This window comes from Cnephaeus nilssonii (assembly GCF_951640355.1).
Source record: "Cnephaeus nilssonii genome assembly, chromosome: 17".
Taxonomy (NCBI): Eukaryota; Metazoa; Chordata; class Mammalia; order Chiroptera; family Vespertilionidae; genus Cnephaeus; species Cnephaeus nilssonii.
Genome location: NC_137088.1, coordinates 9,666,175 through 9,797,353, shown reverse-complemented (window position 1 = coordinate 9,797,353; position 131,179 = coordinate 9,666,175). Strand labels below are relative to the sequence as shown.

General features: G+C 50.7%; 1 protein-coding gene across 2 annotated transcripts; it reads right to left on the bottom strand.

The window, feature by feature from the left end:
* Nucleotides 1-11,766: 11,766 nt before the first annotated feature.
* On the bottom strand, nucleotides 11,767-119,884 carry LARS2 (leucyl-tRNA synthetase 2, mitochondrial). 2 transcript variants are annotated; one of them, XM_079795256.1, is made up of 22 exons: nucleotides 119,681-119,884; nucleotides 118,812-119,004; nucleotides 111,968-112,221; nucleotides 104,706-104,834; nucleotides 97,155-97,246; nucleotides 96,312-96,372; nucleotides 76,785-76,874; nucleotides 69,631-69,774; nucleotides 59,355-59,462; nucleotides 57,818-57,977; nucleotides 52,493-52,597; nucleotides 49,236-49,351; nucleotides 47,218-47,501; nucleotides 43,368-43,466; nucleotides 39,465-39,602; nucleotides 28,720-28,820; nucleotides 26,104-26,286; nucleotides 23,748-23,917; nucleotides 21,776-21,853; nucleotides 20,354-20,465; nucleotides 16,311-16,438; nucleotides 11,767-15,759 (listed from the first exon to the last, which is right to left on the bottom strand). In XM_079795256.1, exons 3-22 carry the CDS (start codon nucleotides 112,199-112,201, stop codon nucleotides 15,580-15,582), a joined length of 2,712 nt encoding a protein of 903 aa, XP_079651382.1. In that variant the 5' UTR covers nucleotides 112,202-112,221; nucleotides 118,812-119,004; nucleotides 119,681-119,884; the 3' UTR covers nucleotides 11,767-15,579. The 2 variants fall into 2 exon arrangements, with proteins under 2 accessions (XP_079651382.1, XP_079651383.1); XM_079795257.1 differs by lacking the exon at nucleotides 118,812-119,004 and having other exon boundaries at nucleotides 119,681-119,883.
* Between the last annotated feature and the right edge of the window lie 11,295 nt (nucleotides 119,885-131,179).

The window sequence follows — 131,179 nt, the reverse complement described above, 5'->3', positions numbered from 1 at the left end:
CCTTGGGCTGCTCTGCCGCGAGTCCCACGGTGAATTGCCCCGTGAATAGTGACAAGCAGCTTCGATGAAGAGCCTTCTCTGATGCTCATAGCGAGGCTTTGTGTCCTGACTGTCTGCTCTGGGAAGCTGCCCAGGCCAGACACAGACACCAGGACCGTGACCTTGCCCTGCATGTGCCGCCTGTGCCAGGCAGCTGGGCCTACGCCTCCCCAGCCTCCGCCCTGCAGCGGCCTCCGCCACACAGGAAGACCCAGGTGGAGGCATGTGCCTAGCCACAGGCCCCACGTGGCTCCCCACACGCCCACGGTGGGGGGAGGGGGGCTGCCCGCTGGCCCCGCCCAGCCCCTCCGGGGACACAGGGACTGGAGTACTGATTTCTGAATCAGCTGCTGTCTGCTTACTCTTTTTTTCTAAATAAGGGAGACATGTATATATATGGCTTCAAATTCAAAGGTGCAAACAAGCACAGGGAGAAAGGAATGTGTCTCCCCACCTCTGAGCCCCAGGCAACCAGTGACCCTGTCAGAGACAACACCATTGTATTACCAAAGTGCACAGGCATGTGAATTCTTTGTGTGTGTGTGTTTTAAATATACTTTATTGATTTTTTTACAGAGAGAAAGGGAGAGGGATAGAGAGTTAGAAACATCCATCGGCTGCCTCCCGCACACCCCCTACTGGGGATGTAGCCACAACCAAGGTACATGCCCTTGACCGGAATCGAACCTGGGACCCTTCAGTCCGAAGGCCGACGCTCTATTCACTGAGCCAAACCGGTTAGGGCTGTATGTGTGTTTTAATTGATTTCAGAGAGGAAGGGAGAGGGGGAGATAGAAACCTCGATAAGAGAGAATCATTGATTGGCTGCCTCCTGCATGCCTCACCCTGGGGATCGAGCCCACAACCCGGGCATGTGCCCTGACCAGGAGAGTGTGTGTGTGTACGCTTTAACACAGAACGTAAGACTGCACTGTCCCTTGCTTTTTGCACTTACTCTTGGAAAACTTTGCACACCATTTCAAATGTGCAGCCTCAGCTAACATTTCTCTTCGGGTGAGTCATGCAGTTTGTACCCAGGCCCCCACTCACAGCCTCTGCGTCCACGCTTTGGCTATTACACCTTGGCAATGGACGACTTAGAAACCCTTTCACACTTGTGCGAGCCGCACTGCGGGACGCACACCCTTGAGGCACACGTAGTCTGGAGAATTCCACTAGGCTGCAGAAATGACGGGCTGTCTGGACTTCACCTACACCGAGGATGTCCGCCTTGCTTTCCCCTGGTTCCCATCCCACTGCGGGCTGCGTGCAGGCCGCTGATGAGTCGTAACAAGAACAGCTGTGGTCGTTCATACGTGACAGCACCCACTGTGCTCAGCACCCGCTGTGCCCGGCTCTACACTAGACGTACGTGAGAGGATGTGACGTGTCCGTGAGCTTTGCAGCCCGGAGGTCATGGGCTGGGCAGTTTCAGGGGGGAGAGGGTGTGACTTCCCCAGGCTCCTGGGATGGGGGCTGGACCTGTTTTCTTTGGGTGATAAAGATGTCAGAGTGGGGACATCTGTGCTCCGTTTATAAAGCAACCTCAAACAGAAAAAAAGTGCCTGTGACATTTCCATTAGTCAACATGGTTGGGGTGTGAACTGCGAAGGAGGCACCTCAGGGCTTGAGGGCGGCCTGAGGACCCTCAGGGGCTAGAGAACCCGAACTGAGGACGTGGGTGTGAGCGGTGCCCACACGTGGGAGAGCAGCCACCACCTGGAGAATGGGAGCCCTGCGGGCAGGAAGGAAGGGTGCCCTGTGCATTTTTGTCCCTGATTTCACAACTGCTGACGCCTTCCCGCCGGCTCTTCTTCCTTCTTTAAGCCTCAACCATTTAGGAGATAAAACGTAGCCCTGAGGGCAACGCTGTGTGTCAAGCTCCTCAGTTTGGCTCAGCCAGTCTACTGGGAACTCAAAAGGGGAAACACTGAGAAGTAGGGAATACTCACAATCTCCATCATATATATATATATATATATGAAAAGGTGGGAAAGATTTGCTCTGCCCGCTGGATGGGCCGTAGACTCAGCAGGCCGGCCACAGGGTGCGGCCACATCTGAAGGCTGGTTAGAGCCACTATTTTTTTTCTTGTCAAAATAAATGGGCCTTTTGTGTTGAAAATGATTTCATGGTTTGATTTCCTCTAAAGACATCCAACCCCCATGGGCTGGCCGTCCTGGGTGACCTTCCAGGGAGGGCCGGGTGGGGGCACCTGCCTCCCTCTTGCAGCCCCACCTTCCTGAGAACTGACCTGGCTGGGGTCCCTCAGGCCCCAGGCTTCCTGCCCACAGGGGCTGAGCGGAGGAGACAGGGCTGGGAAAGGACCTCCGAGGGCCCTGTGATCAGAGGAGAAATGCTTGATGCCACGATGTCACCCTCCAAACCCAGGTGTCCTGAGGCCACGCCTCCCACGGCCGCTCCCAGCCCACGCTGACCGTGGCAGGGTTAGGGTTAGGGTTAGGCAGGCCGGTCCTGAGATGTGGGGGCTCCCTGACAGGCACCTTGATCAGGGCGCTGCTTTAGACAACTGTCTAAGACCTTCCTTCCTTCTCTCCTTCCCAGGGGTCGACCTGCATCTCGGTCTGAGGGCTTTCCCAGCCTCCTCCCCCTCCTGCACAGGCGCTTTCTCCAATAGACCTCCTCCATACCTGCCTCATCTTGGGGTGCGCTTCTCAGAGGACTCAGTGGACACAGCTGGAACTGACGGGAGTGCCACAAACAGCCCCAGTGTTTACTGCCTGGAGGCCAAGGTCAGTCTTACTCACAGTCTGGGCCAGGGGTGTGGCGTCAGGCCCATTGCCACGTAAGGCCCATGACGTCCTTTGGTCTGGCCCTGCCGAGGCATTAGGGGTGAGTTAATTAAGTGTCTGACCAAACATAGCAGGCTAATTTTTTATTGTTGATGTTAATCCTAACCAATGGATATTTTCCTACTGATTTTTTTTTTTAAGAGAGAGTAGAAGGGAGGGGGAGACACAGAGAGAGAAACATTGATGTGAGGAAGACACATTGATTGGTTGCCTCCCACACCTGCCCGGACCCACTGGGACCAGGCCTTTGGGGGGACGGGGGTCAAGCCTGCAACTGAGGTACATGTCCTTGACTGGAATCAAACTCGGGACCCTTCAGTCCACAGGCCTACGCTCTATCCAATGGAGCCAAACCGGCTAGGGCTAACTTTTAAGTTGATAACTTTGTATGGTCCATGAATAATGTTATAAATATCCAAATGGCCATTGGCAGAAAAAAGTTTCCCCATCGCTGATCTATGCCAATGTCTGTCCGTAATTGGGATCGTTATTCTGTCCCCTTGTGAAGAGACACAAGTTCTCTCGTGAGTGGGCACACTGCATCCCCCTGCCGCTGTGCAGCCTGCCGCAGGGGCTCACGCTGAGCCAGCCTGTAATCCACGTCCCCCCACCGACCACGTGTCCCCACTGTGGGCGCCTCCAGGACCTGGCAATCCCCACATTCCCAAGTGAGAGGTGACACGTGACTTCACTCTGAAAAGCATAAAGGGCTCCAGGGCTCGGCCAGCAGTCCCTCTTCTTGTTTGGGGTGGAGAACATGATGTTGTTGACCTTAACCAGGGCTTCTGGGTGCCATGAGATTAGAGAAAAAGAGGCAAAAAATAGAAGCAAACCACAGATAACCCACATGTTGGGATCAGCGGTCAAGGGATTTAAAAAATAACTATTTAAGTATGATAAAGAATTTATAGAAAAGGATAGACAAATCTAGTAAAATATGGAGTAATTCAACAGAAAAATAAAAACTTAAAAAAATTTTTCAATCGAAATATAGAGTATCTGAATTGGAGAATTCATTGCATAAGTTCAACAGTAGACTGGACACAGGAGAAGAAAGAATCAGTGAACTCAAAAGCATGCCAGTAAACATGCAATTATCACATGACCCAGGATTCACACTGTTGGCATTTATCCCAGAGAAATAAAAACTTATGTTTACACAAAACCCGCACATAAACGTTCACAGCAGCTTCCTTGATAATAGCCCCAAACTGGAAACCACTGAGCTGTGCTTTAAAGGGTGGATGGTTATACAAACTACAGCTTGTGCGTACCCTGGATACACCGCAGTAATAAGCAGGAATGAACTATTGATAAATGCAACAGCTTGAACGAATTTCAAGGGAATTGTGCTGAGTAAGAAAAGCCAATCCCAAAGGTTACATACCATATGATTCCCATTTATACAACATTCTTGAAATGACACATTTATAGAGATGAAGAACAGATTAGTGGTTTTCGGGGCTCAGGGCTGGGCTCAGCAGGAGAGTTCCTTCTAGTGATGGAAGTGTTTGGTATATATACTGAGTGGCCAAATTATTATGATCTCTGAACGTATAATAATCTGGCCACTCAGTGTATATCCTATATAATAAAAGGCCAATATGCAAATTGTTCCCTCGACCAGGAGTTTGACCAGTAGGCAGGCCAGCCAACTGCCCATGTCTCCTCCCCCTGGCCAGACCCCACCCATGCACGAATTCATGCACCGGGCCTCTAATAATATATACAGAGTGGCCAGCTTATTATGCATTCAGAGATCATAATAATCTGGCCACTCAGTGTGTGTGTGTGTGTGTAGATTTCAGAGATAAAGGGAGAGGGAGAGAGAGATAGAAACATCAATGATGAGAGAATATCATTGATCGGCTGCCTCTTACATGCCTCATACTGGGGATGGAGCCTACAGCCCGGGCAAGTGCCCTGACTGGGAATCGAACCGAGACCTCCTGGTTCATAGGTCGATGCTCAACCACTGAGCCACGCCAGCTGGGCCATGAGGGGGGGGGATCTTGTTGTAAGTTCAGTTCTATTTGTATCTCGTCTGTGAAGTGGCACAACATTAACTCAAGGAAGACTGTTTTCAGTTAAGGTTGCATGTTGTAATATCTAATAACCACTAAAAATAATACAAGAGGTATAATAAACATATCTATTCAATACTCATGACAACTGGGGAGAATGGGCATTACCACTCCATTTTGTAGATAAAGAAACTGAGGCTTGGAGATGCCAAAGTTTCAAATTTTTGGAGCCCCCATGTCCAATGCCCCCTCCTTCATCCCAAGAGACAATAGACTTTCTCTGTTCAGGGCCAGTCTCACAGGGGAAGGAGAGTGGAGAGAGTTGGGGACCAATAAACAAATGTTTGGAGTTAAAACCGGTCATTTATACACTGACACAAAGTAGGTCTGTGATTTCACACATCTCAGGGGTGAGGCTGGAGTCTGGGACAGGAGGCAGGGTGGCCATGGGCAGGGTAGGGATGCAAAGTCTGTAACTGCCAGCTCTGGTGCAGCCACAACCAGCAGCTCTCACTCACACAGTTGTCACTAAGGTAAGGTGACCAGATCGTCCCGCTTTTGGCGGGACAGTCCTGATTTTTAACAATTTGTCCCGCGTCCCACGGCGTTTTAAAAAAGTCCCTATTTTTGGAATCCAGTCCCTATTTATAGGGACTTTTTTAAAACGCCGTGGGACGCGGGACAAATTGTTAAAAATTGGGACTGTCCCGCCAAAAGCGGGACGATCTGGTCACCTTACTAAGGAGATGTCTGTAAACCCACGTGTTAGCAGACAACAGCAACATTTAGAAGATAAATAAGATAGAGTCTCTATCACAACTACTCAACTATGCAAAACAGCCACAGACAATTCATAAGTAATTTAGCATGGCAGTGTGCCAATAAAACTTTATTTACAAACAAGGTGGTGAGCCAGATGTTTGGGCCACAGTTTGCCAGGCTCTTTGCTATTATTCCACCATCCAGTGGTTTTTAGTTCTGGCCCAGAAAGGGTCATTCTGTCCACCTTGAACCCAGCCTTAGGCATTTCCCTGACAAACAGCTGTGACTTAGATTAATTCTCAAGACTAATTTGCCTCCCCACAACTCCCCACTTACATGGCTGTGAGGCTTATTCTATCAGACAAAAATGAATGACCAGTCCGGCCGGCGTGGCTCAGTGGTTGAGCATCAGCCTATGAACCAGGAGGTTACCGTTCGATTCCCGGTCAGGGCACATGCCCAGGCTGTGGGCTCCATCCCCAGTGTGGGATGTACAGGAGGCAGCTGATCAATGATTCTCTCTCATCATTGATGTTCCTATCTCTCTCTCCCTCTCCCTTCCTCTCCGAAATCAATAATAAATAAATAAATTAATTAATTAAATGACCAGGTGCCCTCCCCAAAGCAGACCTTTGACTGTGGTGTGTGTGTGTGGTGCATGCATGTGCTATGTGTTTTGTGTGTGTGTTGTCTGGATGTGTGTTGCATGTGTGTGGTATGTGTGGTGTGGTATGGTTGTATTCTATGCTGTGTGTGTATGTGAACATGTGTTGTAGGTGTGGTGTATGTGTATGCTATGTGTTTTGTGTATGTGGTGTCCAGATGTGTGTGTGGTGCGTGTGGTGTGATGTGTGTTTGTGTTCTATGTTGAGTGTGTGTGTGTGTGTGTGTGTGAACATGTGCTGTAGGTGGTGTGTGTGTGGATGCGTGCCGAGGTGGAGTGGGGGTGAGGTGTAAGCCTCCAGGACAAAATCACAGTGCAGCATTCAGGGATGTGTCACGTGTCCACCCGTGGACAGCCGTGACCCTCGGGAAGCAGGAATCTGAAGAATTTCCCAGGTTGCCTGAGGGCATCTGGGAAGCATGCCTTTCTCTACCTTTCAAAATGCCCCACACCCTACAAACCGAAAAAAAAAACAACACCACTCCAAACCCACTCCAAAACCGACGTGTGAGTCTCAGAGGAAGGAGAGCGGGCAGAGTTGGGGACCAATAAACAAACATTTGGAGTTAAAATCGGTCATTTATACACTGACACCAAGTAGGCCTGTGATTTCACACATCTCAGGGGGTGAGGCTAGAGTCTGGGACAGGAGGCAGGGCGGCCGTGGGCAGGGTAAGGATGCATGAGTCTGCAACTGCCAGCTATGCCGCAGCCACAACCAGCTGCTCTCACAGATTTAGCAGGCAGACAGTTGTCACTGGGGAGATGTCTGTAAACCCAGGTGTTAGCAGACAACGGCGACATTTAGAAGGTAAGTAAGATACACGCTGACAATCAAGCGTTTGGAAATCAGGACTGATCCGGTGGCAGAGGCAACTAGCTGCCCACCGAACAGGGTTCCCCGCGCCTCCTGCGAGTCGTGGCTGGGAAGTGGCTGCCCAGCAGGGCCCACGTCTGCCAGCCCCGAGGGCAGTGACTGAACCCGGCCAAGAGGAGGTGGGTAGAAGTGATGCATGCTGGGGGAGGAAACACGTTCCTCTGCCCTCCGAGGCTCCTTGGGCTGCTCTAATAATTAAATCTCCACGAGACAGGTTAGAGCAACAAGAGAAAATGACCAAATGCAATTACATACACCTGTATGGGAGCCCTGCGTGCATGAGAGAGACCCACGCGCACAGGGGTTCCAAGACAGAAAGGGGACGCCTACTGGACACTCTGAGCCAGCGATGAGGTAAGCCCCGGGGCCTTCAGGGGCAGGAGGTCATTGCAAGAACATCAGGGAGCAGATGTTCCCTGATTAGGAGTTTTTCCTGCCCGACCCATAGGTCATCTCTGGTGGTAACTCTTATTATGGGCGAGGCCCCAAATTTAAATTCTTTGAGGGAGAGGTAGTGAGCCCACAGGGTCTCAAAATAACTCACATGCCAAAGTAGCCCATCTTGGGGAGGCCTGTTCTGAACCCCTTCTCAGACCTCTTTCAGACCTGACTCATAAACACCTCCTTATGAACGTCCACCTCTCTCTCCCCGTGTCTGCGACACCTCAACTCCACACCTACACCTTCGTGGGTGTCAATGTCCAGGGCAACCTTGAACGCCAAGAGCTAAAGATGGTGGAGGCTCCATCATCCTGGCCCCTCCCTGGGTCTGGACCCGAGTGGAACAGAACTCCCTCCCCTGCTCCCTCCTCCAGAGGAGCAGACTCTGGGAACAAGAAATAAAGCCAGCGGTGTGAGACCACAGAGGTTTGGGGGTTTTATGTGGATAATTTAAATTTTTTTCTTGTTAAAGATGATTGGTAGACAATCGAGCTATTAGCAGCCCATGAAGGTGTAGGTGTGGAGTTAAGGTGTTGCAGGTAATGATGAAGTGACTGAGAACTAAGAGGTCTACTGCCTTCCCTAAGGGGAACCTAGAGGTTTGCTGCTGACTAGGATGCTAGTGGCTGTCTCAGTTTAGGCCGCTGTCACAAAGCGCCATAGATCGGGTGGCTTACAAACAACAGGCATTTATTTCTCACGGTTGTGGGGGCTGGAAATCTGACATCAGGTACCAGTATGGTCGGGTTCTGGTGAGAGCCCAGTCATGCAGACAGCTGGCAGAGAGCAGAGAGGAAGTAGACTCTGGTGACACGGATAAGGGCACTAATCCCATTCAGGAGGGCTCCACCCATATGACCTCCTCTAATTCTAATCACCTCCCAAAGCCCCACCTCCCAACATCATTACATCAGGGAGTAAGGTGCCACATATGAATTTTAGGGGAGACACAAACATTTAGTCTGTAACAGTAGTCAATTAGCATATTAATAGAAAACTAAGCTATTTCTTAGAAACTAAGATGTTAATGACTAGGAGGCTGACAACAGATAATGGAGATATTCGGCGACATTGGCCTAGGTCAGTGGTCGGCAAACTCATTAGTCAACAGAGCCAAATATCAACAGTACAACGATTGAAATTTCTTTTGAGAGCCAAATTTTTTAAACTTAAACTTCTTCTAATGCCACTTCTTCAAAATAGACTCTCCCAGGCCGTGGTATTTTGTGGAAGAGCCACACTCAAGGGGCCACAGAGCCGCATGTGGCTTGCGAGCCGTGGTTTGCCGACCACTGGTCTAGGTTTCCTCTTCTCAGCTATTTCTCTCAGCCTGTCCCTGGTCAGCAGCTGCCCTGTGTCCCCCTCTCGGGACCACCTGGCAAAGCCGCTCTGGCCTGCCCTGGCCTCGTCCCATCACCAGGTGTCTGACCTGTGGAGTCAGATGAGACCTGGGGATCAGCAACCTCGGTTCTTGAGTTCTGGCTGAGAAAAGAATTCAGAGCCAAGACTCAAACTCGATAGAGATTTACTGGGCGAGCAAAGAGAAAGTACACTCGAGAGGAAGTTCGGGATGCCCTGGTGTGGGCTAGGGCTCCTCTTAGCCCCTCGGCACGGGGGTTCAAGGCTTTCCTCTTCCAGCTGACCTATCAGGCCTGTCCGGCCGTCTTCTGTCCTTGCGTGGAAGTTAGATGGGCTTCCTCCGGCCCCCTTGTTTTCCGCTAGGGGTGGGGGTCTACCACAAGGCGTCACCAGGTACCGGGGGAGAAAAGGTCAGGAGAATCCCGCCTGCATGACCGGAGGCATCTAGGGTGGAGAGGGGTCCTCAGGGCGCGGTTCTGATGAACAAACGTATCTCCAATGCTTGCTCTGCGTTTCTTCCCATTGCCGGTCCGGCACACTTGGCCCTGGGGACCGTCTGCACCTGGCCATCGTCCTGGCTCTGCTCACGTCTGTCTAACTGCTACCACATTTCCCGTGGAAGGGACAGGCCTTTTCCCTGATGAATGACGACATGCCAGACCCAGCGAAGGACCTCACCCACTGGGCAGCCCCACCTCCCCCCTTACCCCACAGTGTCCATGACACCCACTGCGCACAGCCCTCACCTGTGTCTGAAGAAGGGGGGCCCAGGCCTGGCTCTCCTGGCTCCGAGGGCAGCCCTCCTGTGGGTGGGACCATCCCTCAGCCCCTCCAGATGAGGCTCTTCTGTCCTGTATGGAATGATCTGGGAGGACACTGCCCAGGCTGCTGTGAGGCCAGCAGCTGCCACAGCCCAGGCAGGTCTCCCCACCCCCCCTTCCACGGGATGCTCCTAGAGGTATGTGGGGTTGAGCAAAGGTGACCCCCTGACTTCTAGATCTCACTGCTGGGACCCAAAGGAGGCTCTGTATCTGTCTGTCAGAGGTGATGGCTTTGGGGAGTGGTCTGTCCCAGGCTCCCAGAGAGCCCAGTCCTCTCCCCAGACCCCGGCTGAGCTGGGTGCCTTGGAACACGGGGCGGTGGCTCACCCAGGTGGGCACCCCCAGCGAGCGTCTCCCCGCCACAGATCAGGAAGGGGGAGCTTGGCAGGGTGCTTTGGGGACGCCTAGAGGAAAAAGTCAGAAATGGGGGCTGCCTCGGAGAACGCAGGAGGTTCGAGGGCTGGCTGGCGTACTGGCCTTGGGGAGCAATGCGGAGAATCTTGGCTCTGTCACCTCTTCGCGTGTGGACTTGAGCAAGGCCCCTTCTATGGTAAACACTTAGAAGAGGCATTGGCACCAATGGCTCCTCCAGAAACGGAAACTATTCCAGCTGCTGATATTGGGGATCACGCCGTGGCTCCGGCATGCTGGGTGGGGGCGAGGGCATGCTCTTCAGAGGTCAAGCAAGGACTGGAATTCAAGTTCAGGGCCGAGGCACAGGGGAGTGAGTCACGAGTGCTGGTGTCCAGGCCATGACTGCAGCGGCCGGGCTGCCACCTCCCCTGTGCCGCTCCCACTGTGGGCAGGCGGAGACTGGGGAGGCCTGGAGTGGGGTCACCCTTCTGCACGATCCTCGGCCCACCCTTGGACCGGAGCCTCTGCCCACAGGACTGGCCTTTCCTGGCCGCTCCAGGCTCTCCCTCCCGGCCAGCACCCTGGGGAGACGGCCCTTTGCTCACTGTTGGTCACCCCAGATTCCGGTCTTCAGACTCATCAGCTTGGACGAGAGCCTCCAGCCGCCCACCCTCTGGGCGTCAGACAGGGACCCAGCCCCAGGAGCAGATGGTTCTGCTTGTTCCTCTCACAGGAGGAAGGGAGAGCAAACTCTCCTCGTCAGGGGGCTCACAACGCAGCAAAGTCACCCCCTGATGCTGCTGGCAGGACCACCAGGTTTTCTTAAAAGTAGGGGGAGGGGCGCTCTGCATGAAATGAGCACAGATTGGGGGGCAAGAAGTGTCATCTCTTCTCAAGCGAGTCACAGGCTCTATGAGCCAGTTTGGTCATTTGTGGAGGGGCCTTCTGGTTTGGTCGGATCCATCACCTGGAATCCCACGGCACAGCCCCGAGCCACAGCCACGGCGCGGGCGGCCAGAGGCAGCTGGCTTGTTCAGACTCCCTCCGGCACCGTAGCATCAGGCAGGTCCTGCCAACGGGTCCAAAGCCTCCAAGTTCAAGTTCTCTTTTTCCTCCACAGACCTGGGTCTCATTTGCAACTGGGATGCACCTTCTCTTAAACTTTCCCTTTTCTTTCTTTCTCTTTTAACTATTTTTAAATGTTTTTATTGATTTTTAGATAGAGAGGAAGGGAGAGGGAGAGATAGAAACACTGATGAGAGAGACACAGCAGTCGGCTGCCTCCTGCACATCCCCTAGTGGGGATCAAGCCAGCAACCTGGGTATGTGCCCTGAACCCAGGACCTCTGAGTCCAGCGGTCGGCAAACCGTGGCTCGTGAGCCACATGCGGCTCTTTGGCCCCTTGAGTGTGGCTCGGTGTTAGAACCACTTCTTCAAAATAGACTCGCCCAGGCCGAAACCGACTTCTGCGCATGGGCCACGAAGTTTCAATCACACTGGACGTGCGCGCCTGCACGTGGTATTTTGTGGAAGAGCCACACTCAAGGGGCCAAAGAGCCGCATGTGGCTCGCGAACTGCGGTTTGCCGACCACTATCTTAGTCCAAGCATGTCAGACTCTCGGGGGGGGGGGGGGCGGGGGTCTCTGAGGCATGCGGCCCGCAGCCCGCGTGCGTTCGATATGCTTGTCTTAGTCCATGGGGGCGATGCTCAATCCACTGAGCAACACCAGCCGGGAACTTTCTCTTCTTTTCCACCAAAGATAACAGACATCAGCCTATTCTTCTTCAGGCAAGACCAATCATTCATAAGCCGCTTCCATTTACCGAGAGCTCTTGCCATGCGCTTTACACACATCATCTCACTTTATCCTCATACCCCAGGCGTTATTTTCACTCCTACTTCCAGTTGAGGAATCAAGGTTCGGAGAGGTTCCATGGCTTGCCTCGGCCATGAGGTTTGCAGCGACCTAGCCACTGGGTCACACAGCCCAGGTCTGGCTGAGGGCAGAGCTCGCGCCCTGGGCCGCCACATCGCCTTGTCCACCAAGAACAGGGGAGCCTGATGAAGGGTATGTGTCTTCTGTTCTGTCCTCAGGTTGCAAGATCCTCAGGCTCAGAGGTGAGAGGGAGCTCCCCACACCTGCCCACGCCGAGCGACTGCAAACAGGAGCTTCCTGGGCTGGGGTTGGCTGCTTTGGCTTCCGCTTTCTGCAAGAGAAGGCGGATCTTTTCCTAACGGGGGCACGTCTCCATGGCAGCCAGAGGCCCTGCCTGGGAGGAAAAAGACCTCAAGGGGACAGGTCTTCAGCTCATTTGGAGCTTCACAAAATTGTACATTTTGATGTTTTCCTCCCATTACTGAACTACTGCATGGCCAAAGGAATTTGAAGATGCCAAAAAGTGAACAGAGGGAAAAGGTAACTTGTAGGACTCTTAACCGGTGATCTGTGGGAAAATTTCCTTCTTTGTAAAGGTCAGAATTAAAGAAATGATGGTTGGAATTGCATTTATACATATAGTGCTTTATTCATGAGCAAATCTCCATATTACATTCTTTTAAAAACCACCCTGCCCAGCTAGAGTGGCTTAACTGGTTGAACCAAAAGGTTGCCAGTTGATTCCCAGTCAGGGCACATACCGGGGTAGCAGGTTCAATCCCCGGTCAGGCCACATACAGAAGGCAACCGATCGATGTTTCTCTCTCTCAATCTCCCTTCCTCTCTCTAAGCATGTCCTTGAGTGAGGATTCACACACACACACACACACACACACACACACACACACCACACCCTGCTTTTCTTACCCAGTGTCCTCAGGTGTGTACGTAGGTTGGGATGAAGTGTGCCTATCCTGCTTTTAGGTCTCAGGGATCATTTCATTCTCCTGGGCAGAGAGCCATGGTGCCATTTGCTGTGGGGCTTCCCCGGCACCGCGTTCCCTGTGCACAAACTCGCTTCATTCATTCCTCGGATAGAAGTAACGCTGACATCGACCTTGAGCTTGGGTCTCCCGCTGGGTTGGCAACACCTCCAGCCCTAAGGAACCCACACTGCCCCTGTCCCGAGGGCGCCGCCCTGACTGCCCAGCTCCCCGGAACCGAGGACCTCAGAGGAGGGGAGCCCCAGCGACTGAAATGCCGGCTTTCGGCCAACACCTCCACTCTCCCAACTGTCACACTTCAAGCAAGATTCAAGAGGGGACTGGTGGCCCAGAGGGGCCGGGAGGGGATCTGGAGGCCAGAAGACGTGGGCTTGGATCCTGGCTCTTCTACTTATTAGCTGTGGAAACAGCAGATTACTGAAGCTCGGGGCCTGGATTTCTTCATATTTATGAGAGATACTTCCTTCCCTCCAGGGTATTTGTGGGAATTAAATGACATAATGCGAGGGAACTTGTCGAGTCCAGTTTTGACCCAATCGGGGCAGTTAATAAAGAACTGAGATCACTTCCTCCCCTCCCCACCCGCAGGGAGGAGAGCTCCCGCTTCGGCTCCCACCGTGCTCTCTCCTAGTGCCCCTGAGCTCTGGGAAAGTTCTCCAAAGCCGCGCAGGTCAATCCAGGAGCCGAGAGGCTGTCCCGGCCCTGGCTCTGGCCAGACTGTGTGCAGACAACGGGCTCCCTGCCCTCGTCTTGTTGACGGGGGTCAAGACTGCTCAGCTTACGATAGGAATAAACAAGACAAGCAAAAACACCCTTCACTCCTCGTCCCTAATACCCTCACCCGTTTGCTTATATTTCGTTCGCGTTTGCTGGCACATGGCACGGGCTGTGATCACTCAGGCCGCTCTGGGGACGCCTTAGATGCCTGCCTGGAGCCGTGGCCCTGCCTTCCCTTCCGGTCCTAACCTTCCCAGCTCACTCCATCAGGCTGCGTTTCTGGACCAAACGCCTCCCACTGAAGCTGGACATGAGGGAGAGGAAGGGCTAGACATCCTGGTTCGAATGCAGCGATGAACCCGGCGGCTCTCCTGTGGCCTTCCAGGTCCCGGATGCCCCAGCGGCCCCTCAGTGGGTCAGTTCGATCAGGATTTCTGGGCATGGGGACCAGGCACAGTATACAGTCCGAGCCAAGTTTGAGAGCCAGTGACTTAATCGCCGCTGCTAATGGGCTGCCTGTTCCCCATGCGTCTCACTTTATAGCTTCCACGTGGAGTCAGGCTCCCAGCCAACGCTCTGATGGTGACGGAGGGCCTCAGTCTGGTCCTGATTAACTCCAGCATCGCACAGCTGTCCCGGAGTCATACATGACAAACACTTTATTGCATTAAGAAAGGCATCTGTTAACTGCTGGGCCGCAGGGGGACCGCACCTGAGGCCACTTCAGAAAAATGGCAGAGAAAACACAGATTTTCAGCAGCACAAAATGGCTAGCTCCTCCTCCACTCTGCCCATTAATAGGCATCAGGGGCTACGGTCCGTTCTGGTGGGAGCACCGAGTTGCTGACCTCACATACAACCAGGATGATCCTAGTTCGCCACCAACACAGGTGCGTTCCTGGCCACCTCCCAGCAGCTGGACTGCGGCGGCTCGAACACAGGAGGCAACGCCGGGTGGGGCGCCCGTCCCATCCTCTGTGTGAACCCGCTCTCCCGTGGCTGGCTCTGGGGACGGTCTCAAAGGCAGCGTCGCCATCTGGGGCCCAGCGAGCAGACGCCCTGCGGGGCTGCGGTGGCTCCGAGATTGGTTCCATCCGAGGCCGGAAGCGGCTTGGTTCCGGCTCGCTGCACGGCAAATGGTCCACCCCGAGGGGGCGGCTAGCCAAGCGGCTCCTCACGCAGGGTAGGGAGTGGTGCTCCGCCCGGCGGGCGGCGGGCGCATCCAGTGGGGCTGGGGAGGATGCACCTACGGGGCAGAGCTGAGGAGCAGTGGGGACGCTGGCCCAGGGACTGGCACCACAACGTCGGAGGGGCCCAGCGTCCATCCGTGTGCTGGGTGTTTGGGCCCACCCGGCTCTCCCATCTAGCCCGAGCGAGGAGCCAGCCACCACGGTGCCCAGGCTGTCACCCGTTCAGAGGGACTGTCCACGCTGCTCCTGAGCCTCGTGGGGCTGCTCGGTTTACCCGCACGTTCCTGGGTGTCCCTGAGGGGTGCCACTTCTGGATCCAGAAGCACCAGGCTGCTCGAGAGGCATGGTGCTATGCCCATCACTTCCTGTGCCCACCCGGCCGTCACCCGGTGGCTTCAATGGGGTCGATGGCTTCCTCCAGGGGGTAGTGCGGGGGCAGGCTGCCCTCCCCCGTCACTCATCTTTCTCCTCTGCCCACCCTCACCCTGCACCAGGCCACACCACAGGGCGCACTGTTGACGCCCATCTGTCGGAGCGTGAAGGCAAACATTCAGGACTTCCGTCTTTCCCCGCCCTGGCCAGCATCTTCGTCGTCGTCCAGGCCTGGACGGAGGTCCCTTGGGGACCCGGGGGGGTCACTCCTGCACTAGGAAGTTGATGAGGGCCGTCCTGGGCGAGAGGAAGGCCTTCTTGATGCTGCGCCCCTGCAGGAGCCTGGCGCCCAGCTCGCTCTGCAGAACGAGCTCGTGGACTTTGTCGGGGTCCCGGGCCACGTGCTGGGGCACAGGGACTTTGCCGCAGGCTTTGTTGTTGATCTGAGGAGAAAAGCCGGAGATAAGCCGTGCTGAGAGGCAGGCAGGCAGCCAGGTGCCCAAGCCCACTTCCCGCAAAGGGCCCAGGTCTGTCTGGGGAAGGGAGTGTGGGGAAGGAAGACGGCCAAGACAGCACCCGGCTTCTCGGAGGACCAAGTGCAATGAGAGCGCGAGGAGCGAGAGAAATCTGATGTAGCCTTTCGGCAACAGTGTTCCGAGAGGGGGCCCTCCGTGGCTGACCTCCACACCATTAGCCTTCCCTCCCTCCCCCCAAGGGAACCAAGAGCAGCTGAATGAAGCGGAGAGAGGTGGAGACAGTTGGAAAGGAAGATAATCACCCTGTAATGCGGGTCAGGTTTATTTTCCCACTTTCCAACCCGAGGGCATGAGGGTTCTGTGCGCAGCACTGGTACACGGTGACCTCAGACAGAGGTGCGGGCGGAGGGGATGGGCGGGCAGGCGGGACGGGCCAGAAAGGCCACAGGCCGCCAGCCAGACAGGACAGGCCCGGCCCCGCAGGCCCGCCTGCGCTGGGGGCTGCAGGAACCACTCACCAGCACGGCCATCTGCACGACGTCGGGCGGCTGCAGGAACTCCGGGTCCACAGCCGGCCACGGCTGGAGCAGCACGCCGGCGTCCCAGGCGTAGTGGGCGCAGAGCTTCCTGGGCACCAGCGCCAGGCCTGCGAGGTCAAGGCCAGAGGGTCAGTGAGCGCACGCGAGGCTCCGGAGGCCGCACCACGGCTTTTCCGAGCCTACCAGGTGCTCCCCACTGACTCGGGCCTGGCTTACACCCCGGCTGCAGGCAGCTTTTCCTCACGGTGCCCGGAGCGTGATGGATGGACACGCGTTCTAGGGAGACCGGGCTGCTGGTCCGCGCTGGTCCCCGCAGTTCTGTCGGGGACGGAACGCCTCTGTGCTCAGAGCGGACCCCCAAACCCTGAGCTGCTGGCTTCCTCTCTGGGCGGAAACTACGGTGGTCTGAGGGCCCCTCGGCTTCTCTCCACCTCCAGGAGGCGTTCCCGCCACTCATGGGACTGGAGAGAGCTGACCTTGGCTCAGGGTGGGTCAGACACGCAAAGGCAGAGGAATGAACCCCCGAGGGCTTCCCGCTGCACCCTGAGCAGGGCGGCCGTGCCCGGGTGCTCCGTCTGCACCCACAGGGCTGCAGGGCTTTCCCTGGGGCGCCCACAAAGGACAGCTCTGATTTCGAAGCCTCTGCAGATCCTGTGAGCACAGGAGGTGCCCCCGAATGTGCAGGACACACATACATAGAAAAACAGATGCCTGGGCATTCCTTAAAAACACACAGTCAATTTTCCTAATTTTATTCAACCAATCCTCTTCCCTATTGGTCTCTGATGTTTCTTTTACAACATCTTATCCTAGAGATGGCTCGGGACCATTCCCCGCGGACCTACTTGACGTGCCCGTCTGCGAGGAGGTGGAAACTCGGGCCTCAACGTGAATCGGCACACCCTGCAGCCTTCACAGGGGAAGCCTCGCCACCAAAAGTGACGGCCGTCCTGTCCCGCTGTGTGCTGTGCCACCCCGATGTACCTTCTAAGCACAGGCTGCCTATCTCATCGAGGACTGTGTGCGACAGACCGGCAGGGCCACAGGCCACTCTGAGCAGCACTGGTCTGATTTGTCCTGTTGGCCTCATCTTGATTCTCGTGTGAGTACCACAGGCGTCCCTGCCGCAGCTTTGTCTGTTTTCCTGTCGGGCCCTCTTGCAACCCCGTGCTGCCCGTCAATCTCGGGGAAGCGAAGGCCCCTTGGGCCTGCGATCGAGTGGTGGACGGGACAGGTCCCCGGGCCCCGCTGGCCCCTGGGAGCTGGGGCTCCTGTGCTCGCCAACGAACCTGCTTGGCTTCTAACACACGTGCCTCCAGGCAGAGGCAGGAAGTAGCTGCCCGCCTGTCCCTCAGAAGGGAGCCCATTGACACTCACAGCTGAGGAGAAGGTGGAGGTCGCGGAGCGAGATGGCCATGGCCCAGGATGGCGGGTCCTGTGGCCCAGCCACACCGGGAAGAACTCCAGAACCTCCGCAAGGCATCGCACAGGATGCTGCCAGATGTGAGGACCTTGGCAGAAGCTGTTACAAGTTCCCCTGTGAGTGAACGAGGAAGCCCGGCCTTCCTGGAGCAATCCGGATGTGTATTTATAGCGGCTGGGCCCGCGCGTTCCCATGTGGACGGAGTGGGCCGTCCTGCCAGCGAGGGACAGGAGCCCCACCGGGCCCTGTGCAGACTCTGCCTCCCGCTCTTCTTGGGGAAGCACGTGCACAAAGTCCGAGCGCAGCTGGGAGGTGGCAGGCCTGGCACACAAGGCCGCCGCGCAGGGTCAGCCGGGCCCACGGCCCACCCTCCGCCCCCTCTGGGAGAGCTGCCGTCACTGACCTTCCCGGGAAATAACTGAACCAAGCCCCCTCCCCCTCGGAGAGCTGGCGAGGTAGGCCACCGGAAGAGAGTGCCGGGTGGTCACGGCTCCTGTGGATGCCAGGCCTCCCCGGGGCCAACCTCAGGCCTGCCTCAGACACACAAGGGGGGGCGTGGGGACGCTGTGGCGTCTGACCCCCTGTGCCTCGTCCAGCCCTCGCAATGCTGAGGAGGTGGACAGGAAGCGAGGCCGCATCACTTTAGCCTTTGCCCACAGCAGCCCTGCGTGCCCGGTAATGGACCCAACTTGTTAACACAGGTGTGTGCCTGGCGGCCTGTGGCTGAGGACACAGCAGAACTGCAGGCTCAGCGAGTGTCCGCTGGGCCCCTCGATGCCTGGGACCGGGACCCTCTGCTCAGAACAAGTGTTCACACCTGGGACCCCTGGCACCCCCACCTGCCTGAGGGGTGCCCGCCGTGGCTAGCATCAGCGTGCGGGACTGAGCTCCAGGACCTGCCTGAGGGGCGCCCGCCGTGGCTGGCATCAGGGACTGAGCTCCAGGAGGTGCCTGCCGTGGCTGGCATCAGCGTGCGGGACTGAGCTCCAGGACCTGGCTGAGGGGCGCCCGCCGTGGCTGGCATCAGCGTGCGGGACTGAGCTCCAGGACCTGGCTGAGGGGCGCCCGCCGTGGCTGGCATCAGCGTGCGGGACTGAGCCCCAGGACCTGCCTGAGGGGCGCCCGCCGTGGCTGGCATCAGCGTGCGGGACTGAGCCCCAGGACCTGCCTGAGGGGCGCCCGCCGTGGCTGGCATCAGCGTGCAGGCCTGACCTCCAGGACCTGGCTGAGACGTTCAGGGCCGTGTTCCTGCTGTTTCCTGGGGAGAGGTCCCTCACGGGGATCAGAACTGCGTTGTTGGTGAAAATGTCTCCTGGCATCTCACACCTGCAGGCGCTTCCCAGCTGCGCTCGGACTTTGTCCGTGTGCCTCCCCAAGGCCCGCTCCCGCCTGACCTGCGTGACGTACAGAAACCGTCGTCTTGGCCGTGCAAACGTCAGGGGCTTCTGCTTCCCTAAAAAGAGCGGGAGGCGGAAATCCTGCACAGAACCCGGTGGGGGTTTCGGTTCCCCGCTGGCAGGACGGCCCATTCCCATCGATATGGAAACACTGTTATTTTTATTTATTATTACTATAATTTTTAGAGAGTGGATGGGCGGGGGAGAGACAGACAGAGAAACATCAATGTGAGAGACACATCAATTGGTTGCTTCCTACACGTGTCTGACTGGGGGTCCAAATGCAACAGAAGTACATGCCCTTGATCGGAATCGAACCTGTGACCTTTCAGTCCATGGGCTGATGATCTAACCACTGAGCAACCGGCCAGGGCTGTCTGGGTCGTCTCTCGAATGCTGCTAGTTCTTACCTTTCCTTGCCTCCTTTGTCTTCACTCTGAACGTGTTTAACCCTCACAAAGTCCCTACAATTACCTCCTCAACTCCCTTTCCTTCTAAATCACTGCCTCAGTGTCACTGCAAACCACAACCCTCCAGTCCAGGGCTCACAGAATCCATCACAGAACCTCCCCCCCAACCATGGCTGTCCCCTCACTTGGAGCCCGTCAGGACAGCGCCCAGTCACCACTTCCTCCCTGTGGTTCCCTGTCTCTTCGGCTCCCTTCGGTCTTTGAAAGACTGAGTGACGCTTTTGGCGGTGTATGTGGCCAACAGCACTTATTTCAGGAGCCGGTGCTCTCCGTGTGACTTCCCGGGGCCTCTGGGCGGCACACTTGGGAAGGGCCGCGGTGAGGTCTGCTACTTCTCAGAGGCCCCGGATAAAAGCACCGTGTCGACCCAGCATTCTAGGCGGCCTGTCTCCTGCGAGCGCCTGTAAAACGTCCCAGCAGTCACAGGAGACCACTGAACACAAGGTTTGGGGGCCCAGGGCCTGGGGCCCGCACAGCCACCTGCACAGCACCTGTCACTTCATTTCCATTTCCACCGGGGCCACTGGGGGTTCAGTGCGGCCCTCCTGCCCCTGCCAGGCCCGGGGACTCGGGGCGCTGCAGAGTAACGCACCGATGACCCTCCTTTCCTGTGAACTGAGACTCCAAACCCCGAGCCCTGGCGGAGGACATCTGAGTCCCGGATCAGTTTTTGCAAGAGGCTCGAGCACGTTCTGGGGAGTAGTAACTGGTCAGGCGAGGACGCCCACCTACCTGCCCAGAGCTCGGAGGTTATGTGAGGGGCCATCGGAGCGGCCATCACCAGCAGGGCACACAGAGCGTCCTCGAACTCGGGGCTGTGGAGGACGACCCTCTGAGAAGCTTGCTACGGGAGAGAAGAGAACACAGATGGAAGACTGAGGAGGCATGTAGGATACGCACGGCAAGCACGCCAAGACGTAGCGGACGTCCAGACACTCCGCGGGCTGGAAGCGGCTGTCTGGACCAGGCGTGCTGGCTCTGGACCGAGAACTTGCCCCATTAGAGGACAGTGTTGAAAAGAGCTTCGGCTGACCAACAACAAGTCCACTCCTCTTAACTGAGCACTGCCTGTGCCCTCGGCCTGAAGCCCACTCCTTCAGCTCTCACACTGCCCTCTGAGGGCGGCGTCTTACCCCGCGGGGCAGCGGGAGCAGCTGAGGGTTAGAGGGGGGCCATCTCCCCGGGCACATGGCTAATGTCCACCCCAGTTTTTATCTATCTCCTAATGTGGCGTGTTTAACTGTACTAAAAGTGGCAAGCTTTAGGTAGTGCCATCTATAAATCTCTTACCCTGTTCTTCAAAGCTTGGAGAGGGCTTCGTTATAAAAAGCATGTGTTCATAGTTTTAATAGTTAATAGTTTAAATGTGTTAATACTTTTTTTTTTCTTGTGCAAACAACTAACCCCTCTGCCCAAGCTCCATTTGTTGGCAAGTCCTTCACCCGGCAAGAAAAAGGACAGTCACCTGCCCCAAGACGATGAGCCTGTCCTGCAAAGGCTGACTTCTATTCTCAGTGAGAGCAACCTGACTGGTCTAAGCCAGTGGTTGGCAAACTCATTAGTCAACAGAGCCAAATATCAACAGTACAACGATGGAAATTTCTTTTGAGAGCCAAATTTTTTAAACTTAAACTTCTTCTAACGCCACTTCTTCAACATAGACTCGCCCAGGCCGTGGTATTTTGTGGAAGAGCCACACTCAAGGGGCCAAAGAGCCGCATGTGGCTCGTGAGCCGCGGTTTGCCGACCACTGGTCTAAAGGAATTAAAATGTTAATGATGCCGGGGGGGGGGGGGGGGGGAAGAGGGGGCGGGTAACAGGAGCCCAGGCAGAGGGACAGGAAGAGGAGGCACAGCGGGAAGGCTCGGAGGCCGGGGCTGCTCCTGGAGTTGTCAGTCCACCACTAGGCCCCTGTGTCCTCATCACCAGAACATGGTGGGGGTGGGGGGGATAGAAGGGGTTAGGACCAGATAATCCTTCGGAATCTTCCAGCTCGAAGACGAGGCTGCGACTATGGACAAAATGCTTCTTTGAGATAAAGAAGGTGACACCGTGGTCCTGCTCAGCCCCCGGCCTGAGCCCTCGCCGGCCCCTCGCCACGTGGCAGGAAGCCTCCCGCTCGCCTCGGCTCCACGAGGACAGACAGGCGCTTACCCAGAGGGCCCCGCTGAGTCCCATCAGATGAGAGATGGCGGAGTTCAGAGAGAAGTCCTCCGTGAAGTTGGCGGTCACCTAGGGGTGAAAACTGAATTATTCCCTTTCTTCAGAACTCCTCCAAGCTTTCCCCAGAGAAACAGTGAATCATCCAAAAGTGTGAATTAAATGAATGCAATCACAGCTATTTACACGTGTTCACGGGCTCGACTCATCACGATAATGTTTCACCAGCACAAAGTGTTAAAACCATGTCGACGTTGTGTGCTCTCCCCCCACAGCTGGGAGGTGCTGGTGCTCATGGTGGGTCCTAAGAAAACACGGGGAGGAGGGGCAGGACCCCTGATGAGCGAACACGGACACCAGAGTGGACAGGAGACGGGGAAAGGACGCACTTCCCCTCGGCTGCACGGCTTCGATGCACAAGGAGGAGGATCAGCCCACAGGACAAGGTTAGTCTTCCATTTTCAAATGTGCAGTTGACATGGGACCACGAATACGACTTGTCAGCTTTGTCCTGTGTGTGTGTGTGTGTGTGTGTGTGTTTCCGATTTTGACCACGGGCGAGGAGATAGACAAAGAACACATCTTTAAGATGTCCAGAGTTCCCGCTGTGTTGAAATAACCCACTTCTATTATCTGAGAGGACAGAAGGACTGGCCAGGCCCAGAGAGAAAGTATGTGGAATGAAAACAATCCCTCAGGCGCCACTCAGAGCACCAGCGCGCTCCCCGCCTCCGGTCTCCACGCCAGAGGACGGAGGGCGGAAAGGAAGCTGAGGAGGTGTCCCCAAATGAGACCAGGCTGGACCCGGGGCCATGTCAGGTTACACAAGCCAGAGAGGAACAACGCTCTCCTTCACTGTCATCGGTTACCAGCGTCCAGAAGTGACCGTGGCTGACTTTATACATTGGAATCAGCACATTAAAACAAAACAAAAAAAACCCACAGCCCGAGGAGCATTTGGGGTCTCTGTTACCTATTAAAAATGGCTTCAGGGTTCCTCAATGCCTTCTTTCAGAGACTGTGACATTTCTACCAAGTTCTTAAAAGGCGACTGTCGCCCTGGTGGCTCAGCTGACTGGAGCATCGTCTCGTACCCCAGCAGGTGGCAGGCTCAACTCCCGGTCAGGGCACATACCCAAGTTGTGGGTTAGATCCCCGGTCGGGGCACATACAGGTGACATCACTATTTCCCTCTCTCTTTCTTACTCTCTAAAAATCAATTAAAAATATATTCTCAGGTGAGGATAAAAAAAAGTTCCAACTAAAAAAAAAAAAGGCAAATATCATTGTATTAGAGCAGATTCCTAGATTTAAAAAAATTAAAGGGTTTTGTTATCAATGAAGAATATTTTTAAATGATTTAGATAATAATGCACTATTCTCTAAGAACGTAACATGAATAAATCATTTCTTTGCAAACATTAACCCACAATAACTCACACAGATACTGTGTGAAAAAGTCACTGGCTGGCACGTCCCGCACCAGGGAACTTGGATTCTAGCCTCTCGGTTCCTCACCAGCTGTGTGACTTTCCGCAAGACGCTTAACCTCTCTGTGCCTCATCTCTGTCCCCATCTGTAGAATGCGGATGCAAAAGAAGAGAGTCCTTCATGCCCTTTCACCTCTCAAATTCTGCTTCTGTTGCCCTAAGGTGTTAGTGTGATCAGCGTGATCCTGAGCTGGGCTCTGCCCGCATGTGTTAGGTGTGGACACATGGAGAGCGGGCAGCGCCCTGAGATCCGATGGACAAATGCGGGCCATCCTTAGAGGGGCCCCCTCCGGAGAGCAAGTCTCCCCACGAGAACGGCTGCACTCCCGTTCTGCCGTGACAAAATATCAAAGCAGATGATCACGCAAGGCCAGTGGGCCACCCTGATGAGGAGGAAGACCCCCACCGAGAGAAGGTGGCCACACCAACCTCGAGGGCCCGTTGGAGTCGCCCGGTGTCCCCGGGAAGTCTCTGACCTGAGAGATGATCGTGTTCTTGTACGCCCAGAGCTTGCGGGCCTCGGCTCGCTCCTCACTGCTCAGCCGCTGGGGCCTGGGCACCTCCCCGGAAGCCCTGGCCTCAATGAAGCGGGTTGCCAAGGACCACAGCCGCTGCTGCCATCGCAGCACGCCGGGCAGCGCGTCGGCTGCGGTGGTGTCGGTAAATGAGAGGGAAAGAGAGACACGTGGGAATGACTGGGTTACTCCTGAGCCTCGAAAAGCACCTGTGAACTGAGGACACACCTGGCTGTGCCCCGTGGATGGATCCTCGGGCAGGTGGATGGTCCTCCCTGGCCGCCAGTGTCCGGGAACGCAGACCAGGGCGATTCCATCAGATCTCAGCGACCCAGACGCTCTGAGCACCAGGGGGCAAGGCTGCTGAAAGTGCCGCCCAGGACTGTCCCTGCCCCGGGGAGCTCAGCTCGGCCAGGATCTGCGCACTGCGCGCTGCCTGATGAAGTGCCTGTGGCACCGGCAGGGAGCCTGGGGACACAGTCCCATCTCACCTGGGCAGGTAACACGCAGGGCCGTGGTCTGCAGACCGCTGGGAGCCAACCGCGCACAGCATGAGCTGTTTGCACACGACGTGTCCTTGCCAGACGTGTGGACTGCCTATGTCAACCTTGCTCATCCAATCTGGGTGCTGATCTGATTTCCAGGAGTCACCCTGGATCAAGGGTCAGCCAGATGAAGGCCAGGCCACTGGACGAGGCGTTCCTAAGCCCGATGCACACAGAACGTGGGGAAGGAGCGCTGGGAGCAGCTGCCCGGAGGCCGCCTGCAGGGGGGCAGGGGGCAGAACTGCGCCCCCAGGTCTGCACTTCCTCATCCCGGGCTCTAATGCAGCAGGGCCAGGACTGGCGCCTGTGAGGCCCCTCCGGCCACCCTGCTCACTAGAAGTGAGGTGGCAAACGGGGGGGGTGACCCAGGCATCTGCGTGCCTCTTCCCATCACACGCGTGAGGCAGGTCACCCAGGATGCGTGAATGGCCGCTGGACAGGTACCCAGGACACCCAGATTATTTTACATATTTATTATACATATTACTTGTAAGTATGTAATATGCATGCCACATAATACCCATGTTAAATATGTAAAGATACTTACGCTATTTATAAGTATATAATGTGTATCCTACCTAATAATAGACAAATATGCAAATTGACCGTACCTTCGCTATGCCCACGATTGGCCAGGAGGCGTGGGGGTGCGGGACTCGGGGTGGTCGGGGTGGCCAATTGGGCCGGCGGGATGCTGAGCTCGTGTCGCCAGCGGCAGCGCGAGCTCAGCGTCTGCGCCAAGGCTGTGCTGCGGCACAGAAGGGGCCTCTGGGGCAGCGACCCCACGTCCCGCCGCGGACCATCAAAAGCGGGGAGCTGTGTGTCCGCTCTGGCACCAGCGGACAGACACCCAGCTCCCCTGTGATCGAAAGCGAAAGCGGGGGATCTGGGTGGCTGTCCGCTCCGGCACCAGGCCTTTCAGAAGCCGCCGCTACGCTGGAGGCTTTTGAAAGGCCTGGTGCACCAGCGGACAGACACCCAGCTCCCCCGCGATCGAAAGCGGGGAGCTGTGTGTCCGCTCCAGCACCAGCGGACCCCCTGCCATCAAAAGCGGGGAGCAGGCTGCTAGCAGTGTCCGCGGAGCATGCTAGGCTTTGCGGGGCAGTGGATATGGCCTAGATGGCAGGTTAGGCCTAGGGGACCCTACACGTGCATGATTTAATCATGCACTGGGCCTCTAGTGTATAATAATATAATAAATCCAAGATCAGTTTCCTTCATGCCGTTCTAGATTTAAATGGCTTCGAGAGAGACTTCCCTGAGGGGGCTCTGGAGGCTGTGGCGACTGAAGAAGTCACGTAACAGCAGGCCCAGGCCCAGGCCCAGGCCCAGGCCCAGGCGGGGTTTTTGGACTGGTGAGGGTGGTGGCACTTCTAGAAAAACCCTGTCAGGGCAGATCAGGGGCCCAGGGGCAGCATGGAGGCCAGTCTGGCTCCAAGGACACGTTCTCAAGGTGGGTCCTCGTGGAACCTGGGTCCAGGGCTTGTCGGAGGCAGGCTCCTGGGCCCGCCCCGGGGCCATGGCGGCAGGGGTGCAGAGGGGGAGCGCGTGATGCCAAGGAGCTCCCAGGTGATTCGGAGGCTCATTCACCCGAGACACTGGGCTCCCAAGGGCACCACCCTGGCTGATGCGGACAGACGGCCACTCGCTTCACAAATCCCATCTCTAGACCCCTCTCCCACTGCCTTCAGCCAGGACAGCGGCGTCCCGAATGCCTTCGGCGTACAGGCTGATGACAAAGGGGGCCGGGCAGGAAGAGGCAGGCGACTTACTCTTGACGTCCCACAAGATATCCTTCTCCGGGGGCGAGGCGAAGAGGAGGTAGAGGCGGACCGTGTCGATGCCGTACTGCTGCACCACCTCCTCGGGGTCCACCCCGTTGTGCTTGGACTTGCTCATCTTCTCCCACGTCACCTCCAGCTTCTCCTTTGTTTTTGCATGAACAGGGACAGAACCTGGATCCAAAATAATATGTAGGCACGGCGTGTGCAACTCTGAACTGGTTCTATGAAAATGCATTCAGTAAGAAAATAGTGGGTGAGCGGTTCCAAGTGCCCACGGGAACCCCGCTAATTCACTGAACAAGCCCCTCTCGCTCCATCCGCATTATATTACCAAAAACTGTTTTTACGTGAATGAGGCTCACCTCCCACCACAAATCTTCCTTCATGATTATACAATTTTTCCTCAGCCACAAAGACAAAGCAATCTCTCCTTTTATAAAAGTATGCACCGAAAGAGGAAATGAGAAGGACAAGAAGGACTCCTACGCATGGCTGTTTTCCTTGTGGATTCGGGGTTTCCTATGGGAGCTGGCACTGACCAGCGAGGCCTCAGAGCAGCACAGCGCCCTGCGTCTCGGCCACTGGCCTTCAGGCCTGGTCTTGGTGCCCACGTCTTAGTCCCCAATGACCTCGCACTGGGCTCACGGGAATGTGGTCCCTCGGTGCTGTCAGCGCCACGCCCTGTTCCTGGAAGTGTCTCCTTCCCACCCACACGCAGTGGCCCAGATGGCGCTGACGGAGGAGGCCTGAAATGGCCATGTTTGGAGGAGGTGACCTTGCTGCCAAGCCCAGCGGCCGGGACCAGGAAGGACATCTGGCCAGGCTAAGCCACTTTCTCAGGACCCGGAACCAGGAGACAGAAGCTCTGTTTGGATGGCGTTGGGCACTGCAGCCATAAAAACCTAGAGAGGTGGGGCAAGACCTGGCACAGTGGCTCCCTAAGGTCGCTCTGCAAACGGAAATCAGGGGCGAGCAGAATCCAAGCCTGGGAAACAGGACAGAGAGAAGCAGGAAGAGGAACCAGGGGCTGGAGAAGAGGGAGGAGAGAGGAGTGGCCTGGGGACGTCCCCCACGAGGTGGGGCTGCTGGTATTTCCTGCAGCTGCGTTGGGGTGATGCCCCCGCATCCTTGTGCTAAACCCGTCCAACGCCCAAGGGACCGAAACATGTGCCTAAAAGCCAAGTCCACACTTCGGGAGAGGAACACACACTAAGTGGACGGAGGTCTACCCTGCGGATCCTCGGGTTCTCTCCCGGGGACACGTCTCCGTGAGAAGGGAAAGATGCTCACATACCGGCCTCGGAGCAGAGGGAGGGGTTGGGTGCAGGCTGTGCTGAGGATGGCGCTGCTCCGGGCCGTGCTCGCATCTACAGCCCTGCTGGGCGAAGCGGGAGAATCAGGAAAAAGGCATCTTTCTGGGCAGGGAAGCTGAGGACTTAAAATGCCCACTCGTGGCAGATGTGGCCCTGAGGTGTCTGGTCTGGTACGTGGCTGGCTGTCAGGCCCCGCTCACGCCCTCGGCTGGTGCCTTTGTGCCCTGACCACTTCCCTCACAGCTGGATTTATGTGCCCTGGTCAGTGAGATTAGGTCCCCCGTCAAGCCCCGCCAGGCAGGGGTGGGGGTGGGGGTGCGCAGCCTCAGGCCCCCTGGCCCGGCACCGGGAGAAGGGCACAGCCCCACCAGCAAGGGGGTGCAGCCTCAGGTCCCCTGTCAAGCCCCACCAGCAAGGGGGTGCAGCCTCAGGTCCCCCGTCAAGCCCCGCTGGGCAGGGGGCGCAGCCTGAGTTCTCCAGCTCCTTTTTCTCCCACGGCGACCATTGCTACCCGGACACATGACTGCTTTGATTAGGTAAGTCATCTACTGCTTGGCGTGGGAGGCTGCTGACCACTGAAAGGGTGTTGGCTTCACCTAATCTCACCCATTATGCGCCGGTTTTCTAAAGAATTTCAGGGCCAGAGTGCTGGGGGCTCTCACAGCTGCCTCTGTGTCACCCCCTTCCGCATTTTTGAACGTGCCGTTTACTTTGTGTGCCGGGTGCACAGGACATGTGCTCATCACGCCACCTAAGGAGCCAGTGGGAGGCGCTCTCTGTGAGGAAGAGTGAAGCACAGGGTGGAGGGAGAGGCTCGGGAGAGCGGGGAGGGGAGGGCTGTCCAGGGGATGAGGGAGGGCGCCCACCAGGCAGCGCTGGACCTGGACGGGTGGCTCCAGGAGCAAGTAGAGAGGTGGCCCCCAGCTTCTCCAATGCGCCTCTAGACCACGCGGCAGAAACGGTGGGGGGACCCCAGTTTCCTGGCCGGGAGCTGTCCCGGAAAGGGGCTGTCAAACACCAACTGGGACAAAAGGCGACGCCCGACTGGCTGCATGTTACATACGGATGAACACCCGCCAGTAGCTAATGGGCTGGATTGGATGGGGCTGAGCAGCGGACAGCCAGGCCCCGCCGCCTGCAGAGGGCGGGCCCAGAGCCAGCGGAGGCTGAGACCAGGAGGCCACAGGCCCCGCTCCTGCTTCGCACCCAGCCAAGGCCTTTGTCAGTGGCTCTCAGGCCCGGCCTCGGTCCTCTGCACCCACCTGGATGGGACCGGATGGGCCATTCTTACCTGTGAGATCGACCTCCTCTCGCTGTAGATACTGCCCAGATGGAAGGCGGAATGTCTGCCCCTTGATGAGGCCCTGGGCCAGCAGCTTATGGAAAGGCTCCCTGAGGAAAGACAGCAGGGAAAGAAAACGGGTGGGACAGGTATTCAAAGCAGCCGGAAAACAGCAACTGGAGAGAGAAGACCACCCTCTCTGAAAACAGGGAGGCCGAGCACCGCCACGTGTAACCCCACCTGGACAAATGGCTCCTTATAAGTAAGTGTAAGAGCCCTGGCTGGGCAGCTCAGTTGGTTACAGCGTCGTCCCAATACGCCAAGGTTGCAGGTGTGATCTCCAGTCAGGGCACATACAAGAAGCAACCCATTAGTGTGTTCACAAGTCGATGTTCTCTCTCTCTCTCTCTCTCTCTCTCTCTCTCTCTCTCTCTCTCAAAATACATAACTAACTAACTAATCAATACATACAATTAAAATAAATAAGTGGTAAAAACATTAAGTCAAACCAGCAGGCACTAACTTCTTTTGGAAGGCCTGGATTTGAGTCTCCATTCTGCTCCTCTAGGAATTCTCTGAGCCAAGGCAATTCGCTCGTTCTCAGCATCAGTGCTTACCGTAAAGGGAGGCAGTAGAAATCTGCCTGCAAGGGCCGTCGGGGAGATGAAATGGAATGATCGCGTGAAAACACTCGTAAGGTTTAAAGAACCACACGGATGCCGCTGCGTGCTGAGCAGCACAAGGAAGGGCCAGGAGGACACGGAGGTTCACGCTGGGGCTGTTCGCAGTTACTTTCCCCTTAACCTTACATTCAGGGCCTGCTTTAGACATTTTTAACTCATACAAATTATACACGAACACACCCTTTCTGTTCATCAAACACCCCCCGCCCCCCCTCTCTAGGCCTACTCCCCTCTGAGGAGGCAGTTATTCTCAATAGTTTGGTGAATATCCTGGAAAAGTCTGGAGACTTTTTCCAAAACCTTTTCCATACAAACCTGTATATGCACATATATGGTTGTAGAGACTTCCGGGTGGATTTAAATCGTTGCGATCATAGTGTACATTACTTTGTGGCATTTCGTTTAACAACACGAATGTCCTTTTTCCCACAGCAGTCCATATAGATCTGTATCATTTTTTACGTTATTTATTTTTGTTAATCCTCACCATAGGATTTTTTTCCATTGATTTTTTTTTTTTTTTTTTTTTTAGCAAGAGTGGTAGGGAAGGGGGGGAGAGAGAGAGAGAGAGAAAGAAATATCGATGCAAGAGAGACATATTGCCTCCCACATGCGCCCTGACCTGGGTAGGGCATCAAGCTTGCAACCAAGGCATGTGCCCTTAACCAGGAATCGAACCCGGGACCCTGCAGTCCGCTGGCTGATGCTCTAACCACTAAGCAACCGGGGAGGGCATCTAGCTCATATTTAAACACCCATCTCGTGTTCTACAATATACATGGATTGTAATTTATTTATACTGCCTGTGGTTTCTTTTTCTTTAAAAAAAAAAAAAAAGTAGCTTTAGTCACACCCTTACTGGCTGAATAGTAAAATACAAACTTTTTCTCTAAAGAGGACAAGTCGAGGTTGACCCTCATACTGAATTACTTCGTTTCAGATTTAAAACGTTTATTCTGAAGAGTCCACCTGATTCAGCTTTGAGGCACGTGGGCATGAGCTACTCCAACTCCAAGAATGACCCGTGCAGACCTGGCTGCTACCCGGGTCCGAGTTGCATATCCACGGAGACACGGGAGGCTGAGTGGTGTTCCCACGCACGTGGCCGGCCGCCCGCCCTCCCTCTCCACACGCAAACCTTGGGCTTCGGGTTCACGTACACAGAGTGGCTTTTATGTCGAGGTTCAAAGGACCCAGTAACTTCAGAGGCGGCACCGACCACAAACGTCGCTCTAGCGAAGTGGGCGAGAGGGCTGGCTTTGCTGATTTCACGGGCTCTCACGTGGCCCACAGCCGCTGATGCAGAGGAGGTCCCTTACTGACAAGGCCTCTGGACAGGCCCCGGTTCGCACACTGCGCAGCCCCTGCGGCTGCGTGGGCAGAGGTGGTTCAGAGGAAGCTTTCCAGGGGATTTGGGGGCCGGGGGGAGGGGGGGCGGGGAAGGGGGGCAGAGTGGAACAAAGAGACTGAGCAGCAATCAGATGAGGGTCAGCTAGAAAAAAAGGACCCCTGGCCTGTGTATTTTAAAACACTGTTATGAGCAGTGTACGTGCGTACATGCTGCTGTCTTAGCCGTAGAAACAGAGTGTAACTTCCCCGCAGTGGTGCTGGGTGCGGGAGGATGCGGGTAACGGCGCTGCCCTGCCAGGCGCGGAGGATGCGCTTGCTGCTACCTCGGGCTCCGGTGCTCCTGCGCTAGGTTTTCACCCTCTTGCCTCTGGCTCTCACTGTGAGTCCATGGCTTTGGTCACTCTTAAGGGAGATTTTAAAAAGATGTCTTTGGGGTGGAAGGAGGGAGGGAACAACCCAGATTCCCAAAGATACAATCAGTAGCATTTAATCCTCAAGAAAGGTAGGCGAAGAACGGAACCCCGGTCTCTGTTCATTGCAGTTTATCGAGTGGCGCAACGCCGCCACCTTCTGGGAACGAGCGGAATTGCAACCTGCCAGCATGCGAGCCTAACTCCAGCGGGCGGCCAATGCTGCACTCCTCAGGCTTCAGAAACGTAAACCTCTGGAGATTTTTGGTTAATCCTCACCAGAGGATATTTTCCCACTGATTTTTAAAGAGAGTGGAAGGGAGGGGGAGAGACGAGAGAGAGAGACAGAGAGAGACAGAGAGAGACAGAGAGAGACAGAGAGAGAGAGAGAGAGAGAGAAACTTCGATGTGAGAGAGACACATCAATTGGTTGCCTCCAGCTAGTGCCCTGACTGGGGCCAGGGACTGAGCCTGCAACTATGTGCCCTTGACCAGAATTGAACCCGAGACCCTTCAGTCCACAGGCCAACGCTCTGTCCACTGAGCCAAACTGGCTAGGGCAAAAAAAAACACCTAACTTGTACATGCAGTTCAGCACACATACTGAAAAGCATATAAATCCTAGGGGTCAAACTTGATGAATTTTCACAACATAAACACCCACACTGGTGTAACCAGCATCCAGGTCAATGACCAGAATGTGACCAACCTGGTGGTTGCAGACACTCAACCACCTTCCAGGGGCACCACCGTGGGCACCACCAGCCTGGCTGCTGACACCAGGGCTTAGTTCTGCCCGTTTCAGAACCCTTTTGGAGTGCGGCATCTCAGGCGTGTCCACCCTGGATGGAGGCTGTCCCCAGAACTGGCAGGTGGGACTCAGAGAGCAGGGCAGAATCAAGGCCTGCTCCTTGCAGGAGTCGGTCTTAATTTCTGAAACACGGGGACACAGCTGGTAGCTTAGGCTCGCCGGGCCCTCCTCCCCCAGCTCGCCGGGCCCTCCTGTCCCCTGGCAGCATCGCCTGGAGCAGGGATGGCGGGACAGCCCAGGTGCCCTGACCCCCCACTTCCCAGACATCCCAGATCCTGGCAGCTGTCCCCAGCTGCCTCAGACTGAGCGTCGAATTCTTCTTAGTACCACATTCTCAGAAAGCAGGGTCACCATGTGAATTTATGATTTTTATCCAACAGGTGTCTACTGAGTGCCTCCTGTGTGTCTGGTGCTGAGCCAGGCCCTGGGGATGTCCTGTGGGCAAAGCATGCCCACCCTCAGGGAGCCAGCCCTGGGCTCTCCCTGCACCAAACCAACTGCCCGAGCACCCTGAGAGCTGGGTGTGTGTGTGTGTGGGGGGGGACCTTTTGCAGGGAGAGGTACACTGATAGATTTCAAACTGTCAACTTCAAGCTCGAAGGAGGAGCAGCAGGAACAAGGGAATGAGAGTGGGAGAGAACCCCGAGTGTTTGCATGGAATTTCATAGTGGGGAAGGGTGCTCCCCAGCTCCCAAAACTGCTCATTCCCGTGACCCCCACCCTGGCTCTTCCGGGGCCCCAGCGGGGCTCCACAGGCCTGTGGGGGTCTGCTTCTCATTTTCTTGGCTGAAGCCAGCCACATCCGCCCCCGTGTGCAGTTTAGCTCTAAATGAGGGCTCACGCTTATTTATTCAACACACATCTGAGCAACAACCGGGTGCAGAGCACTCTGCAATTAATCAGAAAGCTCACAGTAAAACGGGCGCCCGAGACATGCTCATAAATCACACGTGGCACCTTCAGGAGGGCACCAGGTGAGATGCGAGGGGCACGGTGCCCGGGGGGTGAGGGTCAAGGGGACGTCAAGGGCCCTGCTGGACTTGGAACCATCCTGCTGGAGCGAGAGCACACCACACTGCCAAGTTCATCATCGAGATGCACAGCTGGCGTAAGGCACTCCCCATTTGTTTGTGCGTTCATTCACTCATTCATCACAGTGACTGTGGATAGTGGGGTGCGGGGGGAGGGGGGGAGATGAGGGGGGTGTTTAAAAGAAAGCGAAAAGCCTGCAACTCTAAACCATCAACAAACTCCTCTGACTGGGGACCATCCAGAGTGGGGGCAGCATGCGGGGCGGCTGCCTTGAGGATGGCCCTCGATGGCGGCTTCATTTCATGAACTCACATCTGTGCTCCTTGTTCTGAGGGCTTCCTCCTTGCTCCTTGCACACCAGCGCTGGGTGTGGGCTGCGTTGCTTGAACGGCAACACAGCTGCGGGCATGCAGAACGGTGCATCCTCGTGCTTCCTTGACCGTCTGGACGGCACTAACTCAGAAATTACAACTGTACCTGCTGGTCATTGAAGGCACCTTTACCCCACTAAGAAAGGAAGGGCGGGAGGAGAGAAAGAGGGAGGAAGGAAAGGGAGGGAGAGAGTTGCTAATTAATAGAATAAACAAGGAATTCAGAGCATAGATTGATAGGCTCTTTTAAACACCCTTATGCAAATCACTGCCTGCAAGGAAATGCTAAGCAAGACGTGGCTAAGAGGACCCCAGGGCTCATCAGGGCCCAGAGCAGTCGCTGTGGAGGGCACTGACCTACTCAGAAAGCCCCAGAGAGCCTGCTGTCCACCCTTCGGCCAGGGCTGGGGGCTAGCCTGCAGATCTTGGAAAAAGAAAACAGGAAGCCATGGATCTCTGAAAACATCTCCAGCTTGGACTTTGCAGACTGAATTCACCTCCATTGGACCATTATGAGCACAGCATCAGCCAGTTTTGAAGCTTGAAGCCATGGCTCATTCTTAAAACATCACCATTTCTGTTTCCTAGGAGCCAGCCAGCAGCTCACAGGGAGACCTTGTTAATACAGGGAGACCCAAGCGAAGCTTCTCTTCTATTCCCTCCCCTCCCTCTCCCAGGAGCCGGCTCCGGTGTGGTCAGAGGAGCAGGAGAGTGCCCCGCGGACCGGGCCTGCTGAGCTCCCAGGGTCAGGAGAGGCTCCTAACAGGGGAGCAGCGAACTGTGACCTCCTGGTTCCTGGGTCGATGCTCAACCACTTAGCCACACCCTCCGGGCCTCAAATATGGTTTTAACCCACTGAGAAGAAGTCACGAAAGCAGCCAGGCCTTCCCTATGCTTTAAAACAGGTAGCCATTGAATGAGTCATTGATTCAGTTGCCTCCACAAAGAGCTGCTCCGAAGCTGCAGCAACATGCCCTGCCGTGAAGGAGCCGGAAGTCACTTAAAACCTTTGTGTCTAGACCCACGTGGGACACTGGGCCTTTGTACTTAACCTCTATCCGAGTCTCCCTGCCCCAATGAATGAATCAACCAATGAATGCATAAATAAGGGCTTCAGAGAGCCCTTCCTCTGAAGAACATAAACTTGTATCTGTTTATGTCAAGGGTTCAACTCGATTTATCTAAACCAGGGGTGGGGAACACCCGGCCCACAGGCTGTGTAAGTCCTTCCAAATCACTCGGTCTGGCCCTGCCAAGGCCTTAGGGGTGAGTTAATTCAATGTTTGACCCAATAGAGCAGGCTAATTTTTTGCTTTGTTTTTTTGTTAATCCTCACCCGAGGACATTTTCAAGTTGATTTTTAGAGAGAGGGGAAGGGAGGGGGAGAGACAGAGAGAGAGAAAAACATCGATGTGAGAGACATACATCGATTGCTTGCCTCCTGCACGCACCCCGACCAGGGCCAGGGACTGAGCCTAAAGGGCAGTTTTTAAGTTGATAATTTTGTATGGCTCGAGAGTGATGTTATAAATATTCAAATGGCTCCTGGCAGAACAAAGGTCCCCCACCCCTGAAAACAAATAGTCTCCGAGAGAGCACACCATCCACTGGTGACGGAAGCAGGACCCCATGTCCATCCTCGGGGGCGATCTTTATCCAGCGAGGTACAGAGGTTTCCACAGAGAAGAAATCAGAAAGGCAAGGCGGAATCATAAACCCGAGAGCCCCCGGTACAACCACGTGAACTCACTTATTACCCGAGGATTAAAGCTGTCAACGTGTTTCGTTCCTGACACGGATCAGTTTATTTTTACATGCAGAGCTCTCTGGGTCTAATGAGAAGAAAATTATTTTACGTATTTAATTTGTGTCCTGAATTAGTTTTCTGTACAGTAGATTTCCCATCCGTGTGTGCATGCACAGACCCAGGGAGCAGGTCTGAGCTCTCCATGCGCTGCTTTTTAATGAAACTGACTGTCGTCTGCATTACGGAGGCTTTACAAGTAACATTTTTTAGCTCCCAAAAATGTAAAAACACAAATCCTTTGACCCAGCATTCCCGTGTTAGGACTTGAACCTGCAGACAGGATTCCCAATCCCTGCCAAGAGTATCGGCAAAGAGTCATCAGACTTTTTAATTTTTTTGTAACAGCAACTGAACAAATAGATGACTGCTTAAATAAGTTATGGCATATTCATATGGTGGAACACTACGAATAAATTAAAAAGAATAGAATATGTATATTTAATCCTCATCTGAGGATATTTTTCCATTGCTTTTTAGAGAGAGTGGAAGAGAGAGGGAAAGATACAGAAAAACTTCGATGTGAAAGAAACACATCGATTGGTTGCCTCCTGCACGAGCCCCGATGAGGGCCCGGGGCCGGGGAGGAGCCGGCAACAAAGGTACATGCCCTTGACTGGAACTGAACCCAGGACCTTTCAGTTCGCAGGCCGACGCTCTATCCACTGAGCCAAACCAGCTAGGGCAGTGGTCGGCAAACCACGGCTCGCGAGCCACATGCGGCTCTTTGGCCCCTTGAGTGTGGCTCTTCCACAAAATACCACGTGCGGGCGCACACGTACAGTGTGATTGAAACTTCGTGGCCCATGCGCAGAAGTCGGTTTTCGGCCTGGGCGAGTCTAATTTGAAGAAGTGGCGTTAGAACACTCAAGGGGCCAAAGAGCCGCATGTGGCTTGTGAGCCGCGGTTTGCCGACCACTGAGCTAGGGTAAAAGAGAAGATTTTTATGAGCTGTGGAAAGATCACCAAGAAATATTACTGAATCAAAAAAAGCAAAAGACATACATATGATATATGTAACATGTCAAAATGAGTATATCAATAGAAACATGGAGCTATGCAAATTTTTTTGGGGGGAAGAAATCAAAAGACACTGTTAGCAGGTTGAGGAGAAGGGTACAGGGTGTGATGCAGGGAGGAGATTTCAATGTTCCCTTTCTGTGTAGCTAAAATATTTTAATCTTAGACATGCATAATTACTTTCTATTGTTAATCAGGGTTATCTAGCTGGGGAGATAATCAGATATTTTCCTACTTTTCTCTGCAATTAAAAAACAGTCTAAAGGCCCTGGCCAGGTAGCTTAGTTGGTTAGAGCTTTGTTCCAAAATGCCAAGGTTGCAGGCTCGATCCCTGGTCAGGGCACATACAAGAATCAACCAATGAATGCATAAATAAGTGGAAAAACAAGTTGATCTCTCTCTCTCTCTCAAATCAATAAATAAAAAATTTAAAAATATTCTAAAAGATGTTGCATTTATAAAAGGACAAATGAATCATGTAAAACATGGTCATCGAGCTGGCAAACTCACAAAAGAGAGCTCATAGCTGGACCTTCACTAAAGAACATGACAGCTATTCTAAAGCATGTGATTTGAAAAAAAGGAACATGACTTCAGATGATAAGATCAGAGATGCAAGAAGGAAGAGTGAGAAAAGATATTAGCAATTCCAACCACATTCCCACTAGATACTTCTGTGGATCTGAGACGCTGAATCTGAAATGTACACGGAAGAACAAAGGTCCAATCACAGCTAAGATACTCCCAGAGAAAAAAAATAAAGTAGGAGGACTTCCCTTACTGAATATTAAGACTTATAAAATTAAAATAAATCCAGTAAGTAACTAGCACAGCAAAAAACAAATAAACCAATGGAAGGAATAAAGACCCTATAATAGGCCTTTGCATATATGTGAAAACTTGATTTATGAGGGAGAGGACTCTACCGATCAGGGGGGAAATGGATGCTACTGAGACACTAAAAGCAACGAAAGGTTATTAAAATTTACTACATTAAATTATGAGTTTTTGTTCATCAAAAGACATAAAAATAAGGCCGGCTAATGACTGGGGAAAAATACTTGCAATTCATACAGCTGAAAAAGCATTAGCATCCAGAATAACTCAAGAATTCCAACAAACAAAGAATACTACCCGGAAGAAATATGGGCAGCCCGGCCAGGGTGGCTCAGTGTTGAGCATCGACCTATGAACCAAGGGGTCACAGTTCCATCTGATCAGGGCACATGCCCGGGTTGCGGGCTCAATCCCCAGTAGGGGGTGTGCAGGAGGCAGCCGATCAATGATTCTCACTCATCATTGATGTTTCTATCTCTCTCCCTCTCCCTTCCTCGCTGAAATCAATAAAAGTATATTAAAAAAAGAAATACGAGCCAAGGACACAATCAGGGATCCAGTGTAAGAGGAAACACAGAGGACCATGAACATTAAAGACGTGCCAAACTTCAGGAAGTCAGCAGTGTTGTTAATGCAAACCTAGCTCACAGAGCAATCCATTCTATAACCACCAGTTTTTCAAAATGTAAAGCTGTTGTCATGATGAAGACATAGAGTGACAGGAGCCCTCATCTCTGCTGTGAGAGAGTGGGTTTATGTAGCCAACATGGTGTTCCTGAGTCGAGCTGAACGTGTGCAAACCCCACAATCGGCAGCTCTACTCTTAGGGACACCCCCGAGAACGGCTGACACGTGGGCCAGGAGTCACGTACAAGAATGCTCACGGCAGTTTTGTTCAGAACTGCTCAAAACAGCCCAGCGACCGCTGCTGGGGGTTTGGGCACATGAACCGAGTTCTGCGTTAGAATCCGTTCCCTGTAACGGACACCACAGCACGAGAGAGGAACGATACGGCTCCGTGCAGCAACGTGGATGAACCCAGGAGTGTTGGGCAAGTAAAGCAGGACAGAGCATGTGAAATAGGATCCTACTCAAACACAGGAAAACTAATAGTGCATATTACTGAAATACACACACACACACACACACACAGAGGTGATACATTTATAAAGAAAAGTAAGAGAGTGAATAATTCAAGATTCAGGGCAGGGTTTGGTTTGCTGGGCGAGGGGTGGTGGTGGAGGAAGAGGGATGTTAGGATTGGAGAGGGCACCCCGGGACTCCAAGGAACCTGTAACACTCTGTTTCTTAAACTGAGAAGGGGGTGCATGGAACTTCATTGTATGCCTTAAGTTGTTTAGTACATTAAATACATGTAATCTAGCCGAAACCGGTTTGGCTCAGTGGATAGAGCGTCGGCCTGCGAACTCAAGGGTCCCAGGTTTGATTCCTGTCAAGGGCATGTACCTTGGTTGCGGGCACATCCCCAGTAGGGGGTGTATAGGAGGCAGCTGATCGATGTTTCTCTCTCATCGATGTTTCTAACTCTCTATCTCTCTCCCTTCCTCTCTGTAAAAAATTAATAAAACATATTCAAAATACATGTAATCTATACTAATAAAAGGGAATATGCTAATTAGACTGGATAGACCGGACATCATCTGGATGTCATTCTGGACGTCCTTCCTGACAAAGCCGGGGCCTGGCCCGGGCGAAGCCGCCCAGGGTCCCAGGTGCCTGTGGCTGGCCCAGGCGAAGCCGGCCCAGGTTCTGGGTGCCTGTGGCCAGCCGGAGGGAGGGAAGTTTGGGTCCTGGGTACAGGAGGAAAGCTAGTGCCAGCAGCCGGGGGAAGGAAGGCCTACTCTTGCACGAATTTTCGTGCATCGGGCCTCTAGTCTATATGATATACTTTATGGGAAAAAGCACACACACATCTTTCTGAACATCCTGGGGCCTAGATCACAGGCCAACAGTAAGAGAATTTATCAATGGGTTTACAATGTGATTCCCTAGCTTTTAATCCGTTACATATTTTTATCAGAGTGATATATTGAGGCAGGATTCAGTCCAGCTTGGAAACGGAGCTTATACCGAGAGACCAGAAGATAAATATGACCTAACATAAGAAGCGACAAAAAGCTGTTGTGAAACATCATAAACCGCTCTTCTCTGCCTCTCAAGTAAAAATCTCAATTGCTTAACTCCGTCAGACAGAGAAGGGCTGAAGGCAAGATTTGATGGGAACATGTGGTACCACCTGCTACAACAATTAAGCAACAGAAACGCACTTACAATGGTTCAGGCTGACCTTGACTGCTAAATTATACTCGAAAAACAGAATTCTGTGACACACCTTTACTGGCTTCAGTACGGAAGCCCGCTTTCAGTTGCTGTTCATGGTGCTGAATTCTTTTGCAAAGCAGCCTAACTGCTCACCTGTGCTTGACCATTTTTTGATCGTGGCAGAAATGACTGAAGAATCTCGCATAGAACAGGTGCATGACGGCGTGCTCTTTCCCCCCAATGTACAGATCCACAGGCATCCAGTAGTCCGCCAGCGCTGGGCTGAAGGGGCTGGAAGAAAGAGAAATGGTCATTTTTAAAAAACCTGCTTTGCCACAGTTGCATAAATAAGACAGATGGGCTGTAATTTGCATATGCCCTGAAATAAATTATGTCAGAGAAAAACGCTGATTTCCTTTTTAAAATATAATAAGAGAGCCCAGCGGCCATGCTCAGTGGTTAAGCGTGAACCAGGAGGTCACGGTTCGATTCCCATCAGGGCACATGCCCGGGTGGCAGGCTCGATCCCCAGTGTGGAGCATGCAGGAGGCAACCAATCAATGATTCTCTCTCTTCACTGATGTTTCTCTCTCTCTCTCTCTCTTCCTCTCTAAAATTAATAAATATATATATATATATATATATATATATATATATATATATATATATATAAAGAGAAAACCTTATATAACAAAGGAGAAAAAAGTCAGATCAGTGTTAATTTGTAAAATTTATAAAAACTGTTTCAGAAGCCATTAATGACATATTTTAACAAATGCAATTTTCATATAAAATGAGGACAAGATGAAAATATACCAGAAAAAAAGGGGTATTTTTGTATAAAGCATGTTTGAATACCTAAATTTATTTTAAATTTTATTATTATAATAGAAAATTGAGATTTTTAAGTCCTTACCAATAGGGGGCAATGTGGCATTTACAATGGGGAATATTATCATGCAGACACTAAATGTTCATTTTAAAACAAAAATTCAACCTTATTTTTTAAATGCAGACAAGCAAGAGCTTGTGTTTGGCTCCTGAATGCAATGAGCAAACTTAGGGTACCTGTCAGAAAAGAGCCCACAACTCCCTGTCACCTAACAGGGACTTTAGTCCTCAGGGATGCTGGGGGGAGGGGCAGGAGGGGAGACACCACTTCCTGTGATGATGACTCTTGGAGGTGTGCAGAGATGTGTGTGCAGAGGTGTGAGTGTGCAGAGGTGTGTGTGTGTGAAGAGGTGTGTGTGTGAGTGTGCAGGTGTGTGTGTGTGTGTGCAGAGGTGTGTGTGTGTGTATGCAGGTGTGTGTGTGCGCACAGAGGAGTGTGTGTGTGTGCAGAGGTGTGTGTGTGTGTGTGCAGAGGAGTGTGTGTGTGCGCACAGAGGTGTGTGTGAGTGTGCAGAGGTGTGTGTGTGTGCGCAGAGGAGTGTGTGTGTGCAGAGGTGGGTGTGTGCACAGAGGAGTGTGTGTGTGTGCAGAGGTGGGTGTGTGTGTGCAGAGGAGTGTGTGTGTGTGCAGAGGTGTGTGCGTGTGCGCGCAGAGGAGTGTGTGTGTGTGCAGAGGTGTGTGTGTGCACAGAGGTGTGTGTGTGTGCACAGAGGTGTGTGTGAGTGTGCAGAGGAGTGTGTGTGTGTGCAGAGGTGTGTGTGTGAGTGTGCAGAGGTGTGTGTGTGTGAAGAGGTGTGTGAGTGTGCAGGTGTGTGTGTGTGTGCAGAGGTGAGTGTGTGTGTGCACAGAGGTGTGTGTGTGTGTGTGCAGAGGTGTGTGTGAGTGTGCAGAGGTGTGTGTGTGTGCACAGAGGTGTGTGTGTGCACAGAGGAGTGTGTGAGTGTACAGAGGTATATGTGAGTGTGTACATGTGTTGGGGGGCAGTGCTGGCTGGGGACAGACCTCTTCATTCCCAGGGACCGCCCTCACTGAGGCCCTCAGTGCAGTCCACAGCTACTTCTGCCTTTGCAGGAGGTGTACGCCATGATTTCAGTATCTGAGTTCTCTCCCCCACGCCTCTCCCCCCAGCATGGGCTCGGCTGGCTCTGGCTCCTGTTGCTAAGCAGGTGAGCCTGTCCAACCAGCACACGTTAGCATCTTACTGCAGCTTGGTCTCTCCTGCAGTCACTCTGCCAGAATTCTAGTAAAATTAAATTTTTTTTTTCTTTATGAAAATTGGTTCCCCAGAGAAATCCAATGGCTGATCCAGGTGACAGAAGAGAAAGGGAAGTCAGGATGGTACTTAGCCCCAAACGAGTTTCAGATAAACTAAGGACGGAGATGCTGAAAGCAGCTACAGCTCGGACCTGCAATCTGCCCGGAAACCACCGAGGGAGGCCCAAGCCGGCGCTGAAATGAGCGGCAGACTTTGGGAAGGAAACGAGCTCCTGGCATCCCCGGGCTGGGGCTGAGGAGGCCCAGGACTGCCTCTCTCCGGCAGGAGGGTCCCGCCGCTGCCATTCAGAGTCTCCCTCGTCTATGAGAAGCTGCTCCTTGCAGGCTCTGAGAGGTGCACAGCCTGCGTCCGGCATGGCAGCGGCTGCGACTAGGTGGACGCACCACAGCGCCTTCTAGAAGGAAGACCCGGGAGAGGGCCCCTCAGCGGGTGAGCCGGGCCATCCTGGCGGTTCCCAGCCTCAGCAATCACCCACACCCTTTGTCTTTGCTGGTTACTGTTCACTCGGGGTCCCCCTCACCTGGCCTGCATCAAAGCCAGAATCGCTATAATGCTGGGCGGGGCGGGGAGCGCAGGGGTGCCCGTCTCACTGGGATATTATAAAAAGGGGCCTTTCTATACCGGGGCTCCGGGTTTCAGAGTAATGGTTCTCCTGCAGACAAGAGCGCGCCGGCAAGTCCTCTGAGCACAGGAGCTTTTTTTGTGGTTCTTCCTGTGCTCTGCGATTGCTTTCTTTTGTTTTCACTCTCTCTCTACTTATCTACCTCCTGCGCTCTTCCCCTCATTTATCTGTTTTTTTCAAGGGAACACGTGCACACAGATAAAAACCTAACAGCACTGGAGGGTTTGACATTCAGAGCAGTGCTCTCCGGCCCCATCCCTCCACTAACCCCTTCTCCCCCACACACCCGCCCATTCCTCAGCCACGTTTGATCCTCTTAGCTGTTTCTTCTGGCAGTTATTAAAAATATGTGCATACTCCTCATTGATTTGTCAGTTTTAGATTTTAATTGTTGACAGTGTGTGATAAGAGATGGTGTTTCTTAGCTCTCATACTCCCTCCTCCTACCCTCCCTGCATAGTTCCATCATTATTTCCAGTCGAGTAAATGACATTAGAGCTTTGTAATCGCATAAATGCAGGCCAGTGCGGGGCCAGGGGGCATGACTCCAGCACTTCCTTCCTTCCCCGGTGCTTCATCTTTCCTGTACTTGGGACTTACTTGGCCACGAAGAATCTAATTCCACCATCTAACAGGCTCCCTTGACAAGATCTGCTTCAAGGAGCAGAGTGACCAACAGCTCCCAGCAGTTCCATCTGTAAATCCACTGGGGCCCGGCCAACGTGGCTCAGTGGTTGAGCGTGGACACATGAACCAGGAGGTCACAGTTCGATTCCCGGTTAGGACACACGCCCGGGTTGCAGGCTCGATCCCAGGTGTGGGATGTGCAGGAGGCAGCCAATCAATGATGTTTCTATCCCTCTCTCCCTCTCTCTTCCTCTCTGAAATCAATAAAAAATATATATGTTAAAAAAGATAAATCCACTTGGTGTCCACGCTGTGCCAGGACCAGGGCAGAGTCCTCTTTGCCTGACCTGGGATTCTCGATGGGAAAGCTTTGCACGAGGCATCCTGTTGGCCTGGCTGAGACGGCCTCGAGCTGCATTGTGGTCTGAGGCTCTTCCTACCCACCTCCGTCCTTCCCTGGGTCCCTTCCCAGGTGTGGGACCAGCTGCATGGTCGAAGGGCGCTCCCTGCGACTCCTGCTCCCTCGCTCTTCATTCCTCATAGGCACTTCGCCCAAGCAGTGTCCTGCACATCTAACCACGTGGCCTGTGCTTCTGGGAAGTCCCTGGCGGACACGTGCTGAGAGTCAGGCAGGGCTTACCTGTGTGTGTTCCGAGGGTCAGTGTACCGGAAGTAGTACCAGGCGGAATCCACAAAGGTGTCCATCGTGTCTGTCTCTCTCTTGGCTGCGCCCTTGCACCTAGGAAATAAATGAAGTCCGTCCATTGGCTTCTTTAAATATTAATGCAGCGCTCCACCAGCTTTTGAGAAAGCTGTGGTAATGAGGAGGAATGTGAAATGCCCTCAGAACACACATCAGGGAAGGACCATTCGGAGAAAACTCTTTTGTGCTGTACCCTCCGTGTTTCTAAGAAATTCTCGGAATAAGAACTTCAGTCTTTAACCATTAAAAGCCTTATTCTCCACTTCTCCGATGGAACCTGGTAGTAAATCTAACAACCTAAAGGGACAAGACAAGAATAAGTGTCTTTCTTGTGCATTAACTTCTATCTCAGGCGTGTCAACACGCCTCTAGCCAAGCCTCCTTTATGATGCGTCAGAGGCAAATCAATTCACGAAGAGAAGTTGAAAACCAAATGCAGCAAGACATTGCGCTGAAAAATGAACTTACTTAAAAAAATTTGCTCTAGGGGGCAGGGTGCAGAAGTCCACAGGGTGACCTTGGAAGACAAATCACCTTGAGGCCCGAAGGCAGAGACGGCCACAGCCACCTCAAACACCTGGCGAGAATCAGCCGCGAGCGCCTCCTCCCAGCTGTGCAGCAAGTGGCCGAGTGGGGAGCCTGAAGTCGGCCCTGGGTGGGAGTGCCCACACCACCGAAGTACGCAGCCCTGCAAACCGGAAGCCCCTCCAGAGGGCTACTTGGCACACATTTACCCACATCCGCTCCCTAAACACAGGCTCCTCACAGGAGGGTGAAGACAGACCTGCTGTTCAAGAAAATCAATGGAGACACTGGGGAGTGAGGGCTGAAAAGAAAAAGCAACCCTCACCCTAGGGATGAAGATGCCCGGGGATGGAGGTTCCACCAGGCCCCGCTGCTGAGCCAAATTGTGAAGCACGTCCCCAGGGTGCTGGGCCTGGGGAGTGAAGGAACTGGTGCCAAAGCCACATCTTCCAGGGACCCAGGGAGGGTGCCCTTAGTCACGCCTAGCCTAGGAGGGGCTCAGCCCCCCTGAGGACCCACTTGGCCTGGACCAGCCGTGGACGGGTGGAGTCAGCTGTTAACAGTGAAAAGCCGCAGGGGAGGGGGAGGACACAGCCCGGACTCCACACTCTCCCTTTGAGGCACGGAGGCAGGGCCTACCATCCCTCCAATGCTGCCGCGGGCAGTATACGTCCTTGGGGGTTCTTGGAGGACAAGGAAAGGCATGAGGAGACCCAAGAAGCAGCGACGAAACTTCTGCTAATTGGGCATGCAAGGGCTCGAGTCTGTTTTTGATTTTTAAATAAAAGAAGGGTTGCATTCATAACTCGCATCTGTGAAGCCGTTCATACCGGCTTTACAAATATTACCAAAGGAAACGGCCACTCCCGCCTCCCACTTGTTCAATGGAAGTGGCTGAGCAGAGACAGGAGCCTCAGATATTGGGGTGTCTCTCGGGGGACCCCTCAGGGACCTCCTGCATTTTAGTCAGGGGGCTCCCACTGAGAACAGTGGTGGTCCCTGCGGGTAGGAGCTTATCAGAGAGACCCCGGGAATCCTGCGTCCCACCACCCCGTGCTGCCCTAAGACACCTGCTCAACAGTGCGTCTCTAGGGCAGCGCCAGGCCTTTGTATTTGGAGAGCAGTCGGCTAGAACGCAGAGACTATTCCAGGAAATAACAGGAGGTACGGGTTACTTCGTCTCCCTCACCATTAGTGCCCTGCAAGGCGGGAGGAGATCGCAGGACTCGGCTGGGAGAAGGAGTGACCTCTGGCCGCGCTGGTTTCCCTTTCAGTGGTCGTGCTGGACGTACAGACAAGCAACAAGTTTTCCTGACTCACAAAGTGGGAGGGCCCTACCCGGTTTGGCTCAATGGATAGAGCATCAGCCTGCGGACTCAAGGGTCCCAGGTTCGATTCCGGTCAAGGGCATGTACCTTGGTTGCGGGCACATCCCCAGTGGGGGGTGTGCAAGAGACAGCTGATTGATGTCTCTCTCTCATCGATGTTTCTAACTCTCTATCCCTCTCCCTTCCTCTCTCTAAAATATCAATAAAAAAAAAATATATTTTTTAAAAAGTGGAAGGAATCGACGACCGTGACATTATCATTATTAGCTCCCACAGTGATAATACAACACCGGGTAGCAGGCCCTGACCACGCTTCACAGGCGAGATCTCACTTAATCCCCAGTGGCCCTGGGGGCTAAGAGGCAGATACCACTCATGGCCCCATTTTGCAGATAAGTAACTAGGGTTCAGAGAGGTTAAGAAATCCTCCCAAGGTCTTGGAGCTCAGGGGTAAGGACGCCACGTCTGTTGGGCTCTGCTGCCTGGGGTCCTCACTACAGTGCCACCCGCTTGGCCACACTGGCCCGGGGGCTCTCAGCCCTGGTACCAAGGCCTGGCTCTGCCCTCCAGGGTAGGAAACCTCATTCCCCACGAGGCCCTGACTGCTGTGAATGAGCCCTGAGGGCCATCCACTTCTCCGAAGAAAAGACCTTTGTCACTACTTACCAACAAAGAGGGTGCACTGATTCCCTCCCACAGCCCGTGCTTGTACCCCAACGTGGCCCAGAGCTTCCTACGTCCCTTCCCACAGGCCCCTCTCAAGTCTCAAGGCTGCCTGTGTGGGGCCCTCGGAGGGCTGTGGGCGGGGTGGATGGGAACATCGTGGCAACAGATCTATTTATTGAATGTAGGCGGCACCGCAAACAGTCCCTCTGAACAGCCCTTCGGGGGATTATTTTAGTTCCTGATAAAGAAATCAAAGCTCAGAGAAGTCAGGGGACTTTCCCAAGGCCACGCAGCCAGACTGGGATCTCTGACTGTCTGACTCCCAGGCCTGAAGCGTCGTTACCTAATTCTCAACCTTGTAACTCAGCTCTGTGCTGGCAGAGGACTAGGTTATTTCAAAATTACTCTCATCGTGATTTCTCTAAAACAGAGAAAAGGGGCTTTTCCACAGCAGGAAGAAAAAAAAAAAAAACCCACGGGAACTTGGTATTTGTTTACATAATGAGCAGATAAGGCATCATCAAAATTACACTTGAGATAGGCCAGTGAGTTGACAGAAAAACACAGTCCCACTTGCAAAACGAGGAGAAGGGAAAGGGGGTAGGTTTCAGTATCTCAGAGTGCAAACCCCGAGCAGGCTCGCTGCGGTAGCCGCTCCTCGGCTCCTGGTGATAAAATCTCCCCGTTGTCAGTCACTGGATGGGAAACCACTTTCTCTCACCTGCAGACGCTCTTTGGAAGGGAAATGAAAGACAGTGGTCCTTTGCAAACCTACCAAGACCGTGTGCAGCTTTTCCGTCAGCTGGACCAGATGCTTCTGGGGAAGATGTGGATGGACATGACTGCTCCCCCATCCCTGCGGCGGGACCCAGACTCCAGCCCCTTCTCTCAAAGGTCCCAAAAGGCCCTCGCCGGTTTGGCTCAGTGGATAGAGTGTCGGCCTGCAGACTGAAGGGTCTCTGGTTCGATTTCGGCCAAGGGCACATGCCTGGGTTGTGAGCTCGATCCCCAGTGGGGGGCGTGCAGAAGGCAGCCAATCAATGACTCTCTCTCATCATTGATGTTTCTCTCTCTCTCTCCCTTTCCCTTCCTCTCTGATGTCAATAAATATATATATCTTTAAAAAGGCCCCAAAAGACCTACGGTATTCTACCGGCCCAGGGGGAGTCCCAGAAGGGAGCAGAGTTAGCCCAAGAGGAAAGGGAGTCTGAAACCCCAGCAGGGCGCTGGGGCCACAGTCAGCTCAGCCGGGGGGCGTGTTTGCTTACCTGGGGCAGGGGCAGTTCACCCACTCTGACGCCGTGGCCAGCGGGGAGCCTCCCTTGCCAGTGAAAGACGTGATGCTGGGCAAGGTCACAGGCAGGTCCTCCAGCGGCACAGGCACGGGGCCGCAGGCCGGGCAGTGGATCATGGGGATGGGGGTGCCCCAGTAGCGCTGCCTGGAGATCAGCCAGTCCTTCAGTTTACCACTTGTCACGTCTCCGCCCACGCCCTTCCGCCGGGCTTTCTGAGTCAGGGCGAGAAACGCATCCTGCCGGCTCATACCTGTGAACTGAGAGGGAAAGAAGGGATCCGTTCCTCCCTGCCCAAGAACAAGCATCGTGCCCGACTGGCATGGCTCGGTGGTTGAGTGTCGAGCTATGAACCAGGAGGTCACGGTTCGAATTGCTGGTCAGAGCACATGTCCGGGTTAGGGGCTCAATCCCCAGTGTGGGGCGTGCAGGAGGCAGCTGATCAGTGATTCTCTCTTATCATTGTTTCTAACACTCTCTCCCTCTTCCTTCCTCTCTGAAATGAAGAAAAAAAACCATACACACACACACACACACACACACACACACACACACACACATATATATGGAACAAGCACCGCCCTGTGCCACCACCAGGACTGCTGGGTTTCTCTGGGTTCTGTGCACTTTGACCTTTGTGAGCCCAGGTGCCTTTGCCCTTGTGGGCCCCTTCCTCCCGAAGATCATACCAGAAAATTATACTTTATGACTGCCTGGAATAAAAATAAATATAATTTTTACCCTAAAAGTTCACTTTTTTTTCTTCTGATTTTAAAAGAAAACCTTTGGGGGGCCCGAGGCACTGCATCCACGGGGCCATCTAATGGGTAAGTGGCCCTGGCTCCGGGGCTCCCCAGGCACCCCCTGCTAAGATCATCACACACCAGCATGCAGCTGCCGGTCAAGAACTGCATCATATGCTTTATTTTTTAATGACTGCTCCTCTGTTGGGGGAAAAGTATTCAGAAAGAAAAATTCAGTATTTGCCCCAAAGCAGGAGTGCAGTCAAGCAGGGACGGGCCGGGCCCAGCTTGGAGAACCAGAAGCACCTTTTGGACCTAAACGTTTCCACTGTATAGACGGCAGGGCAGAGCCCGGAGAGCAGAAAAGAGAAACTCTCTTTTCACCTGACGCCTTTCGGGGGAGGAAACGAATGAGAAGAACCGGCCCTGTGGGTGCCCTGGAACCGGATCAGGCCCGTGATTGGCCCGGGGGGCGGGGCGGGGGGGAGGGGGGTCCGACCTGTCTGCCCTCGAGCAGCTCACAGTGAGTCACGAGGCCTAGGAATAAGGGAGCACAGCCATGCTGCTCAAGGGCAGCTCCTTTCGGGAAGGGCCGGGAGTGTCCCCTGGAGTACAGAGCTCTCCCCCAGGACCCAGTTCCACTCTGGGAGGCATCCTCCATGTCTCCCACTCCCACTGTCATACATGATTGGGGTGCACATGCTTACAAAGTCTACCTTCCTCCCTGGCCGGGTGGCTCAGTTGGTTAGAGCATCCTACCGATATGCCAAGGTTGTGGGTTTGATTCCTGGTCAGGGCACACACAAGAAGCAACCAATGAATGCATAAATAAGTGGAACAACAAAATGATGTTTCTCTCTCTCTCCCCCTTCCTCTCTCTCTAAAAACAAACAAAAAAAGAAGGTCTATCTCCATGCATCGCTGTTGTTACATTCCAGAAGCTCATGAGCAAAAGCAATTTCCTGGAAGAGGTCATTTTTTTCACCCAGAAGAGTCCCGACACGAAGCCTCGTTACTGTGATAACCATACTCTTCTAGAACTGGGTTCGACTTAGAGTAGATACACCTCTAGACCTTGAAAAAGAACATCCTTTTGTTTTCACAGCTTAAGAAAGGCGGCTGCGAGACTGGTGGTGTGGGGATGAGTGAAGTGGCGGCTGTACTTGGCACCAAAGGCAAACGTCTCCTCAGACTCATGGCAAGGCCACGAATTTAGAAGTCAGTCCTCAGGCCCAGGCCACAGGCACCAACCTCCGCGGAGCCGCTCAGCCTCTCCGTGCCGTCTGGCAACGTCTCAATGACCTCGGAGTAGGACAGGCCCAGGGTTTGGGCGGTGACGGTGTCCTCGGAGCTGGTGCAGGGAATTCCTATGGAGAGGGGAGGAAAGGACACACAATGTCTCCTTTGCAAATGCCCAAACCACAAAACGATCAACAGCACCGACACAGCGTCAGCTTCTTCAGGGAGAAGCTGCCTTTTTCCATGGCAGAAGCTATAGAAGCTCCCCACACTCGCTGGAGAAGGGGGCACCGTCTTGGAGAAACCCACCACCTAACAACCAGGTCACCACCCACCACCTAACAACCAGGTCACCATCTCGGTATTGTTTCCTTTACGTCTTGGTCCTTTGCTTAGTTTCGTTTCAGAAATAGTTGTCATTCTAAAATATACAACCTGGGCCTGGCCAGCGTGGCTCAGGGGCTGAGCATCGAACTATGAACCAGGAGGTCACGGTATGATTCCCAGTCAGGGCACATGCCCAGGTTGCGGGCTCCATCCCCAGTGTGGGATGTGCAGGAGGCAGCCGATGGATGATTCTCTCTCATCACTGATGTTCCTAACTCTCTCCCCCTCTCCCTTCTTCTCTCTGAAGTAAATAAAAAATGCACTTTAAAAATATACAACGTGGGGTGCTTTTTGCCACTGAAACAGTAGTCACAAGTCTCGGGGGGGAGGGAGGGACCTCTTCCCTGAACCCTCTCAGTGACAGAGGGCAGTGTGGTCTCGGAGAGGCAGGCTGACTCCTCCAACTCTGCCCGGCACCTGGAGAAATCCACGCAGCCGGGAGCCGGAAGCTGGAACTGTTTTTTCACATTCGCTCCGTTCCCCGAGGCAAGAGCACATTGTGAATAGACATTTATTCTTCAACCCACACACCCCTGAGGAGATGGAGTCGGCATGAGTTAATCACCCCTCCAGAGGGCCAAGGCCTGCTGTTTGGGCGTCAGCGGTTCATAAAAGCAGGTATTTCAGTTGGCTGTGGAGGGCCGATGGGAGCAGCATCCCTGATCTCTACCAGCAGCACTGCCCCAGGTATGACACACAAAAACGTCCCTCCAATTGCCAGGTGTCCCCTGGTGGCCAAATGTCCCCTGGCTGAGAACTCCTGCTGTAGGGACAACTGTTACAACACCGACATCCTCGCGGGCGCAACACATCTCGTGGCAAATGAGACAAAACTACGGGGAACACACCAAACGCTCAGGTCAGAGTTCCAGAACGGCCTCTCCGGAGCCCTGGCCTGAAAGGATGCATTCATGTTCGGGAGGCTTGCTCGCAAGCTCCTTGGTGAGATGGAAGCTCCGTGGCTCCTGTTCCAGATGAGATTATTGACAGAAAGCAACCCGTAAAGCAAATAAACGTTCACGCTAGACCTGAAAGCTGCTGACGGGCGAGCAATGGAGTGCTCGTGGTCAAGAAGGGAAGCATCATTATTCCACGTGTGCGGGCTGGAGTGGCTGGAGCAAGGCTCACGGGCAGGTGCCGCGGCAGGGAATGTATCTGACCATGTGAGGAATGCGCGGGGCCGCGGTGCTGGCCATGGTGCTGGCCACGTGGGCTCAGGACACGGCACTGTTTGTGAAATGCAGGTGAGACGGCAAAATTACTGCGTTACCTCTGGTTGGATTTCTGTTTCAGTTCTTGGAGGGCAAGAGGCAATAACTCAGAAAATGTTAGTTATGTAACTGTGGGAAATCGAGACAACACAGGAGAAATGATTTTCCCAACACACCTAAAAAAATCAGATGTTTTTTTCTTTCAGACACTCAATTTATGTCAGTACTTTGACTCAAAATACAAAAGAAAAAAAATAAAACCACGCCAGCAAGCGCTGCTGTTATTGTTTATCGTGGCCAGTGGTCTTAATGAATTTTACTAATGATAAAACGCATAAAAGGAGATGTTATTTCCTTTAACACGCTTTCTAGCCTTCAGCTGTCAGAAGAGAATGCCCTGAATGGCTTAATAGCTGTGTTCTGTGTGGGTGTTTCTTCAAGTCACTTTGTCAGAAACGAATCTGAGAACTGTGAGGAAAAACATGATTTTGATAAGAAATGCTATTTTCTCTGGGTGCCAGGAAGCAGAGTGAAATAGCTTTCTTTGCAGGGTCTGGCACTCCGGAGACCAGCTGAACTACAGTAGGGACGTGGAAAAGAGGCTTGAAGGCAGACCTTGGATGGACTGTCTGAGGCTGTGTCCTTGGTTCCTTCCAAGACTTCCTGTTGGATGCCGATCGTTTAGAACGCTCATGACTCGGCCACTGTGGCTCAGTGGTTGGGTGTCAACCCATGAACCACAAGGTCACTGGTTTGATTCTTGGTCAGGGCATATGCCCGGGTTGCAGGCTCGATCCCCAGTAGGGGGCGTGCAGGAGGCAGCCCACTGATTCATGTTTCTCTCTCATCGATGTTTCTGTATCTCCCTCTCCCTTCTTCTCTCTCTAAAAAACCAATCAAAACATAATAATAATAAAAAAAATAGAATGCTCATGATGAGTAAGGCTGCCAAGGATACCCAACTTACCATTCTAAAGATGCCTTCCATTGTGCTGCTGTTTCACGATCCTTTTCTTGAACAGCTCAAGCTCCCCTCTCCTCAAAGCCCTCACCAAAACCCCAGCCCGCGTGGATGGTTTGTGTGTGGAACCCCCATCTGGGAAGCTGCCATGGGGTCTGAGACCTGAGATGGGATTTTCGCCCGAGCTGTACTGTTCCCCACGTTGTAGGTACACGTCTCACCAACTAGCTCTGCTGGCCAGGTCCTCGGGCCAGACAGCTCTGATTATTCTCAATAGCAACTAGCAAGGTACGATATACCTGATGCTTTCAAAATGTAGTTCTTAAATAAGGGTGATTAAATGAAGGGGGGGCGTTCATTTCTACAAAGAGGCAAAACGGATCATGGCGCCAACAGTCAGCTCTTTCACTTGACGGCAACAGGCTAGAATTTTAAATCTTTACTGTTGAAAGTATTACATATGTCCCCTTCTCCCCGCCCCCCATTGACCCCTTCTAGCCTGCCCTTGCCCCCACCCCCACACCAGGCCTTCACCACACTATTGTCTGTGTCCATGGGTTATGCATATATGCATACAAGTCAAGTTCTCTGGTTAGTCACTTCCCATCCACCCATCCTCTCCCGTCTTCCCTCTGGGATTCGACAGTCTCAGTATTTTGATTTTAAGCCTGATAATACACGATCCCAACTACATTGTAATAACTACTTACCTATTTTTGAATCCAGACAGCCCTCAAAGTCAGCGTCGGCCGCGATGACGACAGGGACCTCCTGCTGGGTGAGCATGTTCACAGCGGTCACGGGCGTGAGGCAATCTGAAAATGAGAGTGAAGAACTGTGGGTACGGTCAGAGGGCCGCCTGAAGCTCAGGGGAGACAGGCGAGAAAAATAAGCCTTAGAATGTCCCTGCTTTGTGCTAATTGTCCAAGAATTTCTTCTTTGAAGGTTTTATTGGATAATTCACACCAGTGGGAATCAAAAGACTAAAAAAGTACACGAAAATGTTCATCCGTGCTCATAACCAAAGAAGTGAAAATGGCATTTTTCCTTTCCAGGTGGAGGAGGAAAGACGTTCCCATCACCTCCCTTTTCCTTTTGAAAAACACCTCAAATATACTGTCAATGAGCAACACAGAAATCGACCTGTGGTAAAACTAGGAGGCGTCTGGAATTCCAAACCATAGCACGGGAAGATGGAATGGGCCAGAGAGTAGAAAATGACGGAGCAGAGAGAGTTCCAGACACACAAAGACAAAAGTTTCTTCCCACACACCCTTCCTCAGGAGATGCAGGAGGACGTGTTCCAGCAACGTGACGGGGTAAGTCATGAAAAGGACAGACCTGGGATCCAGGAAACAGCGGATCCCGCACAGGAAAGAGGTAGGTTGTTTGCACAGCAAAGGCAGAGGGAGGCCCTAGGAGGACAGGGCCCAGCAGAGGCCCGGAGGGTGACCAGTCACAAGTGAGCGGGACACAGGGCCCCAGGAAGCCTCCGGGCAGAGGGGGAGCCAATTCGGGTTGGAACCTGCAGAAAACTGAACCGAGGGGCGTTTTAAAGAGCTTCTGGGAGGGTGTGGGAAGCCTTAGAAATTCAAAGAACACAAAGCAAATGAATAAAATGAGAACATCGTGAGCCTCAGGAAAAACAGAAAGTTACATAAAAAGGGAAATGTAATCACGGTATCCGTGGCTCAGCTGCGAAGGTATTTATGTGGTCATTATGAAGCACTTCACTGGAAACTCTCTGTCTTAAAGGAAGGTGGCTACAGCCGCTGCAGCTGGGCGACAAGCCACACGCACACCAACCTTCACTACATACACATGGGGCTGGAGACACGCGTGAGGACCCAAAGGAGGAAGGGGCGAGAGGAGGAACTCAAGTAGTGAGTTCACTTGAGCTTCTGGTATTCAACGGTTGGATTTTATTTCATCTTCTACATAAAAATTCTGTTATGCCAGTTTTTCAATTAGAAAAACAATTGGTCTTTAAACTTAAATGTCAGCAGATATGCAAGGATTTACACAGCAGTAACCCGCATGCTTGCCACTCCTGGTCAAAATCTGTTTCCTTTCTTTTTTTAAAAAAAAATATTTTATTGATTTTTTAAAGAGAGGAAGGGAGAGGGAGACAGAGTCAGAAATATCGATGAGAAAGCAACATCAATCAGCTGCCTCCTGCACACCCCCTACTGGGGATGTGCCCGCAACCAACGTACATGCCCTTGACCGGAATCGAACCTGGGACCCTTGAGTCCGCAGGCCGACGCTCTAGCCACTGAGCCAAACCGGTCAGGGCCAAAATCTGTTTCTTAAAAAGAGCAAAACTCAAGTCTGAAGTTCCTGATCAGGTCTAGTTTTCCCGTATTTCTCATCAATCCTGTGCCGGTGGCGTGACGCAGGAAGGCAAGGAAATCATGGAGAGACCCAAAGCAACTGAAGCACGGCCCACGGCAGGTGCGCAGGGAGGTGACGCTGACACTTTAGTGATTACAGAGGCAACATTCCGGGCAGAAGGGCGCCCTCTGCTTAGGGCCCCACTGCCTTCTGGGGAGACCAGCACATGCCCTCAGTGTTCAGCAGATCAGGGGGTGCCCGCGCAGGGGTTCCCAGGGGCAGTCTGTGGAGGTGGGGTCTGTGGCCACTAGTGTGACCGGGGCTTCCTCTCGGAGGCCTGTGCCGTGCACATCAGCACAGCAGAGCTCCCAAGAGGTCCAGGGCAAAGAAGCCTGGTGACTCCGTTTATTGCAGGGTATGTGAGCACAGCAGCTCTCCCCTCCCTGCCACCTCCCGGAAGCTAGCAGAGACAGTTCGGTTAAAGAACAAACCAACCCCATGCTGCCGGGATGGAGGGAGGAGTTAGACAATAGTGAGCAATTAATTATTCAACGCTCTGGGGCTCTGCGTCAGCAACAACCCTTTAGGGAGACCTCATTTACCCTTTTGGCAAAAACATGCATTGTGCAGGCCACTGGTGACTCAGAGCTGGAATGTGTGGTTCCGAAGCCCCGGGGTCTGAATAATTTAATATTAGGAATGTAGGGAACGCGTCCAGAAGCCAGCACAGCTTCTAGGACGCTGCCCCAAGTTCCCTCTTGATGCTTTTTTTTTTTTAATGTGTCTTTATTGTTGAAAGTATTACAGATGTCCCTTTTTCCCTCACTGACCCCCTCCGACCCTCCTCCCGCCCCCTCCTCCACCGCACTATGTCTGTGTCCATGGGTTATGCATATCTGCATACAAGTTCTTTGGTTAATCTCTATCCACCCACCCCTCTACCCCCAAATATGTCCGTCTGTTGTATGATGCTTTTCATGGTTCCTAGTTTCCATCAAGTCAGGGCTCATGTAACATGACTCGGTCAGAGGCGGTCAGCTGAGAAAGGGAGGCAGCGCCGATGGTTATGGAAAACTCGACTGCAAGAACTCTACAGGGAGGGACCTTCCTTCTTTGCCCTCTTAAAGGAATCTGAGCCAAACAGCCCATTTAGTCCATAATCAATAACATCAGCAACCCAAGTCAGAAATCAGAAAGCTGTGTCTGACTTTGCCACCTTCCAGTAGTTCCCAGAGCTGTTCCGCCCCTCCACGCCGATGACCGCTGTTACTCCGTCTTCACCCGCTCTTAGCGGATGGGGAAGCCGGCACTGCTGCCTCCACTCTGCCAGTCCAGCGCGACCCTGTCCAGGTGTGTCACCTCTTCCTCAGAGCCAGTCACAACCGTGAGCGGCCATGACTTTCAGTGGTCACCTCGCTGGCACTCGTAACCCTCAAAACCTGACACTCAAGGAAGCACCGAGCCGGCTGGCGATCGGAGCCAGTTGGCAATGGTAAATGGCAATGTTCAGGTTTAAGGTGTAGCCTCAAAGGCCAAAGGAGGCATGGAGCCATATTCACACGGTCATTTTAATTCACCTTTTGGGAAAACTGCATTCTACTCCAAGCCCTTTGGCCTTGAGTGACGAACGCCACATCAGATGCTAATTAACCTAGGGGCTTTGAATAAATTGGTATCTGCATAAAGAATAACTCCACTCTGAAAATGAGAATTGGAAAATTCAGAGCCAAGTGCAATGTTCCAGTTGGAATTATTTCAGGGATTATTAGAAAGAGGGGGGATCGAAGCTAACAAGTCATTCAGTGCCAAAATGAAACAATCCGACCAAGTCAGATGCGCTGATTCCCAAATGATCACAAAAACGCTGCTCTCTGCATTTGCTACAGTAACTTCTTCCGCATGAAACCATTTTAAATGTACACAGCGCTCTTCACGTCAGGATTCCTTCTCGGATAGCCTGCCAGCTCACTGACCCCCTATTAATACTACCTCATTGTAACCTGTGTCCCCAAATAAACCAGAAGAAAACAAATCTGAGGGCTAGATGTTTACATTGTTCCGTTGTTCAATATTAGGTATTATCCAACCATCATGGCCCCGAGGAACCTCAAAATGCTCAGAAGTAAAAACTATGCGTTTTCCTTTGAAACTGAACAGTTGAAAAGGTCCCAATTTTTTTGAATAGAAAACAGAAGAGAGATAGGGGCATTGGACTTTATAAGCACACATTGAAATTTCAACTCAAAAGAGTCACTTCTCGATTTCAATATAAAACAGCAAAAGAGATGAAACCGAGTTATCTGTGTCTTGCGCCAGAGTGAATTACACACGCATCTGGCCGCCTCCGCCGTGACCCGTGTGAACGGTCATCTCCGTGTCCCCGAGTGCGTGGCATGTGGCGGGCTCTCAGCCAGTGGTCCCTGACTTGCACCCTGGCTCTAAGGCTGTATGTAAACGATCAGGAAACCTGAGCTGGGATGAGACTGTCTATCCTTCCAACCTGATGTCAGGAAGTCTTTCATTCTGGCTACCTAAAGAAGAGCAATTAAAAAAATAAAAGCTTTATATCACCAAACAAAACATTTTTTTGTTAGTTAAATAAGTCAAATAGATCACAGTGATTGACTGTGTGTGCTGCAGTTGATACTCTAGAAATATTTTTACAGAAATATTTACAATTCCCCAGAGACCTCCTTCTGATCCATCCTTCCGCTGGCCAGGATCCATCTCCCCTTCCTCTGGGAAGAGCCTCTGAGTGTGTTTCTCAGACCCCCACCTTCCTCACTGGGTAGTCTTGGTGGTCTATCAGGAAAGGTCCCTGGCCTTCCCTTGACCAAGAAAAAGGCCAGGGACCCCAGTGATACCAACCAGACACCTTTCCCTGCAGCAGGAGTCCTGAACCCCGTGCCCCACGCCCCGAGGGCGAGGGCCAGCAGATTCCCGCAGTCAGTGGCATTCAAGAGACAACTAATTCCTGCTGCCCAAGCTCCCAGGGCTGCCGGTCCAAGTCCTCTTCCAGACTGGTTCTCCAGGGGTTCCTCCGGTCAGCAAGCTCCCCACAGCCTTCCAGGAGGCTCCCCTCTCCCCCCGGGTTAGCCAGAGGTGGCTGCTGGCTGGCAGTCACAGGTCCCAATGCAATGGCACTCCCCAAATCCTCACTGACCAAGCACATTCACTAGGCCAACTCCAGGTCCCCTCGGTCCAGGCGCTCAAGAGCTCTGCTGAGCAGGACTCTGCTCATCTGCTCAGATTACTATGTGAGTCTGTTAAAGTAATAAAATTAAGTTGTTGAAAATGTTGCCTCCAGTTCTCAGTGGCTTCCTTCCTGCCCCTGTGCGTACAGTTTTATTTGATGACGGAATTATTAATGAAGCAGAAGATTCTATTCCTATCAGAAAAGAGCTGTAGATCCAGATTCTATTTAAAGGGAAAGCGTTGAGCTTCCCGACAGAAACTCAAAAAGCACACAATCTAGTGGCTCAAAGTGAAGCCGGGGGATGGGGGGGGGGGGGGGGGGAGAACTTAACATGTTCAAAGCTCTTTTGTAATCCTCATGCCTTAAAATAAAAAACTAAGAAGTCAGGCCGAGTTGAAGACAAATCCCACAAGATGACATGTGAAAGACAGTGAACTTTGAAACACCGTGAGGCATAATATAAGCCATGATCCTCCTCCGTCTTAGCCTCAACTTGCCAACTCACCTCTGCCAGGGACCAGTGCCTTCCGCAAGGCTTCCTTCAGAGGGCTGTGCCCGTGTAAGAGCCTGTGGCTGGGAGTGACAGCAACGTGGGACGTGCCATAAATGGCCTCGGGGGTGGCCGTGTAGGCGGTCAGCTTCTCTCCTGTGACTTGCCCGTCCACCTGGCAGGGGGAGAGCAGAGTAGTCATTCCCTTCTCAGTCCTCCCTCTGGGCTACTGTGCTCCCCAACCTCATCCCCTTCTCCCCACTCCCTCAAACGCAAATAGTGGGGCCAGCTTCTGGCCACAGCCCCAGGGACAGGGGGTCAGAGAAGGACCCGGGCGGGACAGAGGAGGGCGGAAGAGGAGGCTCACAGCTCCTCCTTCAGAAGCCCCGCCTGGTGCCCCCCAGCAGGCCCACTTGGGCCCGGTTCACAGGTGGTCAGGGCATGCTCAGAGAGATGCCCTGGAAATCTCACCACCTGCTCGGAAAAGCAGTGGAAGGAAAAGCCCATGTCAGGGCCAGATTTCCAAAGGTTTTGAAGCACAACCTCTCGGTCTGAGGGGGGCTCCCAGGTCTGAGGCCGGAGTGAGCTGGTCACGTGGGTGAGGACATGGCACGGGAATCGTGAGGTCGGCGACAGGCAGCGGGTGCTCAGTGGACACCAGCCACGGCGGTCAGGAGGAAGGAGCCTGGAAAGGTGGGTCAACTCTGTCTCCCGGCTGCTGCCCCCTCTAAGGTTTTGATTGGGACTGAGGTGAGGGAAGGGTTTGGAGCTGAATGAACTGGGCACACAGGTCTTGACTGGAGGAGGCGACATCAGAAGGATAAAAAGAACACCCAGGCAGGAAATGGCAACAGAACGACTTTCCAGCCAGCAGAGACAGAGAGGAAAGTTTGAGGGGACCTTCCAGAGCAGGTGGGCCTTCAGCAGTGACCTTGGGCAGGTCCCCTCTTGTGGACCCTGGGGAAGCCCAGACCCTAACAGCTTCCCGTCTGTGTAGCACATGCGTTCGTTAGCCTCGGCTCCCTGTTTTGGGACATGAGCCCCCTTGAGGATACAGTGAGAGCTGTGGACCCGCTGCTTAGGAAGTGCCCACACATACATTCTGCACTTAATTTCAGGGAGTTCATGGACCCACCAGAACACCCTCTAGATCTGTGCTGGCCAACGTGGTAGGCAGAGCTACGCGCGGCCGCGAGCACTTGAAATGCAGGTGCCGTAAGAGGACAGCAGCAGGATTCGAAGACTTTGTACTGGAACAGGAGTGTTAACACTAGTTAAACACTTAGTACTTTTTTTTAAAATTGCTCACATCTTGAAACAGTGACATTCTGGATAGAATGGGTTGAACAGAACATGCTATTAAAATTAACTTCACCTGTTTCTCTGCACTGTACAGGGTGTGGCTACTGGGAAATTTGAAATTATGTGTGGGACTCCCGCTCTTTCCGCTGGACACGCCGCCGTGGAGCCCCAGGTGCTGGGCTGGTCAAGGGGTTGCAACAGAGCAGAGGGCCTGGCCAGCACTAGCTGCTGGGAAGGCTCTGCGGCTCACCTTTAAGGCGAAGTCCAGGTGGCAGCCCACGCAGTCCCCGATCCAGTGGGCCTGCATGCCTTTGATCCCATACCACTCCGGGAGGTCTGCCAACGCGTCCCGCATGGCCTGGAGGGATGAGAGAGAGCGGAGAGCGAGAGGCACAGGTTTGAGAAAGTGAATGATTCGGGGCTTGCTGAGGAAGGACTGGAGGGGGGAGGGGGATAAAGGGGGAGGCTTAGGAATTAGGCCTCTTCTTGTCCGCTCGCCAATCAGAGGGGCCCACCAGAGGTGAGAAGCAGAGGTGCTTGCTCATCAGGACTCAGTTTCATGCGATGGGTCTGGCCAACGACACTATTCATTGGGGGCCTGGGCATATGCAAAGCAGGATGTGCCAGAGCCCCTAACATGAAGGTTAAATACAGTCACTCCCCCTTATCCGTGGGGGATGCGATCCAAGACCCCAGTAGATGCCTGAAACCGCAGATGGTACAGAACCTGATATATACTATGGTTTTTCCTATGTGCACATTCCTATGATAAAGTTTAGTTAATAAAGCAGCATAGTAAGAGACTAACAACAACAACTAATATTAAAATAGAACAATTGTAACAATAAAAGTTGTATGAATGTGGGCCTCTCTCTCTCTGGTAACTGAGACGGCTAAGTGACTAGAGGGCAGGTAGCGTATACAGTGTTGGACAAAAGGGATGATTCACATCCTGGGCGGGATGGGGAGTGACTGAGCAAGATTTCCTCGTGCTACTCAGGACAAGGAGCAATTTAAAATCTGTGACAGCACCTGCCGCCTCTCCCATCCCCTGCATTGCTGAGCCATGGCTGATAAGCCCTCCGGGTGAGTTTTCCTCTAGGTTACATAGTCTAGGCTGGGAGACTTCTGGTGGAGGCGCTTTGCTTAAAATATTCAGATCTCAGAGAGGACAAAAGATTGAAATAGAATGAAATGGGAATATTTTGATATGCTAATTATGGGAGAGAGAAAAACCCTCCTGCTTAATGACTTACCAAATCTATGAATAAATTTTTAAAAAACTAAAGCGATTTAAAAATAAACCAAATGAAATCAACATCATGAAAATAACCCAGCAAGCCCTTTTTAGCCCCACTGAGAAATGAACACTATTCATGGCTGGTTTGGATGAACACCTGCTCTGAGCAGCCTCTCCCTCACCCCAGGGCTGGCCCTGCTCCACCTGAACAAGAGGGCGGTGAGTATTCACAGCCTAGTTGTTTGGTCTAAACACCTATTTTTATTTGTTTGTTTGATTTAGGTTTTCGTTGAGATGATAGCCTTCCTCCCTTATTTTGGTGCTGCAATTACAGTGGCAGTACGCGGGATTCCCCTCATTTCATGCCCTTACATTTGGCAAACAATTGGCAGCGACTCCCTCCCCGATCCTGGCCAACCTGGAATTATGGAAATCTTACTGGTTCACAGAATCCCAAAACCTTGGGAGATAACAGGTTTTGAGACTCTTTTTTAAAGGGCTATAAAATGCCTTTTCAGATAAAATGGAGGGAACCCAGCAGGTAAGAGCCGAAAGCTGAGCTATGCTGGGAGATGCCCTGTGCTCTCTCCGAGCCCTCTCCATCAACTCCCAGAGCTTGGGCACAATTTGGAAGCCATTCATTTATTCAGCCCCCCTCATTTAACAAATGAAAAAAATGACTCACTCAACCAGGTCAACGGCAGACCCAATATCATGAATGATCCAAATCTTCAGATTGGATAAACTGTGCTCAGTTTCCTGGTCTCTTTAAGTAAATTAAACAAAAGATAATGTTTTCCATATGTAAAACCTAGAAGTTAATTATATAAGTGGGCTTCTCATTCCATGTGTTACAAATAATTCCTGTATTTAATGCTCATCTGAAGCCACATTAAAGTTGCCCTGTGGTTATTGCTGAGCATTTAGAGAAATCACCTGTGGTTTACAAAAAGGCCTCATAATCACTTAGTTGCGATCTGTCTGCAGACAAGGCCATGGTGGCCCTGTATGTACCAAGTGGATGAGGATGCTGTAAGGAGTCGAACCAAACAGATATTAACGAGTCTGACTATGAGCCCATGTTTCAGAACAGGAAGTAGAAGGAGACGGGCTGAAGCTCACATCCAATCAAAAGAGGCTTTCGGAACACAAGATATAATCAGGAATAAGAAAGAGGAAGATTTAAAATAAAAAGCTGAGGATGAAAAGAGGATTAGATATAACCTGGCCAATCAGACTCTTTCTTCAAAGACACAGAAATAAATCCGTACTTCCCCAGGGAAGACAATGTGTGCGCTAACGCATTAACCACCACATGCGACGGGACCACAAGTGAGGATTCTAGAAGGAGTGGTTTTTAAAACATGATATATTTCAGAAGACCTTGGATGAGCAAACGCAGGCAAAATGAGAAATCCAGACCTTTTAAATCCATTAGCTTAGATTTACTAGCTCCCATGGGGGGCTGCAAAGCCAGGACCTGGAGAGCTGGGCACAGATTTGAGACAGAATGAAAGAGACAAGATGAAATGGGGAGACTTAATTAAAACGGGTACTTTTTAAAAGCTTAACACTTAGCCTCCTTCTGAATCAGTGTGGTTTGATTAGCAATTACTTTTGCATTACAATCTGTATGTTTTTTCTAAAACTTTTTCTTGTTGCCAAGGTTTCTTTATTCTTCTTTAAAAAAAAAAATCATTTCAGTGCATTCACTCCTAAAGTACAGTGTATATTTGAGTTCTAATAAAGGAAAATCAATTCCGAAAGCAGTAAGATGTTTAACAATCTAGATATCCTCTCTAGAATATGCTAGAGTAATAAACCTTCTCTCGTCCTAGCCTCATTCCCCTGCAGGAAGTTAGGCACAAAGATTTATCCATTAAAAATCTCATCTGGCAGGATGTTTACCTCCCTCTGACAGCCCGTGTTAACTTCTCTTCTGAAATGTTTTATGCATGCCTAGCGAAATCCATTTGTTGTGACTCTCAGTGCAAAAGATTTATTTACAAATACAGTTCGCTCTTATTTTTTTAAAATTTTATTATTGAAAGTATTACATATGTCCCCTCTTTTTCCCCCATCGACCCCCTCCAGTTCCCTCTCCGCCCCCCCCCCCCAAGTTGGCTCTCCAAGAGTGCCAGTCCCAGTGAGGTGCTGCTAACCCAGGAGGGAAACAATCAGGTGTAAGCGAGGCATCCTGCTAATGAGGTGTGCCTGGGCAGCAGGTGCGGGCTAGAGGGGTGGCAGGGGCAAAGGACAGGAGGTGCCCAACAGCCCACACAGACAGCAAGCGGGCACCTCAGAGCCATGCAAAAGGGCTACCGTATAGCTTCCCAGCGGCCGGAAGGATGGACGTGCCTTCGGGGTGGGGCCATCGGGGTGGCCCCACGTGCGTGCTCTGTGGGAGAGCATGTGCAGAAGGAACCCTGGAAGCCAGCCAGGCTAACCTCTTCGTACCCACAAAGCCATGTATTCACGGCGGCCACACTTAGCAGCCTTCTCCAACCCTTCCCACCGCCCGTCAGCAGCAGGACTGTTCTAAGGCCACTGACTTCCAGGAGAACGTGCTGGAGGCTCTGAAAGGTCACCACCACCCTCCTAGCGACGCAGATGACAGAGGCCAAGCTCTCCCAACGACAGAGCCACCTGTGTGATGAGCCAGCTTCCGATTCCCAGAGGCCACCACCTCGTCTCACTGCCCGTGGCACCCAGGACAGAGAGCGGCTGTGCCTGCCCCCCACCGTGGCCTGAAAGGGCAGCTCGGTTCCGGGAAAGAATAAAATGGAGACAGCCGTCCCAGGGGATGCTCTGCTCAATTACCTTCAACTTGGAAGCTGGCCTATAAATAAATGGAAAGCTTGCCAGAACATAAGACCATCCTTTTCCCAAGACTCTCGGGTCTGAAGACGTGTAAATAAAGGCCATCGTAACCCAGCTATTAGGCTGCTTTGTTTTGTGGTTCTCAAAATGACAAGAGTCATCATGAAAATTTTGGAAAAGACAGAAAGGATGAAGAAAAATACCAATTACACACGTCAAGTTAAGCACCCAGGGTGACCACCGTTAATATTTTATTCTGAATCTCCCATCCTGCTTGCTCCCATCTTCCCTTGACTCTAAGATGCACGTTTCCCCACTCACTCTGAAACGGGGCCATGTCTTGCAGTCAATGGTGTCTTTGATTGACAGCATTTTTCTTTCTCAGTGGGGCATAACATCTAAAACCAATGGTGTTAGAACTGAACAAATACAGTAGGAGTGTGTGTGCCTGTGTACACGTTCTTACACAGTTAAGACCATGCTCTTAATATATTCTTTTTAACTAGAGTCTGCATTTTACCAAGGTTTATAACTTATCACAGTCCTGGAAATGATCAAGTCTCTATTTTGAGCAAAGCTGATACTTAGACCTAACCACCTGGAATAGTAAACAAACCACAAGGGACATGGGAAGGTACTGTGGGACACTGTCCCTTTCTAGAAGAGGAGACTTATTTTGAAAACAAAACAATGTACAGCCTCCTGCTCCCCAAGGCCTGGGATAAGGACAGGGCGTTGGGGCGGAGAATAAGGATGCAGAACATGACCCAGCTCCAGCTCCGAGAGGCCAGCAGGCCACTTCCGTCAGGAACAAACTAGAAAACCTCTAATCACCGCGCTTGCCATCACCGGCCTTTTGTGCCCTCCCCGTACCTATCGCATTTCCCGACTGGCTAAGGCCCTGCCTTCCTGCCACGCACACAGACTGTCTGCCTTCTGCATGAGGGTCTCGCTTGGTTGCTTGGGAACCAGTGCTCAAGAGCAGGGGGAAGGACGCAGGTCTGGGACTGAGGGGACTCCGGCCGGGCCTGGCTTTCCTGGGCTCGGGGTGACTCAGTTATACAGCGAGGGATGGGCTGGCTCAGTCATTTGTCAGGACACCTCCGCGGGCAATCAGCGCCCTCGGCAGCAGGAGGAGGACAGGATGTGCGCTGCTTGAAATAAAGCAACACCTTATCCCTCTCTTTTAATTTGGTTTCAGACAGCGGATTGATTTTGTAACTCCGAGCAGCAGCAAAGGCATGAGGGCTTTTTTCCTGCCATTTGTTTCTCAGATCAGGACAGGGATTCAAAAGCTTGGGGGGACTCTGAGCTAACGGTAGGGGGAACCTGCTCAGGGTTCCCTCAAGTGTCCTCTAGCTTTAAAACCCAAATGTCTCCCTGAGCCAACGAGGCTCATTGGGGACCCTCACCAGCTCTCCCTGGCACACCCAGCGGCCCCACTTCCCCCAACAAGGGGCTGATAAGTCCCCTGCTCCTGGAGTCCATGCTCACAGCGCTGCCCCGATCGAGACCACATGACTGGGCAGCGGTGCGGACGTTCTGGAGGTGGGCAGAAGGCGCTGCGTTTAGGGAGAAGAAACCTAATCATCTGTATCATCTAGAAACCCCAGAGGTTTCTAATCCCAGGGCCAGGCCCAGCCCTGCACCAGCTCTGGTGACTTTCCCAGGCAGGAGCTCCCAGCTGCTTCCTGCTGGCTGGGGCTGGACGGGGACACCTGTCTGATCCGCTCCGGGCAGCCCCCTGCTCGCCTGGGACGTGCTGGGAACCATCAGCCTCAAGCACCTACTTTCCTTGAGTCTCGGCCCTGCTCCCACTCCTGAACTTGAGGGGTGGGTGAGGATGGCCCCATGGGTCTCCCTCCCCCAAGGAGGGCTGAGAGGACGGGACAGGATGGAAGGTGAACTGTGTTCACCCTCAGGCTTAGGAGAGGAAAGATCCCGGAGCGGCAGGTTACAGAGGAGAGAAGCTATCACACAGAAGGAGACTAACAGCTCCCTCGCTCTGTGCGACAGGGAGCGTGAACGGATCCCAGGACAGAGCATCTGCTGCTTCTAGAGGGGACAGTGGTTCCGGCAGGACGCTCGCTCGGGGCTGAAAGTGCCAGCCGGGGCCAGAGCTGCGCGCTGGGGCTTCCTGCCACAGGGGAGTTACAAGGGGGAGGCGGGGAGCATGAGGCCACCCCAGCCCTGAATGACCCTGAGGGACACGGTGGGGAGGAAGGCAGTAATAGCTCTAAGGCCCCGGGGCTGGTAAGAGGGAACCCTCGCAGTAGACGAACCCGAGCATGACCACATGAAATCTGGCTCCGCCAGAGTCCTCACAGCCTTTATCCCAGCAGCCTGCAGATAAGCTGACGGCTCCTTAAACCTTTCTCACTTGCGCCTCTTGGTTCTCAGAAACTTTGCCCCCTCAGCCAACACCGCCCTTGTTGGCACACATGGGAAGACCCAGGCTGACCACACGGAGGGGGCAGGGGCCACGGGCTCTCCTGGGGGCAGGAGGCAGGAGGCAGGAAGCCGGGTGGGGCCAAGTCGCCAACCTCGCTGACCAGTCCATCTGTAACGCTTTCTGGGCGGGCAGGGTGACGGCTGCTGTTACCGGCGCCGTTCACGGCAGGACCCGTGAGCCAGCCTCTGCTCTGGGGCCGAGGGAGGGGCTGAGACAGCCAGGGGACAGGCCCAACTGCCCCGAGAAAGCCAGACGCTTCCGCGAGCCCCTCAGGGCTCGGGACCGGAACCAGGCTGCCCCAGGGTCCCAGAGTGCCGGGGACTCTCAGGCCCCAGGGGCGCGGGCTGGAGACGTACCTGCCCCGTTGCTCCTCCTGCGCCATCCTCCTCCTCTGCCTCCCCACAAGCTCCTGCCCCGCACCCCACCTCCCCGCCCTCACCATCTCTCCGGCCCCTACCTTCACTCTTTGAGGCCCCAACAGGACAGACCGGTGCATTCTTCCAAAGGCACCTCTGCTTCCCCGGCAAGGTCCCCTGAGGGGCAGGGGAAGGGGGATAGTACCTCCCACCCCCCTGACGTCATAAGAGCTCATGGTTGCCCCTCTGCTTCTGGCCAACAGAACTGTCCTTAGAAATACTGTGAGGCGTGAGTTCCCCGCACGTCTGGACGGGAACGGAGCGTGCCCTCGCAGACATCCTGCACTCCCTGCCTCCCCACCTCCTCCATGATGCCTTCCCGACCCCCAGGCAGCTCCTCGGCCTCCCATGCACTGTCCTGCAGGTGGCGTGATCCCCCTGGGCTTGGCCGCTCCCATCCGCCACTGTCTCCCACATTAGCCTCCAAGCTCCGTGGGAGCAGGGACCTCGCTGTGCTCCTCTGTATTCTGAGCACCTCGCCCGGGGACTGGCCAGCCACTCAGTAACATCTGGGGAAAGAATGGGCCGATTCAGACTACCCAAGACGCGGTACAGACTGCCCGTTAAGAGCTCAGGCACTCCGATTGGAATCCCAGTGCTGTTACTTATTAGCAGTGTGAGCCTCAGTTTCCTCATCAGTAAAATGGGAATAACAGGAGGACCATCCTCCAAGGACTGATGCCAGGGTTAACTAAGATGGTGAGGTAAAGGCCTGAGCACTGATCGGATCGGGGCAAGCAGGGAGGAGGGAAAGGTGTGGACCTGCTCATGTCCCGGCCGTCGCCAGGGAATTCCTGAAAACTTGGAAACTATAACCACCAACGTGGGCTGGACTAAGCACCATGGGGGCGTGGTCATGTCCATCCTAACACCAGGAGGAGCCCAGGAATAGTGCCCCCCGAGCCTGGCCCTGCGAGGAAACAGCCTCTGGGGGCCCCAGGAGGCAGCTGCAGAAATCAAAACCATGGATCTATTAGAAAAGCTCAAATGGGAAGCCTAGGTCGCTTCCGGTTGTCACCTGCTGTCAGGAACCGGGCGTTGGCTCCATCGCACTCCGAGCCTTTTACTTTCTGTATGTGAGGCTCCATCCCCCTCCCCTCCGGCACTGCCCACAGATTCCTCCCACGCGTCTCAGCTGCTCCTGGCTGCTCCCACCACAGGTCTCCTTCCACGGAGCGTGCGGCTGAAAGCACTTTTCGTGTCTCACAAAGCAAACAAGCCTAGCAAACGCTGGGTGGGGGGGTGAGGGGAGAAAAATCGCATACATCACAGGCCAGCCTTAATGAAGCGATTTTTCTGTTCCAGGGCTCCCTGTAATTTTCACATCAGGCACCGTCCTTATAATTTGGAAGTGAATGAGAGAGGCTGCGCCACAGCCATGTTCCCGAGCAGGCCACCAGCTGCACACGGAGCACACGGAGCTGCCAAAGCAGGTGCAGATACAAAGCCCTGAAGATAACTGTGGGCACAGCCCCTGGCCACCCAGCCCCGTTCCCCACCCCCTGCTCCCAGCCCCGTGACTACTGAGGCTGAAAGCCGAGCCGGCTTTCCTAGGCCCCTCGAAGCTGGGGCAGCCACCAGACACGGGACGCGGTACAGGCTGAGCCGGGGCTGAAAGCACATCAGTGGGCTCTTGCCGGGGATGCCAAGGAAGTTCTTGCTTTCCAGATGAAGAAGCAGTCACCCTGCCCCTTCCAGGGGAATTTATAAAAGCACATCTCTGGCCCTAGCTGGTTTGGCTCAGCGGATAGAGCGTCGGCCTGTGGACTGAAGGGTCCCGGGTTCGATTCTGGTCAAGGGCACATGCCTGGGTTGCGGGCTTGATCCCCAGTAGGGAGCGTGCAGGAGGCAGCCAATCGATTCCCTCTCATCATTGGTGTTTCTATCTCTCTCTCCCTCTCCCTTCCTCTCTGAAATCAATAAAAATATATATTTTTTAAAAAGCACATATCTGACCATACCATTCATCAGGATCCTTTAAGAGTTTCCCACGGCCCCCATGATAAAGTGCAAATTCCTGAAGACCTACAGGCCTTGCCTGATGGCCCTAACCACTGCCCCAGCTTCACCAGCCCCGCCTCTCTTGGCTCTGATATTCCGCTACCCTGACATTCCTTCAGTTCCTCAAACTGTCACACAGATGTCTGTTTTAGGGTCACCACTCATGGTTGTTCCTTATTTGGGAGGCTCCCCTCCAGCTTTATGGCCCACTTAACCCTTGCTCACCTGCCTGCGTCCTAAACAGGGAAATTTCCCATTTCAGATATTACACTTTTCTGTTCTGGACTTCCAGTGTTCGTTTGTTTTTAATAGTTTCCATTTCTCTTGTGAGATTCCCCATTGTTCACTCATTATGACCATCTATTCCTTGAAGTTCCAGACCAGTTATATAATAAATGCCTCTGGCTTTATTTCCTAATTCCGACTTCTGGGTCATCTCAGGATCTATTTCCTTTTTAAAATTTTTATTTCTATGCCTTTTTAAACTTGGACGAGGGGTCACGTTTCCTGGTCCTCTGCAAAGCTAGCAATTTTTTATTACATGTTGAACATCACAGGTGAAACCAACCTTGCAGGGAGTCTGGATTATGTTGTCTCCCTTTAAAGGTGTTGAATTTTGTTCTAAAAGTTCCTTGTGAACCTGTCAGGCCTTTTTTTTTTTTTTTTTTTTTTTTTTTACTAAAGTGAGTCTATTTTAATTTTGACCTCATTCGTAGAGTGTTACCTGTATGTCTAACATATGGCTTTGTGGGGGTGTCACATGCATACTTTCGTCTGGGCCGTAACTCCAAGGTCTCTGAACACCGTGCAGCCCCTGGTGGCTCTGCTCTCACTCAGTCCCCCAGCAATCATTTTCCACTTGGGCCTGATGGCGCCCTGCAGCCCTCAGCCAAGAGCCTGCAGTGAACATAGATTTCTGCCCACTCCTACCACTCCCACTTCTTCTGATTTTCAGGGCAGACCAAGTGCTGACCTCCAAAGACAGCTTTTTCAATAAATCTGCACAGGAGTTCAGCAAGAACCCAGCAAGTCACCATGGTAACTAGCATTTCTGATGAACAGTTGAAAATCCACAGTTGACAATTTAAAGAATAATGCCCCTCAGTTAGGTTATTACATTTCCAACTTGAGGCAGAGGTCAAAACAGAAGAGCCAATTAGGTGGCTTTGCCACAATGCCTGCGACAGAGCCATCGGACGGGTCTGGAGCCGACCTGTCAGCAGAGAGGGGCTCCCTGCCGGGAAGTTACAGAAAGCAGTGTCCCCAGCCTTGTGCTTCTCCTCCTGTCTCTCAATAGTACCGTGTGCTTACAAGGACCGAGGCACTGTGCTACCCAGTTCTAGCGAGTAGTTTTCCAAATCCATACGCTATGCTCAGTTGTGTTCTGAATAAATTATAATGGAAAAATAGCCTCATTTAAGAAACATCTTTTAACCGAGGGGAAAACGGAGTGGGGATGACCGGGGTGGGGAAGAAAGAAAGAAAGAAAGGTCTTTTGAGTAAGAGAACTGGGGGTCATCTATCCATATGGCGTTGGTCATTGGTGCTGCCCCCCAACGCGCACGCATTAGTGGGGAGCCTGCGGGCCGACACTCACCTTTGCGTAAGCAGTTGTCTTGAGAAACCACTGCCTGAGGTACTTCTGCTCGACCTTCGCTCCGGAGCGCCACGAACAGCCCTGCTCATCCACCTGCTCGTTGGCCAGCACTGTCTGGTCCACGGGGTCCCAGTTAACCAAGGCCTGTACCAACCATGAAACAAAATGGTGCGATCTGGTGAGTGCACTGAAGGACCCCCTCGGGGTTCCTCCCAGGGGAGGGGTCTGCAAACGCAGCATCTCTGCTCGGGGACTCAGGAATCTGCATCTCCTCGGAGTACCGCGTGGCCAGGAAACCACCAGCGAGCCCTCAGAAGCGCACGGAACGGCCTCAATGCCTCCCTCCCATTAGCATACGCTTCGGGAGGAGGCTGTAAGCACGTGTCTAGGTCAGGTTTGGTATCTCCTTGCATGAAAGGATGAACTGGCAGGATGTGAAGTTTTAGTAAACAGAGAAAAAGAACTAACAATGGTAGCTAGAGCCTAGCAGAAATCAGTTATTTTAGGGGAAACAAGTATATTTACTTTAACATAAATAGCTGACCATTCCTGAGTGACCACCATGTGCTGGACGCTGGGCTAAGTGCCTTCCTAATGCTGGCTTTCCGCATCCTCACAACAACCTTTAAGGCATGAACAGTGTTATCCCCACATTGCAAAGGAGGAAACTGAGGCACAGAGATCAAATAACCTGCCGAAGGTCACCCAGGAAGTGACAGAGACAGGATCAGAACTCAGACTATGGGAACTGTAAAAACTGTCTGCGATTTTTAAAAATTTTATCTCTGGTGCTGGCAACAGTAGGGCTTCCCGAAATCCTACAAAAACAGTCACTTTATTCCATTTGAATGACTGTATCACATATGTAGAGAGGTGCGAATAAATCTTACCACCACCCATATCAAGATATAGAGCATTCCCAATACCTCCCAAAATTCTGTTGTGTCGTCTCGCAATCAACATCTGTCCCTAGGTGGTAGCAATCTTTCGAGATCTTTCTGAATACTTTTATGTGGCTGAGAGGCCTGTAATCTTACCCCCTGTGAAGTTTCCCTCCATAGCTCTAATTCACTTCTATCTTCATATAAAATAAATACCTCTGCCAATGACATCATTCCTTTATTACATTTAGGTAAAACTTAGTGCAAAGAAGTCAACGAGTACAGAGTTTGGGCACTAAAATATCCTGGCTTGATAAGCGCTGTTATTTTATAATATGGTTTTTATTGATTTTCAGAGAGAGGAAGGGAGCGGGAGAGAGGCATGGAAACGTCAATGATGAGAGAGAATCATTGATCGGCTGCCTCCTGCACTCCCCCTACTGGGGATGGAGCCTGCAACCCGGGCATGTGCCCTGACCTGGAATGGAACTGTGACCTCCTGGTTCATGGGTGGACGCTCAACCACTGAGCCACACCAGCCAGGTACTCATTGTTATTTTTAATTTTAATAAGCAATTCTAATAAGAGATTGTGCTGAATATTGTCTATTTGCCCCTCCAAATCCTCTTTCCCTCTTCTGCACCCTGGCTTGCCCTCTGGCTGGGTTCAGCCAAGGAGAGGTGTCCTGGCCTCCTTCCAGCCGGACCATGGCTGGAACACCGAAGGCACAGCCCCTGCCCTCTGTCACAGCCACCGCCCTCCCAGTTCCAGTGCCTGCTCCCCGAGGTCGCCCCTTCAGCTGGGCAGGCAAAGCCTTCCTTCTGTTGCCAGGACCAGGGGCTTGACCATGCTGTGGGCTTCCCTACATCCTACAGAAGCAGTCCCTTTATAACATGATCCTTTTGGACGCACCCTCTACTTCCTGCTGGACCCTGACTGATCCAGAGACATATCTAAAATCGACATAAAAAGGAGGGTGGAGCCCTAGCCGGTTTGGCTCAGTGGATAGAGCGTCGGCTTGCGGACTGAAGGGTCCCAGGTTCGATTCTGGCCAGGGGCACATGCCCGGGTTGTGGGCTCGATCCCCAATAGGGGGCGTGCAGGAGGCAGCCAATCAATGATTCTCATCATTGATGTTTCTATCTCTCTATCCCTCTCCCTTCCTCTCTGAAATCAATAAAGAAATATATATATATTTTTTTTTAAAAAAAAGGAGGGTAGAAGCTAGGCTAACCCGTCTGTGGGCAGTGATTTTACAACTGGAAAGCAGCATGTCCACCAAAACACGTGAGCCTGTGAAGCCTGCAGTCAGTGGTAAAGGCGTGTAGTGAGTGACGCCCCTCATTCCAGGGCCCCCCAAGCCTTGAGTACATAGAGATAAAATAATAACCTTAGACATGAAAACTCTAGGCTAATAAACCAAGGGTGATTTACTTACCTATTATTATTGCCTATATTAGGGGTTGGGAGGGATTCCATTTAAAATAAATAAGGTAGCCCTAGCTGGTTGGCTCAGTGGATAGAGCGTCAGCCTGCGAACTGAAGGGTCCTGGGTTTGATTCTGGTCAAGGGCACATGCTGGGGTTGCGGGCTCCATCCCCACCCACTAGGGGGCGTGAAGGAGGCAGCTGATCAATGATTCTCTCTCATCATTGATGTTTCTTTCTCCCTTCCCCTTCCTTTCTGAAATCAAAAAAATTTATATTTAAAAATAAAATAAAATAAGGTAGCCCTAGCCGATTTGGCTCAGTGAATAGAGCGTCAGCCTGCAGACCAAAGGGTACCAGGTTCAATTCTGGTCAAGGGCACGTACCTCGGTTGCAGGATTCTCCCCGGCCCAGGTTCTGGTAGGGACTCCTGCAGGAAGCAACCAATCAATGTGTTTCTTGAGCCCGCTACCCCGGCATGTGCCCTTGACCAGAATCAAACCCAGGACCCTTCAGTTCGCAGGCTGACGCTCTATCTACTGAGCCAACCAGCTAGCGTTACCTTCTTTATTTTAAATGGAATCCCTCCCAACCCCTAATATAGGGAATAATAATAGGTAAGTAAATCACCCTTGGTTTATTAGCCTAGAGTTTTCATGTCTTAGGTTAATACTTTATCTCTATGTACACAAGGCTTGGGGGGCCCTGGAATGAGGGGCGTCACTCACTACTGTCCCTCTCTCTTCCAGTCTCCCTAAAAATCAACGGGAAAATATCCTCGGGCAAGGATTAACAATAAATAAATAAATAAGTAAATAAGTAAATAAATAAATAATAAGGTAAAAAGAAAGAGCCAAGTATTGTTTAGTATTGTGGAAAGTTCTTTCAAATGGCAACCCGCCCAACGCCGCCCCCACGCCCTCCCAAAACACCCACACAGAACTAAAACCGTATAAAATATAAAACAGAGATAAAAAGCCCTATATGTTTCCATCTGTGCCTCCCACCCCCCACCAACCTCAGAGGATCAAGAAGAAGCAAACACTCAATACCGCCGATTGCAAAAACAAACAGGACTTTATTTTCTTATCAACAGTTCCCACGCGGCCCGGCACCTCCCCGGCTCTAGGTTACAAAAGGCAAGGAGGAAGATGTGTTCCTAAGAGGTTTACAAGTTATAACAAAACCTTGGTGTCGGATGAGAGACAAATAAAAGCAAAACACAAAGGCAATTTTTCCCCCAGTGAAAGTCTTGGGGGAAGAGGAAAAACACCAAAGGAAATAGCATTTCAGATCAAAGATGCATCAGCTGTGAGAACCCTCTCGCCTTTCTTCCCACGATCCGATCCTTCTCAACCACAGAGAAGCGGGGTCCCGGCTCAGCCTTCCTTCGGGGGGGTTACCCCAGGGGTGGGTGCAAGGCAGGACCCTGGCATCCGGGCGCAGCACAGCAGCCTCTCCACGCCCTGGAGCTGCTCCCAACGCCCTCTCCCGGGTCTCCTCTCACTATCGGTCTCCAGCACACAGCCTCCCTCGGAGCCAGGGCTCTTTACAACATCCCCGATGTCCCTGTTGTGAACATGTACTTTGATGGACACCCTGGCAGGCAAGCACAGTCTTGCTACATAGAATACAATTTCTCGACAACCTCACCTGGCTGACTTGTATGTTCTCTATTCCCCACTGAAGCCAACTCCACGCTCCTCTACAGTTCACTGGCCACATTGGCAGGATCTGAATTTTAAAATCAACCTTCCGTCGATACTGAAGCCACTGAAACCCCTGCAGACACACTGAGCTCCAGCCCACTTGGCCCACTGCTTCCCTCACACTGTTATCTGGTAACTCCACAGAGTGAGCCGTTCCAAACACGAGCATGTCCCCAGCGGATCCAGGGTTAAACACGGGGATTCGCCTTTTTTTTTTTTTTTTTGCCTGGGTGTTGCATGGGAAGCTTTTATTTTATTTTATTTTTATTTATTTATTTTTAAAATATATTTTATTGATTTTTTATGGAGAGGAAGGGAGAGGAATAGAGAGTTAGAAACATCAATGAGAGAGAAACATCGATCAGCTGCCTCCTGCACACCCCCTACTGGGGATGTGCCCGCAACCAAGGTACATGCCCTTGACCGGAATCGAACCTGGGACTTTTCAGTCCGCAGGCTGACGCTCTATCCAATGAGCCAAACTGGTTTCGGCTGCATGGGAAGCTTTTAGAAATGCGTTCCATGACACCGTTAGGCTCTCAGGGATGCCGGCGACTGTGGGCTCCACGGGGGATTCTCAAGGCGGTGTGTGTCATCCTGAGTTTGTACGCTCCCTTCTCTGCGACACAGCAGCTGCGGTGCCCCGGCCCGTGGGCCTCCTGCGCCACCCCTCACCCTTTCTCATCTCATCTTCCTTTTGCTTGGGTTCTCTTCCCCTCCCCTCCCGGGGCCGCACTTTGCACAGCATGCCTGTCCCGTCCAGATCACCCTCCATCAGCCCAGATCACCCTCCATCAGCCCAGAGCACCCTCCATCAGCTTTTGTCTCCCGGCCAGGGCATCGCTCCTCGGGCCTCCGGCTCCTCCCCATCGTTGTCCTTGCTTCTTCCTCCTCAGGCTCCGCTTGGCTACCCCTTTTCTGAGGACACAGACATGCAGCTTCTGGCTCCAGAAGGCTGGTAAAGCATGTGGTTCAGGGTATTGATTTTCTCAAAGTCTACTAGCTTTTTTCTTTGACAAAAGGATGCTTAATTAAGGGACATCACATAGATCTTATTAAAGGATGTAATTCTCAAAATCGATATTGCTCCATTCCATCCAGAATGGGCCGAATTTGGACGGAGTCCAGGGGAAGGGGGTGGGTGCCCAAGGCTACTGCCACCACCTTCCGCGGCCCCGGGGGCAGAGTGGGAGAGGCTGTGCGCTTCGTGGAGACGAGGCCGCACTGCACCCCAGCTTAGGAGGCTGAATTAGCCCTGCCACCAGCTGCCACTGAAGTCCTGGAGACAGACGGCCAATGACAAGCTCCTAGACAGGCGCTCTCCGTAGCTCCCCAGAATGTCCAAGCACCAGGCAACATCACTCGTCTCTCTCCTAACTACACCCACGGAATAATCTCTTTTAAATCACAGAGGTAAACTCATGTTCTCCCAAGTACAGGTCTTGGAAAGCTTGTGTCTGCCCATCATGAGCTCACAGCTTCATTGTTGCTGACACTGTACAATGAAATATGTCAACATTTGGGAGAGCTGCATAACTCACCGTACTGTGTCTTCCGAATGCCTAATGTACGATGTTACAAAATTATGCAGAGGTGAAAAACCCATGCAAAGTGCAAGACAGACCAGTCAAATCCGTTTTAATTTAACAGAGTACAAAAAGGTCACTGATATTTCAGATTCAACACTGCAGGTGAAGTTTAAGAAACCACCACTTGTTGACTTTCGCTAGAGTATTAAAGAAGAATATTCACAATTATGGGAAGTGGTTATTAAGTCACCCTTCCACTTTTAACAGGTTCTGTTCATTCAGTCTTCTGGTATACACCACTATGACTTTAAATAATAAAAGTATGCTTCAATTTCAGATATTGTCTTTAGACAGTTCTGGGGACCCTGGGCCATGCCTGGTGGATACTCAGCATGGTCGGCCATACAGCCTTTCTCCCACCCTCGACCTCTCTTCTACTTTGCCCTATTTTTGTTAGCTTTAATAGCTACCTTTCTAACTTAAAAAACACATAGATGTAAACCTCTAACTTTCCATCTCTGACTCCTTGCTGGGAAAGATGAAGGGATGGTCTCGCACTTGCTTCTATTTTTCTTCCCCAAGTTCACCTCCTGGTTTTTGTTGCTACATTATTTTTATGTTGTCAAGGTTCAAGACATCTTTGTTTTATTCTGAAATTCGAGTTGAGCCTTCTGCATCCATCTCTATATTGATTCTAAAGCTTTTCAAACCTAACACATAATGATTCTGTAAGTATTATTCATTGTAAGACCAAGCAGTGTGAAGTGACCCACGGAACAGTAAATGTAATTCTGTGTCGTTAAATCCCTCTGGTCAAAGGAGAATGCCGTTTCCACTTGTTAGTTCTGGATTTTCTAGACACACATTGTCTAGTAGAATGTTCTGTGATGATGGAAAATGTTCTAGATCCGTGATGTCCTATACTTGCTACTCGCACGTGAATGTGGACCTCAATCTTAATGTTAATGAATCTCCATTATTTTAAACTGAAATATCAACACCACATGCCGTTGGTGGCTACAGTACTGGACAGCGATATTCTAGGCCACATTGTGACCCTCTCCCTCCTCCTCAGCATCTCAGGAGCATCCACTGTTACTGAGCTCCCACCATGACACGCTCCTCGCCTTCTTGGGAGACCACTTTGGGGGCACTGTGATGGTTGTTCTTCAAATATCATCTCTGTCCTCCCAAGACCCTGCAACGATGATGTTACCACCCACTGGGCAGGGACAGAACCACACTTACTGGAGGTGACTGACCCAGCGCACAGCTGGGAGGGGTCGCTGAGCTAGAGTCTGGGAAGCCTGCATTCCTCCTCTGCTCCCCTCCTCCCCCCGCTTCCCCCCGGCCTATCTCAGCCCAGGCACCAGTCACTGTTACGTGCTGGGAATTCAAGCGCGAAAGAACCAAGCCCTGTCCTGGAAGCAGCAAACTAAGCCAGGCGGCGCTACTTTCTGGATCTGCTGCGACTGAGGCCATGAACTTGAGGTCATGCTCATTTTCACGGCTCCTGGGCAAATAGGGCGTATTGGTTTCTTGTTTAACAATGGTGTGTTCTAAGCAGACGAAGGAAATTTATTTAAAGGGCAGCTACCTTGGACTTACCTCCTTCTGATAGGCCAGTCCAGCGTCGTAGAGCTTGATAAAGAGGTACTGAGTCCACTTGTAGTAGTCGGGTAAACACGTGGTTATTTCCTGCCGGAGAGGGAGGAGAAGTCACCCACTGGCCACTGTGAACACCTGCCCCCACGCCACGTATGCACCGGCCTTGCAGCGATTTGAAAAGCAATCTCACTGTAAACATGTGACCGACTATCCTACTTTCCACCGATTTGTCAAGTGAGGGAAGGGAGATGTGACTGAAATGCCAACCCCAGCCCCAGCCGGCTTGGCTCAGTGGATAGAGTGGCGGCCTGTGGACTGAAAGGTCCCAGGTTCGATTCCAGTCAAGGGCACAGGCCCAGGTTGCAGGCTCGATCCCCAGTGGGGGGCATGCAGGAGGCAGCCAATCAGTGATTCTCTCATCATTGATGTTTCTCTCTCTCTCTCTCCTATTTTCTCTGAAATCAATAAAAATATATTTAAGAAAAAGAAAAAAGAAAAGAAATGCCAGCCCCACCTTTCCTGTTTAAAGATGAGAAAATCAACCCAAAGTCTTCTGCACACCCCTCCCTCCACCCCTGCAACCAGCATGTGAATTACACTGTACGAAATGGGGTCCTATCATTTTTGTCAGCGCAAACATATTTGGGGGGGCCACAAGGCTCATTCGTGAAAGCAGTTCATTTTTAAAGCAATCACAAAATCCAAGAGGCGTATTTTCCTGCTTTCATACGATCTCCATTTGAAAATAAACCTTGTGTTCCCACAGATAACCAGGGCCTGGTATCTCCTTCAGGCTCATTCTCCCCCATGTATTCCATCATGTGAGTCAGGCTGGCATCTACATAGGAAGACCCACCAAAAACATTACCAAGTATCAAACTTAGTGAGAAAGCACCTGGCTTGTATTTCCAGCCTAAACCGAAGCTTCCCCACATTTACTTTCTGTCCTGAAAACGTCTTTGCTATGGAATCTTGAAAGACAGGTTATTGATTCCTCCCTGTAAGGCTGGGTTGGTAGGGTCAATAAGCACAAAGACCTACACTCCCACTGCTTCCTTCTCCTGCTCTTTGCACACAACAGCTCACAGCAGAATGGACGGAGGACAGGGCACATTCCAAATGGTTACCCTGTGCGGACATCCGCCTTCCTTCAGGAGGGGAGAGCTGAAGCCCAGCGGGGAGGGCAAGTAGGGCCGGAGCTGAACAGGGGTCTGGGAAACTCGAGGTGCTCCCAATGGGCTACCTCTCTTAGGTAAGATTCTTGTGTATTATGTCCTTTTATGTGCTGACTAATAAAACAGCAGAGAAATCACTACTAGGAAACAAGGAACTCTGATCGCCAGATCCACTCCCCACTCCCCTGCCAGTCAGAGAGTGAATAACCAGCCCATCTAACAGCTCTGCCCCTGTGGTAGCTGACCCCCGGGGCCGGCCCCCTGCAGTGCCCCAGCTGTGACGCCCGCTGAGTGCTGAGCTGTGAGCACCAAAGCCAGTCCCGGCTCCCAGGCTGCACACGCACCCACTCTGCGGGAGCTACGGGCACCAAGTGCCTCGCCAACTCCAGAATGGGGCTCAAGTGGGCGGGCTTGCTCCCCAACACCTCCAAATTCACCTCATCCCAGGATCTGGTCCTCACCAGCTACCCCTCCCCATGGCACAGAACTCGTTTTCTTCCGTTTCCCAGACAAGCAACTGAAGAATTTGCATTTCTTTATTTTTTTATTTTTTGGGGGGGCAAGGGAGAAGAAAGGAGAGACAGAGAGAAATCGACTTGTTGTTCTACTTGTTGATACATTCATTGGTTGATTCTTGTATGAGCCCTGACTGGGGATCAAACCTGCAACCTTGGCATATCAGTATGGCGCTCCAACCATCTGAGCTACCCAGCCAGGGCAAAAACTTGTATTTCTAATAAAACCGGGGCAGGAGCTCTGTTGAGATGTTTAATTTGTTCATCACTGTCTGCTCAGGTCCTGGCACATCGAGGCACCCCAAAATTATTGTTGAATGAAGAATAAACTAAACAGACCAGCCCCTCTAATGCCTACATGTTGAGTCAAACTAAATTCAAATTACATTGTAAATCTATAAGATGAACTAGGGCAGGGGATGCAAGAATGTGGTAAAAATATTCCCAGACTTGTTAGGGTTTGTTTTTGCAAATTCTTATTCATTAGAAGTTTAAAAAAAAATGTGTGAGCTAATATGAAAAAATGACAGTTAAATTTAGGAGGTGACAGTTCTCTTTTCTCTACTTATCTGTATCGTTACGTTTTTCATAATAAAGCATCAAAATACTTCCAATAAACACATATAATATACGTATATATTATATGCATGCATGTGTTTTCTCAGCCCTGAATCTGCTTCTACAGATTGAGAATAAAAACTACACAGCAACAGACCAGAATTATTATCTTCATCCAGGTTTATGGTTTTGAAAACCACTTTCACTTGAACTAGAAGAAAGATCATAGTTCCAGTTAGAGGGGGAAAAAGATGGCTGTCCAGCCGAGCATTAGTCTATTTCACCCGCCAGGAATGCGATCTCTTTGGAAGAGCCAGCTCCGAGGTGCGCTGAGCGGTGGGCACTCCAGGCCCCTCCCCACCTGGGTCTGACCCGTGTTGTTCACATCGGGTTTCTGCGTGTCATTGGAGGAAAAGTCATGCCAGCTGCTGGAAGGGTACAGCTTGCAAACCAGTACTCCAGGACCATCATCCACTCCCGACTGTGGAGGAGAGAAAGTTGCGTGCTGTGACCGAGGTGGGACCTGCGAGCTGGACCTGGGCCAGAGCGGGAGAGGGCTCACTGCAGCCCCCTTAGAGACAGACCGAAACTGATGATGCTCATTCTGACATAAATCAGCGCCCCTCCCTTGCCTCCTGCGACGAGCTGGTTCCTGGAACAGGCTGTTTACAGGCTGGTCAAGCATGTAAAGTAATTTCCGCACCTGGAAGCATGCATGTACTAGCACCCGTGACCGGTGCCTGCCAAGCAGCGTGATGATCCATTTATTTCCTTTTGCAGCCTCCAAGATATGCCTTGTGAGTTTCCCCTAATAAACTCTGTTAATTACCAACTGGGTGGCAGCCTCTATCTTCATCTCTCCTGTCCTCTGTTACAGAGGAAGATTTTCAGTGCCAGGAACGTGCCCTGTGTCTGCGTGTGTGAACGCCGATGGCTTTACTTGAGTGCATGTTTACAACTCACATAATCCTCTGAAATTCCAGTGTCCCCTACCCAGAGGAAGCTGGGAGCGCTCTTGCCCATTTATTCCCACCTGCTGCACACAGGGTCCACTAGGGCCCTCGGTATCGTCCTCTCCATGAAGAAATGGCAGACCAGGTGCCCCAAGGCTCCCTAGTCCAGTCTCATGAGAACCACAAACATGGTGGGGAGAGACCCTGCTCAAAAATGCATTTCCTAAAAATATCAGAATGCTTCTAGAACCTTCCTTGATTTGCTGGTTTTAAAAACAACAAAACAAAACAACTAGTTCTAATCTTCTAATACTTCATCTCAGAAAAAAATCACCAAAAAGGGGACATCTGAAATACTCTCAACAATAAAGTTAAAAAAAAAAATCACCAGACATCTTTCTGAAATTAAACTGCTAAAAGCTTTCCCTTTAGTCTGGCTAAAATGGAGACTCCCTTTCACATTTTCCCTGAGAACTTCTGACTTAACCCAGCTCTGTAGACAAGGCTCTCCTGGGCTTTCAGCACCGTAGATGCTCACTGCCTTTCCTTCCTTCCTCCTCCTAAAGCAGGGTTCTCACAGGAAACGTTTGCTCTCAAGGACACCTGGTTATACCTGGAGACACTCTGTCACACTGTGGTGGGGGAGGGTGTTGCTGACATAGTGAGTAGAGGCCAGGGACACTGCTAAAAGCCCTACCATGCACAAGACAGTCTCTAGAACAAAAAATTACCCAAGTCCAAGCGTGCCACGGGGAGAAACCTGCTCCGTGGGTTTTGATTTTTTTAGTTTGAGTCTATAACCTCAGGCAGATTAAAGAGCCAAGCAACTGTCCGATAGGCATTCATTCCCTAAGAAGGCATAAAACATCCGTGGGAAAGTGGGAATGCCAACCCCTTCTCCAGCTGCTGTGACCCCCGCACTGCGGAGCACAGGGGGCAGGGCCCTCATTCCCAGGGAGCTCGCCCCTCCTCCCAGCTCTGAGACCCACCCCGGGAGAGACCAGGCAAGTCTGGGGGTGTGGGCGGACACAGTTCTGAAACTCGGTTATGCATGCATAGTGCTGCTCCCTGGGAATGAGTGATTGGTTTTACTCCCTAAATGTTAAATCATTTAATAGGCCTCCAAGTGGTTGTCTGACTTGGAAAATCTCTTGTAATAAATTCATGCAATACAGTTCCTATTGTGAAGTTAGAGAGGCGTATCGTTTTTCGCGATACATCAGTTTACCGCGTTCCATGAAAAGGTTGTTGACAAGTAAGTGCTGAAAGATCATCCGTTGCAATCTGGCCCACAGCACCCAAATGTCCTGGCCTAGCCCTGCCTGTACCTCGGGGGAAGCGGGGGGGGAGTCCAATGTCTGTGGGGTGGGGATTCCTGCCCCCCGCCCCCCCATTCCTGCGATGGGAAAGCACTGACTTGGGAAGACTTCTTAGTCAAGCGCAGGCTGTTTACTCAGTTCCAGAACCCTCTTCATTCTTGCACTTGCCTTTCCCTGCTTCCCAGACAAGCCAACACCCAATGCATCCTGTTTTTAAAACAGAAAGTCGGGTTACTCAAAGTTATACGCCAAAAGCAACTGCAACGCGGCCACACCCACACAGATCCCCAGAAAGGTGTCATGCTCCTATCCCCTGAGCTCTAGAAAGCGCAATCTGCCTGCCAGGAGCCCAAACCTCTGCACCCGGGACTCAACCAGAGTCATCCTCCCACACTGCAGTCTTCATTCTGCAATACCTGGCTTTTAGCATGAAAAATATGTTGCCCATTCGCAGCCAAACGCAGAGCCCGGCACAGAAGGTGAGCCCCTCAGAACACAAGTGAGGCTCGACGGTCCTTCGAGACCTGCACCCACCCGGCACACGGCTAACTAAGCCGGCCGTGCCAGGAGCCCTGTGCGATGATGGGATCCAGGGAGACGGAGCCAGAGGCCTCCCCCAGTGCGCTGCCGTGAAGGGCACGTGGTCTGGGGAGAAGACACCCTGTGTGCACTCACTGAGGTCTCCCCAGCTAACACTCCTTGCTCCAGGGAGAGTCTAGAGAGAGGGAGCGATCGATCGGAAAGACAATCTACTTTGGAGCCATTTAACCTGGTTCAAGTCCTTGCGCCATCGTTAGCTTGTGGCCAGAGCCCAGTGTCCTGTCTAGAAACAGAGGTGAAGAGCCCCCTGAAAGCACATGCGGGGCACACGGGAGGGATCGCCGATCCACTCCCCTGGGCTGACTCGAGCAGGCTGTTGGGGGGTGAGGCTGATTTCCCATCACACCACTCGGAGAGGTGGCTGACCCTCGTGAGGCTCCCGGGACAAGGGAAAAGGGAGAGGAAAGGACCAGAAAGAGAGGGTGTTTACAAGAGAATGACCAAAACACATGACCAGGATGGAGACGTTCACAGAAGGCTGCTCCCAGTCACGGCTGGTGGCGACCCAGCGCAGGGAGAGCCAGCCAGGTGGCCCCCGGCCCCAGCTTCTGCTCCGGCAGGATTCACTGTACCAGGCCACAGACCTGCTACCATCCCTCACAGCCACGTGCATTTGCTTTGCGTTGCAACCTTGCGTGATTTAGGTTGGCTGTCGGAATTTAACAAAATAAAACAAGCAAGGTGTTTATCAAGTCAGTCATTCCTCGGCCCTAGTCACTGAAAAATAAACACCTCAAGAAAGGTGAGCAACGGCCACGCCTCACAGTTCCCGACAACAAGGCTTCGCCTCCCCGCTCCTCAGCCTCGCATGAGCCTCCTGCCTTCACAACAACCGATCTTGGAAGCAGAGGAGGCAGGTACTCACGTACCTTTTTAAAAAATGATCTCGGTAACATGCATTTTTGCCATTTGCTCTTCATTGCAACGGAACTGTATGGTAATGACCTTGCTTTTTATTCCACCCCAGGTTCTCTAATTCTAAAGGGGAGAGTTCGGAAAGCAGAATACAGCTCCAGGGCCAGAGGAACCAGCCTCAGGATTCATATTGTGCAGCTTAGAGAAATACAGATCCCGTCTGCATCAGACGCCTCCCAGTGATGGCTCCGGCGCCCAGCTCTGCGCACCTGCTGTGCTGGAAGAGGCAGGTGGGAGGCTCCCGGGCAACCTGCCGTGTTAGGACAGCTGTGGTCACCCGACACTAAGTCTCCCAAACACCCAGCACTCAACCTGGTTGCACACTGAAATTGAGCTTTAACCGTTACCGGTGCCTGGGTCTCACCGCACCCCAGAAATTTCCCATGCAGCCAAGGTGCAAAGAGGTCCCTCCCAATTACATCTCCCTCTCAAACGCTGCGCGGGAGACGGGTCCTCCCTGCCCTTGGATTTTCACAGGATTGAGTAATTCTTCCCAGAACCTATGATGCTAGGGAAGAAATGCCGACGTACAAATAAACACTGGGTTGCTCGGGATGACACCAACTGTGGGTGCGTTGGGTTTTTTTAATTATACAAGGTTTTCTGAACTTCACTGGTTTTGTACAGTGACTGTGTGATACTCTGGGAATTAGCCTATAGTGTTAAAGCTCTTGAAAACAGTTTAGATTCAAAGGAAGAAGAGAACAAAAGAGTTGAGTCTACAGGGGCCGGACCCTTGCCCCGGCGAGCAGTCTTCCAATATACTTGGCATAGGCACCTCAAGACCCACACAGTGGGGTTTAAAGGAACTAGAGATGGTGCTCTACAGACAAACGAATGTCCTGGGGTCACCGCGGAGGGGCATCCACGTGGCCACCTCCAAGGCCCCTGGTCAACCTTAGCGTGTGTCCACATAAGCGATCCTGCGACCCAAACTCTAAAGGGAAGGGTCTGACCCAAGTGCAGAATCACAGGGAATATAATGAGGGAAGAGGGGTCCCAGCCCACCATTCCCAGGTAAGAGGCCCAGCCCGGTCACCTACCTTCCTACTTGCTGTTGGAATGAAAGGGGCCAGGTGGACATCTTAGCCTGTGAGTAGAGCAAGAACTGTGTGTGTGGGTGGAGGGAGGGGAACCGGGGGAGGGGGGTGTCCCAGAGTCAGGATGTTAGGGCTCAGATCCCACGTGATACTGAGCAAATGCCTCATTTTTCTTGTTAGTGTAACAGACAGCCTCTAGGGTGGCCCCCAGTGACCCCTGCCTCCTGACCCTCAGGCCCTTTAGGAAATCCTCTTCAAGTGTGGGCTGGACCTGGACACTTGCCGCTAACACAGAGCACAGCAAGTGACGGGATGTCACTCCCAAGGTTAGGCTACGAAGGGACTGTGGTTTCTGTCCTGGGCATTCTCCTTTTCTCTCTCCTTACTCTTTCCTGCTCTGAAGAAAACCAGTTGCCATGCTGCGAGCTGCCCTGTGGAGAAGCGCAGGTGGCGAGGAAGGGAGGGAGGCCTTGGCCAACAAGGAACCAGCCCTGGTCTGGACGGCAGCCTATGAGGACCTGTGCCAGGGGATCCAACGAAGCCACGCCTGGATTCCTATCCCACGGATACTAAGGAACAATAAACGCTTATTGTTTTAAGCGACTAAGATTGGGGACAATTTGTTCTATAGCAATCGATGAACAATACATTCATATAAGGGGCCAATAACCAGACCACACCCTGGAATGGACACAAGGCTTAAATGAGAAAACGGAGGTAATGCACTTGGCAAGTGAGACATGTTGCCCCCTTCACACCGCACACAGTGCCTTACCAAGCCTGAGTGCAGACCCCCCAGGTCCCCCAAGGCGTGAAGCAGCAGCACACTTACGTCCATCGGCAACTCCCACATCCAAAGCCATAGGGTGGCTCAGAACTGTTTCCCCCCATTCACTGGACCAGTGAGAAAACACGCACCAAGGGCCTGCCGCCCGGTCCTTGTTCTAAGACACTCACCAATCGGCTAGTGACAGAGAGGAAACGGAGGTGCTGAGAACAGAGAGAATGGATTTCCACCAACTCAAGGCTTCATTTGTTCCTGCACTCACTGAGTTATTCCACATCCGTTTCCTGAGGACCAGCTCTCCGACAGCACTGGGTCAGGCGGCAGGAGTGGGCCCCTCCTCTGTCACTGAGGAGAGTAAGGCCATCTAAAGTCGGCCTTCCATCGTCTCTCCTCTCACACGCCCCATTCATCCCCAGGTGTCTCCGAGGGAAAAGAGGCCACCACCCACCTGAACTCCTGTGGGTATTCTAGGCCCCAGGCCCATCCCTCCCACCTCTCATTTCTGCTCTATTCCATCTCAATTTGACTCTGATCTACAGGCCCAGTCAGCAGTCCCTGGCCTAGACCACATGGCTACCTCTTCCTCCTTCTTAAGCTGTTATTCCCCCCGAGTCCCACTGCCCGGGCCTCCTCAGCCTCACTGGCCGCTTCCTCGTGGCCTCATCCTCTCATTCCGCCTTCCTTCTACCATCTGTTAACGTCCATCTTGGCCACACTTCAGCCTCGGGTCTCCTTTATCTTCCCTGTTCCCCTCCTTTATGCAGAGTCGATGGAACAGGTGTTGATATCAGGGTAATTAATTAATCATGAACCTAACATTTGTCTAAGAATTCATTTTGAGGTAATTGTGTTCCTTCACCTCGGGACTAACTTTAGACTGAAAGGAAGCGTTTAATGAAGACTGAAAATCACAAATGCTGCGCACTGTGCTTTATAGAACATACATTTTGTTCTTACAGGTCTTGTTTCTCAAATCCAGGGCTGCAGCTAAACTCTCCAGTCATTTGAGAAGTTCATGTTCTACATGCTCTTGAAGCCAATCTAGAGAATGACTATTAATAGAGGGGAAACGCTGCTCTGAGGTTTTAAAGACAACTCAAACTGTCTTTCTGAGCTTAAATATAAAGCTCCTCTTGCCCTAGCTGAAAGGTCCCAGGTTCGATTCAAGGGCAAGTGCCTGGGTTGCGGGCTTGATCCCCAGTGTGAGGCATCATACAGAAGGCAGTCAATTAATGATTCTCTCTCATCATTGATGTTTCTATCTCTCTCTCCCTCTCCCTTCCTCTCTGAAATCAATAAAAATATATATATATTTTTAAAAGCTTCTTTTTGCTACTGTCTTGACCATTATTATTTTTAGCACTATTTTGTTGTTGTTTGTTAATCCTCACACGAGGATATTTTTCCATTGATTTTTAGAGAGAGTGGAAGGGAGAGGGAGAGACAGAAAGAGAAAAACTTCAATGTGAAAGAGACACATCGATTGGTTGCCTCCTGCCCCGATTGGGGCTGGGGATCGAGCTGAGGCACAGGCCCACGCCCCTGACCGGAATCGAACCCAGGACCCTTCAGTCTGAGGGCCGATGCTCTATCCACCGAGCCAAGTTGGCTAGGCCTGAGCACTACTGCTGTTATGGTAACCTAAAAGCTGTCTCCTGCTGCACACTACACAAGATTCTGAGAACCAGCCACCATCGGACGAGAAACAACAATTTGCTTAATTTCTCAGTAATTGTCCTTTGCCAGCTAACAAGAATTTCATCAAGGCAGCCTAACAATACAGACAGCTCTTCTAAGTAGGCAGCTGGGAACAGAAACCCCTCCATTAAACTACAGATGAGACTAATGGGTCTGAATAGCAATTAGTTATCTGTCTACTTGAACAGATGCCAGTGTTTCCCTGATCCAAGCCAAACCAGCTCTCCACAATGGTTGCGTTTCTCTGGAAGGAAAAGAACATTTTTATCTGCAATGTACTTGAAAATTTCAGGATCGGCAGGACAGAGTCATCGGAAAGCTATTATTGAGATGTAAGTTGTCTGGGTTTCCTGAATAAAGCGAAAGCCGTTTGCTTCCATGGGCATGGACCCAGAGGAGGAGCAGAGAACATCAATCCATCAATTGCTCTGCTGCCTGCCAGCTCCGTGAGCAATGAGTGGTAGAGGCCTGTCACAGCCTGAAAGATTTCATATGCGACACAGAGAAACAAAAACAAAAAACTATAAGCTTTGGCAAACGTGTAGGAATTTATTTTGAAGTTCTTTTCGTCCAGTGATTTTTTTTTTATTTTTTTAAATTGATTTTAGAGAGAGGAAGGGAGAGGGATAAAGAGAGAGAAACATCGATAAGAGAGAAACATCGATAGGCTGCCTCCTGCACACCCCCCACTGGGGATCGAGCCCACAACCTGGGCATATGCCCTGACCAGAAATTGAACCATGACCTCTTGGTCCATGGTCCAACGCTCAAAGCCATGCCAACGGGCAGTCCAGTGACTTTTAAAAAGGAAGAGCTAGGGACAGAGAAGCACCGATCAGAATCTTACAGGAAGGGGGAGGATTTTAAAACTATACAGGGTGGGGCAAAAGGAGGATTCCAGTTGTTTGTATGGAAAGTAATACAATAATTTACAAATAATAATACAATAATAAATTCTGAGTTGTGCACACTCACAACTGTAAACCTACTTTGCCCCACCCTGTGCTCGCCCTCTCCTTCTGAGCAGCTGGAATAGATGGACTTTGCCCTACTCTTTCTACTAAGTACAACTGACATCCCTGGTCATTGTGTATAGGAAACAAACATAAGACTCTGAAAAATGGAGAGGAGAAGGCAGGCTGGTTCGGAAACTCAACACCCAAGGAAAGACAGACACGGTGGCAAGGTCCTTGGATTTTCTTTGTGCCTAATAAGTCCCAGAATCGGAGCCAACAGAGCCGGTAATCCAGAAAGCCACGGAGTGCAGACAAAAGACAATTAGTCTGTGCTCTGAAATATCAGCGTGTCCTGGAACAGTGCTGGGCAAAGTCTTCCAGCTTTTATTTACACACGCCAAAGCCGGTTACTTTTTTTCCTTCAATTTTTTTATTGTGGTAAAACGCACATAAAATTTACCATCCTAACTCTTTTTTAAGTGTACACTTCAGTGGTACAGTAGTCCCCTCTTATCTGCAGGGGATACGGTCCAAGACCCTCAGTGGGTGCCTGAAGTCACAGACAGTACTGAGACCTCAAGATACTATGTTTTTCCTATGCGTACATACCTATGATAACATTTAATTTATAAATTAGAGATTAGCAATAACTAGTAATAAAACAGAACAATCATAACAGTATACTGTAATAAAAGTTATGTGAATGTGGTCTCTCTCTCTCAATATCTATTGTATTGTATTCATCTTTTCATTTAAAGGAAGGACTTTATGCTTCTCTTTGGCATATGTGAATTGCCAGCATCCTTACTCTTGTACTTGGGGGCCATTATTAAGTAACAACCAGCAAAGAGAACGTAGATCCCCGATATTTGGAGGACGGGGTCCTATTGCACACCCTGGCCCCTGCAGGCTATGTGTGAGCTGCTCCCGGAACTGGTGCACCGCTGCCTACCGTGGGGCTCGGGGTAAGGGACTGGCGGCCACCACTGAGCTAAGAGCTGCAATTGACCAAAACTCACTGCAATTTTCCATTCAAGTCTTCCCCTGGGACCTGCAAGCCTTCGATAGACTCCGAAGATCCAAAATGGTTCTATCAGACACAGCCTGCCAGCGCAGGTGTCATGTGGGGAGACAGAGTCCTGGTACTTCCCACACGCTGCCATCCTCCTAGACTCCCTTCCCCAAAGCTGGTTTTTGTAATCAACTTGATCATCAGTGGATTTTTCGAGCCCCTTTTCTCCTTTTTCCAGTGGCTACTGTTCGTCCTCTCTCTGGAAATTCATTCTTCCCCTGGTTTCTACAGCACCATTTTACTTCAATTCTACTCCAACCCTAGGACTTTCTCTGGGATCCTCTTTGTCTCGTGACCCCCAACTCCAAGACATCCCGGGCCTCTGTTCTCTCCACACTGTCCCTTGGTGACTTCGTCCAGTTTCTCCGCAGCTGGTCATCTCCAAGGCTGGCCACCACAGTCCTTCCCTGTCGACACGTGCATGTGCTCACACGGAGGGGTGGGTCTCATTCCTCACCCTTCCACCTTGGATTTCTTCTTTGCTTGCAAATCTGTTTTGCTGGCATTGTCCTTGGGCCATCTGCCAGTTTCCCTGGGATCTTCCAGGATCTTATCAGAAGAAAAGTTATTAAATTTCAGACTTACCTGAAATTGACTTTCACATATAAGTTCTCAAACAAAAGATATGTTTTGACAGTAAGTTTGAAAGGTTATTTGAAAAGTTCATTTGGGGCTATTCGATGCTATGAATAACTCATCCTGGAATGGCTCATCTTCAAGGTGATTAGACATCTCTTCAGTGAATTTGCCTTATAAGAAAGACATGTGACCCCTGGATCCGGGTGAGCCTGGGTCCCGGGTCCGGGTGAGGCCATGGGCCCCTGGATCCGGGTGAGCCTGGGCCCCGGGTCCGGGTGAGGCCGTTGGCCCCTGGATCCAGGTGAGGCCACGTGACCCTGGGTCTGGGAGAGGCCACGCACCCCTGGGTCCGGGTGAGGCCAAGTGCCCCTGGGTCCGGATGAAGCTAGATCCCGGGTCCAGGTGAGGCCATGTGCCCCTGGATCCGGGTGAGGCCGGATCCCGGGCCCGGGAGAGGCCACGTGCCCCTGGGTCCGGGTGAGGCCATGCGCCCCTGAGTCCAGGTGAAGCTGAATCCTGGGTCTGGGCGAGGCCGTGTGCCCCTGGATCCGGGTGAGGCTGGGTCCCGGGTCTGGGTGAGGCCGTGGGCCCCTGGATCCGGGTGAGGCTGGGTCCCGGGTCTGGGTGAGGCCGTGGGCCCCTGGATCCGGGTGAAGCCGTGCCCCTGGGTCCGGCCGAGACCAAACCAGAGGGAGTCGGACCTGCATTACCACCATTTGTCCACCATCCAGAGCTGAGGGGTCAGTGCCGACATGCACTCATAAGGAACTGGTGGACATTGATATTGGGTCTCAAAAGAACTGTTGGTCCAGAAAGAAACTCACTACAGACTGATTCATTTGCCTGTCAGCATAACTATTATTGCTCGTCGCACATTCAATTCTTATAAGTATATCTCTAGTGACACATGATTTCGCTCATCTAGGGAAAATGATGAACAACATAGACTGATGAACAAGAACAGAACCAGAAACAAGGAGGCATCGATCGGACTATCGGGCCTCAGAGGGAGGATAGGGGAGGGTGGGGGGAGGGGGGAGAGATCAACCAAAGGTCTTGTGTGCATGCATATGAGCCTAACCAATGGTTAAGTTCAACAGGGGGTTGGGGCATCCATGGGGAGGGGTGTGGGATGGGAATGGGGGGATGAGGACAAATATGTGACACCTTAATCAATAAAGAAATTTAAAATAAATAAATAAATAAATAAATAAATAAATAAAAACGTAAAAAAAAAAAGACATGTGAGCCTTGGCCAGTTTGGCTCAATGGGTAGAGCACCGGCCTGCAGACCAAAGGGTCTCGGGTTCAATTCCGGTCAAGAACACACACCTTGGCTGCAGGCTCCTCCCCAGCCCAGGCCCTAGTTGGGGCGAATGCAAGAAGCAACCAATCAATGTGTTTCTCTCACAATATTTCTCTGTGTCTTTCCCTCTGTCTTCCACTCTCTCTAAAATTCAATGGAAAAACATTCTTGGGTGAGGATTAAAAAAAAACAAAACAAAAAACCATGTGAAACCCAGTGGGATACTCCAGAGAAAACCATCCAGAACTTTCAGTCTAATATAGTAAACACCTCATTAAAAGTGCCAGTTAGCCCTGGCTGGTTTGGCTTGGTGGATAGAGTGTCAGCCTGCAGACTGAAGGGTCCTGGGTTCGATTCTGGTCAAGGGCACATGCCTGGGTTGCGGGCTTGATCCCCAGTGGGGGACATGCAGAAGGCAGCCAATCAGTGATTCTCTCTCATCATTGATGTTTCTATCTCTCTCTCCCTTCCTCTCTGAAATCAATAAAGATATATATGTATTTTTTTAAAGTGCCAGTTAGCCTCCTGTCACCCTTCTGCCCTGGCACATTCCCCATCCCTACTCTAAGTTTCACTATTTACAAACACCAGGCTGTTCATCAATTTGCAAATAGTTCAGAGTGGAGGTTGCAAATAAAGACAACAAATCAAACAATTCATTTGTTTCGCAGCCATAGCAACTGGAACTAATGCCTGAAGAACCAATCAGACAAATCCAGGCTGTTAGGCATTCTTCAAAACCAGGACATGAAACACTTCAGAGGTCAAAATCATTATCAGTCCCTGACTGGGCTCGTGACCACCTGTGGGGACCGGGGACAGAACAAACTTCTTCCTTGAGGAGCCACAGTGACCGGGTGGCCCCAGGAGACCTAGAGAGGGCTGAGGAGTCTAAGAACGCGCTCCTGGCTGGGGCAGCGAAAACCTCTGCCACGGGTTTTAGGCTGGTCGGCCCTGAGCGGGCACAGCGCGGTCTGAGGTCGGCGACGTGTGTGCCACGTGTTCATGATGACATACGGTCCCCACCCCGAGAGGACTGCAGTTCTGAGTGACACCTCAGGCCCCAGCACCAACTTCCTGGAAACAGGGAAGCCCTAAAAGATACGCTGCCCATCCACCTCAGCGGAAACAAAGGTGCCCCCCACCCCCACCCCCACCCCATCGATCAAGGCAAACCTCCAGGAAAAGGTGAATCTTCTGATTCTGAGGGAGGAGTAACCCAGAGCCAGGAGTCTGCCAGACACACTGCTTCACGCTGGAAGGACCTGGAAGGGGACTCGCAGAGTCAACCACACCAGGGCCTGTTACTGTTGTCAAGGCAACCAGAGCTCCCAGCTCTCACAAGGGGAGTTTCCAGGCACTCACTTGCCCCCAAATTCTTTTTGTTTTAAGCTATTCTTTGAAAATAAAAAACATAAAAAATATATATTCCTATTCCTAGCACCCTCACTGTTTCTCGTAGTTTAATCCTTTGTCAGACATCTAGTCCTCCATGTAATTAAAATGCCAAGGTAGCAAGGAACTTGAAGCAATAATACTTTTCCCTTTGTAATGATACAAATCACGAAAATCATATGAATCATGAAAATAAATTCATGCAGGGATGGACTAATAAATATCTTGTGTATTTTGGATGACAAGAGTACACTTCCCAAACCATGATAACGACGGGGTGGGGAGGAGAAGACTCAGCAAAGACCAGCAGAAGTGCACGCAAACCAACCGCTGGTGGAAAGAAATACTTAGGAGACACCCAGGGAAATCTGCAAAATGACTACCATTCCGTGATGTTATATGGTATTATCATTAATTGTTTTAGCTTAATAGAATTGTGACGAAGGAAGGAAGAGAGGGAGGGAAGGAGAGAAGAAGGGAGGGAAGCAGGGAGGAGCAAGCCTTCATCTTCGCCATGGGTACTGAGCTCGTCACAGATGAAGTTATATGATGTCTGGGGCTTACTGTAAAATAGCTCAGAGTGAAGGTTGCAGATGAAATAAGATTGGCCATGTAATAACAACTGTTGAAGCCGGGGGATTCGTGTTTGGGGGCTCCCTGTACTGGTCTCACTTTTTTAGTATGAGTTGAAAAATTTCAGAAATAAACAAAATCTATCTTAACCTTTTGCACTTGGATGTCGAGTGTGACTCGACACGGCTTTAGCATCGGTAGCAGCTCGAGAAAAAAGCAAGCGAGTGCAAAGGGTTAAAAAAGAGACCGGAAGAAAGAGAGAAAAAGGAAAGCAGGTGAGTGGAGCAAAAGGCTGAGAGAGAACAAGGAGTGGTAAGAGGAGGTGAAAGGAAAGAAAGATGTAGAGAAAGCAAGAGAATCAGAAGCCCAGAGATCAATGCAGATGGCGGGGAGCCCCGAACCCCGCAGCGGCCTCCCTGCTTCATGCAGCCTGTGCAGGGCTGTTGGCAAAACTTGGAAGAGCTCACGGTCACCAAAAGCCTGCCCGGGGAGGAGTCCTGAGTGCGGTTCTGATATGCCTCTTCCACGGCCCTGGCAGAACCAGCCCTGCCCCCCAGCCCACACGCCCGTGGGGAGAGTGTGAGGGCACAGCTGTCTAAGGGGCAGTAATCCCTGTGTTTCCCCGGCCTTGACCTGGGTGAAGCCATCAGTGTTATTACCGGGCACCGACGTGTACAGAGACCAAAGGTGAAAACATGAGAAGGAGGTCAGACACGGCAATGTAAAAGCCAATGAAAAGGAGTATCAATAAAAACTCCTGAGAGCTCCACAATAAAGAAGCTCAGTAAACTCAGTCAAATTTTGATTATGTAAATAAGGGAGAACAAGAAAAGCTGAATTAGTCCAAACATCCTTTATGCCCAGTCCTGGAACGTGGTTTGCTTTGTTTTGGTTTTATACCGGAGTGTGCGTGTTTGGGGTGGCTCCGCAAGCATTATAAACCACTAATAAAACCTCTTCTGGCAGAGTCCACAGGCATTAAGTTGAATCCTGTGTAGTTTGGACTTTGTTTTTCTTCTTTTTCTTTTTAAGATTTTTGAAAATTGATTTTTACAGAGAGAGGAAGGGAAAGGGAAGGAGAGAGAGAAACATTAATGTGAAAATGAAACATAGATCAGCTGCCTCTTGCACGGCCCCTACTGGGGATTGAGCCTGCAACCTGGGCATGTGCCCTGACTGGGAATCAACCGGCAACCTTTCTGTGCACGGGACAAGGCCTAACCAACTGAGCCACAGCGGCCAGGGCATATTTTTCTTCTTGTACTTGTCCGATTTTGAAAGGAACTCCTAGGGATTGCTCCCAAAACAATTTTCCAGATGATTCCCGATAAAAATTAGGCCCCAAAATCTACTTCCATCAAGAGTCATAGCCAAGGCCTAGTCCAGAACCAGCTTAGGCACCAGAGCCCGGTGAGAAGGCAGAGGTCAAAGGCAGAGACAGACCTGCCTCGATGGGCCACACCAGACAACTTAGAAGCTAACTCTGTCGTTTGTCATTTGTGAACGCATCGGGCCATTCCCTAGGACCAGTTCATGATCACCAAGGCCATAACCTGAACCCACGAGAGTCAAGTGCAATCCACACCTTCTCCTCAGAAAGGCTGCCAATTACCCCATAGAGCGAGTGCCCCACAAAGAAACAATTCCCTCTGTCCTTGAACAGTTTGGAATTTTATTTCCTCTTTATTCTTCCCTCAGTAGATGTTCAGCTATTCACATTTAACTTCCAGGTTCTTACTTTCTGTCTTCTCAAAATCACACCAGCTGGAGGAGATCTGAAGATGGTGACATAGGTAAACGCCTGTACTCTCTGCCTCCCACAACCACATCAAAATTACAACTAAAATACAGGACAATCATCATCCAGAACCGCTGGAAAGCTGGTTGAAGTCCTACAACTAGAGAGGTAAAGAAGAAAGCACACGGAGACTGGCAGGAGGTGTGGAGGCGTGCAGCGGGCTGGTCCAGCAAGCCACGTGTGCCGCTTTTATAATCGGGAGGGAGATAGTCTCTGCGGAGGCCGCCCGGAGGAGCAAGGGGTCCCAGCCCCCACACCAGACCCCCAGCCCAGGGTCCCAGAGCAGGAAAAGAAGTCCCTACGGCAGTAAGAACTACGGGCTGTGAAAACCAGTGTGGATTGGGGCTCAGTGACACAGAGGCTGCTGGAGACCCAGCTGTTCCTCTTAAAAGGCCGGCTCCACGAACTGAACTTACAAGGTCCGGCTTCCTCTGGGCTCCAGCACCAGGGCAAGGCTTAGGGGGACACAGACACATACAAGGGGGAGCTGGACTGTCAGGCATCCTGGCAGGAACTCAGGGGCGGCATTAAAATATATTTTAAAAATATATATTTCTTAAAGGCAGCAAAAACAATTTTCAAGAGCATCTCTTTGTATCCTCAAGAAAATCCTGACCATGTCGGGTCTGTAAAGGTGAGAGAAGATAGCAAAATAAGAAGGAAAAAAAAGCATCTGGCCAAGAGACTTAAGAAAGAACATAGGAACCAAAGGAGAAGAGGATAAATAATAATACATCTAAAAATACAATAGCAAGATTAACATATGCATTAGAAACCATGCAAAGCAACACTGATTCTATAGAAACTGAGTCAGTGACGTGGAAAGCAAATATGAGAAGTTCTTTCAAAGAAAGAGACCAAAATCATGAGAAGATGATGAGAATGGAGGTCGGAACGGAGCACCCCATTGGCAGTGTTCCTGAGAAAGAGCTGTAACTGCCCCCGGATGGCCACCGAGTCCTGGGTGAAATTCACGTGAAAGGATCTACACTGAGCTACAACCGGGGAAACTTTTCAAGGGCAGAGGGCAGAGAAAGAAAAAATCCAACAAATATCAACATGGCAGCCTGGCCGGCGTGGCTCAGTGGTTGAGTTTCGACCAGGAGGTCGTGGTTCGATTCCCGGTCAGGGCACATGCCCGGGTTGCGAGCTCGATCCCCAGTGTGGGGTGTGCAGGAGGCAGCCGATCAATGATTCTCTCTCATCATTGATGATTTTATCTCTCACTCCCTCTCCCTTCCTCTTTGAAATCAATGGAAATAGATTTTTAGAAAAGTATCCACAAGGCAGTAGAAAGATCACTGTATTACAAAGAAACAAGTGGGGCTGGCCTCAGACTTCTCCATCAAATGTATACATGTGATTAAATCACGTAGAACGACTACTACTAAATACACACGTACACACGTACACAATGCTTACATAAAAGACCTGGTGAAATCTGAGCAAGGTTTGCACTTCAGTTAACAGTACTGCACAGTGTCGATGTCTTGGTTTTGATATTAGTCTGAAGTTATATAAAACGTTATCACTAGGGGAAGTTGGGGAAGGGTACATGTCTCTGTACTATCTTGGCAACTTCCTGTGACTCGACAATTTATTTGTGACAGAATCATAACAGGTTCTTGTAAACCTCAATTCCAAACTTGGAACAAAAGGTAAATAAATCAACTTAACACCTAATCACCTAAAAGGACCAGACGGGTGGATATTTAATCACTTCCACATCGATTCCAACAGTCGTGTTCAACTATCGCTGAGAACAGCAGAAATCCCTGCGCAAAGCTGTCACCCATACAACCCCAGCCGGCTGTGAAGCTTAAATAGGAAGTTAACACTCTTAGCTTAATCTCACAGAAAATGACTTGTTTGCAGACAAATTATCCACTGGGGATACTTTTTCATTTGTGGAGACCTGCTCTGCCTCCCTCCCTTCCCTTCTCCCAACCCAAAGAGGCAGCATGTGAAGCAACTGTCATGGTCCCCATGCAATCGGGACCTTCAGTACAACGAAGACCTTCCAGCCCAGCCGGCGTGGCTCAGTGGTTGAGCGTCGACCCATGAACCAGGCCATGGTTCGGCCCAGCCGGCATGGCTCAGTGGTTGAGCGTCGACCCATGAACCAGGCCATGGTTCGATTCCCACTCAGGGCACGTGCCCGGAGGCAGCCAATCGATGATTCTCTCTCATCATTGATGTTTCTCTCCCTCTCCCTTCCTCTCTGAAATCAATAAAAACATATTTAAAAAATAAATACACACAGACCTTCCGTAAGAGGGCCGACTTACCCTGTCCCAGCTGAAACACAGGCCCAGGCGGTCAAGCTGCTTCCTCATGGACTTAATGTTGCTGTGAAATAGAGGGAAGAAGGTTTGGGTTCAGAGAGGGGGAAAGCCGAAAACAAACTATCCTTTGAGAATGGGAAGGGAAAGGGAAAAGCCTAGATTTATTGCAAAGGGCTCTAAGTGTCGTTTTGCCTTGGCCCCCAAAATATCACTAAGTGCCCTAACCGGTTTGGCTCAGTGAATAGAGCACCAGCCTGGGGACTGAAGGGTCCCAGGTTCGATTCCGGTCAAGGGCATGTACCTTGGTTACAGGCACATCCCCACTGTGGGGTGTGCAGGAGGCAGCTGATTGATGTTTCTCTCTCATCGATGTTTCTGGCTCTCTATCCCTCTCCCTTCCTCTCTGTAAAAAAATCAATAAAATATATTTAAATATATATATATATCACTAAGAATCCATGAAAATGCCAGCATATTGGAAGATACTGACTCTTTGGACTCAGACAGGATCTACTAGAAACCACAAAGGTCTTTGGCCCTGGGACGGGCCCTTCCCCTGGCCACTCAGGTGGGCAACCCCTTTGCCAAGGGCACTCCTGGCCCATCCACATGGGGCGGGCAAAAGTAATGTGCGAAACACAGAGTTTTCTCTTGTATTACTAATTATTAATTATTGTATTATTTTCCACACAACTGTAAACCCACTCTTGCCCCACCCTGTATGTCTGTATTCTGCACGGAGTTAAGCCAGGCATTTAGTATAAAATCCACTGAAGAGAAAAAAACCTTAACATACGAACTGTGGGAATCCACGTACACGGGTGTTTGAATGTCTGTAAAACGCACCTTTGCGTCCAACTGTCTGGATGCAGATTCCTCTCGATGGCGGCGTTTTCGGCAGGCAGTCCAAACGCATCCCACCCCATGGGGTTGATGACCTAGGGCCAGGAGGGAAGAGTCAGGCATGGCGGACGGTGAAGACCGAGATCAGTGTCCTCTCTGGATGATGAGCAGGCATTCTCTTCTGCTAACATGCCTGTCCCTTCCTCCTGGGTGAATTCCAAATGTGCTCTGGGAAGCCAGCCAGCTACCTCTGACATACCGAGGACTTAGCAGGTTACACACCACGGCATCTATGGGAGGTGACTCTGCGTCGGTGTTTTCATTACTGCATCTCAGGGTTGTTGGCCAGGATGATGAGGTCTCTCTGTCTCTCTCTCTCTCTCTCTCTCTCTCTCTCTCTCTCTCTCTCTCTCTCTCTTTACCTCCCTCCCTCCCTTCCTTCCACTCTCTCTGAAAAGCAATAAAAAATATATCATCAGGTGAGGATTAACCAAAAAAAAGAAAAAGTCCTAGCAGCTGAAATCAGCAAATCTAGAAAACAAACTTCCAGAGCATGAAAAATCATTTCTAGCTCTTCTTCTAACAAATACTCTAAGAATTCAAAATTGAGTGAGAAGCCAAGCGGACAGCAAAGCAAGGCAGAAGTTGAGAAGAGCAGGACGCTGCCGCCGCCGCCTCTGGCCGGAAGGCCGGAAGGGGAAGCAGAGTTATCAGAGCTCAAAGGCCCAGGTCGGCTGCAGCAGCTGAAACAGGCAGGTCTGCCCAGACGGAACTGGATTCATGAAGGAGGCACTACCCGGGCCAGAGAGCAATCCCCTGGCTTCTCCTTTCCTCCCGCCCCTCCTTTGGCCAGAATTCCTTATTGCCCGAAACCAGCCAGAGGCCAGCTGCCACCAGAGCCTGGTAAAACGTGGCCTCAAGGGGTCTGCCCTTCTGCCATTCAAAGCAAAGCAGGGGAGGCTCTGACTGCAAACGGGCCAAGGACCAGCACAGGCACACCAGCAGGACTGCACAATCTCCCAGGACTGGAGACATCAAAGAGGAATCGGGACCAGTTACTGATGAAGGGCAAACACAGGGACCAGAGCCCTGGCCGGTCAGACCAGAGCTGGCCAGGAGAGGAGGCCTGGGAGCGGGTCTAGGCCAGCCTCTGGTGTGGACACAGTCACATGATCACGGCTCACCCTCCTGCCTCCCTCCAGGCAGAGCCACCAGCATCTCAGGGTTGTCGGGCAGGATGGACAGCAAGGTGGCCAGGAGAAGGGACACGGGAGACAGCACAGCTACATATGACAACGTAAGACAAGGCTCTCGGGGGATGGACTGGAAAGCATCAGGGATTACTGCCCAGAAGGGCCTGGTGAGGCAGGGAGAGGCCAAAGGAGACTGCAGCCTTATACATGCATATGTATTTTCAAGGGGGAATATGGAATTTTATGTTCAATTTTAAAATACTTTTCTTTCAAAAGGAAAAAAAAAAGAACAATCAAAGGTACAGTTCTTGCCCGGTCAGAGTGGCTCAGTGGTTGAGCATAGGCCCATGAACCAGTAGATAAGGGTTCGATTCCCGGTCAGGGCACATGCCCATGTTGCAGGCTCGATCCCTGTAGGGGGCATGCAGGAGGCAGCCGATGGGTGTTTCTCTCTCAGCATTGGTGTTTCTATCTCTTTCCCCTCCTCTCTCTGAAATCAATAAATATATTTTTTAAAAGGTACAGTTCTTCCTCCAACACAGGAAGTATGATCAGAGGAGTCGAGTTACGAAGACTTTGGAGGGAGACCTGAAGCTAGGGCAGCCGGTCGGCTGGTTCCCAATGGAGAGAGGAGCACAACCGTAACCACGAAAGAGGCAACGGGTTTCCTAGGAGTGATCGGCCTTCTCTCCCTGTCATCGTAAAACAACACTTGAGATCTGAAACCAACTCGGCTTCTAATTGACAGCAACCATGGTTACTGCTTCTCAAAACACTGCTATTTTCAGAGAGTGCCACGGTTTCTCTGGAGTAGGTGCAATCGTTTATTTCTAAGAAATGCGAAACACAATTATTTCCTTTTGTTTAGCAAGTGTAATAACCCACCACGATCATAGATTGGGGATCAAATTCGAGCCAATACTTCAGGGCAAAAAACATCGGAGTGACAGCACGGAGGCTCAAGCAGGAGACCTCCCCTGAGGATGTGAGGGATGTGATAGGCCAAGATCGGCCAGTTCCCAGTCAAGACCCTGGACCAGCAATTCATTCTCTCCCTCAAATTGCATCTGAGAGGATAAACTCCTACTCTCCACTTCCAGCCGCTGCAGAGATGTGCACATTTGAAAACTCAGGGCCAAGTTGTGTGCTGAGGGGCAAATTGGAAACTGATGAAACACACACTGAGTGGCCAGATTATTATGATCTATGATCTCTGAACACATAATAATCTGGCCACTCGGGGTGTGTGTGTGTGTGTGTGTGTGTGTGTGTGTTAGCCCGGTGCATAAATTTGTGCATGGGTGGGGTCTGGCCAGCCTGGCCACGGGGAGGGGACAATTTGCATATTAGCCTTTTATTATATAGGATATACACTGAGTGGCCAGATTATTATGCGTTCAGAGATCATAATAATCTGGCCACTCAGTCTATATTATGGTTCACATGCTAAGACCTCCCCTCACTTCCTGATATTCGCAGGTGACTACGTCGTGATCACGCAGCTGCCAGACACCTCCATGTCTTTCCTCTTCCTCGGGGAACAGCATAAAGGCCGGAACAGAAAACTGGACTGGGGCAGCGCCCGGAGGCTTTCTGCCTGAGACCAATTAGCCCAAGTCTGTGAGGGAGACTTGGCATGTTGATGCTAATCACCCGATGCTTTAATCTGGCCCAGAAGGTGCTGGGGAGACCAGCCGAGGTGGGAGGAGGGTAATTTTATTTTCCAACCATCTGTGCATACAACAGATGAAAACACAACAAAATCACCATATGGGGCTGAGCTGTAAATGTGTCCTCAGACACTGCGGGTTTATGGAGCCGGACGGCGGAGCAGCCCTCCTTTCCGATTCCCGGATGAGGGTGATTGATCTCTGGCTGAGAGCAGCCCCTGCTCCACATCCAACCCTCAGCACCTCCTTATTGGTGCTCCTATTAATTGGGTTACACGGAAAACTGCATTGGTGTTTTTAAAGGGTTTTCTCATTGATTATCTCACAGGAACTTTGCAACCAGTCTGAGGTGGGAGGCGGTCAGCCACTGCTGTTGACTAAAGCCCCTGATTCCTGACCGATTCGTCACCCTCAAGCCCCCGAGCTTCCACTTGTCAAGGCCACATGTGATCTACTTGTGTGTCCACAGTCTGGCCAGCTGTTTGTGACTTCAGTTTCCCCAAAGGAACAGTGATGCCCTAGCCAATTTGGCTCAGTGGATAGAGCGTTGGCCTGCAGACTAAAGGGTCCTGGGTTCGATTCCGGTCAAGGGCACGTACCTCAGGTGCAGGCTTGATGCCTGGCCCTGGTGGGGGTATGTGCAGGAGGCAACCAAGTGACGTTTCTCTCTCACATCGATGTTTCTCTCTGTCTCTCCCCATCCTTTCCACTCTCTAAAAATGAATGGGAAAATATTCTCAGATGAGGATTAGTAAATAAATAAATAAATAAATAAATAAATAAATAAATAACAGTGGCGGTCCTGGCTTTTGGGCACATCTCCAGGAGCTACAAGAGCACAGGGACCACAGTGACCAGTTACACTCTTGGCTCAACTCTCCTTTGCACGACTTACTTGCTACTATAGGAAGAAACCAAAGTAAAAGCGAACTTGAACTTTCCAATCATCGTTCTCGCCCATTCTCAATCTCCAAGTACAATCTGTGGTCTGGGCGGCTCAAAGGCAAGGGAGATGAATCAAAAATCCCGACTATACAAAGAAGTCGTACGGAGCCACAGAAAAAAGACACACAAGGTGGCAAAGAACGTGAACAAGCCAATCAGAGAAGAGGAAACTTAAAGAGACACGAAAATATCTCAGCTTCACCAGGACGGCACCCAGGAAAATGGAAATTAAAAGCACAATCAGATGGTATCATTTGCTGTATACCAAATTAGCAAGACTAAAAAGCCCAACATTACTAAGTGATGGCAAGGATGTAAGTTAGTGAGAAATGTCATTCACTGTCATTCATTGCTGGCAGGAGTTTTCATCGGCACCAACACTTTAGACAGCGATTGGACGAGGAGACCCAGCATGATAAACATTCTCAGCAAACTAGGAATAAGGGGGGGGGGGGGAACGTCCTCTCCTTGATAGAGATGCAAAGACAAAGTGGAGCAGGAAAAACGTGTGGAGTACACTGGGAGGAAGAAGCCAAGATGCAGCAGAGAGACCTGGAGAGCGGGGTCTCACACCAAGAGAACAGTGTTTCCAGGAGGCGGGAACGGTAAGGCATTTCATGGACAGAGTCACACCGATGGTGGTCCCCGGTGACCCTGAACAGAGCAGACTTGTCACTCCCATATGTTTTACTTCCCATAATGCTGTTCTTAGTGTGCCTGAGAATTGTTTCACAATCTCCATTTAAGAACAAAGCAAAGCAACCAACAAATGAACAAGTTATAGAAAAAGGCAGAGCTTGCTGAATTTTCCTTGGGCCTACTGACTAATTTGGAACCCAAGACTCCAATACAGTTGAGCACTGAACAATGTGGGTTTGAACTGCAAAGGTCTACTTATACAAAGACTTTTTTTTCAATAAATATATAGTCAGCCCCCACCCCATATTCCTGGTTTTGCATCTATGGATTCAAACCAACTGCAATGCAGAGGGCTGACTAGGCATTGTTCCGCAGCATGTATACAAGGGACTTGAGCATCTGTGGATTTCAGTATCGATGGGGGCCCTGGGACCAATCCTCTACAATACCGAGGGATGATTGTAGTTTAGTTTTGGGAGACTTAACAGCTATGCTAATATTTTCAACTGCACTGGGAAGGTGGGGGTAGCCCCTAATTCCCATGTTGCTCAAAGGTTTGTATTTAATGCAGCAGAAAGCCCAGTGTTTAGAATAAAGCTGGTATTTAATGACTATTTATTGAAAGAATTAATCAATACACGTGTCAGACCCAATTATTCTAGGTTAGATATTCCTTCCCTCCTTAGCGTGAGGATCATTGAACTTGACCTGAAACCAATCCTGCGCTCTCTCTCTCTCTCTCTCTCTCTCTCTCTCTCTCTCTCTGGGACTAGACTTGACATTGGGAAAGAAGGATTTTAAAACAACAGGAAACTCAACAAGCTTTCACACTGTTGGCAATTTTTTTTACACTGAGATTTCTGTTTCTCTTTTGCTATATCACTTAAAAATGGCAGGACATATTTTCACCAAATCTGGCAGTAACATTTGGGATGATCTGACTTAAATATGAGCTCTGAAAATTAACAAGAAATTAATTTCAGGGAATCCTGGCGGATACCCCCAAAAGAGAGCTTATCATCTGAAATGGAAGAACAAAGAGAACCTTAGGCACCTGCTGATCACACAGACTAAGACACCGTAAACCACATGACAAACAGTGGTTTCAGGCACCGACCCAGCCGTAGGATAACACAGGTTGCAGGCAATGATGTGCAGTTAAGATGCTCTTCAGAAGGCAACTTCATGCAGCGCGCTCCAGACAGCAGAGAACGGGGATTCAGTTATTCCATGGAGATGAATGACTCCCCAGAGTAAACCAGGTCCGGATAAATAATAATCACAGCTGCCACCTATTAAGGGATTATTATGTGCCAGACACATGCCCTAACTCATTTAACCTGCACAACAACCCCCTGAGGGAGGAACTACTGTTATCCCTGTTGCAAAGACGAGGAAAGTGGGATTCCGAGACATTAAATGACTTGTGCAGGGTCACTCAGCTGGAAAGTGGGAGGACGGGGTTCAAACCTGGGTGTCCAACTCCTGAGCCAGCCTGACCTTGGGCCTCTGTTTTGTCTTCTGGGCCTGAGCTGCCTACCTGGGTCCTGGGACCTCTAGGCCTGGGGCCCTGACGGAGCTTTCTCTGTAATGTCTCCTGCAGCCAAGGAATCAGAGTCCCACCTACACCCTCCCCTACACCAACCACCTACCTGCTAACGGGCTTCCCTTTCTTTACCATAAATGTTCAGTTTTGCTCTAGAAGCTTAATCTTCAACAATTTGCCTGCATTTGCTAACTGTTTAAAATAACTTGTGTAAGTAAAAAAAAAAAATCTAGTTGAAGAATCACAGTTAAATAAAGAGTTATTCTTCAGGCAAAGGGCCAATTCATTCCACACCGCCTCTTTCTAATAAACACAGCAGGAAGATGGAGAGCGGTGTCTGGGGGAGACGGCATCTGGCATAAACCAGGGAGACAAACACCTGTGGCCGGCTTCAAGCAGGACACAAATCTCTGCGTTGGACAGGATGACGTTATTAACTCTTCCGGTGACAAAGAGGCGTTGTAACTTGACTTCCTTTTTAGGAATACTTCTTGCTGCCAATGTCAGTTCGGCATAAATTTCCAAACCAACTGTGACAGGGATGCACTCATCTTTCTAAAAGAAAATCTTTACGAAGGACTGGGGGGCGGCGGACAGCATTTGTTCAGGCCCCGACCGGTTCATCACAGCCAGTGGGGGAGCCGGTTACTGTAATAAACACAAGATGGGGCAGAGATGCACAGCGGGCTCTCGGGCGCTGGTGTGAGCCGATTCCAGCCGCCACAGGCAGTACAATGTTTACTGTTACCACCACGTGCCAGGTATATGCCAGGTGCTTCACTGCCACCCTCTTTGAATCCTTGCACCAGGCCAAGGGGCAGGTACTAGGTGATCTCCACTTTACAAATGAGAGAACACGAGGTCTCAGAGAAGTTAATTCAATGACTCGTCAAAGGCCCATAGCTAGGAAGTGATAAGAGCTGGCCTTCGAGTCCTGGCCATCTGGTTCAGAGGTCCTTGCTCGCAGCCCTTTGTCCATCCCGCCTCCCTGTAAGTAGTTAAAGAAGGTGCTACGATTATTCCCACCTCATGTCAGCAAAGAGCAAAGAGCAGGCTCTGGGCTGCCTGGCAGTGGTGAGAAGGGGACTGGCCCACATCAGCCAACAAGTTTCTTCCTCCTCCTCCGCTCTCCCGGCAAATTTCACCGCATCCCCCAGATCTATGTCAGATGGTCCCTCTTTAGTGGAGCCCCTCCCAACTCCTGCAGAGCTGTTACTCCCCAAATGTCTTTTCCTTACAAAAACTTATTCCAGTATGTGTTTCACCCCACCAGACGGTGAACTCCTTCCTGGGGCGGTATCACGTGTTACCCACATTTGTGGCTACCCCACTCCACCTCCACCCCATCTCCATCCTTAGCACACCTAATACCCAACTAATCTAGATGCTTTATTATAATAACTTCCAGTTCATAAAGGAAACACTGAGGTTGTCATGTTTATCTTCAAAGCGAACCTCATCTTAACTGAGTGGTTTTCTGCATTTGCCCTGAACACACGTTTCAACATTCTCACTGCTCTGAGGGAGGCGGGCACGGGCTGTCCGGCAGCACTGCCCTTACCTGCATCCCTCTCATCCTCTGGAACCGGGCGATGGTGTCGCTGATGGTGTACACACGCACGTGGCCCATGTGCAGCTTGCCCGATGGGTAGGGGAACATGGAGAGCACATAAAACTTGGGCTTCGATTTCTAGGAAAGAAGGAAGGAAAATGATGAGTATTATTAAGCATTTACAGGGAACCTGCCTGCACATAACAGTGGGCACTTTCCTCAGGGTAATTGTTTAACACTGTAAAACGTGTCCTTTTGAAAACACTGTTCCCATAATAGAAGTGGACAAAAATGTCAAAAACCCAAATTCAAAGCCCTGGTTTGAGCTCAAGAATGTCCAAAATGATGCCGAACACCCTCAAAATGCTAATTACTCATCTATAGTTTTAATCTTTTTTTTCTCTCTCTCTCTCTCTCTTTTAAAAGCTTCTCTTTAAGACGGCTTCTATCTAGATCTCAGCAAACTGTGTTTTTCCAAATGAAGCTCTAGTGAATCCCGGATGTGACATCTCTAAGCACGGAGCCCTTCCGCAATCCTGAGCTGCACTCAGACGTGGGTTAGCAGTAAGACCAGTAGCCTAAGGCACCAGTTTGGGTCCTGGGTTTCTCACTGTGTTGGGAGCTCATTCTTTTCACAGAAAACGTTGAAATGGGAAGAGAGTGGGAAAATCTTAGCCAGTGAAGGGAGAAGGCTGTGGCTTCCCGGGGTGATCTGCAGGCGGCCTCAGGCCAGGGCTGTGTAACTAACTCTCCAGCTTCCCAAGAGGCAGCTTCACCATGACAAACACAGAGAACTGGACGCGCATCCTGACAGAATGAACACAGGGCAGGAAGTCCTCCTGGGGACGCTGACTTCGGCACCTTAGTTCTTCCATCCGTAAAATGGTGAGTGTTGGCACAAGTCGGTGCACATGAGGGGATAAGGCTCCAAAGGAAAGGTGGTAGGCATGTAACTGATTCCTTATTGGGGCCTGTTGTTCAAGGGCAGTGACTGGGTTTGATCATCTCCCCCGCTAATCCCCCGGCAGAATTAATAACTATTGGATGTTTGTGGGCCTTTGTGCTCCGAAAGGCTGATAACTGGCCTCTGTAGAACGCTTAGCAAACTGGGCATTTTCCCAGCAAAGTCCACCAATCCTGTCCAGGCGCTGGCACGCTGCCCCCGCCCAGCCTTACATCCTCCCAAGGGGCAGAGGAGCTCCTACGAAGGAAGACAATAACTGCCTCTGCTTAGTCACTAAGGGGTGGGACCATCTGATATTACACCATTTCTTCTGCCTTCTGTCTTTCCCTTTCACTTCTGCCTTCTGTCTTTCCCTTTCACTTCTGCCTTCTGTCTTTCCCTTTCTGTCTTTACTCCCTTCCTAGAGCTCTACTAGAGTCTTCTAAGGCTTTGCTTCCCACAAACTAATGAAAACAAATGCAAAACAGAATATTCATAACCATTCCTTTGTGATCATGTGGGGGGAACAGGATTTGCATTTTTTGCTAGTATGTGCATGCCTGATCGTTGACACAGCCAACTGTAACCAGGGGAGTAGAAGAAACCAGAAATCAGATTCTTTCCAATCTCATCTGACCCCTTGCTTTAAACTTCCTTTCAGCAACGAAGTTAAACTTTTAACAGAGCCGCCGGCACATGGCAAAATAGACTAGCGTGCCCCTCCTCCAGAAATGACCGACAGGCAGTCAAGTCAAGATGCCTGAAGGAAGAAAAGGGGATTAAGGAGTCTGGAACTAGACTACACAGACTAGAAAACCATCTTGAAATGCTGTTGCTGTAAACAGATGGGTGGGAAGCAGCACAATGATAGCGTTCTTTAATTGGAAACTGTGGATCCATAGCTCTTAGGAAAACCTCAGGAACGTGGGTGAGGACCGGAGGTTCAGGAATCAGTGGAGACTCCAGAATTACCGTCTTTGCCCTAACTGGTTTGGCTCAGACTGAAAGGTCCCAGGTTCGATCCAGGTCAAGAGCATGTACCTTGGTTGCAGGCACATCCCCAGTAGGAGGTGTGCAGGAGGCAGCTGATCGATGTTTCTCTCTCACCTATATTTCTAAATCTCTATCCCTCTCCCTTCTTCTCTGTAAAAAATCAATTAAGTATATATATTTTTTAAAAAGAATTAACGTCTTTAAGAAGACAAGTGACAGATAATCCTCTCAGCTTGTAAACAAGGCTCTCAAAGGAGGAACAAGACCTCAGGAAATAAGCAAACTATCCTCCCTACTCATTTTTAGGGAATGTGTTAAAGAGCTGTTAAAGAGTTCTTTCTTTCTTTTTTTAAAAAATATATTTTTATTGACTTCAGAGGAAGGGAGAGGGAGAGATAGAAACATCAATGATGAGAGAGAATCACTGATCAGCTGCCTCCTGCATGCCCCACACTGGGGATCGAGCCTGCAACCTGGGCTTGTGCCCTGACCGGGAATCAAACTGTGACCTTCTGGTTCATAGGTCGACACGCAACCACTGAACCACACTGGCTGGGCCCAAGTTCTTGGGACCCAAAAAAAACACACAAGAAAACCCTTGCTATAAAATATTTCTCGTTTTTCATGGTAAAGTTTTTACATTAAACCTGTTTTTCTTTTATTATAATCACCTTGTTTTTATTATAGTAATATATTTTATATTATGTTTATTTAACAATCAATCTTGCCCCAAACATTTTCCACATATAACTTCTTCATTAGCATCTCCTTTTTGTATGTTTGTTTAACAAAGCTTAAATTTATGTAAAGTCGAGTAATTCATTATATAGTAGCTAAGCCAAACACCAAAACTGAGTTTATAGAAGATATATAGAAAAGTACTGCTAGCAAAAGCTTTTAATATTCATGAATATTTTTATTGCAGAAAAGGTATTCAGCTTCCTGCCTGCCCTGCCTTTTGCTTTCTGTGTGAATTAAGTCATTTTCCTCTGTCACAATGAAATGCATTCTAGCGTCTGTGGGTGGAAAGAAGAGAAGGAATTATGGGAGTTTATGTTATAACCAAGCAGGAATGTAATTGAAAGGGAAATTTTCATAATTATATAAAAGTTAAGAATTTAAACCTTTAAAGGAAATTAAGATTTTAAGCAGTAAGAAAAGGACGGTCTTTATAAATAGGTCCTATTCTTTTTGCCAGCTTCTCACGTCAGGAGACAGATCATTTCTGTCTCTTTATAGACCTGGCTCCGAGCTGGGAGGAAGGGAGGATGGCAGAGAGAAGGAGCACTCAACAGGAACCTGGAGCCCTAGTTCTGGTCCCAGCTTTGCCACTGGCTGTGAGACCTTAGGCAAATTCCTTTGTCTTTCTGGGCTCAGTTTACAATCTGTAAATCAAAGGTGAGCTCCGTGGTTAGAGCATCGGACCTTGGATCGAGGGGTGGTCTCAGGTTTGATTCCCGGTCAAGGGCATGTACCTCAGTTACAGGTTCCCCAGCCCAGGAGGGAAGCATGTTGGAGGCAGCCAATCAATGTGTGTGTGTGTGTGTCTCTCTCTCCCCCTCCTCCCTCTCTTCCACTCTTTCTAGAAATCAATGGAAAAAATATCCTTGGGCCCGGTTGGCATGGCTCAGTGGTTGAGCATTGACCTATGAACCAAGAAGTCACCATGCGATTCCCAGTCAGGGCACATGCCCGGTTCTGGGCACGATCCCCAGTGTGGGGTGTGCAGGAAGCAGCAGCCGATCAATGATTCTCACTCATCTTTGATGTTTCTATCTCTCTTCCTCTCAGAAATCAATAAAAATATATATTTTTTAAAAAGATGACTGGGTCTGAATCCTGGCTCTGCCACCGGTGAGTTGTGCATCTGGACAAACTGCCAAACCTCCCTCCGAGCCTCAGTTTTCTTATCCCCAAGATGAGGCTAATACCTCCCTCAGGGTTATTTCAGGATTAAATGAGAAAATAAATGGACAGATGGTGCCTGACACACAGTAATATGCTTATTAAATGGAAGTTCTTTTTAGGATGATGATAATTAGGATGATGATGGCAAAATATTCAACTTCTAGAAAATCATTTGGGTGGGTTTCAACTGTATCTCCTGCTACAGTGTGGTCCATGATAAATGCTTCCGAATCCACCAGCATCCAGCAGTATTTTCAGTTCCTGACAAGACGCACCACACATTTCTCTCCCCTTGTACCTTTCATTTACACACACTTCAGTTTGTAAAATGTGTTCAGCCACATTTCCCCATTTGATTTTCAAAACAATTCTGTGAGATAAATAACGTGAGGATCAAGGAGGTTCATGATGCTGCCAAGTTCGCACGAATTCTGGGGCAGAGCCAGTCCTTTACTGCAAGGCTCCAGACCCTCGCCAGGTGCTCTCTCCACTACACCATCCCCCCCTCAAACCCGACAGAGTGCCAGGGCCCATCCACAATATCTCCAAAGCTATTTACCCAATTATTGAAACACTAGAGGTCCGGGGCATGAATTCGTGCATGTGTGGGGTCCGGCCGGGTAGATGGGGCTGGTCCAGCCAGGGCGAGGGGCCACGGGTGGTTGCCCAGCCGGCCCCGTCGCCTGGTCGAACTTCCGGTTGAGGGGACAATTTGCATATTAGCCATTTATTATATAGAATAGTTTATTTTGATCCACTTACTTTTTTAAAAAACATATGCTTAAGAATGAGATGTCACAAAATCAGTAAGCTACAACTTCAAAATGTTTGAAAGTCACTAAATTATAATCTAAACCAAAAGCAAAACATGGAAGTTTAAGCTCCTTATTTAGAATTAAACTGCACCCTGCCCAGCCGGTGTGGCCCAGTGGTTGAGCATCGACCTATGAACCAGGAAGTCATTGTTTTGATTCCTGGTCAGAGCAGCACATGCCCAGGTTGCAGGCTCGATCCCCAGTGTGGGGCGTGTAGGAAGCAGCCGATCAATGATTCTCTCTCATCATTGATGTTTCTATCCCTCTCTCCCTCTCCTTTCCTCTCTGAAATAAAGAAAAATATATTTTTTTGAAAAACGAATTAAACTGCTCCCTTAGGTTAGTTTCCAAAATATATTAAGTTAGATTAGTCTGATCATGTTGCCAGGAAGACTTGTCACTTCCTAATGAGTAAGCGTTAGGCTTGCATTGCACATTTACACATTACCTTCAAGCCTTCCTTTTTGTCATTTCACTTGTTACATGCTATGCCTTTCTCAATGTCAGACTTTCTCACCAGAGGTCATGGCTAACACATCCGAGCCTGGTACCCAGCAGGCTGGCCTCCCAGAGAAGCAGCCAGCCTCCAGCAGAGCGCTGCACGGATACGGATACAGCCAAGCACTTGAGACAGTTAATTCAGGTAGAGCCTGGACTGGTGCATTCGGACCAGAAGCCCAGGGTCCACTAACTCATACAGCTGCTAATGCCAGGTTAGACCCCAGCCCCAGATCAAACCAGGGAAGGGCTGGTACCTCCCAAACCATGATGTTGAGGTGACAGAACAGGGTTGGAGGCCAAGGCCATGCCGGGGGAGGGCAAGGTACTTCTCAGAATATATAGCTTTAAAGTTCCTCGGCTGAGGGGCCCAGGTGCCACTTCTGGAGTCTCATATCTGACCCTGCCAGAACCCTGTGTGCTGCCCCACTCTGCAACGGACCAGGAAGAACCTGGCGCCTGCTATGGCTCCTGTCTTGATGAGTTTCCAGTAAATGCTGCTCCAGAATGCCTGGTGTGGTGCTGTCTTCATGCACCTGCGTGCACACGCACCACACTGAATCTCTTCTGAGCACTAGCCTTGTCTCATTACATCTACCCTCACAAGTGTCCCAGGGAGCAGCGGGCACTGTTGCTATCACTGTCCACTTTAGATAAGAAAACTGAAGCACAGAGAGATTCAGTCATTTGGTTCAAGGTCACATCCTATCTAATAATAGAGTAACATGTAAATTACCATCACTCCGCTACGCCCACGATTGGGCGGCGGGAGGCTGGGGGGCGGGACTTGGGGTGGCCTATCCGGCCATTGAGAGGCACGGATCCGCTGCCACTGAGGGGGGCTACCCTGCTGTTGAGAGGCGCAGGGGGCGGGACTCCCGCCCCCTGTGCCTCTCAACAGCCAGATCCGCGGCCACTGAGGGGGCCTGCCGCGGACACCCAGCTGCGCTTCTCAACGGCAGGGTAGCCAGGTGTCCGCGGCAGCCCCCCTCAGCGGCTGTTGAGAGGCGCAGGGGGCGGGACTCCCGCCCCCTGCGCCTCTCAACAGCAGGGTAGCCCCCCTCAGCGGCTGCGGACCATCAAAAGCGTGGGAGCTGGGTGCCTGTCTGCTCCGGCACCCAGCTCCACCGCGAAAAGCGAAAGCGTGTAGGGGACCCTACACGTGCATGATTCAATCATGCACTGGGCCTCTAGTCTATATAATAAAAGCCTAAGCAAGCTTTACGGCGGAATGACCAGAATGACCAGTCGCTATGATGCACACTGACCACCAGGGGGCAGATGCTCCATGCAGGAACTGCCCCCTGGTGGTTAGTGCACTCTCACCGGGGGGAGCGCAGCTCAGCCAGAAGCCAGGCTTGCTGTAGAGCGCAGCAGTGGTGGTGGAAGCCTATTCCACCTCCACGGCAGTGCTAAGGAGCAGCGAGCCAAGCGGTAAAGAGCAGCAAGCAGGCAGGTGGTAAGAAGCGAGAGGTCCCACCCTGACCGGTTTGGCTCAGTGGATAGAGCGTCAGCCTGCGGACTCAAGGGTCCCAGGTTTGATTCCGGTCAAGGGCATGTACCTTGGTTGCGGGCACATCCCCAGTAGGAGTTGTGCAGGAGGCGTCTGATCGATGTTTCTAACTCTCTATCCCTCTCCCTTCCTCTCTGTAAAAATCAATAAATTTTTTTTTTTTTTTAAAGAAGCAAGCTGAAACCGGTTTGGCTCAGTGGATAGAGCGTCGGTCTGTGGACTGGAAGGTCCCAGGTTCGATTCCGGTCAAGGGCATGTACATAGGTTGCGCTCACATCCCCCGGTGGGGGGTATGCAGGAGGAAGCTGGTCGATGTCTCTCTCTCATCGATGTTTCTAGCTCTCTATCCCTCTCCCTTCCTCTCTGTGAAAAATCAATAAAATACAAAAAAAAAAAAAAACCACTAAAAAAAAGAATCAAGAGGTCCCGGACTGCAAGAGGGCACAGGCCGGGTTGAGGGACTCCACCCTACCCCAGTGCACAAATTTCGTGCACTGTGCCTCTAGTACTAAATAACTTGTTTGAACCGGGGAGTCTAACCTCAGAGTCCAAGCCCTTAACCCCTCTTCTCTACCCTTTCAGAATCTCCCAGGATACTCACATCAGCTTCAGAAATTTTGGAGGCCTGTTCTTTTATCCGTGAATGCCACCATTTCTCAACGTCCTTTCTTGTCTGCAGCGTATACTCTTTCGTCCACTGGCCCGTGGCACTGTAAATTCCTCTTTTACATCCTGGAATGACTCTCCTTCCCCAAATGATGACATCTGGCCCACAATTTAGCTGCCTTTTCAGAAGAGAGACATAGAAACCCAGTCTCTGCCAAGCAGAAGCCATTCTTCAGAAGGTGGGAGGCCCTGAAAGAGGGGAAAAAGCACACTGGTGAGCCGCCTGGAACCCCCTCCTGAGCCTGGCCTTCCACTCAGCACAGCCCAGGGCTCCTTGGCCCCTCACAGGCTTTCCTCTTATTCTTCTGATGATTTCTCTCCCTGAAAAGAATGCTTTAGAAGTTCAATTGAGCCAAGCACAAATTTTTTTTAAAATACATTTTTTATTGATTTCAGAGAGAGGAAGGGAGAGGGAGCGAGAGATAGAAACATCAATGATGAGAGAATCATTGATTGGTTGCCTCCTGCACGCCCCCTACTGGGGATGGAGCCCAAAACATGGGCATGTGCCCTGACCGGGAATCGAACCGCCACCTCCTGGTTCATGGGTCCATGCTCAAGCACTGAGCCACACTGGCCAGGCTAAGCACAAACGTCTTTTAAATTAATTAATTAATTTATTTTTAAGCACAAACTTTTCAATGGAAAATATAAAGGTGGTTGGTGCTCCCGAACATCAAAGATACAAACCCCCCCCAGAGACAAATGGAGACCACTGCCTGGGCCAGCTCCTCCCACAGCCTCACACACTGCGTGGGAGGCGGCAGAGCCCTCCCTCCCTTCTCTGTAGGCCAGCCCAGGGTCTGCCCAGCAGGCTTCACTTCCCATCACCCAGGATTCAGAAGAGCTCCAAGCATAGCTTAGCTTGGCCTTAGGCTCAAATATCGGAAGAGATCTGAACACAGGCCTTCAAGGAGGACCAGAGACTCTGAGCGATTATAAGCATTTCTCAAATATATTATGAGTTCAAGATACTCGGTAGGCTAAGCCAGGAAATAACCACTATTTAGAAGACTGCTTATTCACTTAGTTCTTCATTCATTTACCAAATCTGCATTGAGTGCCACACAGCTCTAGGCACTGGGGACACAGCTGTGAATAAACACAAAGTCCCCTCTGTCCTGGCCCTTACACACTGGCAGAGAAAAGGAGATAAGAAACCAACAAACAATATACAATATGTGTAACAGTGGTTTTTCTGGAATCCAACCCATAGGTGGGGGCCCATCAGAACATCCAGCTGCGATTCAAAATTCAACTGAAACGTTTAAATGCTTTTCTCCAAAGCTGAATTCCAGAAATGAACTCATGGAAGATGTTTCATGTTTTATCACGACTCAAAAGGTTGAGGTGACAGTGCATCATATATTTAAGATTTATGAATAAACTAGAGGCCCGGTGCACAAAATTCGTGCACGGGAGGGGGTGTCCCTCAGCCCAGCCTGCACCCTCTCCAATCTGGGACCCCTCGGGGGATGTCCGACTGCCCGTTTAGGCCCAATCCCAATGGGCAGTTGGACATCCCTCTCACAATCGAGGACTGCTGGCTCCCAACTGCTCACCTGCCTGCCTTCCTGATTGCCCCTAACCGCTTCTGCCTGCCAGCCTGATCACCCCCTAACCACTCCCCTGCCAGCCTGATTGATGCCTAACTGCTCCCCTGCCAGCCTGTCTGCTCCTAACTGCCCTCCTACGCAGGCCTGGTCCCCCCAAACTGCTCTCCCCTGCAGGCCTGGGTCGCCCCCCCAACTGCCCTTCCCTGCAGGACCGGTCACCCCCAACTTCCCTCCTCTGCCGGCCTAGTCACCCCTAATTGCCCTCCCCTGCAGGCTTGATCACCCCCAACTGCCCTCCCTTGCGGGCCTGGTCCCTCCCAACTGCCCTCCCCTGCTGGCCTGATTGCCCACAACTGCCCTCCCTTGCAGGCCTGGTCCCTCCCAACTGCCCTCCCCTGATGGCCATCTTGTGTCCACATGGGGGTAGGATCTTTGACCACATAGAGGCAGCCATCTTGTGTGTTGGAGTGACAGTCAATTTGCATATTACTCTTGTATTAGATAGGCTAGAGTCCTGGTGCATGGGTAGGGGCCAGTTGGTTTGCCCTGAAGGGTGTCCCGGATCAGGGTGGGGGTTCCCTTGGGGCGTTGGGCAGCCTGGGTGAGGGGCCTGTGGTGGTTAGCAGGCCGGCCATGCACCTCGGTGACCCAAGCGGAGGCCCTGGTATCTGGGATTTATTTATCTTCTATAATTGTAACTTTGTAGCCTGGAGTGGAGTCAAGCCTCCTGCTCGCTACATGGCTGCAGCCATTTTTGTTGGGATTTATTTATCTTCTATAATTGAAACTTTGTAGCTTTGAGCGGAGGCCTGGGCCCGCCAGGGTGTGCAGAAAGCTTGGCTTCCTCCATTGCTGGGGGCAACTCAAGCCTCCTGCTCTCTCCAGCTCCGTGGCTGCCGCCATTTTTGTTGGGATTTATTTATCTTCTATAATTGAAACTTTGTAGTCTTGAGTGGAGGCCTGAGCCCACCAAGGTGTGCGGAAATCTTGGCTTCCTCCATTGCTGGGGAAACCTAAGCCTCCTGCTCGCTCAGTGGCCGCAGCCATCTTGATTGGGGTTAATTTGCATACTTGCTCCTGATTGGCTGATGGGCGTGGCTTGTGGGTGTGGTGGAGTGCTGGTTAATTTGCATATCACTCTTTTATTAGATAGGATAAACTTTCTCCCTTCTTGCATAACAGCATTTGAGAAGTGCTACAGTATTTTCATAACAGATCTTTCAAAACCAAGAAAGAAGAAAGAAAGAAAGAAAGAAAGAAAGAAAGAAAGAAAGAAAGAAAGGAAGAAAGAGAGAGAGAGAAAGAAAGAGAGAGAGAGAGAGAGAGAGAGAGAGAGGGAGGGAGGGAGGGAGGGAGGGAGGAAGAGACACTCTAAGCTAAGTGTTCTTTGGTTCTCTCGGAATGTTTCCCATATCTACTAGGATTGGCCCCATTTCACAGAGGTACACGGATGTTGCCAACAGGGTTCATTGCAGGCTTATAAAAGCGAATTTCACACTCACGTTAAATGGCATCACAGTGTTGGCATTTTACAAGTTGGTCTGCCAAGGTTCCTGACATACCAGTTCTCACTGTATTTAACACATCTCACTTCTTTGAGGGTGAAATCAGAAACAGACTAAAAAACAACAACAACTCCCTATCCATTGGGCTTGCCTATTTTAAAGTGAGATGTGGCTATAGATGTAATAGTGAACTATGTGAAATCAGTAGAATATCATCAATTCCATATGACCAACCTAATATATAGACACTTTGTACAACTAAGGCAATTGCATTGATTTTTAGGGGTTGGGTGTCTACATGATTAGAACTACCTACAGGATTCATGGATTTTATGGTTCGCTTGCTAAGTCAGCATTTCCATATCTTTGCAAACCAAAGAATGCCAGTTTAACAGAGGGCATACAGAGAGATGCCTGCCATCTCTCTCCTAGGCTGCATTCCCTAAGAACACAATGGACTAGCCTCTCAAACAGAAACAATGGCAAGGAGCAAATTATAAAAATACAAACTGACTCAAACTGTAGCCCCGCAAGCTTTTGCTTTTAATGATGGTTAGCCATTGTGACAAATGAAACAGCAAAGAATGCAAACAGCCCACCAATGGGAGCAATACGAAGGTCAGTCTTCCACTTAAAATTCTAATCCTGTCTCTACAACTCACTTATTCTATGAACCAAATTACAAACAATGCACTTACAAACAAGCTTCCTAAAAACATTTACATAATACCTGGTTCACTAATAACCTCTAATAACCTTTCCTTTACACAAACCGATAGACTAGAGAATCCTGAATCCGATCTAGGTATAAGAACTTAAAGTTCATAAAGAAAAAAGAACAAGTAGATTACAAAGTGACAGATTATTCAAGGAATGGTGGGAAACCTCCAGCATAAACTACAGTAAATCCCATATAAATTGAAGAATTTTTTTTTTTAAATATGGAAGTGCTGAGTGTTAATATATTTTATTGATTTTTTGCAGGGAGGAAGGGAGAGGGACAGAGAGCTAGAAACATCGATGAGAAAGAAACATCGACCAGCCGCCTCCTGCACACCCCCCACCGGGGATGTGCCCGCAACCAATGCACATGCCCTTGACCGGAATCGAACCCGGGACCTTTCAGTCCGCAGACCGACACTCTATCCACTGAGCCAAACCGGTTTCGGCAAATTGAAGAATTTTTTTAAAAATATCATAAAACAAGACAAAAACATAAAGGGTAGGTAAAATATAGGGTTACAGTTGTTCGTATGGAAAGTAATAATTAAGAAATAAGAAATAAGAAAAAAACTGTGTCTCATACTCACAACTGTAAACCTACCTTTACCCCACTCTGTGGATGAGTACTTAGTAATTCTTTACAAGGTGCAGGATGTTCTGTCCCAAGAATAAAGCAATGGAAGAATTCAGAAAGAAAAATATTAATAATCTCTCTTAAAATCTAAAATATCTGTATATCAAAAACACCATTGACAAAAGAAGAAAGCAAAAAATAAGCTCAGAGGAAACTACAAAAACTGCAACAAAAAAAGCTTATCCTAATCTATAGAGTTCACATATGAGAAGAGAAATATTAAAAACCTAATTTTAAAAATGAGTAGAGGAAAAAAGAGAAGAGTAAATACAAATGGCTAATAAATATATGAAAAAGATCAACTTTACAACTAATCAAAAATGCAAATTAAAACAACAATGAAATATTTTGCTTATCAGGTTGGCAAAAACCTGTTAAACCAAAAGAAATGTGCGTAGGCAGTGGCCTCGGCGGGCCCGGATCGACAGTGTTTGGACGGAACAGACCCGGGGATGGCCCTTCTTCCAGCCTCCTGCCACCCTCCTGCGCCTCATCCAGTCACCAACTTCAGAACCACCTCCGGAACCAGCCAACACACCGGGTTTTTCCCTACCTTAACTCCTTATTGCCGAACAACCATGAGCTCCCAAATTCATCAGAATTATTCCACCGAGGTGGAGGCTGTGGTCAACGGCCTGGCCAACCTGCATCTGCGGGCCTCCGCACCCACCTCTCTCTGGGCTTCTATTTTAACCCTGACGAAGTAGCTCTCGAGGGCGATGTGGCTCTCGAGGGCGATGTGGCTCTCAAGGGCGTGGGCCACTTCTTCCCAGAGTTGGCGGAAAAGAAGCACGAGAGCGCAAAACCAGCACAGTGGCCGCATTCTCTTCCAGGACGTGCTGAAGCCTCCCAAGATGAGTGGGCAAAACCCAGGACGCCATGGAAGCCACCATGGCCTTGAGAGGAACCTGAAGCAGGCCCTTGTGGAGCTGCAGGCCCTGGGTTCTACCTGCGCAGACCCTCATCTCTGTGACTTCCTGGAGAATCACTTCCTGGATGAGGAGGTGCAACTCATCAAGAAGATGGGCGACACCTGACTAACATCAGAAGGCTGGCCGGCCCCCAGGCTGGGCTGGCGAGAATCTCTTCGAAAGGCTCACCCTCAAGTATGAAGGGCTCACCCTCAAGCACAACTAGGAGCCTTTGGAGCCCAGAGGCCTTTGAGAGGCCCTTCTGCAGCTCCTGGTGTCTGGCTTTTATCTGAGCCTCTTTTTTTCTTTTTTTTTAAATATATTTTATTGATTTTTTACAGAGAGGAAGGGAGAGGGATAGAGAGCTAGAAACATCGATGAGAGAGAAACATCGACCAGCTGCCTCCTGCACACCCGCCACCGGGGATGTGCCCGCAACCAATGTACATGCCCTTGACCGGAATCGAACCTGGGACCCCCCCAGTCCACAGACCGACGCTCTATCCACTGAGCCAAACCGGCTTCGGCTTATCTGAGCCTCTTACCAAAACTACTAGCCATTCTTTTAAGCACCCTAAAGCCCTCTCCCATGCATTGGACCAAATGAAACAATAAAGCTTTTTGCAGGAAAAAAGAAATGTGCGTGGCTCAGTGGTTGAGCATTGACCTATGAACCAGGAGGTCACAGCTCAATTCCCAGTCAGGGCACATGCCTGGGTTGTGGGCTCGATCCCCTGTGTGGGGCGAACAGGAGGCAGCTGATCAATGATTCTCTCTCATCACTGATGTTTCTCTCTCTCTCTCCCTCTCCCTTCCTCTCTGAAATCAATAAATCTGCATTTGTATACAGTGCTGGTGGGTATGTAAATTGATTCTATCTCTCTGGGAGCAATAAGGGAAAATGTGTCAAGACTCAAAGAAAAGTTCAGACCCTTTGTGTTACAGGGTCCTCAAGACTCAGCACATAGTATATACTTAGAGCTATGATTTTTTTTTTAATACTTTGTTTCTCTTCTTTTTTAAAAAATATATTTTTATTGATTTCAGAGAGGAAGGAAGAGGGAGAAAGAGATAGAAACATCAAGATGAGAATCATTGATTGGCTGCCTCCTGCACACCCCACACTGGGGATTGAACCCACAACCCGGCCATGTGCCCTGACTTGGAATCGAACCAGGACTTCCTGGTTCATAGGTCGATGCTCAACCACTGAGCAACACCAGCCCAGCAGGGCTATGGTTTCTTATAGAACTTTCTGGAGCTCAGCCAAGTTCCCTTCCTTTACTTCCCAGGCCCTGCTCTCTGCCACTCGGCACCAAAGCCCTGATGGGCATTGCCTCTTCCTGACCAGGAGCAGCCGTTTTATTAGAGGACTATGCCCACAGGATAAGTGTGAAAGGTGTGGCCTGTGTGTTGCATTTATGATCAGCATGGCACCTTTCTTCCTCACCTCTGTCTTATCCAGTTCTTTACCCAGATGTCTGGAATCTTGTCTCTTCTTCCACCATATTCCGTGATCCTCCCAGCCTCACTTGGGGCTTAAAGTTCAGTTTTATGAGAATGGTGGGGGTAGTGGCATGTTCCCTTGGAGGGAGGGCCTGAGAACTGGGCCCAAATTGACAACCGTGTATGGACAGAGAAACCTAGAAGACAGGCAAAGCAACAGAACACACAGGAGAAGCATGTGAAGGCATTTGGGTGCATCCAAAAGAAGGTGTGTGAGCATGCACCTGGGGAAATGAATCTTAATGGACCAAGTTTGGAAACCAAACAAAAATACTGCTACTAATAAGGTAGATCTCGGCTTTTGCAACTACTAATTTCCTGTATGACCTCAGGCAAAGTATTTCGTGTCTGGAACCTCAGCTTCTCCTTAAGATGAGGGTTTAAACCCAAATGATCGCTGAGGCCCTTCGAGCCCGGACATACTGAGGCAATGACCTGTGGGCCAGAGAGGCACTGGATGGCTTTTCACCGAGTCCAAACCCCCAGCCCAGGGAGCAAAGATCCAGGGACCAACTGGGGCAGGGGAGCGGCGGGAGCGGAACGGGAGTACAAACCCCTGTGCACACGTGCGCTTTTCAGGGGAAGGGTCCAGAGCTGTCGGCGGGGAGAGCCTGAAGACCCAGATCTCAGACACTTTCCCAGCGGATCTCGGAGACTTCTCCAGTTCGGAAATGGCACGGCTCCGAGACCACCTAACCCAGCCTGCACCTTCCCTTCCTGCTCCCAGCATATCGGAACCTCCCGGTCCGGGGAGAGGATATCGGGCCTCGTCTCTTGTCCCGCTGGCCCCGCTGGCCCCGCTCAGGGGTTTACCTGCTCACAGGTTCTGGCCTGTGTGGCTCCTTATGCCTCGGTTCCCACCTTAGGCGAACACGACCCGGCCAGTCTGCATGGGCGCCGCCATGTTGGCAGAACAACAACTTTATCGACAGCGACCGCCACAGTCACAGACAGGCGGGGGCGGGGCCGGGTTGGTGCAGCTCGTCCTCCTCTCCGACTCCCGCAGCCCGTGGGGCGGGGCTGTCCGCGGGGCAGCCCCAGGCTCGGCTCCTCAGCCCCAGGGAGCGCCCGGCGTCCTAAGCCCCGCCCCCGCCCTAGGCTCCGCCCCTCCGCCCCTCCGCACAAGGCCCCGCCCCTCCGCACAAGGCTCCGCCCCTCCGCACAAGGCTCCGCCCCTCCGCACAAGGCTCCGCCCCTCCGCACAAGGCTCCGCCCCTCCGCACAAGGCTCCGCCCCTCCGCACAAGGCTCCGCCCCTCCGCACAAGGCTCCGCTCCTCATTCCTAGGGACCGCCCCAAGCCCCATCCTCCACCTCCTGTCTCCCTCAGGAAACTCTGGACACCTTGGAGGTCAAATTCTTTTTTTTTTTTTTTAATATATTTTTTATTGATTTTTTTATAGAGAGGAAGGGAGAGGGATAGAGAGCTAGAAACATCGATGAGAGAGAAACATTGATCAGCTGCCTCCTGCACACCTCCCACTGGGGATGTGCCCGCAACCAATGTACGTGCCCTTGACCGGAATCGAACCTGGGACCTTTCAGTCCGCAGGCTGAGGCTCTATCCACTGAGCCAAACCGGTTTTGGCTCAAATTCTTTTATATATATATATATATATATATCTTTTTTTAATTGATTTCAGAGAGGAAGGGAGAGAGAGAGAAAAACAATGAGAGAGAATCATTGATCAGCTGTCTCCTGCAGGTCCCACACTGGGGATTGAGCAGGCAACCCGGATGGGGAATCTAACCGTGATCTCCTGGTTCATGGGTCCATACTCAACCACTGAGGCACACCAGCCGGGCGGGGGTCAATTTTTTTTTTTTTTTTGTCGTTAGTGTTGAAAGTATTACTTACATATGTCCCCTTTTTCCCCCATTGACCTCTCCCACCCCCCACCCCCTTCCACCCACATGGGGGTCCAACTCTTAACAAATGCAGCAGACCTATTAGGGCCATCAAGTTTAGTGGCCCCAGAATAAACGGGGTGGTATAAAGAGCGCTGGAGGAGTCCTGAGGTCAGGTTCAAATCCCAGCTACAGCCCCCTCCAGGTTGATCAGGTCTCTCGCCCCCTTTGATACCGGGCCACAGGATGGTTAAGGCATCTTCTTCCCCCATATCCCGTGACCTTCTGGCCCTGGGAGGGGAATTACCAGCTTAGATTGGAGGTAAAGCGAACTTCCTCAGGTGATAGCTGGCTGGGAGTCAGGAAAGCATGATACCTGGCCCACTTTCCAGAGGAGTTTGTTTCCCACCCTGCAACCTCCCCACTCCGGCAAGTGTTTCTTGCTATAAATAAATCACTGAATCGATGAATGAATTGCAAAGGTAGAACCTGTTTAAAAGAGATTTTGAAGAACACATACATGTGGGCAATCAGGGGCTAATTGTGCAAAGGGGCTGATAGCCTACAGGACAAGTAAAATGAATGTTTGGGAGCCATCTTTTGCTTCAGGGCTGAAATCAATTAAACAAAATTCATCCCATTACTATTCGTATTTCACATCTACTCTTACAGAGCTGGATAAAAGACAAGCAAATAGTACATGCCTATAACACCAGTTAATCCCAGACCAGCACTCCACCAGACACACGGTAATCTTTCACTAAAGTCCAAGTCTTTAACAGTTTCCTGACATTTCAAAATGCAAATGCTTTGTTACTCAAAGTGCAGCCTCCAGACCAGCATGTCTTACCTGGGAACTTGCTAGAAATGGAGAATCTCAGACACCACCCCAGACCTACTGAATCAGACTCTGCATTTTATAAAATCCCCAGGGGATTCTTAGAAAGATTGAAGTTTGAGACTCATTGTCTTAGAATGTGAGAATTAGAAAGGATCTTGAGAACACTCTAGTCCAGCCTGCTCATTTTACAGATGAATAAACTGAGGCCCAACGGAGCTGACTGTCTAGCTCAGGGGTGAGGGACCTTTATTCTGCCAATGGCCATTTGGATATTTATACCATTCGAGGGCCACACAAAATTATCAACTTAAAAATTAGCCTGCTATATTTGGTCAAACATTTAACTCACCCCTAATGCCTTGGCAGGGCCAGACCAGTTGATTTCCCAGGCCTTATACAGCCCTTGGTCCAGACGTCCCCCAACCCTGGTCTAGCTCAAGTTCATAGCAAGTTAGTAAAAGGTCTGTTATTCAAACAGGGTCTCTTAAGCCTACTAGAATACCGGCAGTACCTTTCCAAATTGCAATGGAAGATCATTAGGAGCTTTAAAAAACTTCTAGTCCAATACTCTCACTTCAAAGGTGAGGACCCTGAGGCCCAGAGATTGGATACAGCTTGCTAAGGTCACACAGATGCTTAATTTGAACTGATACCATGGAAACATGCACTCTCACATTAACAGGCTAGTTCACCTTCCGGTATGTCACGCTGCACCCACACATAACTAAAGGGCCCTTTCTCTAATTTCCCCCAAATACTAAGGTCTAAGGAGCCTCTACCCTCATTTTGGTTCGAAATCTCCTTTCTCTTACGAATTAAAACATTGACGTTTCTGGGAGATTATTTCAAATGGAATTTTTTAAAAAGTCACTTGCTTTACTGGAAAGTTTCTATTTTTACATCAAAGAAGACAGCACCATGAAAGTAAATCCCTTTCCCTCTTACAGGGCTTACTGCAAAGACACATTATTAAATGAAAGAGACAAATTGCTGGGCTGTGTAGGAAGTTATCTCATTTTTTATTTTTAAAAGGAAAGGGAATAAAAGCAATACATCTGTTAGAGTATGCATAGAAAGAAATCTAGAAAAATATGTCCCAGACCAGCGGTCCCCAACCGGTCGGTGGTCCGTGGACCACTGGTGGTCTGTGAGGTCCGAAAGGTTGGCGACCGCTGTCCCAAACTATTTCCTGTGACAATTCGAGGGACAGTGGGGTCCTATGGGCCTTTTTTTTCCCCTTATGATAGGTTTCTGTGTCCCTTTTGCTATTAGCTTGTGTGGTAGGCTGAGTGATGGCCCCAAAGATATATAGGTTCGAATCCCTGGAACCTTATATGGCAAAAGAGACATTGCAGATGTGATTAAGTGAAGAATCTTGATGTGAGAAGATTGATTATCCTGGTGGGGCCCAAATGCGATCGCAAGTGTCTTTATAAGAGAGAGGCAGGGGAAAGTTGAGACGGAAGAAGAGGCGACGTGACCACTTTAACAGATGTCATGGATAATTTTCATTAACAGTTCTTGCTGACCTGAGAGTTAAGCCTAGCACCGATGGGCCAAAAGACTCATGATGGTCTTGACATGTATCCCCCAGCGGTCAATCACCAAGAAAATGGGAGTAGATGCCCTTCTGAAAGTTGCCACAAAGCAATCTTGGCCTTGAGTGGCCTGGAGTAATATCAGTATTTTCCTAAGAACCTGATATTAAAAATAACTCATTTGGGGCACCCCTTCTGGGTACAAACTTTGCTGAAAGTAACCTCTTCTGTTGACTTTTAATAAATTTTTGTGGTTTTCCCCCCAAAAAAATGACTTCACAGTTCCTGAGTGTACATGAAAAAACCCATTTGGAGCGACTCACAGGACAATTATGCTTGGACACAGAGCCAGACCTTGGGATTAAGCCTTTAATCTGTTCATTATAGGGAAGAAAAAAATCCTTCCCATTGTTGCAAATCTTCTTAGGCCTTGTGATGGCTTCTGGGAAAAGATAATCCTATTGGAAGAAATGCTGAAGGTATAAAACAGTTGTGAGTTACATCTGACCTGAAGAAGGCAGAATTAATTACTGTTGGTCTGAAAGTGGGCTCTAGGTAACATATGTTTAGTTGCAAATATATGAAATGTATCTTGTTCATCTTTTGGCGACATCTGCAATTTTAATACATAAACGTTAACAAGATCCTCTAGTTCCTACATCTCTGCCATTAACTTGGCATTTCATCAAACCACCTTTTGGCATCTCTTGTATTCTTGTAGAGTTAATTAGCCCTTGACTTTATGTGCATGATAGCTTCTCTTCCCACGTAGACAGTAAATTAATTAAGTCAATGATCATGCTCCTCTGATTCTGGATGAGCACTGTCGTTTTAAATACAGGGGACAGAAAATCGTGTGTCACTCCTAAAATCTAGTTTAGTGTTTTCTAGCCCCATTTCTATGGCAGACAGAGAGCACTGGCCTTAGTTTCCTACTCTGCTCCATGTGTGAGGGGTAGGGCCTGTGGATGGAAAGAATTTAACAAGTGCTGGGCACGAGGACGGGCTTGGGAACTGGTGGGTCCATAGCAATGGTAACAATAATGTCACTGCCCCCTCAACATCCTGCAGTGGCTAGGATTTGTCAGAGCATCCTTCACCTGACAGTGGCTTCCCAGTGACTAACGACAAACTCACCCCAAGTAGAGAGGATGGCACCAAACATATGTGTACTTTTCCTACGAGTCACCTTTCAGAACAATCAGGATCTGTGTTTGAGGAGCAGCCTGGAGTCCCTTCTTTCTCATCTCCTTTTTCCCTCCCTCCACAGTCCCTGTAGTCTTTATGACCCTCCAGGTCCCTCCCCCTCCCCCATAAAGGTTCTAAATCTATAAGACAAGCCAGCCTTTCTCTTCCTAATTGATTGCCTTTCATAGCAGATCTTCACATTCTTATGGCGAATGATCTCCTTCTCACCCTTCCCATCCAGGTACAAGATGAGAGGATTAAAACCCTTTGCACTCGCTTGCTTTTTTCTCGAGCTGCTACCGATGCTAACCTTGTCGAGTCTCACTCGACATCCCAGTGCAAAAGGTTAAAGGAGGAGAAGGGACTGAAAATTCTGGCTGGCCAAACTTTATAACAACAACAAAATCACCATCACTCTCACCATTGTCATCACCTAAATTCTGTACCCGGAGCCCAGCAGGAAAGGAGGGAGGGAGAGGAGAAGGAAGAAAAAGGAGCTGAGCTGGGTTCAAGAGCTTGACCACAGGAGAAGGAAGAAGAGGAGGAGGAGGAGGAGGAGGAGGAGACAGAGAAGAAGTTGAAATGAGAAGAAGGATGTAGATGAGAAAGAGGAAGAAGCCTCAGGGTGGGACAGGAGTGAGATATAGGCCCAGGATGGGGAAATGTCGTTCTAGAGTCCCCAGGGTTGAAAACAGGAGATGACCACGCAGTTTATCAGTCAACTGGACTGTCCCCAGAATGCGAAGAAAGATGATAACAGCCCTCAATCATGGACATCTTGTTATAGGCCAGAAACTGTGCCAAGCTGGGTGGCAGCAACCAAGCTATTTCACCTGCCCAACCCTCAGGCTCCTCATCTGTAAAGGGGAAGGCGCAGCACCGAGCTCACAGATTCGCTGTAAGGGTTAAGCTAGAGAACAGGTGTAAGGCAGCGGGCACAGTGCCTGGCACTATGTAAATGCAGTCCCTGTCCAATAGCATATAGCTGATGGCTTCAAGAGGTTGGGGAGGGTGCAAGGAAACTGACCTATGTGCAGTGAAGGTGGAGGCTCCTGAGTGCTGATAAATTGCAAAGAGGCATGTATTAAGGACTTTTCTTCTGGTTCCACCCCCATCTCAGCTATATGGTATGGGACAGGGACATAGTCCAGGTTGGTTAAACCTCTGCTCCTCAAACAGGTACATGCATATGAATCACCCAGCGATCATTTGACTGGGGGGGGGGGGGGGGGAGGGCTGAGATTCTGCATTTCTATCAGACTCCCAGGAGATGCTCATGCTACCAGCCCATGGACCACACTGTGAGTAGCAAAGAGCTAACTGATAGCTCTGCTGTGACAGTCAATTGCAACATGAAAGCAATGCGGAAGTGAAGACAAGATACATGACCTTATATTCAAGGGCCCATCTGAATGAGTGGGAAGCTTGAATAAGAAAACTTTAATTAAAAGGGAAAAAGGAAGGAAAGAAGAAGGAAGGAAAGAAGGAAGGAAGGAAGAAGGAAGGAAGGAAGGAAGGAAGGGAGGGAGGGAGGGAGGGAGGGAGGGAGGGAGGGAGGGAGGGAGGGAGGGGAAGTGAAAATGAATTACTTCTTTTTTTAATATATTTTTAATTGATTTCAGAGAGGAAGGGAGAGGAAGAGAGATAGAAACATCAATGATGAGAGAGAATCATTGATTAGCTGCCTCCTACACTCCCCACACTGGGGATTGAGCCTGCAACCCGGACATGTACCCTGACCGGAAATCAAACCATGACCTCCTGGTTCATGGCCAATACTCAACTACTGAGCCACACCGGCTGGGCGACTTCTGAAGGCAATATAGTAAAAGCCAACAAGAATTAGAATTTTGCCAAATAGAGATTGGTCCTATTGAACTTGAATAAATACATTTAAATCATTTGAAGTTAGCCAACTGTGCCTCACATGGAGGCTGCCAAAGTATTTGGAAAAGACTTTTTTTTTTATGAGCGTGTTTAAATCTCTCTACCTGAGTTTTGTTTACATATTACATTTGCTTAGCAGATCCAAAGGCAAAGACTAATCCCTATCAAAATAACCAAGTTTCCTTCTGAATGGAACTAACCACATGTGAACTATTCAATCCGACCCCTCAAACATCTGAACACTCTGCAGGTGCTAAGCAGCCTCCTTGGTCCTGGAGATGAAGAGAAGGAAGACCCTGAACACATGTTCTCAGGAGCTCAGGCTCTAAGCGTGGAGACAGACCATTGAGCCCTCCCATGATCTGAGCCGGGGGTAAGCACAGGGACTTCAGAACCCAGAGGAGGGACCCACTCTTGGCCCGGAGAGAAAGAAGAGGGCTCAGTGGGTAGGGATAAATCAGGAAAGGCATCCTGGAGTAGGTGAGTTGAGTGCTGTCCTGCTTGTGTCGTTGGAAAACAGCCTTCCAGATGTTCATTCTTCACATTCCCAAAACTAGGTGGAGGAAGGTGGGCAGCCAGAAGCCAGAGGAGCTGCGTCTGGAGTCCTCTGGCTTCCACAGTCAGGAAGGAAGTCTTCAGTTCCTCAGCTCCTTTGCCACGCCTTCCTCCCATGGCCATTAGGGGGCAGAGACAATGGCCCAGAGCAAAAAGTCTCCCAGGAATTGCATTGAAATTATAATAATGTATGCATTAGCATCTCCTTAGCATCCTTTGCCAGCAGAAAGGGTATAAATAATATATTGGTTCCGCTCTAGAATATCTAAGAGAGTGGTCCAAACTTCCTGGTGGAAGGGCAGCTGGGGGAGGCCTAAGGGAGAGCACTGCTCTCAGACCTCAGTCTTCCTTCCCCGTCAACAGTGCCACTCTGATGGAAGGGAGCAAAGCGATGCATCACTTTCCCTTCTTTTTTTAAATATACATTTTTAAAATGGATTTCAGAGAGGAAGAGATAGAGATAGAGATAGAGATAGAGATAGAGATAGAGATAGAGATAGAGATAGAGATAGAGATAGACATAGACATAGACATAGACATAGACATAGACATAGACATAGACATAGACATAGAGATAGACATAGAGATAGACATAGAGATAGAGATAGAGGTAGAGATAGAGGTAGAGATAGAGATAGAGATAGAGATAGAGATAGAGATAGAGATAGAGATAGAGATAGATAGAGAAAGAGAGAGAGAAACATCAATGATGAAAGAGAATCACTGATTGGCTGCCTCCTGCACACTCCACACTGGGGATCGAGCCTGCAATCTAAGCCTGCAATCTGGGCATGTGCCGTGACTGGGAATTGAACAAGTGATATCCTGGTTCATAGGTCAACATTCAACCACTGAGCCATGCCAGCCGGGCCATCACTTTCCCTTTACCCAAGAAGAAGATCCCTTTTTCCCCATAAATGAGACACTCTAAAGCATGTCAAACTCTCGGCCCTCGGGTTGCATGCCTCTTATTTGGCCCGTGTTAGCCTTTGAATATGACATGCTTGCTCTAAAGCAGGGGTCCTCAAACTTTTTAAACAGGGGGCCAGTTCACTGTCCCTCAGACCGTTGGAGGGCTGGACTATAGTTTAAAAAAAACTATGAACAAATTCCTATGCACAAATTCCTATGCACACTGCACATATCTTATTTTGAAGTAAAAAAAACAAAACGGCAAAACACCCGCATGTGGCCCAAGGGCCATAGTTTGAGGACGCCTGCTCTAAAGGAAGGGAAACCTAACAGGAAGGCCCACTTTCAAGACAGAATACAGAGTCACTGTCAGGAAGCTCGTGATAAGCCCAGATCAGCCTCTGCAAGGCTCCGGATGTGCTATACAGAAAGCGAATTACGGCTGAGATGAGAAGTTCTGCAGCACGGACCTTTTAAGCATCGTTTGGCCAAGCATTTCCCTAAACACAATTGACCATAGAACAGTTTTTTTAATAGCTGAGGAACTACTGACACTCATCAAAAACTGGAGTTCCATGGAGCTCAGGTGCAGTTTGAGCCCAGAGGCCATCTGCTGACAGAATCCTTCTTGCTGGGGGAGGTCAGTCTTTGATCTATTCAGGCCTTCATCTGATTGGGTGAGGCCCACCCACATTCCGGAGGGTAATCTGCTTTACTCAAAGTCTATTGATTTAAATGTTAATCTCACCCAAAAATTACCTTCACAGAAACATCCAGAATAATGTTTGACCAAATATCTGGGCACGGGGGCCCAGCCAAATTGACACAAAACATTAACCATCTCAGTGCCTTATTGAATGTCATGTCATTCCATATGGTGTTGGCTAAGGCACTCAACAGGGGCAGAAGGAACAAACCTTCCTAAATGGCTCATTCACGTGGCTGGCAGGTGCGTGCTGGCAGCTCAGCTGGGCTGTTGGGGTGGGGGTGGGGGTGGGGGTCAGGTTTCTCCCCAAATGGGCTTTCCATGGGGGTGAGTGGACTTCAAAAACAGATTGTCCAGGATGTATTACAACCCACCCTCTGGCCTCAGGTTGTCTACATTTCTCACTCATGCAAAATACACTCACCCCTCAAAATCTCATCTCTACCACAGCTGGCTCGAGGCTCAGGATCTCCCCATCAGTGAGGTTAAGGAGTGGATGAGGCTTCTGAGTTCAAAGAGAGCCACAAAGCATCCTGCTCACTGAGAAGTTGGGTATATGGCCCCTTCCCTTAAATCTGGGGATGGCAAGCTCTGTCAACTATGTTGACAAATAGAAAATGACAAAGTGACACTATGCCAGTTTCCAGGCCTGGACCTTAAGAGACCAGTGGTTTCCACTTTCTGTCTCTTGACCACTTACTCTAGGCCTGAGCGGCCATGCGTCCAGCAACCCTGAGGCACCATGCTGGAGGGGCATGTACAGGTGTCCCAGTCAATAGTCACCACTGAGTGCATCATAGAAGGAGGTCATTACCAAGCAAATGCTTTGACTTAATTGATCCTGGGCTTGAACCCTGGACACTTCTTAGCTTTGTGACTTTAGGCGAGTCACTTAATGACTCTGCCTCAGTTTCCCTAACTGGAAAGAGAAGAGAGTAGTAACTACTATTGACACCCTATTCCATTCTCACCCCCTCCTCTGATGGTCCAATCCTCCTTGTGATGGAAGAGGAGAGAGGGGTCTAAGCCCCAAGCTGATGTGGTGACCCCAAGCCCTGCTGGGAGAGTTGAGTAGCTACCATTGCATGAGCCTGAGGTACTGGGGTTTCCTTCTAAGTATCCTTGACAAATTGGAAAAGAGCAGGGAAGTCAGTGAGGATATACAACCATGGAGATTTAATTTATACAGAATGGTTTCACCAAAATTTCTTTTAAAAATATATTTTTGATTTTTTTTTTTTGAGAGAGAGAGAGGAAGAGAGAGGGAGAGAGAGAGAGAGAGAGGAAGAGAGAGGGAGGGAGAGAGGGAGAGAGAGAGAGAGAGAGAGAGAGAGAGCGAGCAAAACATCGATTGGCTGCCTTCTGCATGCCCCCTACCAGGAATTGAATTGGCAACTCTACAACACACGGGACAACGCCCAACAAACTGAGTACATGGGCCAGGGCACCAAAATTTCTGACATCTCTAGCATGCATGTTCAAGGCCACCGCTTTACAGGAAACCCCAACGCTCCCTTTAGTCCTCAGGCCTCTGCAGCACCCACCCAAAGCCCTCTGCCTCTCCCAGGTTTCTCCATCAACCCCAGCCCACCACCCCAAGATGAAGCAAGCAGGACCTGATGATCGTTCTGCCTCTGATGACCATTTTCTTCATTTGCCTGTTTTTTCTTCTTTCTCACCATAATGTCAATATCAGAAGGAGGTTGTCAGGGCAACCCTGAGTGGAGGCGGGAAGTCCATCCTTGACCGAAAACCTTAAGTGTGTTGGTTAAACACCCACTGAATTCTCGGCTGCCTCTGTTTCCTGGTAACAAGAATATTAAAATTAAAGGCTTGTTCTCTTCCTCTAATAACCTTTCTCTCTCTTTTCTCTCGCTCTCTTGCTCTCTCACTCTCTCACTCTCTTTCTCTATCTCTCTGCATTAAGTTCACCTGACCTGTGTTCATTCTCCTGAATTTACTGGCTGTAATTCTCTTTCTACTAACTAACCTTGATACCTTTTCTCCCTGACTCACTAGTTCGAGACCCTCCAATACCCTTTCTGATCAAGACTGCCGGGCTGGGGCAGGGGTCAGATGAGGCCACACACCAGGAGGGCAGGGTTATGTGGTTGACACATAGTCAGGGCTGGTGGTGTTACCCTTTTATTAACAGCCCCTGTCTCCCTGGCCTGTAGCCTCTCCATCACAGCACTAGAGGCTGGTGCTCAGATTTGCCACCATTGTGTTATGATCCCATTTAAAACAACAGGGAATAAGTCTGGAGAGAAATATTTCAGAATATCAGAGAGAAATGAAGCCTAAGAGATGAGGTTATCATTTTTATATTTTTCTGAATTTCCTGGGAAAAAAATTTTTTTTACGATGAGCATACATTCCTTTTTAAAAAATCTATTGTTTGAAATAATTATAGATTTATAAGAAGTTGAAAAAAATAGTACAGAGAGGTCCCATGTACCCCCTACTCAGGCATATATTACGTTTATAATAAATAAAAATAAAAAAAATACTTCTACACACACAGGAACCAATTTGAGAGAGTTCCCAATGGCCAAATCTGAGATGATTTGAGCAACAAATAATCATAGTAATGGATTGCAACCCATAGGGAAAAGATCCATGAGTCTGTGTTGGTGTAAATAAGGAGGAGAAGGGACAGTTCTTTACAGAAGAATTCCAATGACTAAACGTAGAAGGAATGAGAGAAATAGGGAATCAGACGTCGGCAAACAGCACAGTAACAACTGTCCAAACCATGGAAGGCCTTCATATGGTTCCTCAGGTGGTTTTGGATCCAGCACCCACTTGCACTTGGCTGTAGCTAATCCCATACTATCTT

Bases quoted from the DNA above. Each gene is read 5' to 3' on its own strand.
- LARS2 (XM_079795256.1), bottom strand. From the start codon at position 112,201: ATGGCTTCTGCTTGGCAGAGACTGGGTTTCTATGTCTCTCTTCTGAAA. The intron at 49,352-52,492 runs GTAAGTAGTTAT...CCCTCTCCATAG, and splicing joins CTGTCTGGATTCAAAAATAG to GAATTCCCTGCACCAGCTCC. The intron at 21,854-23,747 runs GTCAGAGACTTC...TTTCACCCCTAG, and splicing joins AGAACACGATCATCTCTCAG to GTGACCGCCAACTTCACGGA.